The sequence below is a fragment of the Diadema setosum genome, chromosome 1, assembly GCF_964275005.1.
Source record: "Diadema setosum chromosome 1, eeDiaSeto1, whole genome shotgun sequence".
In the NCBI taxonomy this organism is placed as follows: Eukaryota; Metazoa; Echinodermata; class Echinoidea; order Diadematoida; family Diadematidae; genus Diadema; species Diadema setosum.
In genome coordinates, this window is record NC_092685.1 from 25,109,915 (window position 1) to 25,242,362 (window position 132,448).

At 38.8% G+C, this 132,448-nt stretch overlaps 4 protein-coding genes and 2 long non-coding RNA genes across 6 annotated transcripts; 1 reads left to right on the top strand and 5 right to left on the bottom strand.

Annotated features, from left to right (window-relative positions):
- Window positions 1-551: 551 nt before the first annotated feature.
- On the bottom strand, window positions 552-23,205 carry LOC140228837 (protein max-like). The gene is made up of 5 exons (XM_072309113.1): window positions 23,117-23,205; window positions 22,987-23,025; window positions 8,321-8,428; window positions 3,007-3,130; window positions 552-1,598 (listed from the first exon to the last, which is right to left on the bottom strand). Exons 1-5 carry the CDS (start codon window positions 23,153-23,155, stop codon window positions 1,357-1,359), a joined length of 552 nt encoding a protein of 183 aa, XP_072165214.1. The 5' UTR covers window positions 23,156-23,205; the 3' UTR covers window positions 552-1,356.
- Window positions 23,206-34,318: 11,113 nt separating this feature from the next.
- On the bottom strand, window positions 34,319-98,253 carry LOC140235116 (transmembrane protein 87A-like). Its single transcript, XM_072315159.1, has 17 exons — window positions 97,995-98,253; window positions 95,166-95,238; window positions 93,410-93,504; window positions 90,411-90,569; window positions 87,907-88,281; window positions 85,577-85,726; window positions 82,002-82,025; window positions 80,053-80,143; window positions 79,361-79,422; window positions 75,894-76,014; window positions 74,385-74,547; window positions 73,293-73,386; window positions 71,345-71,412; window positions 70,197-70,362; window positions 44,530-44,707; window positions 43,537-43,651; window positions 34,319-40,275 (listed from the first exon to the last, which is right to left on the bottom strand). Exons 1-17 carry the CDS (start codon window positions 98,124-98,126, stop codon window positions 40,206-40,208), a joined length of 2,136 nt encoding a protein of 711 aa, XP_072171260.1. The 5' UTR covers window positions 98,127-98,253; the 3' UTR covers window positions 34,319-40,205.
- On the bottom strand, window positions 51,525-53,095 carry LOC140235127 (uncharacterized). Its single transcript, XR_011901671.1, has 3 exons — window positions 52,953-53,095; window positions 52,521-52,593; window positions 51,525-51,581 (listed from the first exon to the last, which is right to left on the bottom strand). It is a non-coding gene; the product is annotated as an uncharacterized lncRNA (long non-coding RNA).
- On the bottom strand, window positions 54,140-55,729 carry LOC140235135 (uncharacterized). The gene is made up of 3 exons (XR_011901673.1): window positions 55,650-55,729; window positions 54,811-55,050; window positions 54,140-54,267 (listed from the first exon to the last, which is right to left on the bottom strand). It is a non-coding gene; the product is annotated as an uncharacterized lncRNA (long non-coding RNA).
- A 6,955-nt stretch (window positions 98,254-105,208) lies between the features above and the next one.
- LOC140228849 (mitochondrial amidoxime reducing component 2-like) lies at window positions 105,209-110,773 on the bottom strand. Its single transcript, XM_072309123.1, has 7 exons — window positions 110,537-110,773; window positions 109,275-109,451; window positions 108,351-108,522; window positions 107,920-108,060; window positions 107,279-107,343; window positions 106,263-106,337; window positions 105,209-105,341 (listed from the first exon to the last, which is right to left on the bottom strand). Exons 1-7 carry the CDS (start codon window positions 110,770-110,772, stop codon window positions 105,209-105,211), a joined length of 999 nt encoding a protein of 332 aa, XP_072165224.1. The 5' UTR covers window position 110,773.
- Window positions 110,774-117,025: 6,252 nt separating this feature from the next.
- Window positions 117,026-129,005, top strand: LOC140235142 (mitochondrial amidoxime reducing component 2-like). The gene is made up of 8 exons (XM_072315182.1): window positions 117,026-117,177; window positions 117,764-118,029; window positions 118,452-118,628; window positions 119,212-119,383; window positions 120,596-120,736; window positions 122,231-122,295; window positions 125,767-125,841; window positions 127,205-129,005. Exons 2-8 carry the CDS (start codon window positions 117,794-117,796, stop codon window positions 127,335-127,337), a joined length of 999 nt encoding a protein of 332 aa, XP_072171283.1. The 5' UTR covers window positions 117,026-117,177; window positions 117,764-117,793; the 3' UTR covers window positions 127,338-129,005.
- Window positions 129,006-132,448: the final 3,443 nt, after the last annotated feature.

A 132,448-nucleotide genomic window follows, 5' to 3' on the forward strand; every position in this document is an offset into this window, starting at 1 on the left:
TAGTAGTAGAATGCATACTACAGTAGTAGTGCACATTTGTTTCTTTTTTTTTTTTTTTAACTGCGTGTGTTTAGTAGTGCACATTCAGTTTTGTTGTGTGCTTAATATCAAGCAGCAGTGTGTTCAACAAATCCCTGTATAATTAGTACATGTAGTATACTCACAGTTCTTTTCATGGTAGGCAATTTGCGACAGTTTCATGCCATGAAAAAGGCCATTGGCTCCAATTCGCAAATGTCTCCGGTTTTACAATAGGTTGCCCACGGTGAATACTATACCAAAGGTAAGGGGGCAAACTGCTTCTACACAGTGCATGGAAACAGTGGTACTGTTCAATGTATGGTTGAAACAAGAATACCGATCTAAAACAGCACATGCTCTACTTTTTGGCATTGTGTGGCCATAAGAAGCTGGGTACTGTTGTGTACAGCATATAATTCATTTTGGTTTTATTTTCAGAAATATTTGTACAAATGTGCAAACAACGCGCCAAATTAATATCTCCTGAAGACGAACGCAACCAACTTCTCCTCAAAAATGAGAAATCAAAAAAAATGGTACTTGTGTCTCATTCAGTAAGGGATTTTCAAAGACAAATTCAACCACTCCTGACATTCGTCTTTTTTTTGTCTGTACCATTTCATGAAATACTACCCTTGTGAAATAGATAGCGTATACAGTAGCTGTCTACATCTGCTGCCCCATTTGAATTGATAACCCAAAAAACAGAAATACGCACTAACCACCTACCACAACAACATCTCTCGTATCCATCTGTCCGACATGAATGAAGGAACAATGCATACGTAACAACTCTAACTCTTTGCATCAGGCATAATAGACAGAAAAATGCCCCAAACACACAATAAAAACAAATTGTTAGGTACTGAATTGACATAAGCCACTTTCTAACAATACCAACAAAACCCTCTTCCCCCTCCCCCTTTTATTTTCCTCCTTTCTCTTCATGGTGTCCCCGAACAAAGTCATCTTCTTTTCCATGCACACAGTAGTTGTCTGAACAAGGAAGTTACGAACATGCTAATATACCTGTCTGTATATGAAAATATCACCGAATCCACGCCAAACTTTCTTTCAGAGTTTCTCTTCTATCAACAGGACAAGGGGTGCAAAAAAAACCCAAAAACCGAGAAACCAATGACGAAACAAAACATGGGAGGGGATGTCGACTCACTTCCTAATTGTGTATATAGGTCCCACAAAGTTCTTGACATAAAAACAGGACAAAAAGACGAGGATCTAGGAATTTCAATGACACAAGAGAATTATGTAGGAAAAAAAAAATTGTTACAATAAGGTTATAAAATTTCCAGAAATAAAGCATTTCTGTTTGGATCATCTCTTTTGAGTGTCACTGGCAACCTTGTGAGATTTGGAACCACTATCCGAGGCGTCGCCCGTCTTTAATCGTTTGCTCCGCGCCTTGTGACTAGCTTTGTCGGTGGCTTCCGAGGAGTCAGTGTCCGAGTCCGAACCACCGTCGAACGCGGAAACGGGTCCGCCCTTCCTGTTGGTGGCCATCAGAACGCCGTTGGTCTTGCCCAACTCACCCGTCGTGGCCCTCTCAAGAATGCGAACTGAAATAGAGAGGGTTGACATGAGAAAGGCGTTACATATATATGGCACACAAGGAGGTGAGTTTTCCCCCGGTCTCTTTACTGAATGACCCTTCCAAACTGTTACTTCCTTAAGTCTGTGAATTAGGCTCCTGATTAACTAATGGACATCTGAAGAACAAGGCACTTAATTAAGACCCAATGAATGCCGGAGTGGTGGTTAAAGGGATGGTACGGTATCGGTGGAGATGAGAATTGGGCTTTTTACTTTTTGCGAGATACCAAGAAAACACTTATGATATAGTGCAGAGCATACCATTTTAAGAGGAATTCAAAGTTTATTTGATGAAAATCGGGTTTGGAATGACTGAAACATCCAAAAACAAAGTAAAACAAAGCGACCGTAATAAAGTATGGGTCCCACACTTTATTAGAATTGTTCTTTTTTGGATATCTCAGCCATTTCAAAACCAATTTTCATGAAATAAACGTTGAATTCCTCATAGAATTACATGCTCTTTCATATTTCATAAGAGGTTTCTCATTATCTCGCCAAAAAATGTTAGAAACCTGAAATTAGGTCCCAACCAAAACTATATGATCCCTTTAACTTAAAATGGGCCAATGCTAGTGCATGGGGTCTGTATCACAACTACAGCATACAAAGCTGCATTAATGGTTCCAAATAAAAACTTCCAATATGGCAGCATAACATTTCCATGAATATTGAAATGCGATTTCTCATTTGTAAGTTTATGGCATCCTATTAGATGGAGGTCGTGTTTTGTTGTTGTTCTTCTTCTTATATGTTGTTATAGGGGACTGGCCATAAGTTGAAACTCATTTACATAACAAGGTATGATATATTGCATCCAGTATGCATTATCAAAAAATGTTGGACTTTTAGAGGAAGGGAGAGAGAGAGAGAGAGAGATGAAGATATACCATCTAAAGTCCTAATGTGATGACGTGATGATTAATCCTTTCGGGGTGTTCCATATTTTAAAATAATAAAATGGTCCACATAAACACTGGTTAGTAAATGGTGATAATGCAATCATGTGACCAATGCAGTTACATGTATATACCCTGCAGTGAAGTCACAAGGAAACATAATTCCAGAATTTGACTGGCTGCCAATGAGACTAGAATAAAATGAGTATTTATCCAGACCATATAATATACAAATATTGCCTCGTCAACAAATGTAATCCAACATTGACAGTCCCTTGGGAGTCATATTTTCCCCATGAGTCATTTTTCTCCCTCAGTGCAGAGTGCTTCGGGAAAACATAATCTCTTTGGGAAAATATAACTGTAGGGATGTCAAATGTTATATTACACCTTTGATAATGCAATATATCTGTACAATAATATGAAAAATACACACCAATGTAGAGATGCATCCTGAAAATCAAGTGGTACTCACTTTGTTGTTCTAGAGTTTGGTTTTGCTTCTTCAGGTCGTCAATATCTGACTGGTGGGAATTATTTTTCCTCCTCATGAACTGAATGTACTCTGTTGCCTTGTTAAGAATCTGTGCCCGTGATGCCTATACATGGGAGAAAAATATCCCAACAGTGACAAATAATGGTAGATAAGTGAGTTAGCTCACTCAGCACTGATAAATTCAAAATTTTGACTCACCTGATAGAATTATAATTTTGTGGGTATCTCCTCTACCAACTGGAAGAAACATCCAGAAGAAACAAAACATATATTCACAAGTAAAGTGCAAAGATTCTACTCTGAATTTATTTCACTGGGGTTCACTGGAGACTGGCCTGAACATTACTGACAGTCAAGATTGTGTTCACTGTAAATTTGAAGAACATCAGCAATAACAAAAAAGAAAACCACATGTGTGGAGAAACAATATTTTATGTCAATATATTTTCTTGCTGGTTCAAATTCTTCATTTCACTGTTATTTGATTTTCTGCTTTGCTTTGTGTTTCCTTACACTTATTTTACACAACCACTTTCTTTGTTCTTCTTTTAACCCACATACATGTACTATTCTAGTATTTAATCTAACGGATAACACATCCACGTAACACATAAGACACATTAGTGACTGTGTCTTAGAGTACAACATGGAATAAACGGAGAAAAAAGACTTTATCGGAGGAGTCATTCAGACAAGCTCAATGAACTCATCCTCAGAGTTCTACAATACATGATACTCAGTACATTAAATCACACCAATATGACTCGATTCTCACAAAAGCGAGGTAAACAGATACCCGAGCAAATTGACTGCAGTGAGATGTTGACTTGAATGCTTCTGCCACATCATATTGAATCTGTATAAAGTATTTTGCCAGTAGTTCATGACCTTCCATCTACATTTCAATGAAGGTCAATGACCCTGGTCACTGACCTTAGGATTGACCTTTAACCCATTGCACAATGGGAAATTTTCTGGACAGTTTATCTTTTCCCATTATACTACATAACATTGCCAGTGGACTTTCCCAGTGGATGTTACAGCCAGAAAATCACACTTGCGTATCGTATCAAACTTTTGGTGACCTTTGACCTTGGCCCATATTGTAACAATGTCATTCATCATATTACCATAAAAATTGCAAAGGCATGCTTCCTTAAACACACTTTTCTCTTATTTATGGTCAATCCCCACATTGGTCCCTAGGATAAATACCAGCCCAGAAATGACATGAGACCTATCAAAGTACACACTGACAATTGTATCCCTTGGTATGTGTAAATACAGATACATAATGCCATAAACAATTACTACTTCACGCAATAATAACAAAGCCAGGCCCCTTATAGATATATTCATATATCAGGGCTGCACACTGGCGCCGGTCCGACGGTCAAAGACCGGTAAAAGTCACTGTCGGACCGATAACTTTTCAGGAAATCCACAAGTTACCGGTCCGACATGACCAGTAAAAAAGAAAAAGCATTGGTGGGGTCAGTAGAAAGGAAAAGAGCAGCCCCGATCAGGAAGAAACAGAATGCACGATATCGCACTGTTCAACAAGTTTTACGCAAGTTTTCGTTTATGTCTACCGGTGCATATCAATTTGTACAGTAAACATAGTTTTGAGCACTAGCAGTCGACCAGTTACATTCGCGCTCGCTTGCGCATTTGGCGCTGCTCACGCACTGCCATGCAATGCAATACATGCAAAGCAAACGATGCAAAGCATGTACAGTGTAACTGCTTCTCGTTTGCTTGCGATCGGTGGTCATGCCAGACAAGAAGCATTGAAAGAAGCGCACGCATTTCTGGGTCATTTTACTCATGATTTTTTAACGCAAGATCGATCCGATCGCGATCCCGGCTTCGCAGCAGCGTGGCAGTTATGTTAGAACTAATTTATTTGTGTCGATTTTTACAAAAAGTAAAAACACATTCGATATTCAGTGATACAGTAAATGGATCTGATTGCGTTTATTTTCATTTTGCACAGTCATTTCACAAATTGATATTTTCATTCGCTCTGAATGTTCTCATAACGAAGATAGGCGCAAAAAAGATCACGAAATCGGCCCTTCCGTGTACTTTTTAAGAACGCATGCACAAAATGTGAAGAGATAATACGAGGGAGAAAAAAAAATCATGAAATCATGGCAGTCCCGCTTACATATTTCAGGTAGAAATCGTCCCAAAAAGGATCATGAATTCGACCGGCCGCGTCGTATCTTCCAAAAGATAATGTACGAAATGCGAAGAGATTATAGAGGAGAAAAAGAAAAAAAAAAAAATAAAAGACACATTTTGGTGAGTGCATCATAAACGATTACAGCCGAATAACAATTCATGAAATCAATGCAATCCCGTTGAAATTTGAGGAAATAATAGGCCCAAAAAAAGGATCTTGAATTCAGTCCTGCATGCCATCTTGGTTATCAAAAACGCATACACTAATGCGACGAGATTATCGGGAGAAAAATAAAAAAGACATTTTTACCCTTCTGGTGCGTGTATTACAAAAGATTACATCCGAAGTAATTCATGAAATCGCCACAATCCCGCTGATATTTGAGGTAGAAATAGGCGCAAAAAGGATCGTGAATTCGGCCGTGTCGTATACCTTGTAGATAAGAACGCATGTACGAAATGGGAAAAGATTAGCGGGAGAAAAATAAAGGACACATTTTCACCCCTTTTGGCGCTTGCATCATATAAATTACAGCCGAATAGTAATTCATGAAAATTTCGCAATCCCGTTGGAATTTGAGTAAACAATAATAGACACAAAAAGAATATCGAATTCGGCCCTGCATGCAATGTATAATTTTGAAAACGCCAAATACGAAGAAATTATCGGGAGAAATATAAAGAACGCATTTTCAACCCTTCTGGTGAATGTATCACAAAAGATTACAGCCGAAATAATTAATGACATATAAATCATCGCAATCCCGCTGATATTTGATGTAGAAATAGGCGCTAAAAGGACTGTGAATTCGGCCGTGGCGTATAGGCATGTACGCAATGCGAAGTGATTATTGGGTGAAAAATGCAGCACACATTTTCAACCCCTTTTGGCCCGTGCCTCATAAAGATTATAGAGCCGAGTGATAATTAATAAAATCATCTCAATCCCGTTGAAGTTTGAGGAAACGATAGGCGCAAAAGAATCATGATTTTTGGCCGTGTCGTGTATCTTTTAAGAACGCATTTACAAAATGCGAAGAGTTTATCGGGGAAAAATAAAGGACACATTTTCAACCCCTTTTGGCGCGTGTATCATAAAAGATCGCATCCGAAGTCATACATGAACTCATCGCAATCCCGCTGATATTTGAGGTAGAAATAGGCGCAAAAAGGATCGTGAATTCGGCCATGTCGTATACCTTTCAAGAACGCATGTACAGAATGCGAAGAGATTATGGGGAGAAAAATAGAGAACGCATTTTCAACCATTCTAGCTGGTGCGTACATCACAAAAGATTACATCTGAAGCAATTCATGAAATTGCCACAATTCGTCTGATATTTAATGTAGAAATAGGCGATAAAAGGATCGTGAATTCGGCCGTGTCGTATACGCATGTACGAAATGCAAAGAGATTATTGGGAGAAAAATACAGGACACATTTTCAACCCCTTTTGGCCGGTGCATCATAAAGATTACGGCCGAATAATAATTCATGAAATCATCGCAATCCCGTTGAAGTTTGAGGAAACAATAGGCGCAAAAAGAATCATGATTTTTGGCCGTGTCATATATCTGTTTAGAACGCGTTACGAAATGCGAAGAGTTTATCCGGGAAAAATAAAGGACACATTTTCAACCCATTTTGGCGCGTTTATCATAAAAGATTACTGCCGAAGTTATTCATGAAATCATCGCAATCCCGCTGATATTTGAAGTAGAAACAGGCGCAAAAATGATCGTGAATTCGGCCCTGTCGTAGAACGCATGTACGGAATGCGAAGCGATTATGGGGAGAAAAATAAAGAACGCATTTTCAACCATTCTTGCCGGTGCGTGCATCACAAAAAGTTACATCCGAAGTTTTATACGTGAAATCGCCACAATTCCGCTGATATTTGGAGGTAGAAATAGGCGCAAAAAGTATCATGAATTCGGCTGTGTGGAACATCTGTAAGAACGCACTTACGAAATTCGAAGAGTTTATTGGGAAAAAATAAAGGACACATTTTCAACCCCTTTTGGCGCGTGCATCATAAAAGATTACAGCCAAAGTAATTTATGAAATCGTCACAATCCCGCTGGTATTTGAGGTAGAAATAGGCGAAAAAAGTATCATGAATTCGGCCATGTGGTGCATCTTTTTAAGAACGCACTTACGAAATTCGAAGAGTTTGTCGGGAAAAAATAAAGAACACATTTTCAACCTCTTTTGGCGCTTGCATCAGAAATATTACAGCCGAAGTAATTTATGAAATTACCACAACCCCGCTAATATTTGAGGTGGAAATGGGCGCAAAAAGGATCGCGAATTCGGCCCTGCATGTCGTGTACCTTTCAAGAACGCATGCACAAATGCGAATAGATTATCGGGAGAAAAATGAAGAACCCCTTGTAGCGCGTGCATCAGAAAATATCACAGCTAAAATAATTCATTAAATCGTCGCAATCCAACTGACCACCAAGAGCAGATTACGCAGCAAGTTCGTGTGCCGATGTTTAGAAAAAGTCACAGACGCATTTGATACAATCTGATTTTGTTCATTATCATTTTACACTGTAGTTCACAAACAAACATTGTAATTTTTCCTATCTCTTTTTATTTTTTTGTGCAATAAATAATGCAAGTTAAAAAAAATAATAATCTGTAAAATGTACATGGGTGGGGGGGGGGGTATACGTCCATAAAAAACAAGAAAATAAGTTTGCAAGTCATTTAATGTTTTTTTAGGTTGTTGTTGTTGACCGGTAAATTTTCTGTTCGGACCGGCAAAATATGGTAAAACGGGGCATTTACCGGTCCGACAGAGACAGGTTAGACCGGCAGAAAAAATGGGTTAGTGTGCAGCCTTGCATATATGCAACAAAAATGATGAAAGAGGGGAACAAAAACATGCAATCGATGGCAAGACAAACTATCACGTTCATTCTGTCAGCAAAGCTTTCCTACAGATCTAATAACTCGGAGCGTTTTGAGCTGGAATTTTCCACTGGCAAGGATTCCTGAGTATAGCCCTCCCCCCCCCCCTTCTTTCTTCAACAAGATGAGGCTGTTTTATGCAACTCTTAAAAAGGGGCTAATGGAATGCATTAGCTGATGACCCACTTTCTCTCCGTGCAGGTTCGGCACGGAGTCCCTCAGCATGCTGAAGCTGTCCTTGATGTGATCCCTCCGCTTGCGCTCTAGCGCGTTGTGGTGTGCCCGCTTCTCTGCCTGTAGCGAGAGAGAGAAAAAAAAGCAGACATCCATCGGAAAAAGTCAAATACGTGGCAGTTAAGTGAGAGAGAGGCTGCGTGGAAGCACACAAAAGTGACAGCCGTAATCATTGAAAACATTTTTATTTCCTTTTTGCATCTATAGTTAAACCCACCTGTCATTGGGGCAACCTGTCAATTGATGAATATTCAATATAGGGTTTTGTTCGGGATTGACAACCACTTTACCAGGTGAGTCAACCCATACTCCCAATACAGTGCATAGGCAGTCGGTTCCTCATACTGCTATGGTAGTGAAAGTTGACATTGGTATTGACTTCCATGGTAACACAAAATACAAATACATGTAGAATAACAAAACAAACAATGAGTTGTTGTTTTTTTTTTACCACATATGATTGTACATATAACACATAATTTTACAACCTTTTTTTTTTCACCATTCTCTTGACATTTTAAGCCTTTCTAAGGCAAAGGTCATTCAAAGAAATTATCTTTTATAATGAACCAAGCAAACTGTTCTACAAACCTATACAAGGCATAGATTTTACAGAACAGATAATGAAACCTTATTTGCTCAGCTCAAATAATCAGAAACTTGTTTAGAGATGATATCTCATATGTAATACATAATTATCCATTTTGAACACAAACACAGACACACACACACAAAAAAAAAATACATAGTCTCAGTACAACAAATCATGATGCAGAACATATTATCAATTTTTTTTCCCCTCATCTTGCGGAATATTTTTTTTTTCTTTACTTCAAGGTTGATAACGATAAACTTGGCAGGAGGCGCCACACTGTTTGCCTTACAGCCGTGCTCGATAGTGCGTGAGAAACACCATAATGGGAATAATGGATGAGAGATTATAACAACAAGGATGAAAATGAGTTAAAAGCATGACTCTCCAACAAACTGCGATATAATATAAATACATGTATGTTGCCTCTGGCACTGCATCAACATCCTGCATATTCCATTGACCAGCCCTCTTTCTGCGCAATATTGTGGGGAAACTGTTCTAAACAGAAGAAAAAAAAAAATGATGATAGTGAATAAATTAAAAAATAAATATTAATAAACAATGAAGAAAAAGTACATCTCAAGTTGGCAACATTTTTTCCCCTTGATGTTACTTCATTCAATCCATCAACCTCTGGGCAAATTTTGATGGAGATAGGATTGTATTGTGATCTTCTCCTCTTCAAATTGGCAGCTTTGAATTTAATGCGCATCCTTCATTGGTGAAAGACTTATTACGGCACTATATTTTACAGGTTGATTAACTGATTTTTCCAGAAAGAGCTCTTTAGTAACTACCGGTATGGCCTTCACATTCAAATTCACCATTTAAATTTTTTATTTTTTATTTTTTTTTTTGGGGGGGGGGAACCAAAAAACTAATTTCATCACTGTTATGCATGCAGCCATATCACCATACAGTGTTGATTATATGCTATCGACTAAGTTGGAAATGGAGGGCAAAAAATAAACTTGAACTTGAACTGGAAGTATAGTAATTATGATTAAAACAGAAAGGCCACTTTTAAGGCAAGTGATACATTCACTGACTTCAGACCATACACATTAATTTTGTCTTGATGTTTGATCTGTTCATCTACTTTCCATGATACATTGTTTAAAACTCATGGCTTAGTAGGCTTAAAAATCCTCCTGAAGGTTTTTATATTGCCTTATAAATAGAGAGAAGGTGATAATACCTTGTATATCAGTATATAAATAGAGCACTGCTCTCTGGAAAATATGGTTTTAATGCTCTCGTACAAGTACAAGTAAGTCAAGGTATCCCTCCCTTTGTATTACACAAAGGCAACAACTATTTTCTATAAAGACATATGAAAAAGAAAAGAAAAAAAAATTTGCTTCAATGACATTCAGCTGTGACCTATATTCTCTATTGAGGCAAGGAGCTACAAACGTTTGTGGCTCCATGACTGAGGCAAGCACTGCCCTTCATTTGTGCCCGAGTAGTCCACCATACCATGCATTGAATACACAACAAATGTGCCATTCTGAGTCACGTCGAGCTGAAGCAGGGTTTCACATTCAGAAATGAGCTTGTCTGTAAACATGTTTTCTTACAAACTTCTTTGCTAAAATTGACTTTAATTGTGTTTGTTGGTTGTTTGTTTGGGTTTTTTTTTTCCGTAGTGGGGACACAAATCATATACCTCTCACAAATACTTTTCAAATCATTGAATGTCTGATTTAGTGTTCCAGGGCTTGACACTAACTTTTTTCTCTGCTGGCCCCCAAAAAGAAATATAGTGGGCTGAAATTGAAGGAAATTCAAATTGCAACTGATTGACGAATTGCCCTACTTTCACATATCTATGTAGACATCTAGCAATTTGTCAATCAGTTCCAATAAAAACAACTTGATGCAAGAATTCCATCAAAAGGAAAATATAGAATTTCATTTTGAATTTTAGTTGCCTGATCGGGCCACCAAAAATAACCATAATGGAACTTTGGTGGCCCGACATTAATTTTTTAGTGGCCCCTGGTCACTGGGCTACTGCTAACGTCAAGCCGTGTGTTTCCAATTGGCGTTTGCTTGACTCCAAGTGTCCTTTTGCGCTTGCCGAATCGTTTGACCTTTCAACACAATGGAGGACACGGGAGCATAATGCTTGACCTCATATCCATTGCCACAGTGGTGAGTGCATAATTATGGTGTGCATTCACATGTACACTAGATAGTACTTTCTGTCACATGTAATCAAAAATTGCATGTTTGATTGACAGTGCATGATGTTTGTGCCACTGCTGTGCATTCAACATTGCTGAAATTCAGTGGGCAAGACTTACAGTACCGTTATTTTCACATGTACATGTACATTATCACTTATATTCTTGTATTCATATATTGTAAATATGTTTATACTCTCATACCCCGAGAGGGGGTCGATAGAGTCAATAAAATCTTACAAAATCTTACCGTAAAGACCAATTCAATTAGGGTACTCTTTTTTTATCATAATTTCTGACTGGGGACATCAAGTATGCCTAACAAAAGATAATTAATGCACTGACATAGCAACGCATCTGGCTCATTCATTGCATAACCCATTGAAAGTGCTTTTGTTCTTCTTTGAAAGCCTCCCAGTTACGGCCGCATACCGGTAAGTTACAGTGCTCTGAAGTCGGATTCATCTAAATCGGTGTCTGTGAATACTCGCAAACTTTAAGCGTGCTCAGAAACTTTTATACCGAGACATACATTGTACGTATATGGGTTCTTTGTTTTTGAAGTCTGAACCCCTTAACAATCAAGCGTAAGCTCTGATCTGCCATTGATTCTTGAAATCAAATTTCCCTAACAGAGCATAAATCCATTTCTTTGTGAGCTTGTGTGTGCAAGCGCGCTGGCATAAATGAAAATCCACAGCTTCCAGAAACAGCAGTTTGCAACACACAATAACAACTGCCAGTGTCATATGATACAACTCATAGTTTGTTTTTTCCACATTGCTCCATTTTTCCATTCCCCCCCCCCCCCAAAAAAAAAAAAAAAAACCAGAACGACTGAAGAGAGGGAGGGTCACGGAACCAAAAATGGGTGCAGGTATACAGCTGAACCTACAGCACCAGAAATGGCTCAGTGGTTGGATGACAGACTGGACATCACACAGAGAGGTCAGTGGAGACCCACCCCAAAAAAGGTTTGACTGGAGGCAGTGGGTGTGACCTCCACGTAGAGTTCATCGCAGGGTCAGTCTGGTGAGCTTCGGTGGCTCACTCCATACTGGCTCACAGTCAATGACTACTATATGACAGGAAATCAAACACACAAGCTGACAGCCTTTACACACAATTCACAGAGAATGGGCTCGTGGCCCGGCATGCGCCTCTGCATCTGTGTATCTGTGTGTGTGTGTATATGTGTAGGCGTGTATGACTATGAGTACACATGCTTGTTTATCAAGTGATGCATTATTATGTGTGCTCACTATTGACACGGGGGATGATGAATTTGGGGAATAAATCTTTCATTTTCAAACGAGATCAACAAAGAACCTACAAGGACTGCATCATTAATCAAACACAATACAGAGTGTGACACAATTTTCCCTAATTCTGCTGGATGAGAACAATGAAGTTCCTGAGGTAAAGCCCACGATTGTAAAGTGATTTCAAACTGGTTGCATGCTTTTGCATGTCAAAACCATCAATACATTGTATAAGGGAGTTTTGACACTGTTTTGATCTACATGCCAGATGCACCTTTATACATGCAGTTAGTGCTCCTCCTGGTTACCGTACTAAAAACAAAAAACAAACAAAAACAAAAACAAAAAACAAAAACAGACACACACAAAAAAAAAGAGATTTACAAATACAGAGTATGAGTGGAAAGCTTTTTGAATGCTTTGCACTGGTGACTGGAAGCTGAATGAACATATGTGAGATATGGTGTTGGGAAACAAGTTATCTAAAATCACATTACAATACAGTACATATTTTTATCACTAACAGATACTGTACATATGTCAATACAAGACCTGTTCAGCAGTTTATGGCTCTCCTATAAACACCAAAATGCAATAGGGCCTAGAACTTTAGTGTTAAAAATGTGACTGAATCAGAATTGTTGATCAGTTAATATGTATTACATACTTATCACAACATACAATAATGTGCTCTTTGTATGGCTTTGTTCTACAGTGGTTCAATAACCAACACCCCCCCCCCAAAAAAAAAACACAAACAAACAAACAAACAAAAAACCAAACAAACATACAGCTCACTTTATCAATTCATTCACTGACGAGTCCCTGCCCCTGCCAAGGTTGTTGGTTGCAATATCGTGTCCGCACCCCCCCTCCCCAAAAAAAAAAAAACAAAACAAAACAAAACAAAACAAAACAAAACCCAACAACAAATGGGAGAAATCTATTCTTAGTAAAGTGTCAGACTGTATTTCATGTGCTCATTTCTTTGCTGTGTATTCATGTGCTCATTTCTCAGCAAAGACTTTCAGCTCAAGTGCCTAAATTGCAGATACCACATGACACACTGTACTTCACAAACACACTGCAGTTCTACTTGACCATTATTTGATAAGAAAATATCTACTCTCAAACCATTCAACACTGGCAAAGACTAGCTAGCAATTGTACATTGTACGTCTATCATAAGATGATGAACTGAAATCGCTCCTTTACCGATACATGATACTTGCTAGTACAGACACACTGGCTCCACATTTCCACAAAAGACTGGGTGAAAAGCTGTAAGAAACCTTATCATGCTACCCTCTGGAAGGAAATTCATTATTCACACCTGGCTGCATGACCAAACCAGCTTCCAATTTCACACGTAACATAAATTTTTGAGTCACAAGATATAATTTACACCAACATGACGAAGTTTTGAGAGAAGAAATGATGTCAATTCATTCATTAAAACACGAAACATACTGATTTATACCGGTGGAACTCTGGTAATCATCTACAGACAATTTACAGGCAACAAGATTCATTACTCTTCTCTGAAAACAAACTCTAAGCTAAGTAGTGCTTTCATTTCATATCCAATTCTAATGAAAGTGCCACCTTCCATTCTGTTTATCTAATTAATGTACAATAATTGGGTCTTCATTCCTACAAATGTACTAAATAATCTCTGGGGAAAAGTTCTGGAGGTAAACAAAATGCCCTTTTATATATCACAGAAAAAAGGAATAAGGCAGCATGGTGATATCACAACCAACAAACTACACATTGATTTGCTGCCTTGAGATACTAAAAAAGGTGATACACCAATTGACTTACTACAGACATTCAAATTGCAATCAGTTTAGTATTTTACAATTTTGTCTTAACTTGCTCTTTTGCTTATCTTATACCATAGCTATTTTGCTTGAGGGTCCACAAAGCTGGTATTTTTGTTTTTTCCGTCCCCACCAAAACAATTCTACATTGTTGAACCGTGACAAAGAGAGGTAGGGATATGAAGACCATCCATCTGCCCATTCCCCCCCCCCCAAAAAAAAAAACACCCTTCATCTACAATTCTAATGCTTTAACCCTTCAAATCCTGGGGTTAATATACATGTAGCTGGAGAAATTATCTTGTTCTCAATAAATATGCAAACATCTGGGAATCTTACCTTTGAACTGGAGGAAAATCTAGGTGGAAATAGTTAGATTCATTCACTCTGCACGCTACCAGGAAATCTGAAGCAATTACATCTATATCTAATATTCCAGGATGTGCTGCCAATTGACAGATCAGGAGCAAATTTAGTGATTTTGAGGCCATTGGTTACTGTGCAACTGAAAACAACAGTGCCTAATCAAAATCAGGCTCATATGAGAGAGAAAACTCATTTAGCAGCATGAAGGGAGAAATTTTTGCACTGGCATTCAATACAAACAGTGTAGACAAGATCTTTCGTCTGCATTTTAATTTAGCGAATCTTGGCTCTCGCAAAGAAGAAGAAGAAGAAATGCATACAAACATTCCTTGTTTTTATACAGTGGTTAAGGATGAAGAAGAAAACAACAACCCCAAAATGTTCAGACATCCGTGTAATCAGAGATCGAGGAAGGATGCACGGTATTTTTGGCGAGCATATCTTTAAGGAGCTAGGAGCTGCTAGGAGGATCCAGACACAAAAGAAGTCTGGAAGACAAAAGCAGACAAACTGAGCTTCCAGTCCTCTCGACTAAAAAGAGGAGCTTCAAGCATTAAAGCCATCGAGTAACAATACACGCTTACAAGAAAGAGAGGGAAAATACTGTCTGCCAGTGTACGAAAATAACTGGAGCGTTCTGGACAGGTCTATAATAACAAGAACTAAAAAACAACCCCTACCAATAACTATGGGGAAAGAATAAAGTGAAGGTATCGAAAGGTTAGAGTGTCACCAACTGTTCACTGAAATCAAACCTGTACCCATTTTTTTTTTTTTTTTTTTTGGGGGGGGGGGGGGGGGGGGGAGAACAAAAAAAAAAAAGGGAGATAAGCATCACATGAAATCAACACCATGAAACAGGGACAGGACCGAGAGAAAAGGAGCATATCTAATCAAAACTGGCATGAAGAGACACACAATGGTTGAATAGACCCAAAATGGGCTGTACAATGCACTATGTGAAATGTTCAATCCCTGGCACAACTCTGAATAACTGAACACTAGCATATTACAGAGGGTATAGGCCTACATGAATTGTAGTTTTACAGGGCTGTACAGCCCTTGTTAACACATAAGTACACCTTTATACATTTACATCTTTGTTATCTATAGCAATTACATATGGTGCCAACAGCAAGCATAACCTGTTCGCTAAGCCATGAAGGGCATGATTACTATATGCCCACATACTGTAAATGCACAAATTTTCATGGTACATTAATATTTGTGCATTTCGAGAACATTTGGCTAGCACAAATTTTAAAACCCATGAAAATATCTTCACAATTTTCTCTGCACATTTTGAATGGGCTGACAATCATGCAGTGCGAATTCAAGAACCCACAAATATGTTTTTTAGTTGGTCAGCACGAGAAAATTAATCTCATGAAAATATGGACATTTGTAGTAAATGCTCTTTTCCATTTCTCCATCTAAATGTAATGACAATCATGCATTACCAAGGAGGTTCAAGAGATAGTTCACAACAGTCTTATAACCCACATTTGATGCTGCCACTCAAAAATATCTGAAGTATTTGGCAAACTGGACCTGTCTCATGGATTGGAGGAGATTCATGTCTCATTACATGATGACCGCCACTCTCCGAGGAAGATACTGTAAAACGAGGAATGTTCGCGTGCATTTTAATTTTGCGATTTTCGCGAGCGCCAAGATTTGCGAAATTAAAATGCAAGCGAAAGTTCTTGTCTATACTAACTGTACTGAATGCCAGTGGCAGTTTGTGAAAATTTCATGCCGCAAAAAAAGCCGTCTGCTGAAATTCGCGAAAAATTCATGCCGCGAATATATCACGTTTTACAGTATGTCTCCATGATGGTAATTACTTTTCGCCATCTCTATATGGATATACAAGATGAGCGATACACAATGGTATGTAAGACAAGGGGGATGCACGAGTAGAAATTGTGCAATTTTGTATGAAATACAAATCGAAATTACTCAATTGGACATGGCTGGGCACTAACCCGACATATTAATCTATAAAGAACTACATACTTGAAGATAATACAATATCAGTTTGATTTGTGGGAAAAGTGATGCAATTGGCTTTCCCAGCAGTTTCAAACACTTTGATTTACACTTCTGCGTATATCCAAGGACAAGATTGATTCTTGTTTTCATTATGTTTCATCATTACGTGAAATCTCAGATCATTTGATGCATAAAACAAGCAAACTTTTGCCGTTACATGTTACATTTCAAAACGAATCTTTAGATTGCTCAGAAATATGGCAGCATCAAACCCCCAACATCAAAGGCACAAATGCACCAGCGGAATTTTTTTGTGTGGATTCTTTCAAAGACTGACTGACAGCTGCTTGAAGTATTAGCCAGTTGGAACTCGATCTCTTTGACCTCCTTGATATTGTTAGTCCGCTTTTACACATTCACATTTGTACCTCCCTCCTCCCCCTACTTTTCTGCTGCAAAGTCAGTGAAATTCTACTCAATTTCAAGTTGAGTCTATTAAAGCAATCAAGAATATCTAAGACTTTGTGCAGTGAACCATTCTAAACAAATTTCAAACAGTTCCCAACAGTGCACATGTACTTTGGCTTTCAACCTCACTTGGAAGTATGAGCAAAAACATGTCCGGTCATGCATGCAGCAGACCATGTTGTAAGCAGAAAATACGAACAGACCTTTATCAGCCAAGGCTAATATTGACTGAGCCGATGTGTCATACTGAACAGCGAACAAAACACGACTCTAATAAAAAGTCATCTCTGCTTTTGAATATCCTCTCCATTGATAAACAACTTTTATGCCATGCTTCAATGGCAACATTCCTGGAAAGGGATAACAGTTCCGATGCTTTCACTTCGGCATTATGCTCACCAAACTTTACTCAGAACTTAAATGCTTATCCTAAAGTACACTTTAAGTTTCAAATTGCTTGCTGCAAAAAGAAAGAGAAGACAAGGATGAACATTAAAATGCAAACAATTCAATAAGGTCCATGCAAACACAGTAGCACACAATGCACAATATAACTCTTCTCTCTTGCTGGGAGAAATTGTGCACATGTCATTAGACTGCAACAAGTACTTTTTATGTAGCCTATTATGATTAGTATCTTAGCTTCAAGGCATTTATAGCAGGACACCAATGACTTATGAGGGTTGACATCTTTTACAGTCAAATACGATCATGATATGTAAAAACCGACTTTTCCTGCCAGCATTTTCATTCCACAGGTATATTTTATGGGCCTCATAACAAACACTTGCTACTCACTGGAAATGTTCTTACCTCTACTGCACCAGTTATCCAAGAAGACATTTGACATAACAGGGCATAATAAAGCAATTTATCATGCAGTTAATTCAATATCGTATTCTATCTTCTTTCTACATGACAACTGGGCGTCAGCTCTAAGTACCTTCCGGTATACATATTTTGCACGCTAAATGAAAATCCCCTCCTTCTTGCCAGAAGAAACCCTCAAGGGCCAAGAAGAAGGTGATGTACTGTTTTGGTTCTGCTGTTTTAGTTTGTAATCTTTTGAAAAGTTCTTTGCTGAAAACCTATAAGTTCAAAGCCAAGTTTGGTCAGTTTATGCAGGGAGGTGGGAACCCACCTCCCTGGTTTATGCACTTACAGTACTGTATATGAAGATAATACAAATAAACTGGTTAAGAACTTTGAGGGGGACTAAGGGAGCAGGTGTCACCATTGTTTTCTGACTTTTAGAAGTATTTCATTTTTTTAAAATCCCTGCAAGTACAAGGAATATTGGTAGCACTAGGCATGTCTTCATCAGCCCAAAGTTCAAACTAGCGGGATATTTTGCGGTCTTGGAAAATAGGCCGATACTGCGAATGTGCGTCTTCATCAGCTCGGACAGCCCGCTTGGGGAAATTAGCCCGAAATTTGATGCATGCGCACTTTGAATCATTACTCTGCTTTACTCGTAGTTCGAAAGTGGATTTCCCCACGCAAAATCTCCTATAATCACCGTACGTACGATACTACAACCAGGGAGGTGAGCAGTACAGCATATTCTCCCCAAAGGGATATCACTAACGCTACTCTTTCTTCTGTCCAGTGAGACATCTTATATGAAATTAACGATTTGCAGAGTTTAAACGAGTTGTAAATACACACAATCTACAAGAATCTTCAGCTTAGGTAGAGTGGACCAGAAAAAGAAGTACAAACAAGGATAAAACAGTCAGCATGCACGGTATTGAGTTTTAAGAAGATGTCAACAACAGTAGACCTAGTACACATATGTGATCCTTGAATACAACACCGTGTGTGTGTACGTGTACAGTATGATGTACATGGTCACTATAGCTTGTACATGCGCTTTCCAATAATTCCCTACAGCCAGCCGACTAACCAGAAGCGCGGAGGGATCGAGAAAATTTCAGGCTGTCAGATGGAGACGCACCCAAAATATTGCGCTAGTTCACGAATTAGCACGCTCATTCACGAACTAGCCCAAGATTTCTTGGGATATTTTCCCCGACCAAAAAGTGCGCTATTTGCATCTTTACCACACAAATAGCATTAACACATAAATACACATAACACACAAATACATTAACTCACCAGTTGGTATGAGTACAAGACGTATTAATGCATACACTGTACATACGTATTACAAAGACCAAACTTAAACAGTGACTACCCACCGCGACATACCGGTACTATTATATTTTACATAGGGTTTTGACTGCCCATGGTTAAATACATTAGGGAGATCTTTTTAGAAAGAATCCCATCAGAAAAACATAAAATAGCTACAAGAAACATACTACCTAGACTCACTCAATAGAAAAGTTAATGTCGCCAAAATGTGACAGCGAGATTCCATCCATTTCAATCATATTCACTGCTCTGGTGTAGTGGCAAGCATTATATTGCGCTTCACTCATTATGGCTAAAAAAAAAATAAAAAAAAAAAAAAGAAAAAAGAAAAAAGGTGATGTCTTGGTTTGTTCAGTTTTTGCATTACCCGTAATGTACCTCGACCTTTCAATTCCAACCTGAACTCCTCTTCGAGTACATATCATAGACTGATGTCCCATTGGTGATGTCTCTTTTCATAAGTTCATCCTTTGACCAAGTTTGACTGATGCGACTATCGACCACACCTTTAAGTACAGTTGGTCTTTCAAAATATTTGAACCCGACCTTGACCCAGTCCACCCACATTAAGTTTAAGGAACAAGGAACAAGCTCTATGACAAATTTAATTTGATCAACTGTTGCATTGTCCTTGAAGTAAAATTGATTTTGCTGACATTGTTTTGTACACACTGCAGTCTCAGCAGTAATGCAGTCCCACCCCCCCCCCCCCCCCCCAAGTCCAGGAGAATCAGAGCATACAGGTATCAATAGCACATTATCATTATAATGTTGCTCGGCAACATGCAACTTTAGGCAAACAAATAATGCAACCAACAGGACCTTGGTCATGATATGCATGATTTAATCTAAAAACTATTTGCCCGCCTCCTGGATACAGTGTGTTGGTATATGATTGATAAACACATCTACATGTACCATGAAAATCAAGCAATATCATTTCAGCACTTTTTTTTTTTTTAATTTAGTGTGCATGTGCCGTATATTCAATGAAAAGGGTATGAAAGAGACACAATTTTCATTCCGCCCTATGACATAAAACCCTCCATATTTGACATCAAACTTATTCAATCCATTATTTATACACCCATGTTCCACATTGATGAACCAAGCACTCTTCTTGTTTTTAGGGTTTTTTTTTTTTACTTCCCTACCACATTTGAATCAAAATACAAAAATATTTGCAATGCAAAACATGAGAAATGTGCATTTTGAGGTTTGAGGAGTGGAGGGAATTGACTGGTTCTGGTGTGTTGCATATCTGCATGTGTGTGTGTGACAGAGCAAAAAAAAAAAAAACAACAACAAACAAACAAACTATGCGATAGAGACTGTTTTTTGTTTTCATCTAAGTTGCCAATTTTCCCTTGTCCCCACCACACACCAAATTATGTATGGTTTAAAGTCATAACTGCGTGTTCTGCAATGCCTGCATAAATTATATTCATAATCATCTCTCATACATGAAATTGACTTGGCAATTGTAAGGGAAATGGGTAAAGCCTTAAACAACTGAATGATTCTTGTTAAAGGCCACTTTCTCCCCATGCAACTCTATCCAAATGCATTCAATACAAAAATGATAGACTTTTCTTTTTTTCCTGCTAAAATAAATGTATGTTTGCACAACATTCAAAATACCCCCAGGAAAGACTTCCTTATGTCCCCTTCCCCACTATTAGTTTCCCATACCACTCTAAACCACCCTACCCTTGATGGCTACCATAATATGCACGGATGCACACACTCCCACACTTTTGGCAAGGGGTGGGGTATGAGTGGAGGGGGTACATTTTATAAGTCTTGCCCCTAAAAAAGAAAAATAATATGGGGCTGCCATCTCTCTCGCAATTAGCACAAGACTCAAGTAATTCACCAACTTTCTGGGTAACTGTCTCACTCTGATGAAAAAATTCTCACGTGGAATCCCCAAAACAAAAAGTAAAAAAAAAAAAAAAAAAGATGTCCCCCAAATGCCTGATAATCCAAACATTCAACATGCCCAAGCCTAAACTGTCCAGATTTTGAACATGCACTCTCTCTCTGCATGTGTTGAAATCTTTAATAAGTATGCACCAGCAGAGTGCACCATTTACAATGTAAAATTGTCAAAAGTTTCCTCCAGTGGAGAGGGGGAGGGGGAGACACCCCCATCCCCCGGCCCACCATTGCTTCAACCCCTCAGGTTTGGTCGCTCTCTCCCTCACAGAGTCTCACTCCAAACTCTCACTTGAGGAGGTTGGCAGCATACAGCACATAGTTCTTATACAACAAAAATACAACCAACATTTCTTAAATATTCCTGTTAATATTTGCCAAATTCATGAAAATCACAACAAAAAGAGATACCTGCAATTAGACTTCTCTCTACTGACATAAAAGGAGTCCTAATCATCATTCATAAATCACCAGGCAGCTCATGACCACTTTTCCTCTGACTCCAACCCATTGCCATTTCTTAAAATTAGTCCAACTGATCAACAAAACATTACTGAATATTTACAATCAAACTGTCAAATTTTATGCATGATATGGTACTTAACAGGCATTGTTGTTCCATACGGCATATGACTGTAGTCAATAGTAGACCGAGTGCAGTGCAGACACAGATCTAGCTACTCTTTTAGACTAGATGTTTATCTACATGGTAATTTGCAATATCAATATTATCTAGATAGTAGAAGTCTACGCAGCAAAATTACCCCGGGTACCATGCACGTGTACAATTGTACCTGGTATGTGTACAATATCAAATCAATATGACAACAAAATAAATACATAACGTCATAAGTATTGTTTCTAGATGGTTTTCTAAGCTGTACAGCATACAGCATACAGATAGTAAATTACATTATGTCATGAGGATTTTTGAGAATTTAATACAATAATTTATTTCATTAACAATAATTAATGTTCTTGAATCTCGACAGCACTCCGGCACCGTCTCCTGCAGTGCAGACACAGATCTAGATACTCTTTTAGACTAGCTGTTATCTAACACACGTTACATGGTAATTTGCAATATTAATCTAGATAGATAGACCCTAGTGTCTAGTAGAAGTCTACGCAGCAAAATTACCCCAGGTACCATGCACGTGTACCATGTTTATGTGTACAATATCAAATCAATAAGACAATATGACAACAAAATAAATACATAACGTCATAAGTATTGTTTCTAGATGGTTTTCTAAGCTGTACAGCATACAGATTGTAATTACATCATGTCATGAGGATTTTTGAGAATTTAATACAATAATTTATTTCATTAACAATAATTAATGTTCTTGAATCTTGACAGCACTCCGTCTCCGGCACCGTCTCCTCCTCGTCTGCAGTTTAGAAGATGCTGTGGCCTAAAAGATTAGTATAAAGTAACTTGCCCTTATCGGCCTTTCATTATTGTGGATATTGTAAAATCAAGAGCAAATTGTGATTGACTATGATCTACTGTATTTTCGGCGATATTACACTTCCTACATCACGTACATGTGCATAGACAGTGTTTCAAGTCGACAAAGGGTGCAGGTCGACTTATCGAAGTGATACACGTCCATGTGGGGCTCAATGATACAGCTACTCACGCAACTGCAATAGCCAGTGTGCATAGCAGTCAACGTGCCGCGTTGCACCCTTTCGGTTTGGCGAAAAAACACATGCGACCGACACACAGGGCTTCAATCTGTGACAGTACTATATACGTACGTAAGTGCTACGCGAGATCGAGAGAGGCCACTCACCAAGCTCGTATACACACACTAACCTGTGAACGATGGTCCTGTTCGCTCTCATTGACATCCTCCTGGAAAAGATAAAAAAGCAACTTTGTTTAATGCATTGTAGTGTCACAAACCCACGATCCATAACATTCTCTTGTGCATCACACTACTTACATCACTTTCAACATCAATGTCTCTTTCGTCGTCGCTCATTTTGGAACTTTATACGTCGTTTTTAGATCGCAGTCAGCGCAGATTTGCACGAAACACTGGCAATATGGCGGTATAAACAACGCCACGCGACTTACCCACGTGTGTTCAATGGGCGGAGCTGTCTCATATCAATCCGCAAATAGCATTACAGCACAAATTCCTCATATTATCTTTTAGATTTGAGAAAATCAATCTGTTTTCATTGTGACATATAATAATTGGCTTAAAACTGCAAAAAATTACATATCTTTGTCGTAAGTGGATTGCATTTGCGTGTGTTGCTGGGACTAATTTGTTTCTATGGTTGTGGTACGTCCCTACGAGGGGATTGTAAACATGTTGATGTAAACAAAGTTCACAGCACGCACGGCACTAGCACTGCCCTTTGCTTGCAAGGTTGCATGCATACAACATTGTAATATGCCCACGTACGTGTGCAGACTTGCATGCATTCTAGCATACCGATAATCGAAACACATGCGTCATTTGACCATTCGATATCAAAATAGGATGGTTAGGGAATTTTTGAACAAATTGTGCACGCGGTAACTTTTTCGTTCTTTAGATCGCATTCGCAACGGGAAAGTCTTTTCCATAGAGCTGTTAGAGCTCTATGGTCTTTTCTGACATGTCAGTTCAAGGCAAGGGTACAATGGACAGCGTACGGGACCTTGGCGAGGGGTGGGGCCAGCGAATCATGAAACCTTTGTTTCTTCAGCAGCTGAGTTCAGTGTCGGCATGCTACCAAAGATGTAGTGTACGATGCTACTACGTTCTCTGAGTAACAATTAACAGGCTGCCACCTACGTAACGGTGTTCCCGTAAAATTTCAGTCGAGGGAAAGTGAGTGGTAGGTCCATGGTAGGTATCACCAAGGAGGTTTTATACATGGAGTTCACTCTGGCTGTAATTATTCAAACAGTTTTTTGAGTTTGTAACAAATAAAGACAGAATAAACTGACCAGAAAGAATATAAATTATTAGTGGAAAAGTGAGCAAAGAAAATGGGATTCCATCGGGATTCGAACCCGAGACCTCCGGATTGCTAGACCGGTGCTCTACCGACTGAGCTATAGAAAGCCCTAGTGCAGTGTTCGTCCCAGAAACCCTTAATTCTCAATGCTCGGGTGGTCAGAAGCTATAGCAGTGTGTTTGTGTGTGACACACACGCACACACTTGAACCTGGCATAAACCCGAAGGATAATTCAACTTGGGGATAAATGCGAGGGATCACCGAAGTGATGCAGCTTTTTGAGTTTGTAACAAATAAAGACAGAATAAACTGACCAGAAAGAATATAAATTATTAGTGGAAAAGTGAGCAAAGAAAATGGGATTCCATCGGGATTCGAACCCGAGACCTCCGGATTGCTAGACCGGTGCTCTACCGACTGAGCTATAGAAAGCCCTAGTGCAGTGTTCGTCCCAGAAACCCTTAATTCTCAATGCTCGGGTGGTCAGAAGCTATAGCAGTGTGTTTGTGTGTGACACACACGCACACACTTGAACCTGGCATAAACCCGAAGGATAATTCAACTTGGGGATAAATGCGAGGGATCACCGAAGTGATGCAGCTTTTTGAGTTTGTAACAAATAAAGACAGAATAAACTGACCAGAAAGAATATAAATTATTAGTGGAAAAGTGAGCAAAGAAAATGGGATTCCATCGGGATTCGAACCCGAGACCTCCGGATTGCTATATTCTTTCTGGTCAGTTTATTCTGTCTTTATTTGTTACAAACTCAAAAAGCTGCATCACTTCGGTGATCCCTCGCATTTATCCCCAAGTTGAATTATCCTTCGGGTTTATGCCAGGTTCAAGTGTGTGCGTGTGTGTCACACACAAACACACTGCTATAGCTTCTGACCACCCGAGCATTGAGAATTAAGGGTTTCTGGGACGAACACTGCACTAGGGCTTTCTATAGCTCAGTCGGTAGAGCACCGGTCTAGCAATCCGGAGGTCTCGGGTTCGAATCCCGATGGAATCCCATTTTCTTTGCTCACTTTTCCACTAATAATTTATATTCTTTCTGGTCAGTTTATTCTGTCTTTATTTGTTACAAACTCAAAAAGCTGCATCACTTCGGTGATCCCTCGCATTTATCCCCAAGTTGAATTATCCTTCGGGTTTATGCCAGGTTCAAGTGTGTGCGTGTGTGTCACACACAAACACACTGCTATAGCTTCTGACCACCCGAGCATTGAGAATTAAGGGTTTCTGGGACGAACACTGCACTAGGGCTTTCTATAGCTCAGTCGGTAGAGCACCGGTCTAGCAATCCGGAGGTCTCGGGTTCGAATCCCGATGGAATCCCATTTTCTTTGCTCACTTTTCCACTAATAATTTATATTCTTTCTGGTCAGTTTATTCTGTCTTTATTTGTTACAAACTCAAAAAGCTGCATCACTTCGGTGATCCCTCGCATTTATCCCCAAGTTGAATTATCCTTCGGGTTTATGCCAGGTTCAAGTGTGTGCGTGTGTGTCACACACAAACACACTGCTATAGCTTCTGACCACCCGAGCATTGAGAATTAAGGGTTTCTGGGACGAACACTGCACTAGGGCTTACTATAGCTCAGTCGGTAGAGCACCGGTCTAGCAATCCGGAGGTCTCGGGTTCGAATCCCGATGGAATCCCATTTTCTTTGCTCACTTTTCCACTAATAATTTATATTCTTTCTGGTCAGTTTATTCTGTCTTTATTTGTTACAAACTCAAAAAGCTGCATCACTTCGGTGATCCCTCGCATTTATCCCCAAGTTGAATTATCCTTCGGGTTTATGCCAGGTTCAAGTGTGTGCGTGTGTGTCACACACAAACACACTGCTATAGCTTCTGACCACCCGAGCATTGAGAATTAAGGGTTTCTGGGACGAACACTGCACTAGGGCTTTCTATAGCTCAGTCGGTAGAGCACCGGTCTAGCAATCCGGAGGTCTCGGGTTCGAATCCCGATGGAATCCCATTTTCTTTGCTCACTTTTCCACTAATTATTCAAACAGTTGTCAGATTTATATTGATCAATGTACAAAAGAATTCCACAGGTGCACTTGTGCCTTTGATGATCGATGTTCCAAGCCGCCGTCTTGCTGAGCAATCTGAAGATTCATTTTGAACGTTATCATACTGATGGCCATATTTTGCTTATTTATTTATTAAATGAAATGAAATTTCACTGAATAATAAAGCATGTAAAACAAAAGTCAATTCCGTTCAGAAATTTGTGCAGAAGTGTAAATCAGAGGTGTATCATGTGAAAATTTTTAAAACTGTACCATCCTGGAAAGCTGGTTTTATCACTTTTCCACTTATTTGCCCAAATGAAACTAATATGTAATAATCTTCAAGTATAATTCTTCATTGATAGATATATCAGATTAGTGCCCGCGTATGCCCAGTCGAGTAATTTTCATCTTCATATCAGCACTTTTTCCTCAATTTCTGTTCGCGCATCCTCGTGTCTGTACTACCTACCTTTTATAGGAAGGGATAGCGAAAAGTAATTACCATCACAAAGACATATCGTCCTTTGAAAGTGGCTGGTGATTATGCAATGAGACACGCGTCAATTGTGTCCGTATCGGCGCGGCAGATCCTATTTGGCACATATCCTGCTTCAAATATTTTTGAGCGGCGGCTTCGAACATAGATCAAAGGGAATAACTGTTGTTACTCCATCTCTTCAACCTCCTTGGTATCACAAAGGCAAGCTTGGAATAGGCAGACTAATTTAGATAACCATAAATGAGAGGGAAAAGAAATGAAAATGCACATTGTTGATGCTGAGGACTACATTCGAGTGTCTTACATTTCACATTTTACTAATAGACCCTAATTTTTTAACCTTTCCATGATGCTCTAGGTTCAAGATATGATTAGATAAAGCCATCATTGGTATGTTTTTCATTATCGGAAGAATTACAAAGGCCTACATTTATTAATTTATAGAAAATTGTCACATGCTACATATCTTACTGCATTGCAATTGAAAACAAATCAGACCATCTTCCTACACATTAATCTAGAAATAAAGACTATTTCACATCTTCAGAATTACTACCACAGTGCTACCCGAAGTAGGCCTTATATATTACACACCAATGAAAGTAACTCCCCCTTTTTCAAAATGGCTTAACTTTTTGACCAGAAAATAATATTTATTGGTCAGGGGTATTTGTACAGGTATCCGCTAACTTGAATTCTGTGTAAAAATGAGAATGATTTGTGGAGACATGCATGAGTGAGCACACATCAAAGACTAAATAGGTCCTACTGGTTGCTATCCAAAAGTTACATGTCATTTCTTCTTTTTTTTTTAAAGGCATAATTTACCATTTGCAGATGATAAAAAACCCAGCATTGGTGCTTTAAAATAGTTGTAAAATGTGAGTTAGGGATAGAAACAACCACTGTGAAAATTTGAACCAGTATAATCGATGCCAAGTATTGTTAAATATACAAAATTTGAACAATAGTTATAATAAAAAATGTTTCCAGACTAAACCGTCTACATCAGTTGGATGGTTTATTGAAAAAAAATACTGACGTCTCCTTATATTTTAGGCTTTATTGCAAAAAAAAAAAAATGTATGGGAGGATGTTTTGTGGTACAACAGACCTACACATATGCATGAAAGGTGATATCTTGAACATTTTTCAAATCACTGCTCCCAAAGGTAAACTAGACCTTTAAGATAACGGGGGGGGGGGGGGGGGTCTGTGATACATTGTTTGTGGTGTAAGTTTCAGCGAGTGCTGCTGTCATTTTATTATCCATCCTTTGACCCCTTACACCTACATTGGATATCATGACACTATATCACCTCTTATTTTGGTTTTGTGCGTATGGGCACTTATTTACTCATGGAGCAAGAAATGCTTTAATGTACTGTTGTTATTGCATAATTTATTCAATTGGATTTTCACCCTGGGAAGGGGGGGGGGGGGGGGGGGGGGTCAAAGAAGATTTTGGAGTGATCCCTGAGGTCACTCCAAAACGAGTGAAAATGGACATTTTCACTCAAAATTCACTCCAATTTCACTCTAAATTCACTCTTTTTGTATTCGCTCCTTATAGTGAATATTTTCACTCGATTTCTTTTAGAGAGTATGTTACTTTTAGAGAGTATGTTACGTATTTATCACGTCATGTAAACGAGGTATTATAACGTCAAATTTACTCTGTTTTGTGACGAATTCCTGACGTCATATGAGCGACGCATTAATAACGTGACAGTTTTGCGTTTGTTTATGACGTAATATAAGCGACGTACAGAAGACGTAAAATTTTGGTCAGAATGATTATGCGAGTATTCTTCACGTCAACGACGTTGGCCTATAACTGACGTAAATTTTACGTAATTTTGCAACGTAGATATGGCGTTGTATTAGCCACTATTTGATAATGTAAAGTTTACGTCAGTTTTGCGACGTACTTATGACGTCATGTAATTAAAGTATTACAGACGTAGAGTCATGTCAGTTCGGGACATACGTTTATTTATGACGTCATATTAACACCGCATAAATGACGTCAAATTTACGTTGCTTTTTGAGGTGTTTATCACGTCATAATAGCGACGTATTCCCTGATACTAGAGACACGTCAGAATGACGTTAATTTGACTTCATTATATACCGTCTTTTTGGCATAAGTAAAGAAGATCGACGCCATTTAGACGTGTAATAGGCCTAAGCTGACGTCAAAAAAAAAAAATCGTTTTTCTGCTCAAATTGAAGACATCTAAAAGACGTCATATTTGTGACGTCTTTTTGACGCCTTTGTGCTCACACAAAGATTCTATAAAAACGTGTAAATCACTAATTAAAAGACAAGATCTGACATCGAAAAAAAGTCTTTTTGACGAAAATAAACAAACAAAATGGACGTCACACACATGTTTTAAACTGACGTAAAATATGTCGTATTTTTGCTGAAATAGAAGTACACCAAAAGACGTCATATTTGGTGGTCATATAGAAAATTCTTAATGACGTGTAAAGTACCATTTTAAAGGCAAGATATCACGTCAGAATAGCATCATTAACACGTCGTTTGCACGTCAACTCATGCCTTTTTAATGTAGATTATAAAAAAAAAACAAGAAAGACGTCTTAAAGACGCTTTTTTTGACGAAAATAAACAAATAAAATGGACGTGATTTTGATGTCATTTTTAAGTAGTGACCGCTAGGCGAATATGTAATTTCAAGACCTAATAAAGCTGTGAGTAACTCAAGGTACAACCATGATACGAATCTAACCTACCCTACCCTGATAGCAGAGACACGTCAGAATGACGTCTATTTTACGTCAGTGCTGTCGTCAGAAAGATGTCGTAAACTGTCGACAAAAATACGTCATTTTGCTCAAGTGGAAGACGTCAAAAAGACGTCATATTTGTGACAACAACCGCAACATTGCTCACGTAAGATTCCGTACTTTTGTCCGGGCTTGGTATGGGGCTAGAACTAGTATATACGACTAAAATATCATCATTCTTGCAACGTGCAGTGATAGATTATGTCAGTTTCCTCTAAATGCATATTATAAAACTCGCCAGTAGTCGTTTGTGCTCTGATGTGATGCTCGATGTTCCGGCTAAATGAAAAGATCTTGAACTTGGTTAATACCGGGGGAGTAGCTTTATTTGTGACGTCTGTCTGACGTCTAGGTGGTCGTACAAAGACGCCTTTCTGACGTCTAAATATGACGTCTTTTTTACGTCTTCCATTTGAGCAAAATGACGTATTTTTGTCGACAGTTTACGACGTCTTTCTGACGACAGCCCTGACGTGAAATATTCGTCATTCTGACGTGTCTCTGCTATCAGGGTTATTGCCGTGATATTGGTCACAATTTCAACTTGTACCATAGATGAGATATTTTCTTATTTTTATGATAAAAGTGAAATCTACTTGGTATCATGTCTTAAAGCATTACAAATAAATGGCCCTTTAATGAATGAAATATCCCTGGTACTAACTAGGTCTAGGATGTAGGTTAAGCCTAGATGTACTTGTAGGTATAGGCTTTAAGACTAGCTGTGGGATTGATACGTTAGATAATAACAATGTCTTGATATACACATGTTCTGGTTAACACCCATACATGAAATAACTCGACACAAAATTAATTTTGTATATTGGCTCCCAGTTGATTCCAGTTGATTCCAACTGGTACCAGTTGATTACCAGTTGGACGAATACCAGTTGATACCAGTTGAATGAATACCAGTTGATACCAGTTGATTCTAGTCACACATTCCAATTTCCATATTGAAACCAGTTGCCTTAACTGGAATCAACTGGTACCAGTACCAGTTGCCAACTGGTTTTTCGACCTGGATATAAGGGAGGATTACTTTTTGTCATGTGTACTTTCATCATTGCAATGCCTTCAGTTTTCCTCCACCCAGGCTATTACAATTTAGCAATGATGTGAACAAAATATGTGCAATCATTTGAGAGAGAGAGAGAGAGAGAGAGAGAGAGAGAGAGAGAGAGAGAGAAAACCAACAAACATAGCCCCCTCCCCAAAAAAGACAACAAACAACCAGACATGAATTGTTGGCTAGCAATTTGTGAGATAATCAACCCGTTGAGGACGAGGCCCAAGTATGCTGGGGCAGCGGGTCTATGGGAAATGCGTGTTGTAGCAAAATCAGCCCGTTCTCAACGGGTTAAGAATAAAGGGTTTTTAATTTGTTATTTGCAGCTTGTTTTTTAATGCTGCAATGCGTCAATACTTCAAACCCTGAAATTCTGGACTTTTTATGATTGCTCAGAGTTTGTTCCTGCTGTGCTCTCTCTGGGATATGGAAAATGGAAGGGAAGATTTTGGACATTGTGAGCTTATGTACTCAATTGTGAATGCGCATCTGTGTTTATATGGATATGTACATAAAGGCCTATTGCCTCAAGATTACATGGGGTTTAGACCATTTTCCTTTTCATGCAAATCAAGTGAGTGCAGAATGTGAAACAAATTGCAAATATTAACACAAATAATAATGTATGCAACAAGATCTATGTCGTGTCACATACAATATCATATCATGTATGTTTTATCATATGCCAGATATGTCGTATAATGCTGACAATAGCGGTGGCCTGGTGGCCCACGGCCAATAGAAATTGATGTCAGGCCACAAAATGTCCAAAAAGGCTGTCTTTCGGTGGCCCAATCAGGCACTTAAAATTAACAAGAGACCCGCGGGTCTAGCGCTCACCTGAGTATCGCAAGTTCACCTTTCACGCAGTCACTAATCTAAATTATTCACAGCTCTACCAAAATTTGACCAGGCATTCTCAAGTAGAAGATGAAAATGTACAATAAGGGCCCAAATTTTTTTAAGATTCCTTAATTATTGGGGATTGGGGCCCCCTGGGGCCCTCTGGGTGGGGCATGGTGCCCATTTTGATAAATTTAGATCCTGACCCCCTAGGGATGCTACCTGCCAAATTTGACGAAAATCCATCATGAGGTTTTCAGGAAGAAGATGAAAATGTACAATTCAGGCCCCCATTTGGACCTTCCCAACCACCCCCCCCCCACCCCTGCCCCCAAGAGGGGCACCCCTGGATCTCCTATGAACAAACTCAAAACTACAGTCATTTACTCACTCATAGTATTATCTTAGCTCTATAACTTCTGATTCTAGAGAAGATTTTTAAAGATTCCTCCATTTTGGGGGTTTGGCCCCCCTGGGGGCCCCCTGGGTGGGGCATGGTGCCCATTTTGACAAATTGAGATCCTAACCCCTTAGGGATGCTACCTGCCAAGTTTGGTGAAAATGGGTCATGGGGTTCTAAAGAAGAAGATAAAAATGTACAATTTAGGCCCCATTATAGGACCCCTCCTCACCCCCCTCCCCTGGGTCCCAAGGGGGGCACCCCTGATTCTGCCATGAACAAACTTGAAACTACAGTCATCAATGTACTAACTCATAGTATTAACTTAGCTCCATCACTTCTGGTTCTAGAGAAGAACATTTTTAAAGATTCCTTAATTTGGGGGGGGGGGGGGGTTTGCCCCCCTTGGGCCCCCCTGGGTGGGGCATGGTGCCCATTTTAACAAATTGAGTTCCTAACCCCCTAGGGATGCTACCTGCCAAGTTTGGTGAAAATGGGTCATGGGGTTCTCGAGAAGAAGATGAAAATGTACAATTTAGGCCCCATTAGAACCCCTCCCCTGGGTCCCAAGGGGGGCACCCCTGATCCTGCCATGAACAAACTTGAAACTACAGTCATCAATGTACTAACTCATAGTATTAACTTAGCTCTATCACTTCTGGTTCTAGAGAAGAAGATTTTTACAGATTCCTTAATTTTGGGGGGTTTGGCCCCCCCCCCCCCCCCCTGGGGGCCCCCTAGGTGGGGCAGGGTGCCCATTTTAATAAATTGAGTTTCCTAACCCCCAAGGGATGCTACCTGCCATGTTTGATGAAAATCGATCCTGGGGTTTTCAAGAAGAAGATGAAAATGTAAAAAGTTTACGCACAACGCACGACGGACGCCGGACGAAGGGTGATCGCAATAGCTCACTTGAGCCTTTGGCTCAGGTGAGCTAAAAATAGATTGCTATGTTTCTGCTTATTTCAGGCCACTGCAATTTTTTTTTTTTTTTTTTTTTTGGGGGGGGGGGGCACCAAAATTTCATGCCCAAGCGGGCCACCAGAGAGAGAGAGAGAGAGAAAAAAAAGCATATATGTCATATATCACATCAACACACTGCACCACACTACACCACACATACATCACATCATATATCAGAACACATCATCAACAGAACACAAATCAATAAATTTGGAGGCCCGAAACACAAATCAATACTTCGGAGGCATAAAGGCACAGATTCAGTAGATCTTATCCCGCATACAGGTTTTCATCTCAAAGTATTATCTCTAATCTCAAAGTCAAGTTTGCAGTCAGCTCAGTATCGAACAAAGCATTCTGCCATATTCCAGCCCAGTATCGAACAAAGCATTCTGCCATATTCCAGCCCAGTATCGAACAAAGCATTCTGCCATATTCAAGCCCTATTCTTCTGGGTCTATCTAATTCTAATTCAATCTCAATTTGAAAAATTAGGATGGTAAACATGGATGACTATTGAATTGCTAGCACAAGGATGATGAAGAATACTGTGAGCAATGGTGTTAAACAGCTAGTACTTTTGATCACCATGGCTTGATTTTTACCAGATTGACAAATATCACCATTCAAACGCAGACTCCTAAATGTGAGAGAACAAAGAAGAGAATCTTAAATTATTGTTGAGTGACACTTGAAGGAAAAAAAAAAACAGTTTATTCACGTAGAATGCACTCCTCACGTCATGAAAAATATTTTTCAAATTTCCACACCTGGCAGGAAAATCCCAATTGACACAGAATTTAACTTATTAATGATTAACCATTTGAACTTATACAGACATACTTATCATGATTAAATAAATTGATAAAACAATAACAAAAAAGCCCCCACAAAATGTGTTGAAAATCATACATTACAGACTACAAACTGACACTGACTTGGGACATAATTATGTGGGACAATGTATCACAAAGTATTTCAGTAAATTAAAAACCCTTAACTGATTATTGAAATTTTGGTCCCTTGGTAATTTGTTTCTCTACCTCACTCTCAAACCATGCAATGATCTTTACGATTACAATTGTACTGGGGTAAGAAAGGGAGTTTATCTTGCAATATATTATGTATTGTTTGACTGGTTGGCATTCCAATTCATTGTAGTGTTCTGGTCGAGAGGATAGTTCCTGCCTTTTCAACTAACAAGGCCCATGGTTCAAACCCTGCCATGGCAATACCGCCCCTTGAGTGCAGCACTTTATCCACAACGCTACTCTCTATCCAGGGGTGTGAATGCCCCCCCCCCCCAAAAAAAAAAAAAAAGTTTGAAAGCGAACATGACCGTGGTTTGATTTAGCATGTCAGTGCTGGACAGAGTGTGGTATGTACAACTTTGATTTCAGTGACCAGTTTGCTGTAGTGTGTTATGAAGTACTTAAAGAAAAATATTACAACCAACAATCACAAATACTGTCACAATTATCAATGACTACACTTGGGCCCTGATTGATGCGTAATGTACACAGGGAAGAAAGGATAACAAACAAAGTCTGGTGATGGGTATATCGGATTTGATCATATATTTTGTGTATGTGCAAATCAAACCTGTACACAGAAAAAGAGAGAGAGCATGGATTGGGATATTGCCTTGCGATCTCACAAGATTTTTCCATGCTTTACATCAAATCATTGGTACATTCTTGAAGCAGGAGGAAGAAAAAATGATTTTTGTCATATTGCCTTAATTCATCATGAACTTTACAATAATGGATCCAGTGCAAACAATGATTGTACATTTATGCACACACACTCACAAACTCTATTCAGCATGTCATGGATATTATTTTTTTTTTTTGTCTCAACATCCACAACAAGACTTTAAGGACCATGCCACTACCAAAGAGACCTATAGACTTTGAAGAAATAAAAAAACAGATGGAACATTTGTGCCAAGTCAGAGACGATCACAAACATCAGCGTCTCCAACAATGACCAGCAAATAATAATCGCTGTCAGCAGTGGGCCTTCTCAATTACCATACACAGTTGTTTCCTGCAGCAACAAAATGATTGATCACATCTACTGCAAGCTACTGGAAACATTATGTGCCCCTTGTCTTTATGGCACAATCATACAGGAAATCTTTCTCACACTGTGAGATACGACTGTGATGACATACAGCATGAATGAGCATGAACATAGTCGCAACGCAATATGTGTACAGTAAAATCAGACTTTCCCTACATATTCTGACCCGTTTGTCGTTCAGTTGTCAAATGGCCTTTTCATGAAGAAGAACACCAATCAAATGTTATTCAGGCAACATCCCTCCCCCTCCCCCAATCTCGCAGTAATAAACCTCCAAGCAATGCTGATCGAGCTTTCAAATGCATTTTAAAATATTGTCTTCGAGAATCCGACACTGCCGTCTGCAATGGGTGTCACAATTTTGCAGTTTTTACATAAAAATGAAGACAGCCACAAACCAGACAGCCCTAAATAGAGAAGTATATCTTTAACCAAAATTGCACATGCAAGGGTACAACTTTTCAACAAAAGGAATTGTGTTTGTCTGTGGGGCAAATCATGAATTCTTCTAATAAACACATGAAATGTAAATGTTTTAGCAACACAAACAATTAAAAACATAAACAAAAACAAACAAATGCACCCAAAACAAAAACTCTGAAATTGTACTGAAAACTAAAAGCTTCATATTTTCTCTACTGGTAGCAGCTGCCAATATCTTTACATAACATCTGAACCAAAACTCGCACAGAGATAAATTTTGATGTTTTGGTGTGTGCTCCATCTAAACTTCTGTAACAATAGAGTATCATCATTGATAAACCTCTTCTCAATATTAAAAAAAAAAAAAAAATCCAGATATGATTTTACGTAAAATTTTTAGTGATAGCAAATCAACAGAAATGGGTGGTGAGATTCTCTCTCGAGCTTTATATGTATTTTCCTGTCAAATATCAAAGTTCTCTTTTTGTCTCCTTTGGCTATTTTTTCATGAAAAAAAAATATGACAAAGTATGTAATATAACAACATTTATATTGCTGTAAAATACTCAGTTCCCCAATTGGTAAAACTTCATTTGCACTTCTCCTTTTCTTCCTTAATGTTTGTTTGGTTTTACTCAATGCAATCAAATTTAATGCACTTATCTGTGTACAATATAGAAAGGTTGCTTGTACAGACCAACATGATCATACGAGGTCTGTGCCATCTAGCAACAGGTAACATTTGCCATCAAAACAAAGCGATAAAAGCAATCACATAAAAAAAAGACAACAAACACAATAATACCCAAACAATGGACATCTTAACAACAAGTCTAAAGCACGAATGGTAATTTATTTGGGATCTAGCAGAGTATTTTAAAAGTTCCTTGCAATGGGTGCCTGGGTGCATTCTATGAAAATCTTACACCATGGACCGTGCATTGGCCAGACAGCAGATAAACATATACATGCATAAGACACTATCACGTCAACGTTTTTGAGGACTTATAAACTGCACATGATAAACTTAAAGCATGACAGTGATCAATACAGAAACCCTAGTAAATCAAGGAGTATGTCTTGAAATCTTGACTTTACTGCTTTCAAATTGAAGCAACAAGAAAGGATTACGAGTAACATATGATGTTCACTTTAGCAGAACATTTTTATTGAAGTTGCTGAAACAGAACCTCTCTAACCACAAGTGGGGCAATTCTCATCCAATAACCAATTTCAATTTAGGTCTCACACAGATCAAGGTTGAACAAATCTACAAATTCCATGACGTCAGGTCAAATTTGCTAAATTTCCATGGGACTGCCGACAAATCAATGCAGCAAATACAAAGCACATTTCTAGAAATATTTACAAGAACATTCGGCATCATTCATGCACCTTTTGAAATGTGTCCAAGATGCCAAACACTGGTGTTCCTGGCTAACTGAGTGACAACTATGGGAGAGTATAAGACTACACACGATGGTGGCCTGTTCTTATAGCAAATAAGAAAAACTGTGGTTTCAGATCACTGACAGAGCGACTGAAATACAAGTAGCAGTATGAACATTTGTGAAAGAGGCAAAGTGCATGCATACAATACATACTCGAAGCACATGAATTTTACAAAGGTCTCTGGAACCACCCCCTATGCAACAAAGATCCCATACAACCATTGTACATTGTCTCTTTGAAGAAGAAATAATAAACTTAACATAGTTAATAATGATAGTTAAAAATAAGTCAAAAAGTACTCATATCACATCACAAACACCTAGCAAAATCATGAGAAAACACAAGCTCTTTCATTTCAACCTTACAGCTTTGAATAGAATGAAAACAGTCACACCAATATAAACCATAAGAAAGAATATATCCATCTCTGTAACACACTAAAGCTGCTGACAGGTAAAATGGTAAATGTACCTGGTTTGTATTGCAGTATTAAAACTCATTCAAACAGTCACTCACTAATTGTGACAGTGAAACAAAGTTTTGTTCATGACATCTAAAGCATGTTCCCTTCACATGCTGACTGTAAGGTGAAGGTACCTGTGTTTTTACATACACTACACTGGAAGTACAACTGTCTTTCATTGAATTTGCATATCTTCAGGTACGATACACTACTACAGGAACAACACTCTTCATATATGGCACAACATGGGTGCCAGGTTCTACAGGTACCACTGTCTTCATGTACGGTACGTGTCTTCATGTACGGTACATGGCTGGTGCCATTGTCCTTGTGTACACTACATTGCAGGTACTGCTGTCTCCAAAAATAATGTATTACTGGTACTATAGTTAGCACGTACAGTACAGTAATTTACCGGTACCAATAACTGTCAGTACGGAACATTATAAGCAATATTGTCTTCAAGTATAGCACATCATTATTAGCTCTGTTTATAAAGGATCAAGTAACGCAGACCCAATATACCAGTAACTACAGCCTATAACAGACTGTCTACATGCAATTTACTTGTAAAAAGTAGGTAGATCTTCTGATTTCGTTACCAACTCCACAGGATGATAAAAATTTGAAATACCAAAATGCCTTACACTCAGAGGTACATGTATAATGACGATGAATGCCTCATCTGGTGAACAGAATCAGAATAGCATAATTCCAGCAGATCTTGAGCCCAAACTGTCAAGACTAGCACCCAACATTTTTTTTTTTTTTCTGCAACGACACATCTAAAAGTACATTACAAATTCTCACTGTGTGACCTTTAATAACAATTGCAAACGATACTTCTCGGGTTTCCACTGCAACTATTGAGGAACCGTGTGCTTAATGGAAGCATAGAGGTGAAACTTGAAAACTGCTCCACGAGACTTGAAAAACAGAAAAGAAATATGCATACCTGTACCTAGAGCAAATATTACAGTGTAACTTATACCATAATCAAGAATATTGCAAAAAATACACTGCAATGTGTTGATTGATCGTGGGTTGGTCAAATTTCCTGCAGTGTTCACAAATGCATGGCCAGGATTAATTTAAAAAAAAAAAATCTCATTTACATGTCATTCGGGTGAACAAGCGGTGAAGGGTTTTCCATCTTTTTAATAGAGCACAGTTTCTGGCTGTGCGGAGTGTCTTCTACGTAATGTAGTAGAAATGTTTAATTCTGAAGCAAAAGCACTTTGCTTACTTGCTTCCACACATTACAGAATGTAGCTTGTTGAAAGAGGGGATTAAAAAAAAATGACACTATGGCTGAAATTCACAAAGCAAACTGAATCTAGTCCATGAATTATGCAGTTATGATTGTGACACATCACGTATGCCAACTCATATCACATAATGCACACACAAGGACATGTTCTTGAGTCGTGTATGAATATTTCCCATCTGTTCTAGTCAAGGACTAAACTTAAATAGATTTGATTGAAACTACCTTTGTGAATTCTGGACTATATATGTTCAGAGATATCACAAACAAGATTTCACAAAAAGCCAAAAATATAACCAAGCAGGGATATAAACAGTCGTCCATTGTCACTGTGAAATAATGCAATGGAGTAACTTGCAGGTTTTTTTTTTTTTTTTTTGGTAGTTTTTTTTTTCCCACCATGATTGAGGCAAACAATGCACAATCGATTGTCAAAATTTTAGTTGAACAAAGCACAACCCGTGCATGGTGTCAAATGATGCATGTGGAAGAGGTGTCCTTACTATCTCTACATTAATTTTCTAAGATGTGAATGTAAAATACCCTCACAATTCATACACTCTTTTGCCTTCACCAAACAGGTAAAAAAAAAAGTAATCTTTGAAACGGTTAAATTTTCAAAAAACCTTTGCTCTGTGAGACAAAAACAGTCCTACTGTGAACTACTGACTATCTTTTTAAAATTCTCCGAGGCTGAAGAATATAGGTCAGGTTATCTTCTTCAAAGCACCTCCACTGCAATATAAGGCCATTGGAGTCTGGAATAAATTACGTGAAATAGAGGAAACTTACTTATACATTCTAACTCTTCTACTCTGACATCTCACTCTCAATATTTATATGCTTCTCTATCTCTTTCTCTCTTTCTTATATATCTCTCTCTCTCTTCTATCTCTCTCACTAATTCTTTTCTTTCTCTATTCTCACGGTCGGACATCCCGGTATTTAGTTGCAGCTGGAGTGAAAACAAACCCATAACCAATGCACGATCGGGGTATTTTTTAGACAAAATTATTTACTTTTTCTTTGATAATTGGCTTTTAAATTCCATAAAAACTGTCGGATACGTCCATCTTACAGCCACTATTTACCATCTGCAGATTAAAAAACAAACAAACAGCTTAAGTGCTTCAAAATAGTTCTAAAATGTGTGAGTTAGGGAAAAACAGCCAATGTAAATATGTTAATCAGTATAATCAATGTTAAGTATTGTTAAATCTATAAAATGTGAGCAATAGTTTTATTAACATTGTTTCTTGAATAAAACATTTACACTTCTTGTTTATGGTGAAAATTAGTGATATCTCCTTATATTTGCAGCTTCATTGCAAAATTTGTACATGGTAGGATGTTTTGTGATACAACTGAAATATACATATGCATTAAATTTGATAACTCAAACATTTTGTTTCTTATATCACTGCATTCAATGGTAAACAGTGGCTTTAACATTTCTGATAGCTCAAAAAGAAATGTTATTGATTAATTACGTAAAAAGTAAGGTATGTGTAGATCAAAGATTTTGAACGCCAACGCTGTCGTCTGTATTGCCACGTAGATTCATACACTGTTTGCTTGTAGGGTAATTGTGCATGCAAAGCATTCACACCCTCACCGACTCACAATCAAGCTCCGCTCACGAAATAAACAGGCGAGCCGTTCGTTTTCACTCCAGCTACAAACCGGAAGTGATGTCTACCAAACCATAAAAATATGTTTGTGTGGCTTGAAGCAAAAAACATTTCGAATCTTCCGGGTTACTCCATCTTGTTCCTCTCCATGTTGGTGATGAGTTCCTCTTCGGAGTCATCAAATGCTGCAAGTGCCCTGCAGGGGAAAAGAAACAGTGAAGACAAACTGAGCACATTGTCAAACTAGAAAAGCACTCTGAGAGCGCAGACCTCCACCAAGCAGCTACTTTCCACCGATGATCTTGTCCTTCCCAAAGAGATTTTTCTCCTCTCCACCACTGGGGAAAAGCTCTTTGGGCTCTTCCATAGAGATCAGTGATTTCCACCAACAGGTATACATGCTGAAAAATTGCCTGATTTCCCAATATAGAAGCCTTTGTTACGTCATAAACCCTCAGCTGCACGGCGCGCCTCGCCCTAACAGAAACTAGAGCACGCACTTTAGTGCGTGTTTGAAAACCTCAAAAATGCGCAGCTTGAACTCCCAAGTTCATTGACCCTACCTGTCAAAATATAAAAAATCCTTCATATATTCTCCCAAAATTCTCGGATTACTACCAAAATTTAATCATTTGTTACTTGTGTCATTCTCAACCTTTCCTGCAAGTTTCATCCAAATCCGTCAACTACTTTTTGAGTTATTTTGCACACGGACAAACAAACAAACAACGGTAATGAAAACATAAGCTCCTCCCATGGCGGAGGTAATACCATAATTACTCACCAGGACAATTTTGCATATACATGTATGCTATGCAATACAGTTACAGTTACTTAATGATCTCCAACTGATGGTTCTGGTGTGTTTGATGGTATGTCAAATTCTCATTAATTTTTACCTCCGCCAAGGGAGGAGGTTATGTTTTCGTTACCGTTGGTTTGTTTGTTTGTTAGTCAGTTTGTTTGTCTATGTGCAAAATAACTCAAAAAGTAGTTAACGGATTTGGATGAAACTTATACAGGAAAGGTTGAGAATGACACAAGTAACAAATGATTACATTTTGGTAGTGATCCGCGAATTTTGGGGGAATTTATGAAGGATTTTTGATATTTTGGCAGGTAGGGTCAATGAACTTGGGAGTTCAAGCTGCGCATTTTTTAGGTTTTCATACGCGCACTAAAGTGCGTGCTCCACTTTCTGCTAGGGCGAGGCGCGCCGCGCAGCTGAGGGTTTATGACGCATTAAACAAAGGCTTCTATATTACGAAATCGTGCGATTTTTCAGCATGTATACCTATGGGTGTGGAAATCACTGATCTCTATGGAAGAGCCCAAAGAGCTTTTCCCCAAGTGTGGAGAGGAGAAAAATCTCTTTGGGAAGAACAAGATCATCGGTGGAAAGTAGCTGCTTGGCAGAGGTCTTCGCTCTCTGAGTGCTATTCTAGTTATACATATTTCTGAATCAAAAGTAAAATCCGTGGAAACAAACTGGTACATTTCACATCCCAGTGTCCACTTCAGTAGGGCTCATGCTTTCTTGCTGATTTCCATGGACTCATTCTGTTCCTCCTGTCCTGTCTCTGCTTTAAAATGTCACTGTTGACCAGCAAGATATTTTGTAATTTCATTGTGTAATTCCTGTGCATCTTGTGCAGCAGAGAGAATCAAAGACATGATCACGCCCTCTGGAGTCAGAGGGCAAACTACTTAAAGTGTACCATTACCCTAAGTATTTTGTTTTCTACAATTGTAGAATATACCTGAGACATGCCCTCTGCAAAATACTAGAATTTTTCGTCACTCCAATTTTTAGTTATTGCGATTTACATGTAAATTTTAAAGGGTACACAAAATCAATAACAACTTGAATTACACGAGTCGATCACCCGAGTCGATCACCCGATTCTTTCACCTGAACAATTGCGCTTTCGATATTTTATCCATATACGTCTTGAATGATAGTGATATGCAATGCATGCGTGCAATCAGCTAACGGATTGACATGTAATCTCGATATTATTCATAAAAAACATTCACGTATAGCCAGAACGTGCACACATCAGTACCGGTGCTTACGGAAAGGAACTTAAATGTGTGCGGAGCGCAAGTGCTACATTGTTAAAGAGATATGATCTGATATATCGAAATATGTATACTTTCAGGAGCCATCACAATTATTTTTTGTGTATGATTAATTTTTGTGTATTCTAGCTGTACACAAATTTGATTTTCAGGGTATTGGTACACTTTGGCCCGAATTCATGAAGGTGGTTTAAACTTAGACCATGGTCTAAAATAAGCGCTCAATAGGCGTACAAATACATGCGCGCATCAATGCAAGTTTTTTTACTGGATGCCTGTTAGCGTACGCAATCTGTCAATCATATCTACGCAGAAGAAATATACATAAACCATGGTTTAAATTTAGACCACCTTAGTGAATTTGGGCCTTTAAGTTCACAATTATCTCTGGAAAGATTAGATGCCAAGAATGCAGAGCCTCCAACCACAAGCATATCTTGAACTGGAGATTCTCCTGCCTGGACCCCTGGGAAAACTGGAGACTCTGAGTACGCACATAAAATTATGTGTGTAAGTACAACATCCCTTGCAACCACGGTCCAGCGGGGGGGGGGGGGGGGGGGGGGGGATGTTTCATAAAGCTGTTCGCAAACTTACGAACGACTTACAAGCGACTGGTGATCAATTCTTGTGCTGAATTTTGGAAATTCTGATAAGTATAGCACATCAGAACTGATCACCAGTCGCTCCTAAGTTTTCGTAACTTTACGAACAGCTTTATGAAACAGGGTCCAGGGCCCATAAAGGAAATCAAAGCCAAAATAAATGTGGATTGAGTAAAAGAATATTAAAAAAAAAAATCTGGAGAATCCCACAAAATTTCATTTTTCATAAAAATCACACATTCCATCAACTTGTTACTGATATTTGCAAGGGTAATGTTATTCCCCTGCTTTCTGAAAAAGGTAAGTGAAGTACTTTTTTCATTATATTTTCTTTATATTGTTGTCCATAATGACATCACAAAGTGTAATAGTCTCCTTATCCAGCCATGATGCATTGAAACTTTAAAAATGTATACTTTTGAATTGATTACAAGTCCAATTTTCCTCAAACTTTCACTCATGTGTTCTACTACTACTGCTGCTTCTACTCAATCTACATTTATATTTGGGCTTCTTTAGGGCAGGGATGGGCATGGATAAGGGAACATCTGCTGGACGTGTGTTGAGGAAACAACAAAAAGTCATTCCGATGAAAAGCACTGTGGCACCACTGAATTGACTACCAGTACTTATTCTGGGAATCCCCTAGTGTAAGGATGGCTATAACAGAAGTGAATGACCTCTGTTGGAGAAAGTCATTCTCTTAGAGAACCACCATCACAGCTGGACAAAAAATTGAAACCCTAGAGCAATCTTTCCGTCAAACTTACGCGTCAGCCACGGCTGCTGGAATGTTGTCCTCCACCCACTGTAGGTCGTCCTGCTCCTTGTTGGCGTGGCTGCTGCTGGACTTGCTGGATGGCACATTGCGCATCTTGACACTCTCTGCAGACCCACGGGGAAGGGATAGGGTGTGGTGGGGGAGGGGGAGAAGAATGGTGGGCGGGGGGAAAAAGGGTTTCAGAGGGTAAGCTCAAAATCATGGACGTTACTATTCTAACAAAGCCATTGCTCACAAATGCAGAAAATGTGTGCAACACATCATGGGGCTATCTTACCACACTTCTGACAAGTAATTTGAATATCAGTAACATTACTTGACATTGCATTCATTGAACACCATCAAACAAACTTGCAAACCTGGGTATGTGTCTATAAAAAAGCGTAATAAAAATCAGATTTTTCATCATGGTGATTCCACTTGGTATCTTTTAGTATAAAAAACAAAACAGAAAAACTGCAACTGCAAATGAGGGCAACTGTTATTAAAGGGGCATTCCAGACGATTTTCATAATTTTACATTCTGTAGTACATAAATCAACAGCTCCATGTATAGATTTGTGGAATTTATTGCGGCCCTTGAGCAGAGAAATCAATACTCTGAAAACCCAAAACAAATTACACTGAACAAAGATGATGACATACAAACTGTAGGAGACTAACATATTTCAGAAATGTAGCAATGTCATTCCAATACCATATCGTGTGTTTAACAAGTTCACCTGTGTAGAATTTATGCAAACCTTCTTTTGTTCTGATCCTTGAGCCCCAACTCATGCATTCTTGTTGTGAGGCTGCCATGTCATCATCCTTGTTCATTGAGATTTGTTATAAATTTTGAAAACACTCCTATTCCTCATCCCAATTACTACAAATTCTGAGACTCTGCACCCAGTGTAACCAATTTATAGTTGTTCATATGTAAAAGTCTGAAAATCATCCAGAGGTCTCCTTTAAAGCACAAAGCCAAAGTATGACGTACCAAAGGCGTCGTTCATCATGGGCTCCTTGCTGTCCTCGTCATCGACGGCATCACTGAGCACCGAGTAGGCGTAGCGCTGGTTGTTGGCCGTCGGCCGCAGCAAGATCATGATGACAAAGAGGATGACGCAGAACAGTATGTGCCAGTAGGCGTCGTCCAGCCAGAGTTCGTTCCATTTCTGGAGAAGGGAGGAAACAAATGAGTGTAGCATAACTGTAATATTCCCCCCAGTCAAAAGGTGAGAATGAGAGAGTGGATGTGAACAAGGTATATTCCCTGCTCACAACCATCGGCATTAATGAAGGAAACCCAACATTCTAAAATTGCCTGCAAAAAATTTGTCACTCACATTAAACAAGACTGAGACAGAGATAGACCTATTGAGACAAATACACATGTAGAGACTTATTTTGAACCGAATTTATTTTCCCTGTGCTAAGTGTGCCCAGACAGATTTTATCTCTTCCTATGCCATCCACCATGTCACACCTCCTTCCAAGTATGGTACACTCCACTCTCCTTCTATACCCACCAAGTACTTAGGCGCATCTCCATGTCCTACCAGTGCGTGAGCCTCTTGAATATTCAGATCCTCAGTTGACTTATTTGCATATGATGAATATTTAATGAATGTCAAGTGCTTAGACAAGAACCACACAATAAAATTGCTGGGAAGAACAGTTCGCCAGCAGATCTCATCCAAGCAAGACCTGTGTGTCAGCTGTGTCCTAACTACCACTAAGTTGTACTGCCTCTAATGATATGTGAGCGAACCCGGAGCCCTACACACACATACAGAAACACACAGACACACAACGAATTCCCACATTCTACAGTAGTGCCCCCTTTCTACAGTAGCATAGTGCATGTGGAGGTGTGGTGTGAGACAAATGCTGTAGTGTAAACCCAAGATCCCCTTTTGTCCCCCTCAAAATCAGGATGAAAAGGCTTGTGAAATATAGATACACTAACATGAACCCCCCCCCCCCACACACACACACACACAAAGACAACATGTAATTAGTAAGAATCTGTAAATAGACTTCATAGTCAGAGTTCTCATATGTAGTGTAAATATCACCCATGGATTATGCAAATTTCAACTGCGTATTTAAACAAACATGACACAAAACATACACCAACAGGCATCCGATAACATGCCAATGCACACATGAACAAGGTACCCCATTATGCCCTCACATTACACTACCAGCACTATCCGTGGTACTTACGTGTTGAAAAGGCATACACTTTTGCTGTAGGTTGGTACTGAAAAGGTTGTAAAAAAGTCGTAGTTTTGCTGTTGATTGATAGTAGACGATAATGAGCAAGACCTTTTGTTACTGTAAATCTTCCTTTTGTGCACGCTCCATACAAATTCAAACAATAGGAACTATAGGCGATTCCCAGAAGAGGGGCAGACTCTGGTGTCCTAATTACCTTTTGTCTTGGTGCATCGACGTGTGCGTAAATTTCTAAAGATGATTGGAATGGGATTCACTATCGGTGTCACCAATTTTGTGGAGCCATGCCTCGCGGTCGCCGATCGGCGGCTTAGTTGAACAGCGCAAAAATCTCGATTCTTTTGAATGCTGGTAGAACATAATTAACGTCTGTGATAACCTCAAGAAAATAAAATCGATAAGGCGTCGTAAGTGATAACAGGTGGGCAACAACAGTTTCTTTTCAAAACTTCGGTATGTTTGCATCAGAAATAGGTTGAGGAATATCCCGATTTTGTAGCTTTAAGATATATTTTCTTTGCGGGAAAATCGGCCACCACAAAAGTCGGATGTTTGCCTTTACTTTCGGAAATGAACAGCGGTTACTATTGGCTCCGTAAGATGCTTAAATAAATGTCAGATGTTTGCATTTAATTTTGGAAATGAACAATGGTAATATTCGACTCCGTCATATGATAATAAAATAGATGTCGGATGTTTGCTTATACTTTTGGAAATGAATAACGGTAAGATTCATACAGCTCCGTACGGTGCTAGAATTGATGTCAGACTTGATTTTGCGTTCGGAAATGAATAAGGATAACATTCGGTTCCAGAAGATGCTCGGTACGATGATAAAATAAATGCCGGATGTTTGCTTTTACGTTCGAAAGAAGGTAGCAATAACATTCAGCTCCGGAAGATGATTTTAAAAAAAAAATGTCGAATGATCCCTTTGATGTTCGGAAATTAATAAAATAATACACCGTATTCAACTCCGTATCCGATGATTAAATAAAGGTCGGATCTTTGCTTTTACTTTCGAAAAATTAATAGCAATAACATTCGGTTCCGGAAGATGCTGAAATAAATGTCAGATGATTGCTTTTACGTTCGGAAATGAATAGCGGTAATAATAATATTCTGCGCCATACGATGCTAAAATAACTGTCGGGTGTTTGCTTTTACATTTTGAAATGAATAACAGTAACATTTAGCTGCGTTCGATGGTAAAATCAATGTCTGATGTTTGCTTTGACGTTCGAAAATGAATAACAAGGGTCAATAGTATTCAACTCCGTACGATGATATAATAAATGTCAGATGTTTATTTTTACGTTCGAAAGTAATAACAATAACATTCAGCTTCGGAAGATGCAAAAATTAATGTCAAATAATCCCTTTGACGTTCGGAAATGAATAACCATAATATTCAACTCCACAACGATGGTTAAGTAAAACAAATGTCGGATATTTGCTTTTATCCTTTCGAAAGTAAATAGCAATAACATTCGGCTCCGAAAGATGCAAAGATAAATGTCAGATGATTTTTTTTTTTACGTTTGTAAGTGAATAGCAGTAACATTCTGCTCCATATGATCATGATGCTAAAATGTCGGATATTTGCTCTTAAACATTTCGAAATGAAAAACAGTAACATTCAGCTGCGTTTTATGGCCATGTCAATGTCTGGTGTCCGCCTTGACGTTCAAAAATAAAAAAAAACAATAACATTCGGCTCTGTGTGTACGATGCTAAAATAATTGTCAGATGATTCATTTCACTTTTGGAAATGGACAGCAATAACATTCAGCTCCTTAAGATAATAGAATAACTGTCGGATGTTTGCTTTTAAATTTGGCAATGAACAACGGTAATATTTTGCTCGGTACGATGCTAAAATAAATAACAGGTTGTTGTTTTTACGTTTGGAAATGATTAATGGTATCAATCGGCTCAGTTAGACGCTAAAATAAATAGCGGATGTTTACTTTCACCTTTGGAATTGAATAAGGATAACATTCCGCTCCGTAAGATGCTAAAATGAATGTCGGTTACATTTGAAAATGATTAACGGTAACATTCGGCTCCGTTAGGTGTTAAAATACTAGTAAATGTTGGACCATTGCTTTTACAATCAGAAATGAATAACGGTAACTTTCGGCTCTTTACAATGCTAAATCAAAGGTCTAATGTTTACAAAAATGTTTGCAAATGCTCCCACTTTCTCATTTCAAAGTTTTGACCACGTAAATAGGCATCAACTTTTATAATGATCTATCAGATAAACCTATACACTTGCTAAATCGAAGAACTCATAGAATGTCGGTAAGATGATTGAATTTTCTACATCGCAGCCATCAGGCATAGACCTATTACGCCAGATACATTCCGTCTTGCATGAACTTCACATGGTTGGATATCTGTTCCTGATGCCCTTCCTCATCTTATTGTTCAAGTATACCTTCATCGACTATTTTTGAGCTTTCTATAACAACGACTTCATTCACTTATCATTGGTGGCACTTTTCTGACAATGGCCGCCCTGGTTCGAATCGAGTGTTGTTGCGTCGGACAGACTCTGGAAAGCGGCTCATTATCGTACGTGTTGTCTCTCGGTAAAGGTCATCTTTCTCTTAGCGGTCAAACTTTCATCCCATCGAACGGCCTTCCTGACCTGAACCCTAATCTTGCCGGTGCTTGCGCACAAAGAGAAGAAAACTTCCTTTTGTCCTAATTCGAGCCTATGAGCCAAACACGAGCCAGGCCTGAAGGCCTAATAGGCCCTATTATGATATGAAAGACAGTAAGCAATTAGGCCTACGATGTCTACATCCGCTCTTTCTTGCCATTCTTAAGTTTGAATTCTTTGTTTAGTTTAATTGCCCAAGCTAGTTACTCAAGCTAAGGAGATTGAAACTTTGATGGTTACTCATCTTCTCCTTTATCTGCATGTTTTCAAGTCTTGAATCTATAAGCATATCGTAATAAGGTGAAACATGGCTGCACCATTCCTCTATCGTGACACTACACGTGGGGAAAGAAACTCAGCTTTGAATTTTTTTCACAGAAAGCATTTTATCATTTGTTGTTGTTGTTTCAGAGATGTTTTATCCTGTACTGAAATATGTCTGGGGAAATAGCCGTTATCGCGCTGTTGCTGTGCTTGAAATGTTTGTCAAACCATGGTCAAACACGTGCTTTTACTTTTCACCGCGCCACGTGTGTTGGCTTCGTTGCCAACATTGCGAGGGGCGCGCTGCTACAATACTACTATGCGTTCGATAAGGAAGAAAAAAAAAAAAAAATCATGTCCTCTACCGAAATCGTAAATAGCGATGGCCTACTTGAATAGTGTTGTGATTAATACTGCCTGGTTGCAAGTTCAAATTTCAGTCAGTGTTCAAAAGTAACAAACATTTTGTTGTTTTGTTGTTGTTTTTTCTGAGCATAAGAGCTAAGAATGTGCATGCATTGCCACGATCTTAGTTGGCAGAATTCACCTATCTGCCGCAGAGCCGCTGCCTACCACCTGAAACAATCAGCATGTTTCCAGAGATAATCCTATAGAATCGGAATTTGGGATTCTGCAGAAACACGCCGATTCTCTTTGTTTGGTTTGCTTGCGCGCCATGCCTGTTGTATTCAGCACACAGCAGCGTCGCCAAGCTACATTTTGTCTCAGCATACCGGCCACGTGTATTTTCATTGGACATGTTGCATTGTGGAATCACCAATGTAGTTACATGCTAGTCTTTTTGCAGGGGTAGATTGATATGACATACTAGTATAACGAATTAATTGACCACAAATACCGCATTCGCTCGTTTATATTATAAAACTAAAAGAACGGAGAATAGAATAATTTCGTTTGCAATGCCCGGGCGTTTGACTCGAGACTAGCTGAGAAGACTGTTCATTCCTCCGTTGTTTCCCAGGCTCTTTAGGCAGATCTCAAGGAATGATAATTATGCGCGCGTGTTCTTCTGTTTGAACGCTCCCCCCCCCCCCCGCCTCCCGTGTTCGTAGAAACCCATATCTAGTACACCTGTATCTCCCCCCCCCCCCCTGCTTGCCTAATGAATGTATTACTAGTACTTCACATCGAACTTCGGTGTTATTTTATTGGTTGGCCAGCGCGCTTCGACCTCATCGGTACCAGTTAAAGGAGACCTCCGGATGATTTTCAAATTTTTACATTTGAACATATATAAATTAGTTATACTGGGTACAGAGTTTCACGATTTATAATGATTGGGATGAAAAATAAGAATGTTTTCGAAGTTTATAACAAATTGCAATGAACAAGGATGATGACATGGCAGCCTCACCATAAGAATGCATGAGATGTGGCTCAAGGAAGCAGCACAAAAGAAGAAGGCATGCATAGATTACACACAGGTGAGCTTGCAAGCATGCGGTATTGTAATGGAATGACACTGCTACATTTCTGAGATATGTGAGGCTCCTATGTCATCATCTTTGTTCAGTGTAATTTGTTTAAGGTTTTTGAAAGTACTGTTTCTCTGCTCAAGAACCACAATAAATTCTACAAATCTATACATGAAGCTGTTGATTTATGTACTACATGATGTGAAATTATGAAAATCGTCCGGAATGCCCCTTTAACACTATATTAAGGGCCTTTACAAACTCGGAAGGGGGGGGGGGGTAGTTATCGAACCTTCAGAAGTACGATCAGCATTATCGAACTACAAATAGGGCAAATAGAAATGAGTACATCTTTCTTGAATTACTGCAGAAAAATGGAAAGATTGCTTGTAGTTGTACGAATAGGAACACAGACGACTCGTAAGAACGATTTTACTTTGAAGTGGACAGGAAAAATTAAATGCAGTAAAGAAATAAATGATGATGATGATGATGATGATGATGATGATGATCCACAGCATTTGTATGGCGCCATTATCTTTTATAGAAACATTCATCTTTAATGTTACTTAATTATTCTTTTTTCTTGCTTGAAATTGCTAGCGCGCACTGTTGACCCTAACTTCTCCATCCACTGGCTGCCAGTGTAAATACATACACACACACACACACACACACACACACACACACACAAATAGTGACATATGAAGAACGTGAGCATTTAGCGATCTTTCGCCAGTGTGACCGCGGCTTTGATGTGTGCAGCACTCTTTTTTTCAATCCCTAATTTCCCGACCAATAATAACATACCACAGCACTGGAAGAAAAGAAGCAAGCTTTCAAAACTCATCGTACTTTCTTTATTTTTTACTTGCTATATTTTATTGTACACTGTATTTTCTTATGTACAATGTGATTGTTATTGAATTCAAATACCCTGATAACAGACTTCCATGTAATTTACTGAAGATCCATTAACGAATATGGTAAATTGTATAAAATTACATATACTCAGTAACGAATGGTAAATGGTTTATATACTAATACTGTAATATATTCAGTTTCAAGATTCAGTGGAATGTCTGATTCTTGCGAAGATGAACCTTGTTATACATTGTACATTTAACAGTTTTAGAGAATAGATTTATTGAAAAAAAACAACAAATGGAACTTGACTTCATTGATCATTAGCTGGACAGACGTGCAAGATACTTATAATGTTTCCATCTTTGGCATACACAATGTGTTTAAGTTTCGTTAGGTCAACACTTGTAACTGTAGGCCGAGTAACTGATTTAGCAGTGCGGAATGTGCTGCCTGTAACTGACGAATGAATTTCGATCCTGGCGGTTTCCCCCTCTGCCATTAATACTTTTGCCAGTTGGTTGTCGTGTAACATGTATTTCCCATCGATGTCGTGCAAATCGCGAATAGGTTCTGAAGAGGAAACAAGCAAACGCAAATGGAAATAAGACATAAGTCGAGCTTGGTGTCTGCACTTGGTATGAAACGACGTAGGCTCCTACTGGCAACAAGACCACTCTTAAGGACCTGTCACACCTTTTAGGGACAAGCTACGCGGGCTTGTTGCGTGTATCGATTTTCCAACACAGTGTGCGCACCTCCGGGCGGCCACGGGTGAGATACGTGCATCCGCGCGGATCTCCTGGTACCTAACAAAAAACTGATGATCGCACGCAAGGCCTTCCCGGAAAGGTGTGACGGGTTCTTTGCTGTGGTCATCATGATACCATTTGCAGTTAATGATCCGTAACATCTTTTATCGTATATACGTATAATGCATATTTGGGTCAGTGTTACTGCATGTGCTCGTGCCCCTGTTTATTTTTTATTTTTGTTAAAACACAAGAAACAAGAAGAAGAGATGGCTGACGGGGCGTACGTCTCCATAAATCGGAGCCTTCTGTTACAGAGTTTGGCCAACTTAAGCACAAGCGCCATTTTGTGCCCACCTTGCGCCCACCAAAGAAGTTCTATAATGTAATAGAGTGCGCGCTCGCATTGTGTAGAAGCGGGGCCAATACGACCCGCCGCCTTAGCAAAGTGGTCGAGAAGTCGAGCATTCGCGAGGGTACCACACGTTTCTAGTAAAGCCAACCTCTTTCGTGCGCTTACTCTATTACATAACAGAACCTCTTTACTCTATTACATAAAAGAACCTCTTTGCACGCAATGGCACCGTAGATCGATGGCCAAACTCTGTAATAGAAGGCTCTGCATTGATTTTGTAAAGGCGCCTCCCTTTTACAGAATTAATGGGGCGCCCCCAATATCTGCGTGTACATCTACTGCAAAATGTGTGCGTGTGTGAATGTGTGCGTCGATTATCACCATTGACGGGGAAAAAATTCTTACCTTTTGGAGGTGACTGCAGATCATCAGTGTTTTTAGCCTCGCAAAGCGATTGGAATGTCGTCATTTCTTGAATCTGATTTGATATGATTTGAAATATTGAAAGGGTTTAAATGGTGTCAAGGAAACCGAAATGTTGAGTGAGGTAATTCAGTGTTAATTCGATACAGCGCGCTGTAACAAATTGTGCGATAGTACCGTTACAACTTACATTTGCTATGAATTTCATGTTATGGTGGCAATAATAATTGGAGTTTCCTTCATGACCAAATTCATTTCACTTCTTATGGTTCTTCTCTTCTTGTTCTTATCACTTTAACTCTCACATTTTCTCTTCTTTTTCTTTCAAACCATTATCTAATGACAGTTTTGATGGTGGAGTTTTGTAATGAAACTATAGAACGTGCATAGCAAATAATTATGTTCATTTCTTACCCGATAGGCTTCAACGGCCGTTGCCTCGGGGTGTCTCCTGTTCAGTATTCTCTTTTTCAAAAATGACATAAAGCGTTCGAAGGAAAACATCCAGGAGTTCACTAGCGGCCCGCATTTTCTTATTGTGTCTGGGAGATGGTGTATCAGATGGGTGCATAGTGTCTGTATGTAGACATAATGTGTATATTTCACGAGGAAAAACAATAACATGTGATTCTTGGTAGTGACGTGAAAGGAAGGAAGTGATACAGAAGCAATCAAGAATATTGATGTGAGAGAAATAGGAAAATAAGACCCAACGAAACATGGAGGGCAAATTACCTCGAAGTTATAGAACAATACGACTCGCGAGCTTCGTCATGGTGTTTCCATATTCTTCACCTTTTTATTATGATTATTTTTCAATATCATTGTCATATCAAAGAGAACTGTCGGTTTTACCTTAATTGACTTTCGGAAAATATATAAACATGAAGTAGGCCTGTAATGAATGTCGAGGCAAGGCAGTTCAATTGTTGTTGTTGTTTTTTTTTTTTCTTTTGTGCGAGTATAAGGACTTAATAAGAAGAACATAACTAATATCAAATATCAATAAATTGGAGCGGGAAAATCAACTCACATCCTATTCTACACTCTTTGTTCTGATTGGACTAAAGTATATGTCTCGATGAAGATATACCAATATTGACGTATAGAAATGACAAACAAAGCTGGCAAATCAAGATTGACGAAGAAATGACTAAATTTAGAGGCAGCAACCAATCACTGTGAGAAAAGTTTGCTCAAAAGATATCATGATTTTGATATTTCTAGTACAAAGTATACCGCTGACCAAACACTGTGCATTTTGTCAATGTCATGATCAAAGGGCTACTCAACTTTTTGTTGTAACGAATCTAAGAGTGGCAAAATTATTATAAAAGAGAAATACAAATACTGAATTTTCGATACCATCGTCATTGTAAAAGGCAAAGCAGCTTAAAAAAAGACAAGTTATTTTGCGATTGATTTGAATTGATTATGGATTCATGAATGATAACATAAGATTGTTTGTCCAGTGCTTAAATTTTTGTAGAAGTATAAACTGCAGGTATACTACACGGTATAATCTTGCCTGTATGGTAAGTGGAAAATCTCTCTCCAACCGGGCCAAGGCCTCGTGGGTTCTCAGCTCTACCCTGTTCATGTCTTCGGCAGATGGTGTATGGTACGAACAAAGCTCGGTTATCACATCGAAGAACATAAACAGGGTTTCCTCCTGTTTTTTCCCGAGGCACCCCTTTAAGCCGTATTTGAGTATGCCTAACGTTATGAGCTGTTAAAAATGATTTGACAGGATGAGATTTGTTATTATTATTATTATCATCATAGGCTATTGACTACATGCACATTCGTACATCAACAGCTTTGGCGTTTCTGTCTATCCTTATCTCTTCATTCTTGCTGTTCATCCCTTTTCCTATAAATTAAATGTTCAGCTATTTTCTTGTACCTGAACGCGTGTGATGTTGCCTCCCTGTAGATGAATTTTCGTTATCTCTATCCGGTCGCCCATCCGTAAGACTTGGAGCCATAACTGGCTCCAACTCTATCTTTTGTCTGGTCACCCTTTCGCTTTTATCTCCCCTTACCCATGGCTTTCGCCACTTAATCCATTCTGTCTCTGTACTTTCCGGTGTATCACTATAGCCCTTTATTTCGTATCTACATTGTTGCGTGTACTTATTCGCTACTTTGGTTCAGACAATGGTGCTATATACCTACGGATCAAAAGCTTTAGAGGCCATTAATTTTTGTTCCACTGGCTCGCCACTCGTTACAATGCAAAGTAGATATGCGTGTGTGTGCGTGTACTAACCTGTTTCATGTCGTGGCAAGTGAGATATGGAGTGCTGACGAACAGGTTGTGTTTGGGTTTCCAGTTGATGTTGGGAGGGATGTTTATCCTGGAAACCCTGTCGTCAGCACATCTGAGTTGTGCCTTGGAGAGCGAGACATCTTGAGCGTTGAAGCTCCTTCCGAATTCTCGCTCTCCAAGTTCCGTTGCAACAGTTATATCTTTTCCGGTAATTACGCGAAATATTTTTTTTGCGACGACCTCAACATCGTTATTATTCAGAATTCAGAGAAAAAGGTAGAAAAAGAAACACAAACACAGAAACACAAGTAAATAAACATAACAATGTATACAATAGAATAGCATAATATAGGGACGCGTCTGCTGTCTGAGCCGAGTGTTTAGGATGCTGGATGATACACTTTAGGTGTTCATATAGGAGATGCAGATTAAATGTCATTATAATAATTATTATCATGACGAGTTAATATTATTGATTTTTTTAATGACACAATATTCAGACATACTTGCGTGATTGAAACAGTTGTAGTCGAAATAAAAGTATACCTTCCAAACATGGAAGAAGTCAGGCATTCGCTCAAAAAGGTGAAAACGCATTAAACTTTGGGGAGTATTACTCAGAATGAAAAATGAACATACATTGTGGGTACTTATCATGACTGTCATTGCCATTAAGTTTTGCCATAGAGTTATTCAGTATGGATGTTACATGTCTGTATACGTTGGGTCAAATCCCCAACTGCCCCATCCCCTTTTATTGATTGACTATAACAACTAAACCAAATTAATTTAAAGCTTATAGGCTCTGAGAATGCGTTGTAATGTATAAATAGTCATACCTGTATCGTATGCATAGCCTCCACTGGGTACTCTAGGTACCTGTATGTTTCCAGTGTGCTTATAAGCTCTACCCCCTTCTTCCCGACCTCTTGAGATCTTTTTTGTCGTTTCGAAGGGGGTAAAGCCTCCACCTCTCTCCCGAGGGCGACCCGCTCTTCACGATCTTGGGCAGCGGGTCGCTCACGGCGCTCATCCTTCCGCAAAGGTGAAAGTTGAGGAAGGAATCTGCGGCTCCCAAGATATAAGGTCTTATGGTATCTTTTACTGTAGGTGCCTGTTTCGGAAAAGATTTTATAGTTGTTTCAAGGCTCGTAGTCGTATTCAAGGGCACAAGGAAGAAACTCATAGTCAGCAATCAGTGTTCATTTCTTATAAAACTCGTTGAAGATTTAGAGGACACAAAAGATAACATGTTATGCACATTGCCTCCCGATCAATTCACTCCACATTCATGCTTTAGAAATGAATCCGCATCTAGAGTTGCGGGAAGAACTTCAAAGAGCGTAGCGCAAATACTTCATACAACTGCCCAATAAAATCCACCGTAGAAGGCAGCAATATTGCATATATAGGGGCCTACATGAATTCAATAGCACGGGAATAATTTTGATTGATAAAAAGTTATCAAGCGGGGATCTGATAAGTCACGGTAATTATTTGTTGATTTAAGCTACCACACTTCAATTCCATGAAAAGGATATAACGATATAGCTCATTATTCAAGTTTCCGATATCTTGTCAAAGAAAAAGTCGAAACTTCGACATTCTGTGGATTACGTTGGGTTTCATTAGATGCTTTAGGTGAGTGTAAATTAAAATGTCATGAGCACCTGCTTTACTGTGACCAGTAAGGGATATGTACCGGATTATACTGGATGACTAACAATATGAAAGGACAATCCCGACCCAGCAATAACAACATGTTTGTCTATAATGTGCTGCATTCTCTGCGGTAGACAGTTTTCACATGGGATTCATTTGGGAACCTATAGCTTGAGATCTCATTTGGACAGAACTGGTATCGGCAAATAAAGGAGATTGCTATGGCATGAGAGTGATTTAAATTACCATGGTTAAATAATTTCTATATAACTAAGTATGCTACCAAGACAAGGTATGAATCTAGATTACGTCGAGGTTACAGTATTATCTTTCCATCTATTAGTATTACAAGAATTACTAACCGTCTATTCTACAATGGTGACATGCGCCGTGTACAGAGCCAGGACCCGCCGAGTACGTAAATTTACATAAACCTTGGTTGTCGAAACAACCTAACGCAACGCATGCTTTCAGGTTGAAAGTTTGTTGCGTGCATGCGTCGAATGTCGGTACGCCTTGCTCTAGCCTCGCTAGCTCACTTATTAATGGCTCCAGATAAGCATTCAGGTTCTTAGGTGCTTTTTCGCCTCCATTTGTCAAGCATAAAAAGCACCCCCCCCCCCCCCGAAAAAATAAATATAGGACATAGGAGATATAGGATAAACGGGAGAAAGAAGAGGAAGAAGAAGAGAAAGAAGAAATTAGTGTTGATCTGACATGAAATATTCAAGCATTCCTATATAACTACATGTACATTGTATTATAATTTAATGGAGTCGGTTATTATTCACAATATTTTGTTATTACGCGAGTGCTCTTTGATTTCGCTTGCCTTTCATAGGCCTAACAGTCATCATATCAAGATAATATAACTATAGGCTATGCACATAACTTACGTGTGCGTGTGTGTGTACGTGCATGATTGTGTCTGTTCAATTTTACGGAATTTTGCCTTCAATGACCAGCAATGGAAGAATGGTGCGGAGCATGATTGTGATGTATCTACTCTCTTTAAAAAATCGAGTGAAAATTTTCACTCTTAAAAGAGTGAATACAAAAAAGAGAGAATTTAGAGTGAAATTGGAGTGAATTTTGAGTGAAAATGTTCATTTTCACTCGTTTTAGAGTGACGTCAGGGATCACTCCAAAATCTTCGAGTGATCCCTGAGGTCACTCCAAAATGAGTGAATATGAACATTTTCACTCAAAATTCACTCCAATTTCACTCTAAAGTCACTCTTTTTTGTATTCACTCTTTTAAAAGTGAATATTTTCACTCGATTTTTTTTTAGAGAGTATGCAGACAATATTATAGATGCATTGTATTTCCATACGATGTATATGTAAACAAACTGCGATAAGATATTCTTGTCTGAAATATTAAAAAAAAAGTTGATTTCCTGAAAATATATCACCAGTCCTAGCAATATGGGGTTTTTATGTAACAGTGATATTTCATGAACTTAAGTTGAACACTATATTGGAGAATATGCGTAGAAAGGAAAGACAGCAAACTTGTCTATTAGAGGGAAAAGTAAAAAGAAAAAATGATGTCTACACATACTGTAAACTCGACAGTAGTATTAAACATAATAGTAAAAACGTCTAATGTATACGATAATGCATAGAATCAAGATGTTCATTTTATCTGCAAAAAGCGTCTGTTATCAATGGATTCGCAACTTAAACCATGCGTCCTTTTGTAGATTTGTGCATGAGTTCAATCTTTATTAACACTATTATGAACAGATAATGACACCGCTTTGCTGTGTATGAAAGCGACAAGTTTTATTGGAACATACCTGGGATTAAGGTGTTGAGCATAAGCAGCCCAATCTTGTCACGGAGATATGGTGGCAAATTCATGCATCTGTGTAAACATACATTGATGTGCGTGTTGAATACGAAGTTACTTATGACAATGAATATTATGAAACGTAAGCGCTGCATATTAGAACCTATTCAGATGCATGGTAAGTATAGGATATGTCTTTATAACTTTTTCTCATAGCATAAATAGTCTTACTATCGTAACATTGCAAACGTCGGTGTTTCCGTAAACATCATCATTGAACCACACATCTAAGTGATACTTAGTTACGTAATACATTGTATATGTCATGCAATAAGGACAATGTAAAGTACATACTTTACAAGGACGGGTGTCATCGAATACGCTATGTGCAGATGGTTAAACGGATCGAAACCATCCACACAAAGCGCTAATGCCAAATGTCTCCTATCTCCACCCAGTGGCCCTCCGCGTTGGTAGAGGGATTCGAATATTTCCCCTTTGAGATTGTGTGTTCGAAGTAGACTGGAAATAGTCTTCACCTGCCCAATGCATAACGATTAGGGAGGAAACGTATCACAGGAATATCAATAACCATGGAAACGAAACATGGAACATAAGTTTTTCTTTCGTATCTGTGTATTTTAATCAAAATTCTGTATGAAGGAGTATGTCAAAGCACATTGAAAACAAACAAACAAACAAACCAAAAGGTCATGTAATACCTATCGTACAATCCCTTTCCCCCCGATACAGAAAACAAAAGGAATCTATTATAGGCAATGCGCTACGTCGAAATGAGTCAAAAGACGCAATAAGAATATATTTTTAGCTATGCCAATGTGAATGTTACAGTCTCTTAGCTCTATACAATATGATACAACCCATTTCCACATCCCAAGAAATCTTACAAACGAATATAGACTACGCGAATGATGTCAGTCCATGTTCTACTAAAAATAATGATAGTTATCATTAACCCGCAGGAAATCGCTCTCAGACTTCCGTTCAAAGTTAAAAGTTCAACATATATTCTTTGCTCAGATGAAACAATATACAGCAGTCATAATATAGGCGGCAGGCCTTTACGCTCCATCGCACGCACTGCGGCGTATAATGCCACAGCTTGGTTAAGTGAGATACATATTCTAATCACAGTCAATGAAAGTACTAGAAAGAGTATTTTACAAGATCTTAAGCTTGTGATAAGTGAATAGAATGTATATTTACGTTAAACCATCTTTGAAGCCGTGGTATTAGAGGGAGGTAATAAAAGCGCTTCCTCGCAGTCTTCCCATCCATCTCGTACCTCCTTTTCCCACATTGTGGGCAAACGTCCATATTTGCCCGACTGCCTGTTAACATCCACACAAACACAGTGTTAAGATTTTGATGATTATCATGATGTATCAGTTGATTAAGGTTTTTATTGAACATCATGCCTTAGAAACGGCTTCCAAAATATTTATCAACTCTGCGCGAACATGATAACTGGCCTGTCACTGCACAGCTGCATTGCGCAATTCGACCCGAGGAGAAGAGGTCATAATTAGGCATGCATTGTCCGTAACTGCAGTACAATACTACAAAGCCGTTTCAAAACAGCTTTGCGTTTATCTACTTCAAAAAGCTCTTACAAACAGCTTTCTGAAAACCTGTTTAGAAAACCTGTTTGGAAAGCCACAAATTTGCGGCTTTCGAAAAGGCTTTCCGAAAGGGCTTTCAAAACAGCTTTGCGTTTATCAACTCGTAAAATTCCTTGAAAGCTGTTTGGAAAACCTGTTTCTGCCGAGAAAAAGAGTTGATAAACGCATCCTAAAATAATGTTCCGGACATACCCGAAACAGCTGTGTCCGTTGTCGAGGAGCTTCTTTACCTAGTTGAACATCGAGCCGATTCGGATATATACCACCTTTTGGTCCGAAACAAAGCGATGAGGACTTCTATGGTCCGTCCACGCCACTTAATCCTGCCCAGCTCGCTCAGTGAGCTGCCCTTCCCTATACTCTCCTAGAACATTGTCTAATAGTTATCCGTATTCGTGCATGGTGTGGTTTTGATACGGCCACTAATGGCTTACTGTATTGCAGGCAGGCAAATAACGTGAAGATACAGACCTTAACGGCCCCTAATTTAAACATGTGACCTGCTGACACTTTAAAGTTAATACTTGATAGCAACAACAACTACAACTACGACGACGACAACGAAACATTTGGAAAATAAAATGTTCGAAAAGTTGTTTACCTACGAATGCTACGCATTCGTCCTCGCATATGTGGAAAGTTTCCATTGGCCCGATGAAATCGCTTGCTATATTTCGGAGAGCCCGATAATTGCCTGGTAGTGTATGGTCAGATGGCAATATCTCTTGCATGACTCTCAGTATGTCGTCAATCGCAGCCTGACTAACCTGCGCCCGACGAAACAGATAATAATGACGTACATCTGTTGAGATTGAATGCTATTAGCTCACTACAAGGATAAGGCTTACACGGCATTAACATGTAATAATCACGTCAGCCATAATTTAGAAGTATAGGAAACAACATTGTGTTGTTATGCAAATGTTGTCATTTTTGAAATGATGTCATGAACAGAAAAGAAAACTGAAATCACGTACTTTTACTATCATTCTTCCTGATATTTACCATTGCATTCCTGGCAACGCGATCGGATAATTTAAAACTAAACACATCCACAGCTTCGTGCATTGCTGAATCTAAATAATAATGTTGCCTCGTATGCAATTTTTATACTAAAGTAATACGAAATGAAGTATTTTGTGAAAGTATCTTTCCAAATGAGGACTTTCCGCCGATGAAAAACAAAAAAGAATCGAAATGAAAAAAAAAAAAAATGATGATAGAAACATACCCCCGGGTTCCTTCCAAATAATCCGAGCATGAGAGCCGAAGCTTGAAATTGGGTATAATTGCAACCCTTGTAAAGAGGCATGGCGCGATCGAATTCATGATTTCGAGCTCTTTTCTGAAGCTCAGCCCCGGTAGAAGTACGTTGATCCTTGTTATCAGCAGACATTTTGTTACATTTATTATGTTACTTGGGTTTGTTTGTCTTTTTAAAATGTTCAAATTTGCAGCGAGAGGGGGATGGTGAAGGGGTACTTGGGTCTGTCCAGCTTGATATGTTTCTGTTACTTTGTCTCATTCTTGCATTCAACGCACCTCAGGTGCGGTAACCGAGCTAACACATGACGTCATCAATAAAAACTCGCGTATAAATCACAAATCTGAAATGCGTCATCATCAATCCCAAAGTACATTGTACTACCAGTCGACTGACAATCTTCGCGCATTTCGCGCAACCAGAAACTAGCGCGAAATTAAAAGCACGTGCGCGAATACACTAATTTGTGCATGCCACATGTATGTTCCAGTATACAAGATGCACATTACAGAGTGGATCCATGAAAAGTTGATGCATGAACGACTTTCACTTTGGAACTGTCTAAACCCGCGAAAGCAGTTATAAAATTGGCCCGTAAATTCGTGAATTTAATACAACCATTTCCCCACCATGCATGCATCCGGTACATGAAACAGTGCAACACTATACAAGATTCCGGGCCATGTGTTTGGATCTTACCGGACGCATGGCTCAGTGTGGATCAGTAAAAATCTTGCGCGAAGAAATCTGTCCAAGCGCGTTTAAATTTCATTCTTATTATATTTTGTTTTATCATTCTTATTATTATAAAGGCCTGTCATCATCATGATTATTATAACTATTGCATTATTGTAATGCCACCTTCACTTGTGACGGAAATACGATATGCATCTCGTTACTTACATGTAGGTATGCAATCGTTATACCAATAGGTTCCTACGTATAGTCGTTCTTTGTGTGTGTGTGTGTGTGTGTGTGTGTGTGTGTGTGTGTGTGTGCGTGTCTGTCTGTGTGTATTTTGTGTGTTCATTATCCCATCATCGTTGATCAGTGATTTACGGTACTATGGGAACTTCTTTTTCCCTTGAATAAGATGGAACGGTTCTGCAATGAATTCATTATTGCATGTTGTTCGCAAAAGTTGTCCCTAACAAACACAAATCTTGCTGCTTGCCCTATATACCTAAATATGGCATAGGCTGTATTCCGGAACTTAATGGGACGGTAAAAGTCACTGTCTGAGAGCTTCCTCGTACAAAAAGACAATTTCCAAGCTGAAGCTTTATGTCGTCTCACGCTCCAAAGCTAATCAATAATGGTTTCCCCTTTTTCGGACTTGAAAAAGGGTTATGCTCGGACCGGCGGAAATGAAATGAGAAAAAAATAATATACCTATATACTGGTCCGACAGGGAATGAGAATTGACGGACCATTCAGGAGAAAATGGGCTAGTGTGCAGCCTTAATACTTATCGCTACTTATAAGGCTTAAGAAAATGTAACATTCTAAAAATAATTGTAAACCATAAACGGTCTATCTTAGCTTAATGTCGGGTTTTTTTCTTCTTTTTCAGTTCTTGTATAAGCTATTAAATAACATAACGTGCAATAGTATGTGCTTACAATCGATAACACACTGAAACACAGAGACATCATTAGTTAGTGATATCTAGATATTATGCAACACAATATATTGCAATTCTTAAAGAGTATACACTTAAGGTTTTTAAGTGAGACAGGCTACACACTGGGATGTTTTATATCTTCAACATCTTTTAAATGTTTGATAAACAGTTTTCACGTTGGGTACGTGACTATATTATAGCATTCAATAGTTAGGCCTATAGGGCCTATGTTATAGTTTCCTCAAACTTGAAACAAGGGAGTTCAAGTAGTCGCACACAACAGCAGGCGTGTTATTCTTTGTATAGGTAAACTTGACAAAATAGTGTTCAAAGCTGGCTTCTCTCAAACAATAAAGCCCGCGATGTCTGAATGTGCAGTTTGGAAGAAGGCGTCCGATGGTCAACCGGGTTATTCTTTGTTCATTATTGTTTTCGCCGCCCGTTTGTGCTGGATGGAAGGGGTAATTAACGCATGAGAGGAGTACAATAAAACATTTACGAGGAAGATGCCAAATCCGGAGACGCCAAGAGTTTGACCAATCATACAATGGGTAATTAGTGAAGTAGCCAATAGAAACTGCAAGTTTCTATGTCGCTAATGTCCCATAGTTTTCGTCAGCACCAATCAGGTCAAAACACCTTAAAATATACCACGACGATGAGTTCCGGGTACAGTGTATATATATTGAAACTTACTTACCTCCATACCACAAACTCCGAACTGCGCATCGAATAACATCCAAACTCGTTACCTGAAGCAAACTCGTTTTCACCGTTTTCGTCATGGCATCCTACTATGGCTTCGTTGATGCTGTCAACACTCTTCACCAGCCATGCCAGCAAACAGCACCTACTGGAGTACCAGCACCTCATAGGCGAGGCAAGATGACGGCTGCTCGAAAGTCTTACAAGGTAAGAAACTATTGAATGTGTTTTCTTAAAGCCCTATAATCAATTTAAGCCTGGCATGATTACGCATAACTGCTGGTAATTTCTGCTAATTAACATATAGTGATTACACGATTGTTTACCGGTATTATTAATTTTGTCCAATATTTTCTCTCTTTCCGTTCTGTGTTCTTCTTAGCGCCTGATCAGGGACATCATCAGGAGCCGGGGCCTGACGAGCCTACGCGATGGAAAGCTCCACACAATCATCATGGAGATCATGGAGATGCAAGGCATCGCAAAAAATCGGGAGGCGTACGATGAAGTGCGGTACGATGTGAGAAACGCCATCTTCAACACGAAGAACTATCGAAAGCCGAGGTAATGTATTATTTTGCATCACTATGCAATCCTATATAACAGATTCTCTCTTTTCAAACGTATATGTGTATATGTATTGCATCTGATTGATAAATTGCCCTTCATATAAATAGGCCCTGTGCGACTTTTGTATATCTTCATCATCCAACATTACATATCACGCATTATGTGAATTTTGATTTGTTTCTCTATACCGTAGTTCTGTTTCTCTTTCTGATTATTTTACTGGAATTTGAAATTTTGTTGTTATTGGGAATGGAATAACAACTTTAGCTACACGGCCCCGTGGCAGATTTTTGCGTATCACTAATGCCTTCCTGGCTAGATGTGATGTCTATACAAGCTCGCATGTTTATGTATCACTTTTACTTTTTTTTCTTCCCAACTACACCCAGTCTTATGTATAACATTTTCTTGTAAGGGGGTGATCATTCTTTGTTTTCACTTTCAGGACTCCTGTCTTGATGGAGCTGCAAACAGCCGTGACACCTTCAACACCCATCCTCGCCCAGTATCCTGCCCAAGCACAGCCCACCAAGCCTGCCCCCGTCTTGCCCAAGCCAACAGCCCGGACACCGCCTGCCCCCGTCCTGCCCAAGCCAACGATCACGACACCGCCTGCCCCCGTCTTGCCCAAGCCAACGGCCCCGACACCGTCCACTCCCGCCCTCATCCGGTCAACGCCGCTCTCTGGAGGCAGCAAGTGTCCAGACAGGAAGAGCAGGAGAGCAGTGAGGCTTCCTGCCCGTTTCCGCTGAGAGTGTTGTCGCGAATGCACATATTATTCTGCATGTCTGTTTTCCTCGTTCGTTCTGAAATAAATGTCAAATTCTGTAGATACCTAAATTTCCATTATCGTCTTCTGTTACGTGGTGAAATGCTTTGAGAAATTGAAAGCGGTGTACATGTATAGGTAATAGAAAATGCGTCGCGCTATGTGTGTATGTGTGTGTGTTTGCGTGTGTGTGTGTGTGTGTGTGTATGTGTGTGTGTGTGTAAGAGGTAGTGAGAGTGAAGACTAATTATATGGATTGCATGAGACCTTTATAAATATATAGGGGCATGGAAAGTTATTAAAATTGGCCATGAACACATAATTACACACACAAAAAGAAAAAACACCGAACAAAAACACGGAAGTGTTCACAAACTAAAAGATATGCAAGCACACGCTGATCAAGGAATTAGTTGTGTGTTCTATGTATGAATGTAATATCATTATATATACATATACATTTATAGTCATACATACATAGTCTCGATGCAGAAGTATAGGGATATAAAAGCGAGACCAAATTGGTTTAAATTCATTTATTATGTCTAAGCTACTCATTTTGAAATGCTACCATAGCTTGATAAGCATATCTATGCCCGACAAACAAAATGACACCAAAAAGGTCAGTTTGCCACCTCGGGTGGTATACCAATAACCCATTTTTCGGGTCTTGGCCCATGGACTATATTTTGTGTATAGGGACTATACAAAATTTCTTTACGACACGACAAACGTTTGCGGACAATACAAGGCATATGTTTAAGAATTCAATTGCGACTATTTTCGAATCTTGCAGACGAAAGCTAAATTTTGTTGATATGTTCGCAAATCAGTGGCGGATCGGGGGGAACGGACGGGCCGCAACCGGCGCACAAAAATATGAAATGAAACCCGGAAGTGGCACCAGAACTATTCAGTGCGCCCCCCCCCCCCAAAAAAAAAAAAAAAAAAAAAATCCTGGAACCACCCTGCAGACCCTTGAGACCAATACAAGCCCAGCTTGGACTTGGATGTCTTTGATAATCGTTACGAAATGTCTGCAGTTTCAGTGGCAGATCCAGGCGGTAGCGCATCAGGCGCCCCCTTTCATCATTTTTTTAAACCAAAGAAATTAAAAGAAAAATGGAGGGAGCGCGTTCGCCCCCCCCCCCCGATTTTGTGAAGGCATCCCGCCCCCTGAGGAGCTTTATCACTCATCTGTCTCTGAATACACTCATTAACCGATTCTCTTTATCACATAGGCCCTACATTGTATTCACCGCCGAATAAAAATCTCGACGGAGCAATCGCTAAGCGTGCGCTTCGATGCACATGCTGTCGTTGCTTTTCTAATCTTTGTTCTCCCTGAGAACAAAGGAGAACTGCACACTCTCTTTTTTCCTTTCAAGTTAAATACATATAGGCCTACAGTGACCACTGAGGGAAAGTGGAGGAGAAACAATTCTCCTTTGAAGTCATGCACAACGCGAACGTAATGCTTTTGAAGAAACCATGAAATATCAAAAAGTTATTGAGATTCGTAGGTGAAAAGAGGATAACCGCATCCAATCGCACGAAAGATCTCGAGAAAAAAAAAGAAAGGGAGAAAGTCCAGTGTCAATAAAAATGTCAGAGGTAAATCATGTCGATCGAAGATTTTAATAAGAAAAACGATTAAGTAACCGATAGACAATCGGTGGCTGCTTCGCTATATTTCGATAGTTGAATCCATGCATAGTATCGTGTGTATAAACCTAGGCCTACTGTAGGCGTGGGCATGAATTACAGTCAGCTCATGTTCATGCTTACAGTGCACTCATGTTTAATGTTACAACGAAGAGGGTTGTATAACGATATTTTGTGATAACGAATTGATAACTCAGGTTGCCAAGTTTATCGTCAAGGGCGGATCCAGGAAGGACCGCAACCGGCGCACGCCCCCACCCCCCCCCCTTTATTTATTTTTTTTTTGTTAAACAAAAGAAATAACAAGAAAAAATGGGGGAGGGGTGCGTGCGCCCCATTTAATTTTGTAAACGCGCCCCCTCTTACACGAAATTCCTGGATCCGCCCCTGAAGACGATATAAAGATATTACGAACAGTTTTTTAGAAGACGGTTACTGCAAAATTCTCGTTTGAACGGAGTCATTTCCGAGTGTCATTGACAAAGAACAAAAACAAACATGCTCCTTTTCAATGAAATGCCACTCATCGCTTACTAAATTCATTCAAGAACATTATTCACGGAGAGACTGCATGAGCAAACGCTTGTTAGGCCGTATCTAAAATCGATCCCTTTTCCCTGTGTCACGCATCGTTTCCGTGGATAACTTGCGTTGCATTAATTGGAAATGATATATAGATACTAGTATAGGGCTCATTATCACGAACATTATTTTGTGACGTTTATCCACGGTCCGTCATTCTGTAATTTTATTAAATCAAATAAGTTTCTTAATAGGAATCTTCGTCATTCCAAAGATTTTGCCGATTGGAATGTGAAATAAAATTCGTGAATGGAAAAAAGGAAAAATAAAGAAGGAGGTACACTGACACAACTTTGGAATTACAAATCAAAGTTACACCTCACGGAACCTAATTTCATTTTCGGATTAGGGCTACTGCCAACCTTTTAAATTACGTGTCCTGGGAATATCGAATCTTCGGAACGAGCCTTCGAAATACTAGTAAGTCCCCCCCCCCCCCCTCCTCCGGAATAATAATAATAATAATAATAATAATAATAATAATAATAATAATAATAATAAACGTTCATAATTACGAACTTTTGGAATAACTAATCAGGCCTGTAACGCTTTCCGTAACCACTTTTCTTACATTTTTTTTTTTTTCAAACTTAGCATGAAAGCGCAATCTATGCTCTGTCTGGAATTATGAAAAACTTAAACGATAGATCGCCCTACTACATATCGACCACCTTCTTTTAAACCGACCGCGTATTATTGGCGCACTGAACGCTTAGTACGCACTTCACTGCGCGCAAAGCACATAAAAATGGATTGGCTTTGACTGTTGATGAGGATGGTGTGGGAAAACGCGAAAATTCACTGTTCATTAATGGTTTTAATCAAGGACAAAATTTCGAATGAATATTTTGACCGAATCGTAATGACAGCACAATGTAATGTTTATGGAAGTTTCTAAAAAGCTTCGTAAACTTTTTCTACAACACGGTGTCCAATACAACTCGGTTTGCGTGCATTGATTGTCAATGCAAAAAAAGCGGTCGATCCTAATAACGAGCGTTACCGCGGGGAGCTGAAACGAGGCCACGCAAGTTCGTCGGCGATATTTTTGCACTGAAACTTCGAATCGAAAAGGGAACGGCATTTGATAGAACTGGATTTTCTCAATAACGTAGGTCAAGTTTTTTACGTGATTTTCATTGTTACATATTCTTATCAAGCAAATAAACATTAGGCGGTCGATGAGTAGTAGGTCCAACCCTACATGAGAAAGCACTCTGTTTCAAATTGCTATTTCAGTGTATGATGACCATTAATAAACTTTCAATTATTTTATACGCATGGTTGGTGCCTTTTTATACCATTTTACTGGATTCGTTCGATTCATACGAAACTCAATCTTACAAATAAACATTGCCGATCCCGAGGACTTCGATTGTCAAAACTGGAATGCAGCGTTGAAATACGTGTTTGATTTTTTTTTTTTTTTTTTTTAAACTAACGCGCGCAACCTCGTTGGGGGACGTGTTTTTCCATACAAGGCGGCCGGGGAGATTCAACGAACGCTGAATTCTCACGTGTACAACGCGCGCATTCGTTGTTATCTGCCACCGCCGCCTTTTACACCATTGAAAATGTGTCTCACGACGGGCGGGCCGCCGTGCGTGGCCGTACGAACATCCACAATTCATTCAGGTAACGTGCGTGACGTACGTACAAACCATCCGTTGGCGGGCGGGGGCCGTTATATCTACAGCGCTGTAATTAATTCCAATACAGTCTACTTAACTTCTATCCGCTGTAAAAACAGTCGAGGTATACTCGTACAATTCAAGACGAGCTGTACCAGCTCGTTAGCTGACCAGATGAGCCTGAACTGTTGTTACCATATACGCCCGCTAGAAAATTCTACTCTTCGTCCTATAATTTTATCCTAGTTTGGTTGAGGCGCACGCAGGACCCGCAGCCACTAAAAAGCAGAGAGCGAAGCTAGCTAGCTGCTGCTACGATAATGAAGCCACTGACAGTCATTGTTTGCGCGAATGGATTTTACCTGCCGATGCATTGATGCCTGTAACAATAGTCCAAAGTGATTTAAGCCTAGACCGATAATTAAGTCATGAAAAAGTAGTCGACCGTTCGTAGAAAAGTCGTAGATTTGAGGGAACTGCTCTGGAGGAAAATAGCAGTGGTATCAAAAGACGGATTATCGCCGTGAATAGCTAGTGGTCTATTGTCCGACTTTCACGCTGCATAACAAAAGACTGCGATCTCGGTCGCGAGAGCGGAGGTGCGTAAGTCGGCTATTGTGCTGTGGCAAAACTACGACTTTCCTACAACTAAATCCTCACTAATCCACCCCCAATCTATAACCACTTTACAACTTATCTACGCCTCTTTCACTACTTAACAACTACACATTCAATACCAAAGCACGAACACAAAGAATCACGGCAAAACTACGACTTTTTTACAACCTTTTCAGTACCAACCTACAGCAAAACTGTATGCCTTTTCAACACGTAAGTACCACGGTTAGTGCTGGTAGTGTTATTTCACGGACTACATTCAAACCATGAATTTTATTTAAACCAAACTGGTGGATTCAAGATATACTGGAATCACAAATCTCTTTGTAATTGAAATCCTGAAACTATGTGCTACTGATTGAAACATTTGCCTGAATATGCCCAAATTGCCTTATTGTGGTGGATAGCAATGCAGAGGCAAATGGATAAACATTTGCCCAGCTGACGTACTGATGCTAACACACCAACCTCCCACTAGCCTATAATCTCGGTAGAGGATGCTGCTATTGTCTTCGCAGTTACGCTGCGGGGAGACTATTGTCTCCCTGCAGGTACCACTAATGCGGGAAGACTACGAACAGTGGAAGCATCCTCGGCCTACATCAACTTGTCTTGCTTTAGCCGTTTCATAGTTGATAACAAGAAAATCTGCCATCGATTCAAAGTCGATACTAAGAAAATAAACACTGAAGCAAGACGAGTGGATATAGGCCGTGGATGCTTCGTAGTCTCGTCGCATCAGATGTATCGTTTAGTAAAGACAATAGTCTCACTGCATCAGACATTTACAGTAAAGACCATAGTTGCATCCTCTGCCCAGAGTATAGGCTAACCTCCCACGCATTTGAAAGTACTCACATGGACGCAGCTGTTCATACGGTGCATCTTGACGGACCAGATGAGAAAGATGAGGGCCGCGACGACGCAGAAGATGAGGGCGTTGGTGAAGTGGCGGTAGAGCCAGAGCTTCACCACGTTGCGGCGGAGGCGCAGGGTGCGGCTGGTGTCCACAAGACTCCGGAAGATGTGCAATGGCATAGCGTCAAGGAAAGCTGTGCAATGTGTTGTGCTGCATGCCTCGTAGATGGTATGCAATTAAATAAGCTTCAACTTGGTAATACATAGAATGAATTACAAGACAGTAGCTTGGCAGCTGACCGGAGGTACATATTCACACAAGCCACTGGCCACTATGGCCCCTTAAAAGACTCCACAGCTATCGCTAACGTAAAGATCCCCACTGACAGTCAACAAATGTATATGTAGGATCACAAGAAATCTTAAAAACTGAAAGATGAGGAAAACTTAATTTCCCTAAAGCTCCCCTGGTGCACTGAAATGCTGCTTGCAAATGAAAAATTGACTACAAGAAATATACTACCATTTCACTTAATTCAGCTTACCTAATTCCATACAACTCAATCTGCTATGATTAACTCAATCTTTACCATTTTCAGCCAAAACATTTACACAACTTGGAAAAATTTACAAGCACACTCTCCTATCAGACAATTTGACTATGACTGTTTCATTCAAAGGGATTAAGACTAACCTCTGAGAAGCAATCATAAACATGATATTCTACACTTGTATGCTATCCGTCCTGCTGCACCAACAATCATTTACCTACAGCAGAATGGCCTCATCTTTAAACTTTCAGTGGCAGAATTTCCCTATGGGTTACTGTATACGCCATGTATTTTGCAGGGTTTCTATTTTTGCAAATTTCACGAGTCGGGGTGCCATTCCTAAGTCCTACCACATAATGAAAACACTAACTCTGATGCTGACAAGAATGTGACGTGCACGCATGCATTTGTCTGTTCCCTACTGGATTCAACGGACGCCAATTTAACTACTCATGAAATTGTTGGGAAGTCCCGATTTACAAAAAATTCTATTCACTAGAGATATTGCGTATACAAGAGATTAATGTACACATTATAGCCAAGTACACGTGAGCAAATGTCTGCACACACGTGCCAGATGGGTAAAATGAAAAGGATATCCACCAGCAGAGCAATGCATCCAGAACAGACAGAGGTAGAAGAGCAATGGTGCTGTTGTAGTTACTCTGGAAGAGAAAAAACACAGCAAGTTAAATGACTCAACAGTCCCAAAAGTGGGTTTCTGGGGGCATAATGTGTGAGCAGATTCCTAAGCTGTCATGTACAGTATTGGAGATGAAAGGAGGAGAGGAACACAAAGAAGAAGGAGATAAAGACGAAAAAGAGGAGAAAGAAGAAGAATAAGGAGAAGACAGTAGGAGGAGAAGGACAAGAACTAGAAATGTCGCTATGGCGACTGGTATGCCTCCGCCATAATGCATGGTTCTCTGAATAGGTCTATAGCACAATGTCTTGACAATGTGTGATGACAGTTTCACATAAGTGGCAAAATATTAAAATGACAGGTTTGTCACAAATGCATTGAATGTTCATATTCCTTAAACTAGGTTTATTTGGATGAATGGCTATACTGTGTAAGAGTGCAGGTATTTGGGGATTTGACGATTTGTACCCAAATTGACCTTGACCTTTGACCCCCCTGACCTTTGACCCCTGAATTCCCTACATGATTACTGCCAGTCAGTACATGCATATATATCAAGTTCCATAAAGATACCTTGAAATATTTGTGAGATATGGTGAAAAAAGTGAAATTTTAACATTTTCACTTGACCTTTCACCCCTGATCTTTGACTTCATGACTCAAAACTCTCTCTGGGGAATCTTTATTTAGTAGTTCATGTATACACCAAGTTTCAAAAAACTACCTCCAGGCATTGCATAGATATAGGGGAAATTGTGAAATTTTGAGCATTTTACCTTGACCTTTTGACCTTTTGACCTTGAGCATGTGCGCCAAAAAAGTTGATAGGCACCAAAAAAGTTGATAGGCACAACTTCGCCCACTCATACATATACATGCCAAGTATCATTAGGATACCGCTGTCCAAAAAATTGATTACGAACGGAAGGACAGACGGACGGACGGACAGACGGACAACCCAAAACATAATGCCTCCGGCGACACTTCGTGGCGGAGGCATAAAAAGAATAGGAGGAAGGAAAAGTAACAAAAACAAACAACAACAACAAAACAAGAAGATAAGGACGAACAAGAAAGAAATGAGTTTTGTAGGTGACATGGTGTTCTGCCAAAAATGGGTCACAACTTTACTGTGCTCCTCCTTGAGTTTCTCATGGCATTTACTAATCACTCATTAGAGTAACTGAGAACTATTCTCTTATGACTGAAAACACACACACACACACACAATAAAAAACACAAAAGTAACAACAAAAGCATATATACTTGTCTGTCACGCAAGTGAAAAGGTATATGTCATTACACAAATGATACAAATACACCGTCTTCACTAATATTGCAAAATATTCCAGACAGCATGTGGCTCTGACTAATCTCTGTCTATAAAGAGAACCTCCAGGGTTACCAGGGTTGGCAAACATGAGATTACTCCCTCAATAGATTGATAGTTCGTTTTATCCTCTATACACTATTATCTGATATCATACTCGTATCATTTGTGGAAAAAAAAAGGATTTGATAAGAGGAGAAAAAAAGAAGAAGTCGTGTCTATCATAGTTGACTCGGGTCATACTGGTGCCTGAAGAGATACCATAGATGAATAGTCCAAATGGTATCTTCACAAAGAACAAGTGCTGGGCTCAAAACAGACAAGTATCATTCTCTCAGATTTCAGGATTATTTGTGTAAATATAAACACAAAAATATCAACGACAACAAAAGAGAAAAAAAGCACCCACACCAATCAATAGAACATAAAACTGTTCTCATATAAATGCTGAACAAATCTCAGCAACTAGTAGCAGATGAACAACTGAATCCCTAACTTATATATCCCCCACCCAAATTAATATAAACAAAACAGTAATGCATATTTCAATCAGTCTGCAACCCTGGCCTCACCCGATTGATCCTGAAGATGGCCTCGATGGAAGAAAGGATGAAGAACAGGACACCGGCTCCCATGACCCAGTTGAAGTCCCGTCCTAATCGCGGACTTCAGAGTTCAATAAAGTCCGCGTTCCATGAGAAGGAGGAAAAATATACAGGGGAAACTCTTATAATCATTGTGCTCAAACTGTTAGGCAGACACAGACAAGTGCAGTTCAACTATACTTGAAAGGAGAGTGTAGCAACTTTTATACAAAGAAACAGATGTGAATCCAGCTTAAGACTATTCTCACAACATCTGCAAACATATGAAACAATGTGGGGTGCTCCTTTTGGTGATGCGTTATTTCACTCTTTCTCACTTACAAAGTAACTGTCACACACTATGGTATTATCAAATGTGCCCTCTGTCTTTCCAAAAAACATTTGCATAATCTGTTAGTGAGCTTGAAATGAGCTGCTACTCTATTGGTTGATAATTTTTCACAAACATTTTTATGAACTTTTAATCTACATAGATGTGAGCGATGTTCATTTGCACAAAGACACCTCTGAAATTGGCAGCATCTACTTTCTGTCATATGTACATTCCACAAGCTTGAATGAGTATATCACCTCATTATAGGATACCATTGCACCATTTCAGTTTAATTTGGCTTTCACCACAAACCCCACTATTTTGTTAATTCTCTAATTGCACTTAATGAGGACTGATGACCTTTGATTCTGACCCTGAAATAAAACCAGGAAATATCTTGTAATGTGACAAGTAGTTTCTGAGAGTCATATACCAGCAAACAGCATAGGCCTTTCTAACGTTATCATCGTAACAGAAAGTGACTGTGCACGGGGGTACTGTATAAGCTGTTATTTTTGCGTACAGATATTTTCGTAAAAGAGGTCATAGACATTTTCACGAGATGTTGTTTTTGCAAACTGATACCGAAGCTATCAAAAGTACGCTGCTATCCCAGAGCATGACAACATTTTTGTGCATTGTTAAATTCACGGTCCAACAGTGATTCGCGAAATTTGCAAAATAACAGCTTATACAGGTACATGACGCCTTCAGAACCCCTTCACGGAGGGGCAGGGTGATCTCACCGTGTAATACCATAGCCCAGACTGACAATAATGACCAGCATGCGCGCCAGCGTCCGCTTCAGCACCGAAATCTCTTCTGCTATGAAGATGCCCGTGTTGGTGCTGCGGCCAGTGTTGTTGTGACGCTCAAATTCAGCCACAAAGGCAGCCTTTTCAATCAGACCTGCAAAATAAAGAGTGTACAAAGAATAATATTCACATTCTGCAGATGCTGTCTGGGAGCTAGCATACCAGAAATAATGACACGTTCAAGATTCATATGGGTTGATAGAAGCCTGCATGGGGGGGGGGGGGGGGAAATATGCTTACCAATTTCACACAGCCTAAAATTCATCTCAAGAATTTGGCAAAAAATAACAAAAACAAACAAACAAATAAACAAAACAACTCACAGAAACGTTTTGCAGATTCTCATTCTGCAAATTGCAGAAGATAAACAATATTACAAGACATGCATTTCTTTGCCAAAAACAGTCTAAAATGCATATATTGCTGTTGGTGCGACCTGTATCTCATACATGTCAAATGTTCAGGAGAGTGAAAAACACAGCAGCCAAAGCACTATGACAAATAGGATCTCCATTCCTTTGACATGCCATGGTGGCTACATTTTGGGGTAAGATAGCTAGGATTTGGACAGGACATCACTTAACTGATTATCTGACAACTAATGAAAAAGTGATTTTCACCAAAATTTGATATACAAGGTTTTGTCACCCCAGTGACCATATTAGTTGCCATGATGTTGCATCTCATTTGGGTGTCTGCCAATACGTTTACCTTGCCCACTTGGGGCAAAGTGAAATCCCCAAAGTATAAATCTGATCCAAGTGTGCTCGCAGTTGGGTACAAACTGCAAAGCTATCCTGTCACTACAGAGTCTCGTTCGCAATTCTTATCATTTGTGAAGGATGACAGATGATGGTTGACAGACTGACGATAGATGGACATCATTAGGGATGGTTGCCATTCCGATCCCTTCATCCCACTTCACATATCATTGGACACGACTGCTGCCAAAGGCAAGCCTCTCAAATCAGTCAAGTCATGTAGCTATGGTCCAAATCATTCTTCATGCAAAGCAATGTCTCTTCTCCTCCACCTATCCATTCTGATACTCCCACTTACCTTCTAACCACCCCAGTTCTTTCAGAAAGCTTGCTCCCACAGTCCAATTCAGGACTGAACTGCACCGTGCAACCACAAACTTATATTTAAAAATATTATGACATGTGTGTTCTTACCACTGACTACATATTTCTAGCTTGACGGGAAGGGGGTGTTAGTTAACAGAAATAGCAACAATACACTATATTTCAGCACTAAATTTTGAAAACTGATTGTTTACTGCTAACAAAGATTGCAGAGTATCAAGTTATTTCAGCAAAGTGCCATCTAATCTCAAGACAGAGAGAGAGAGAGAGAGAGAGGGAGAGATAGAAAGATAGGCAGACAGACAAATAGATAGATGAATAGATAGAAAGAGGGAGAGAGAGAAACTTTATTTACCGAGTATGATGACGGCGGAGATACAGAACTGGATCCTGAGCAGGTCTTTCCACTGCCTGAAGAGAAGCACCATCCAGACCAGCGCCATGATGCTGTAGATTCCGCACATCACGCCGTAGAACTACGGACATGGCAGACACGAAGCAATTATATGTCTAGATGACATGTGATCCATTCGCATGAATGCCACAGGCATCCCATCCAGAAATGGTAGACAGTTTGCGCTGCAGTGTGTGTGTGTGTAGCATACTTGAAAAGGGCCTTTGGTCATTCTCTTTGACCCAAATTCACGAAGATATTTTAAATTTAGACCATGGTCTAAAATAAGTGAGAAATAAACGTACCTTTGGCATGCGCGTATCAACACGTGTTTGCTCCTGGACGTCTGTTAGTGTATGCAATCTGTCAATTGTATTTACGCAGAAGAAATTTGCATAAATCATGGTTTAAATCTAAACCACCTTCATGAATTTGGGCCTTTGGGCTTATAACGGCCTCCCCAAATTTGAGCTGGACGTTGGTCTGTTCAGTCCAATTTTAGAGTGACACATTGTCAAGCTCTTTTAGCTTGGAACTTTTGAGGGCTCTACCCAGTTGCACTGCAAAATGCCTGCAACCATACCAGCTCATCATGCACAAACTGACTTTTAAAGAAATTATTCGATCACATTTAGTGAACAACCTCTTTGTCTCTTCCTGGATACATATGCAATATGATTTGCTGGTGAAATACATTGTATTTCTCATTTTGGCACTTGTACAACAGTTTCACAGGCGGTTGCACTCTTTGCCACAAAAGTTTGTATTAAAGACCTGGTAGCATGGGGATTCATGGGTGGCTGATTCATTCACTGTCCACTCTTGGGGTATGCCAAAAAAAAAAACCCAAAACAAACAAACAAACAAACAAACAAACATGCAGAGCAGCGGTAAGCAAATATGAACATCAAAGCGTACGCTCATCAGTAACAGTCAACTCCAGTCAAAATTCTTTGGCCGTGTGTGTAATCACAGAGAGATCAGTGATAAAGCTGGACACAATTGGTTGCAAGGATTTCTGAATACATCCCAACCAATCAGGCTAGTCTTCCCACTCCATGGTAGCCCCACACCTTCCCTGTCTTTGTTATCATTCATTTTCCATCTGTGAAGATGGCTGGATAGCCCATCAGCTACACTAAGCTGGTCTTCCATGGGGTCCAGTTGGATGTGAGGTGGGACCACTTCACCGGGTTAAACACCCTGCTCTTTGCGATGAATGAATGAAGCGGGATCTTTCACATGCATGAGTTGTGACTCTCTCATACACGGGACCTCCATTTTATGTCCTATCCAAGGGACAGCGTGTTTTGCCTCTTGCTAGAGGGGACCGTATGATTACACACAACATTGCTCAGTCCAGACTCGGGTTCGAACCCGGGCCCTTAGGATCGTGAGGCAGACGCGCTACCAACTGAGCCAACTCATCGCATTTTTAATTTGTGATTAAAAATGACTGTTCCATTTTTTTTTTTTTTTTTTGGGAATGCATGCAAGAATTTTTCAATTCACATACGGGCAGGATCAAAACTATTAAGTAAAACGTTCTATCTTGACCAGAATTTCAGTACTGTGAAAGTTTTGAAGCATTTGAATTCATTCAACTTTAATACTTCAGGCTCATTTCATTTTGTACTCCGTCGTAGATTAAGCAAAATGAAATCTTGTTATCAACACAACAATAGTTTTTTGACTGTGTGTCCATGTTTAGCACAGATATTCTTTTATGTATTAATTCATGTTTGTTAGATCCTGCGAGTGACCAAGCCCCCCCCCCCTCTTTTTTTCAAGAAAAATCATGCACGTCATTATCGTCTACGCCAATGACAAAAGACAGGAATGTGATTTACAGCAGTATGACAGTGTACACGCATAAACACAGACCATTACTGAATGTAGATAATATTCCTGTCTGTACTAAATAGCAAAGGTTGATCTTATACATATTTCTGAAACCCAGAAGAGAGAATGGCGTACTGTAAAAGTGGTTTCTTTGGCATACAGATACTTTCGCGGTTTCCATCGTGCCGACTTTTTCGCGTGTGTTTAAATTCGCGGTCGACAATATCTGTGAATTCACGCGCGAGAGAACGTGACGTGAATGAGATTAACAGTGTTTGTATGCATTCTTAAAATGCACACTGCTGTACATGAATGAATTCTCCATATCGCATATATAGCAAAATATCGTCCCAGAATGCATTGCGCAATCAACATCCTGGCTTTTATGCAGTCAGCTTAACTTCCAGTTATCGCCAACGCGTTACGTACGCAATGCACTGCACCGCAATGCACTGCACGCCAATGCACAGTTTCACTTGCATCGGTAGCGTCTGCTCAACATCGGTCACGCAAATTTTATCTTTTCAGCGAGTGTCTTTCTAAAAGCTATTAATCATGAACTATTGCTCCCTACACCTACCCCGCTGCCCCCGGCGAACTAGAGGCCCATTGCACTGCTGCTAGTGCTGAGTACACAGTTACAACTGCTGCACTGAATGTGCCGTGTTCATCTATTCTTCAGATCATTTATGAGGCCGACATTACTGAAACTATACCCCTTCACAGAATTCAGAGATGTTGAAATCCCTAATCTGAATGTTTTCACTTCATATTTTACTATTTTGACTTAGATAAAATAGTTGAAAATTGACCCATGTGTACGATCTTTTCATTGCACGCGACGATCTCTATTACAGTCCCACATATACAGATTTGTGTAAGTTCTCCACACAAGAAGCCTATGGCAAAATTGTACACGATGAATAAGTGTGTGGGACGCTAGCCGCGCCGCTGCACGCAGCGTGCACGCATGCATAATAGCGCGCGGAGCGATAGCTGCAACCGGAAGTGGGGCTCCAAAATACGCCGATTAAATTAGTGCGCCACCAACGTTGGTTCTTTTATAGCTATATGCGATACATGTGCGCAATAGCGTTCTAACAAGCGGCGAGTTCAAAACATTTCCTTGTGTGGTTAATATAACGCAACTTTTCAAAACATTTTCGCGTTATGTTAAATTCGTGGTTCAACCTCAAAGCGCGAAAATAAAACCACCGCGAAAAAAATCACTTTAACAGTACTCGTAGGATATATATATATATATATATATATATATATATATATATATATTTTTTTTTTTTTTTTTTTTTTTTTATATGGAGAATTCTTCTGTTTTAACAGTTACTTCGTAACTTTTGCATCGATTGTCCGATTTTCCTCAAACTTTCACTGATGTGTTCTACTAATATTGCTACATTCTCTCAATCCTTATGTTAATGAAGGTGAACTTGACCACAATGGTCTCATTTTTCTCTCTTTGTTTGTTGCTGTTGTTTTTTCAAAGAAATTCTTACTCTCCCCCCCCCCCCCCCCCCATTCTACTGCTCAGAACCAGTGCTAGGTGGAAGCCCTTTTGGGCCACTTACCGGCAGAAGAGGATACTGGGTGGCCGACAGGTAGCCCCAGGGTGACTTCATGGCCACTTCCACTGAGGAATCAAAAGACATTTTGAAACATCTCAACACTTGCAGTTACCCTGGACTTTACACACACGTAATATTTGCGTAGTATAATGCCTACTTACAGATTTATGTTAGTCAGTAATGACATAACTCGCATTTGCTTGCACACATTTCAAATGATCTGTTATCATGCAAAGGTTCGTGCATTTGTTTGCTACAACTCAACTTGGTGGGGACAGCATCCCAAGGACACACTACCTGTGGACAATTGACATTTGACTGTCCTGTCATATAAATGCCAGGCTAACGGGAAAGTCACCCCTCTGAAAAAAAAAAAAAGAGAGATCACAGCCACATCAGCAACAGGACAGTCAGAAGCCCAGCAATTTCAAACAAACTAGTGCTGGTAATGTTTTGACAGGAAGAATGCCAGCTGCTGATTATTTTATGGGCACGTCGTATTGGCTGTGTGACTAACAGCATTATACATACACACAAAATCATCCACCCGGCACTTCTCAAAATTTTCAGACATATTATTTTGCAAGAATGTGGTATCTATAGCTTGACGGACAGTATCATGTTTATTACTTCAACAGCCCCACCCCCCCCCAAAAAAATATTATATATAATTTAGAAATTATTTGAATACTCACGTTTAACCTTCACATTGTGGCTACTAGTCAAGGAAACAAGGAAAAGGATGCGACCATCCTGTTCATTGGTATGGAGGACTCTGTTGGGCATCTTCTGAAACAAAAAAAAACATTAGATGGTGTCACAATGATTTGATTGATACTTGTAAGGTTGTAGTAAACACTAAGTTCCCTATCCTCAAAGAGTATTTTCCAACTTTTCCTCTATTCTGCTAAACCATAATCAATTATAGTAATAACTAGAATTATCACTGACGGTGATTAATACCCCCGCCCCTAGTGTTGCTTAATAGTATGTGATGTCATGAGGGCAATGACGTTAATACCAAGTTTGTGCACTTGTCGAATTGGAAACAGAATAATTTCAGTTTACTGTACAATTACAGAGTTGACACTGAGTATAAAACTTACAGCAAATGGAAACATGCTTTCCCCCAGCATCACTACACTTAAAGACCATCATACACACCAAATTTGACCTTCATAGCTTGAATGGTTCATTTTGATACAAAAATGAGTGGTTACCATGGCAACACATTTTCCTTAAACTAACACATTGGTGTCTTGCAAAACTACACTTCTAGATCATGTTACATACTAAATTTGACTTTAATTGCTTGAATAATGGAAAAGTTATTCGATCTGCAAGGTTTTGGTAAAATTGTGGTTACCATGGCAACGGTTTGTGTGACAAACACAAAAATTATGTGTTCCACATCTATACCTCAGGGCCATAATGCCTACCAAATTTAGTTTCAATTGCTTGAATACTGTGGAAGAAGTTCACTCCACAGGATTTAAAAAAAAAGATGTGGTTACCACGGCGACGCATTGTCCAATACAAATACAAAGGACATTTTGCAAAACTACACTTAAAGAGCATCATACACACCAAATTTCACCTTCATAGATTAAATGGTTTAATTTGATACAAAAAATGAGTGGTTACCATGGCAACACATTTTTCTTACATTAACACATTAGTGTCTTGCATAACTACACCTTCCGATCATCATACATACTAAATTTGACCTTAATTGCTTGAATGATGTGGAAGCTATTCAATCCACAAGTTTTGGTAAAATTATGGTTACCATGGCAACGCTTTGTTCGACAAACACAAAAATTATGTGTTCCACATCTATGCCTCAAGGCCATAATGCCTACCAAATTTGATTTCAATTGCTTCAAAACTGTGGAAGTTGTTCACTCGACAAGATTTCGAAGAAAACATGCGGTTACCATGGCAACGCTTTGTCAAGTACAAACACAAAGAGTGTCTTGCATAACTACACCTATAGATCATCATAGATACCAATTTTGAAATTAACTGCTTATATACTATGGAAGTTATTCAATCCACAAGGTTTTGGTAAAATTATGGTTACCATGGCAACGCATTATCCGACAAACACAAAAAACATGTCTTGCACATCTATACCTCAATATCATCATTTACTACAAGTTTCATTTAAATTGCTTCAAAACTGTAGGAGGAGTTCGCGACGCAAGATTTTGCAACAGACCGACTGACCGACCACCCGACCGCACGCCCGACCAACATCACGGTGATTCCTATATACCCCCTTCACACTATGTGTGGCAGGGGTATAATAACAATAATAGTAATAATTCATATAATGCATTATAATCTAAAAGATTCTCCATTGCCATTTACATAACTCCCATTATATAGCGCAAGCTGTACATCAGAAAAGAGGCAAGTTTTCAACAATTTTACAAATTGCTTAGTGTCTGTGTTAATATTACCAACCTAATCTGATCTAGAGTTATCTTCACACTCCTTACAAATCTGTGGCATATCAGACATGAGATAGTAGTCAGATATTTGGGTTTGCATCAGGTATGGTGTGATATTCATGACATGACGGGTTCTCTACTCAAACCCATACGACTACCAATTCAGCTAAACTGGCTGTTATATTTACCTTCTGGGGAGGTGCTTTTGTTGTCTGAAAAGAAGAAAAATCAAACAAAATTCTGAGCACTGTTATGAACTGTAATAATTGGAGGTAACTGCAACAATCGGGGGGTGTTTCATGAAACTTTTTGTCGGTGATTTACACCGACAACTGTTAAAAGCTACTGAAATCCTTGCATCTGATTGGCTGATAGCAAATTTGTCGGTGAAAACCTCCGACGAACTCGTTGATGAAACGCCCCCCTGTATGCTTCCTTCCACGACATCGCCAAGGCAAAATTACATAAAAAACAGCATACATGACTGAGAATATATATATATATATATATATATATATATATATATATATATATATATATATATATATATATATATATATAAAAGACTACAAGATGGTAACATTGCAAGTAAAGGACTTGAAAAACAAATACCTCCCCCATTTATCAATTATTCATTCCTTTTTTGGGAGGGCGGTTGGGGTGGGGGTGGGTGAGATAGGGTTGGGTGAGATATATCATAAAAAGAATTACTTTTGTGTTCACACAAACATCTCGCATTGTGTGAGACACCTGTAAGTGTTGGCCCTGACTGAGGCAGAGACTCCAACCCCAAGCACCTTCTGATCTGGAGATTCTCCCGCCTGAAACCCCTAGCAAACGGGAGACCCAAGTTTATGTGTGCGAAGTTCCTAGGGTATAGATGCTCTCTGGTGCTATCTAAGGCTTATTTTTGCAATATACGACAGCAATAAGTAAGAAATCCTTTCCAACGGGAGACATTGAGCCAGGGCGGGAGAAATCAAATCTCAAACGGGAGAACGGGAGATTTTGCAAAAGTGGGCTTTCGGCGGGAGATCTCCCGTCGAAAAAGGGAGAGTTGGAGTCTCTGCTGAGGTCAGAGATCTGTGCATGTCAATCCAATAAGAAAGAGGGATGAACTCTCTTTGACAAGTGACATAAAACCAAGGAATATCATCACATATTTGACTGTGTATTCTGTCTGTTGGGAGAGATGCACTGGACGAGAAACATTTTGAAAGTAAAAAGTGAAATACTTGCACTTTTCTGTGCAGACTGAAAAGGCCAGCACAAATGCAGTACTCGGGGGGAAAAGCAAATCAAAGGTACTACGCAGTACAGCAAATGAGGGTTACGGTATTACTTTGACTGAATTTTGTTTTCTGCATCATTATGTCCATATCTTCATGTCTTCCCTACAATTTACCCCAAAATTACAAAACCTATTCTCTCTTATCTTATTTGGATATATTTGCACTGGTATTTCATAGTTCAGTTTGTTAATTTCTATTTTTTTTTTTCACCTACAGGAAAGCAAGCTCATTTGGCCGTAAGCCCCGAATAATCAGCATTTGTGAAAGAGAAATGGAGAACGGATAGAAGTTCAAACTGGGGGATTTAATGATACCAGATAAGGGAAGTAGAAAATGCCTAAACAACTGAAATAGACTATAAGTCACAGTCAACAAGAGACAGATGTGTCATCATCAAACACGACTTAACACTGGCAAATATATTGGGCTATATATACATCTACAGTGTGACAAGTTCGTGTATCGGGGTAATGCTCTACATGGAACAACATTGACTGACGAGCAAGCTAATAAAGTTTGTCATTGGATTATTTTGTTGAAACGTAACATCAGATGTGATATTTATTTATGAACTTGGGAATGAAATATTTTGGTTTACATATTTGACACAATACTTACACTTAAAGTGAAAAATTGGGTTTGAGAACCCGTCTGGCACCATTTCATATTTGCTTGCAATGTATCGAAAGAGTCTACAGAGAAACTTACCTGGCTGACGCGATTTGCCGGGATGATGAGTCGTTTTGGAGTATTTTGAGAAAAATAATAAAAGTCGGAAAACCTGACTTTTATTCCAGAAGGATCCAGACTAACTCGGTCTCAGGGAAAACTTGACCCTATTTCAGACAAATTACACGCAGTTCGTGATCGCCATATTCTACTGTATAATACCAAATGAGGCCTAACTGAACAGACAGGAAAGTGCGTGCTAATCCTGTACACAACAAATGGACAGCACGCGGTCCTCAAGCGCATACACACACATCACCTCAATTGCTGAGATGCGCTGTCTTTGAAGTTTTTGTTGTTGTTTATCAAGCTTCATTGATTGTGTTTAGAGGTGCTTGATAGGCGCACACTAATTTTGCATGCGCGCCAAAGAGGTTTTTTGATGCGCGCGTTGTAACAACTCGGACCATTACTGCGAGTAGCCAGAATGCGAAGCGCTAGTTTATACAGGCCGCTCCCATAGTACAACACTGTACAATCCAGAGGGACAACCAATACAACTCAGCCCGCCGTTAAAGCGAGGCCGAGTTATCCCCGAGTCCAAGTTTAGCCTGACCCCATTCAGGTAAGTTCTGAGACTGAACCTTTTTGGTTAATATTTCGCATTTTCGTCGTTACCCATCAAATATCTTGTTATTACAGCGTTATTCCGCACATTTCCTAGGCATACGTTCACATTTGGGAGCGAAATTTGACAACTTTTGCAGGCGCACCAGAACTATGTTTTGGCTTTAAAACTCACATTAAATAATGAACTACTGCTAACATGCACATGTGCAAGGAATACCTATTTCATGCTTGTTTTAGTCCATGGACTAAATCCCCCCCCCCCCAAAAAAAAAAGAAAAAAAAGAGAGAAAGACATATTCGGCGGCGATAAGGCCGCAATATTTTTAACAAAAATAAAGAAGTAAAATCGAGGTACGGCCTATATGCAAGCACAAGCACATTATTGTCTTTCAGACTTAGAAAGACTTTCAGTCTTTCAGACTTCATTACTTGCCTAACCAACACACATAATAATGACAGTATAGGACTATGAAATGTACCAAGGAGCAACGCCATATCAACCACTGAATTAATCAATCTTACCGATGAGCTATAATCTGCAGTCAAGTGGCAGCTTTTTTTATTTTTTTATTTTTTTATTTTTTTTTTTTACTATACTCATTACTGCCAATTCAACAAACGTGTAAAAGCACAGCACAATATTGCAAGTTGATGTGCATAGCCACTGCGTCGATTGCAATCCTGCACACCTCACACAACACCTCTACCATACTTAGCTATTGAATAGTACATTGTGTGTGAGTGAAGACACAGGGTCCGGTACTAGGCTATTGAACAGTGCATATGAGGGTACACACGCTCAGTTATTCTTCATATTAGAGCCATACACACAGAAATAATTATTCAAAATCCTGACACAAAGTTTGCTTCAACTGGAAAAACTTAATACATTTGTATCAAACAAACATTAATTATTGCTAGAAAGCTCATGGAAAGACGAAGAAGCAAGAAAATTTCTTGGCGATAGTATGTGGAGAAGTGATCAGAACAAAACCCCTTTTATTTTTATTTCCCCTGATTTTCATCACTAAAGTCGGAGTGCGGCATATCTGGTGCTGCGGCCGTATCGCTGGCGAATACGTCACGCGTTTCATTCAAATTACCTTGTAAAATGTGCCTAACACAACTTATTTCGCTATATGGCAAGAAACAATTTACGCAAGTATACATACCGTAGGTGGCTTGGCTTCCTCGCCTGCTTCAGCATTTTTACCCTCATTTGGAGAATTCTCTGGTGACTTGTTTCCCTCTTCTGGGGGAGTTTTGCTCTCGTCATTTGCTCCTGGTTGGATGGGTGATGACTCTGCTCTCTTTCTTCTGGCCTATATTAGTTAAAACACATGTTAAATAGACAATGGGCCAAGTGAGCATGGTTTTCATAAGCCGTTGTTTCTATGAGGAAATATCACATGCAATCTGTATGATATTGCATGTCCAGTTCATCAAAGAAATTCAAAACATCTAAGAATTAGTCCTACTGTAACGCTACTGCACGGGCCAAAAATAACTTCTGCTTATCTTTTATCTATGGTGTTTAATAATGAGGGCAAAACAATTTCCTTGTATCTCCTGAAATGCCAAGCCAATACTATCTCTCGTTTATATGAAGCGATCAACCCCATCCCTCAGAATTTAATCTAATCCTTCAGTGCTGAGAGCAGCAAACCTTGAATCACTGGTGTTCACGAAAAAAAAAGTACTTACAGTACTAAAAACAGAAACTTTTGAATGCATATTAATTTGCAAAATTTACGAGAGCCAAGATTCGCAAAATTGAAATGAAAGTGAAAGTTTTTTGTGTACACTATATGCATTGAATGCCAGTGGTAATTCGTGAAAATTTCATGCCTCAAAAAAGGCTGTTGGCCCCAATTCACAAAAAATTTCTCATTCTGCAATGTGTGAAAGTATCACTGAAGGTAGTTGGATTGGATAGAGATTGCACATTTTGAATGCAACTGCTGGGGTTTCTAAGATAATTGCACAGCTTTGTAGAGCATGTGAATGAGCTTGATATGGCTAGGACATAGGTATCATGGTCTGCCATTTGGTATAGTGTGATAGTTGAAATATTGACAAATAATCCCAGGGTGTGGTGTAACCTGCACTTATACTACTCACATGGATAAAGGCATTGGGGAGTCTACTGTTAAAGTGGAAATTTTCGCGGTGTTGAAATTTTCGCCCATTTCGCGCAAACCAGAGACTGGTGCAAAAATAAAAGCATGCGAATATTTTGCTTGCCATAAGTTCCTGTACTGGATGTCTTGATTCCACGGAATTAAAAACATGTGAAACTCTTCTTACCCGGCCGAGCATGAAAAAATTAGTCGTGCAAAAATATCCACTTTTACAGTATTAATATACATTTTTGTATTTTTGTTGTCAAGATGCCTCATGAAAAGCAAACAGTCTATGTTATTCACTCCTTGCTAGTTCCAACCATTAAGCAGGATATTAGAATGTGAGTAAAGCATTCACAGCAAATACACACTTGGGCAATTTAACAGCTGCATGTGGCTACCAGGCTCAGGCTTAGGTTGTTTCCACTTCCCATGCTGACAATGATATTCAGCCACCCAGTGTATCCCCAAACACCAGATCTAGTTCATGATAATGATCCTTGAAATTGGGAATTGACAGTTAAAGGACAAGTTCACCTTCATTAACATAAGGATTAAGAGAATGCAGCAATATTAGTAGAACACATCAGTGAAAGTTTGAGGAAAATTGGACAATCGATGCAAAAGTTATGAATTTTTAAAACTTTGTGTTGGAACCGCTGGATAAGGAGACTACTAAGGCTCGTGATGTCATATGAGTACAACAGTATAAAGAAAATGTAAAGAAAATTCAACATATTTTCATTTTTTTCGCATGATAAAAGAGCACTTGACTTGCCTCTTTCTAAAGGCAATGGGAAAAATATTACCCATAACATATGTCAGTAACGAGTCAAGGGAATGTATACTTTTTTCAAAAGATGAAATTTTGTGAAATTCTCTTTATATTTTCCTTATATTGTTGTACGCATGTGACATCATACACTGCAGTAGTCTTCTCATCCAGCGGTGACTGCACAAAAACTTCAAAAATTCATAACTTTTGAACGGATTGTCCGATTTTCCTCAAACTTTCAATGATGTGTTCTACTAATATTGCTACATTCTCTCAATCCTTATGTTAATGAAGGTGAACTTGTCCTTTAACATCCTTAGAATGAAGGAAATGTTCCCAATTTAGGTCCAAACTTTGGACTAAATCATATTGCATCATAATGCGTGAAAGCATTTGAGACTGGAAAATAGCACTGAAAGCAACTTTAAGCACCCTTAAATCTGGGGATGTGCCCTTTAAACTTCAAGTCTAAATGTTGAACTTTATCAACCCATGTAAATAATAGCACACTTATACCTAAATGTCTGACTAAATTATCACACACGGGAAATTCTACTAATGTTGGAGTTGAAAAATATAACACATTTTACAGCCAGAAAGTTACCTTTGTTTGAGGATTGGCGCCGCCAGGTTCACCCTGCATCTTGGCACCGCCCCCTAACGCGGCATCGTTTGCCTCGCCGTTCCCACCGTCGCCTGCTGCCTCCGGACTATCCGGCCCGCCTTGGTCCTTGCCACCATCACCAACCTGACCCTCATCCCCACCGTTTTTCCCATTCTCGTCCGCCTGCGGCGGATTGGGACCCTCTCCTTCTGCCCCTCCTCCCTGATTTCCATCGGGCTTAGGCGCCGCCCCTTTTTCTGCGTTCTGCTCTGGGGGCTTGTCCTGCTTCAGTGGACATTCCTCCTTATTACAGTGCTGCGAGTTAGGGTCTGAGTCGACACACTGCCATTCGGTGTTGCTCAGGTCATGCAAGCCCTGTGAAATCCAACACGTTGGAAAGGCCATACGAAGATAGACAGTGAAAGAGAGAGAGAGAGAGACAGACAGACAGGTTAACAGACAAATACAACCTGGGTTCTTCTTTTTCTCTCCTACAGCCTAAAGTCAAGTGGAAATGCTGACTGCAAGCCTCCAATCATGACTTGCAGTTTTCCTCCCTCATGCTGCGTTCCCATCTCTACGATTGAAAATTTTCAACCGTCCAAAAATTATCTACAATTACCGCGATTGCCACAATTGACCTCAAGATTTGATACGATATGATTAAATCACCATGATGGCTCCACAATTGTGATCCCGAATTTAAAGGGACTGTACAGTACTGGTTGAGGTGAGGATTCAGGTTCATAAAATTTTCTTGGTGAGATAATGAGAAACCTCTCGTGAAATATGGAAGTGCATGCAATTTCAAGAAGAATTCAATGTTTATTTGATGAAAATTGGCCTTGAAATGGCTGAGATATCTAAAAAAGCAATCCTAATAAAATTGACAGGCCACGACTTTTATTAGGATCTTTTTTTTTTTACATTATTTTTAGATATCTCAGTTATTTCAAAACCGATTTTCATCAAATAAACTCTTGATTCCCCTTGGAATTGTATGCTCTTTAACATTTCATAGAGTGGTTTCTAAATATCTCGCGAGTCATTACAAGCTAAATCCTCACCTCAACCAACACTGTACAACCAGCACTATAGGCTAAGCGGGGCTTAGTTTCTCTTCTTTTTTTTTTTTGCCTTCTTTTTTGCAAAGGAGAAGGCCAGCTCTTTCCGTAATTTCGGCAATGAAACTTGACAAGGCTAGCTCCTACTTTCCTATGCTGCAATGAATAAGAGGCACTGGGCAAGAAAATGAGAATGGAAATGAACGTGCAGCAGCATGAGAATTCCTGGAGGAGTAGTGGGGGTTGGTAGGGACCTCTTTTAAGGGTTAATGCCACAGAAATCGTTCAAATTCCGGTCAAATCTGATGTAGACTGGAGCAGAGGTGCCCTCTCAAAGTTCAACACAGAGTTGTCTGACTAATACTATTCAGCAACACACTCTTGTTGTGGACGGTAGATAAGGTGCTAAAGCCAGCAACCCTGTAGACATTTGAATCACTTGTGAATCTACTGCCATGATTGTACCAGCTAACAATAATGCATTATTATATATACTTATATATATATATATCATCATTATCAATATATATTATCATAATATATATTATTATAATTATATTTTCAATATAAAATGCCTCCTGTAATGCAAATTTTGCACAAACACACACGCGCACACACACACACACACACACACAAAAAAAAAAATGTCTCTCAATGACTACTGTAAAAGTGGTTTCTTTCGCGGTGTTTTTATTTTCGCACTTTTCGCGCTTAAAGGTTGAAACCGAATTTAACATCACGCGAAAATGTTTTGAAAAGTCACGCAAAATTAACCACGCAAGGAAATGTTTTGAACTCACTGCTTGTTACAACGCTATTGCGCACATGCACACACGAAGATTCCGCGCATTGAGTGTATTGATGGTCAACACACATACAGCGATACCGCGCAAGGTAGGTACATGCATGTTATAAAGTACTCGAGAGACGGGATTTCAGGTAAGCCTGCATCTAATTTTAATTTCTATTTAATAAGTAAAAGAATAATTGGATCATAGTTTGGGTTTTCATGTGCAAAATAAAAACAGTTTTTGCCGACTGTGAATTCACAGATTTTGCCGACCGCGAATTCAAACACATACGAAAAAGTCGGCAGCGATGGAAACCGCGAAAGTATCTGTACGCGAAAGAACCCACTTTAACAGTATTAAAGACATCACCAATTTTGCCTCTTTAAACAATTCTCAACTATTTAAACAGTACTCGTCCCATTCTGTTGCTGTGGCTGCTGGTTCTGAATTTAACCATTCACAAAATTGCCTTGCGGGTCCCTGCACTCGCACGCTAGCGGACTCACAACCAATATGAGGGTACATAGTCATGCGACACCGAGAAGACCGACAACAGTTTGAGTGGTGGAGCTCACCTAACGCTATCACTGGGGGATGAATACAAAGAAGTGGCTGTGGGAATAAGTTCTCACGAGACAGTCTCTCTCACCTGAAAGACGATTGGTCCCCCGTCGGTTATAATCGGAGTGTTGGGCGACACCACACTCTTTAAGTAGGCCACGTGGAGCTCGTTATCCATCTGCTGGCACTGTGGGATGGTGTACAAGGTTCTTAGCAGGTTCAGCTCTGTTGTGATGTTGTTGGTTGTCTTTTTTTTTCCCCAGAGAGAGAGAGAGAGAGAGAGAAATGAGAGTAAAGATTAGATTGTAATACTGCAGGTCTCTCAGCTAGTCCAACTTGGAAGGGGCAATCATATCCTTACCTCATAATTAGCCAACCGTTTTGTATACAGAACTAGAAAAGCACTCTGAGAGTGTAGACCTCTGCCAAGCAGCTACTTCATTTCCACTGATCATGATCTCGCTCATCCTCAGAGATCAGTGATTTCTACCCATACGTACTAGTATGCATGCTGAAAATTTCCCAATTGCCCAATTTCCCAATATACAGTAGAAGCCTTTGTTACGTCATAAACCTTCAGCTGCGTGGTGCACCTTGCCCTGAAAGAAACTAAAGCCCGCAATTTAGTGCACATATAAAAACCTAAAAAATGGGCAGCTTGAACTCCCAAGTTCATTGACCCAACCTGCCAAAATATCAAAAGATCCTTCACAAAATCCATAAAAACTTCCTGATCACTATCAAAATTTAATCATCTGTTCCTTGTGTCATTCTCAACCTTTCCTGCAAGTTTCATCTAAATCCGTGCACAAATTTTCGAGTTATTTTGCACACAGACAAGCAAACAAACAAACAAACAAACGGTAATGAAAACATAACCTCCTCCCTTGGTGGAGGTAACTAGTACTAAAATCAGAGTATATATATTTTTTCTAGTTGATGGTTTAGCAACTTTAAATATCACTGCCAACTTGGAACATCATGGAGAACTGCACTCTCAATTGTCAAGGAAAACCACCATGCTTCCAGATGGTCTGAACAAACTATGATACATCAGCTTGTTACAAAAACTTTACATAAATGCACACAATGGCTTTCTTTTTCTTTACCAAATTCTCTTCATCTGCAATCAACCCACAGAAATGGATATAAGCAGACATGTATACTCTTAGAGTCAACTGAGAGTGAAAAAAACAATTTCAAGAATATCAAAGTATAAATCTAAAGTATACCAGTTGTAAGATAACAACATAACAATAAATGAGATGAAAACAAAATAGTTGAGAGATGAGAACTCTCTCTTCAAATACATTTATTCATTCTGGCTTTCATTTAAGAAGTTTAATCTGTCATGTGATATACTGAGCAAGGATTTATCTGTCTACTAACAAACCATTTTGGGCCTACTAAATACAAATTTGGGAAACTGACTTCAGTAAATATCCTATTCACCCTAAGAACAATCCGCATGAATTCTTGCTTCATAGACATACACTATATACAGTACACTCCTGTTGCGCATACAAAAAAAACCAACCTGGGGCCAGCCTGAGGGCGGCCTCGATCGGCTTTTTCATATGTGACCCTGCATCACAAAGCAAACAGAAAGTCGCCAGACATGAAATTTTAGTTACGAGCATATTCTGAAAGAGTAGACTTTAAGCTTTAAAATGATGTATAACTCAAACCAAATGGACTCTCCTAACCTATCTAAATATTGGAAAGAAGGCACACACTCAGGAAAAGTGAGAACCGAGAAAAGAGGCTCTGAAGTACAGTGTCTATACAAGCGTTCAATCTTTACCAAGCCGTGCTGGCTGTGTGATGAATGGGACAAAAAACAGGATGTAAACCACTGTAGTAAAAACAATGAAGGGATTATCAAATTAAACTGAAATTGAGCATGCCTTTTTAACACATTCTGTCCTTAATTAATGCCAACTTTCAAAGCAGTAGCATCATCCTTTCAAAAGTTATAGGGAGTTGAAAGTGAAGAGCGTGTACAAATATTTTTAAGAAATAAAAAGGGGACTCTAAAGACACACTTAATCACACTATTCTGCCAAAAAATGTTTGAGATAAACTGCTAAAAAACACACTTTCCTGCCCGTTTTATGATCCCAAATTTAAGCATAGTGTAGAAGAAGATTTGCTCTTTCAGAAAATATGATGGGCTCGGTTGACCCATTTCACCTATTTTCAGTCCTCACACAAAATCAGTGTTCATTTTGTGATGCACGGTCACATATGTGTAAACAGTCACACAAAACTCGGGCTAGCCTCGAGGTTGTCTCCACTTCAGGCCACCTCTGGAAGTGGTGGGAGGCCAGCCCCAGCTATGTGTAGATGGTTCCCTGCCCGAGGCTGGCTTTCGGAGCTGTGCGATTGACCGACACATGACCTTCTGCAGGGATTATGCATGCGGCAGTACAGTGGATTCTCGTTATAACAAAGTCCTTGTGACCAGCAGATTTTTTTTTTCGTTACTGAAAAAGTGGAAATTTTCGCGCATTTCGCGCAACCAGAAACTAGTGCGAAAATATAAAGCACGCAAATATTTTTGCTTGCCATATATTCTAGTAGTTGATACCTTGAATCTGCGGAATTAAAAACAAGTGAAACTCTTCTTACCAGGCCGAGCGCGAAAAATTTTACAGTATACAAAAATTTCATTATAACCGACCAAATAAACAATGAAAAAAATAGAGTAGATAATGCTGGGACCTGAAATTTCACTCCATTTAATAGGACGTTGTAACGGGAATTTTGTTAAAACCGTGTTTAACTATAACAGGAGTACACTGGATTATGACGGAACCAAATATGCACAAAATGTTGTTGAATGAACGGGCGCTCCCACGGCAAAATAAGGAAAGGCAACACACGAGGTCATGGGGTCCAATAGGAGCGCTGTTGCACTAGCTGGCCCCAAAGTTCATGAGTAAACTGATGTCACAAAGTGGCCTCGGGTCGAAAAGCAAGTCTCGTGCTACCTTTCCTGTGTAACTGGGGTCATAGACAATCAAAAACAAAAATAAACACCATACACACATCAAGTAGACAAAGAAAGTCTATCTAGGTTCATACCCCAAATAGTGTTCTGTAGATTCCATCGCAGTATGATTGCCGGATTGTCCACTCTATAGTAAAGTTACAGCCGTCAGCACAATTGCCAGATACCACTGGAAGAGGAAAAAGAGAATGGAGAGCAGAAACTGACATTATCCACAGCAACAGAACAAGCATGATGACGTACTGTAAAAGCTGTTATTTCCACGTTCTTTGAATTTCGCGAGTCACTACTGGACTACAAACTTAACAACACATGAAACATTCCAAACGCATAGGCACTAGTGCACCTATGATAGCCTCATGTGAAATTCACAAAAACGATTACACTGTGAAAATGTCTGTGACTTCGTCATTCGTGAAAATATCAGTACAATAAATCAACAGCTTTTAAATCTTAGCAGTTTCACATACCGGTACATTGTAAGAATGCATAACCGAGTGCTCAAGAAAGCAGAAGAAAAGAAGAAAACATGCATAAATGCTACATAGGTGGACTTGTGATAAGCAAGTGGTATTGTAATGGAATTACATGGCTACACATGATGACGTATCCCGGGGTGCCAAATAAAAATCAGCCATTTTGTTGAATTATTTATTTTTTTAAAAAGGTTGTACCCTGGGTGCCAAAAAGAGGAAATTATTTTGGTGCTGGAGCTAGCGTGCGCTAGCCACTGCACTGCACTGCACTAAAGCACATGCTAGTGGTATCGCAGCTTCCATGCACGCATAGTATAACATGCAGTGGCATGGGAATGCTATGTACACGCACACACAGTGCATGCATTTTTCTCTGGATGTAATCGAGTGGACGTGAGGTGGCGCTACACAACGCGGTTACCCGGGGTACTACGGTACCCCGGGGTAACGCGTGATGCATCACATGTAAATTACTTGAATGTGTAAGTCTCCTTTGCCATGTCACGGGGATTAATTTTCCTGGTATCACATCGCACTTTGTTATTTTTACACTACAGCTACTATCTGCTGTGCAGTTTTCTTCCCTTGAAGTGTACAGGACACCATTTTTCAATTCAAGTTGGAAAGTCATTCCCTGCATCATCCTTCCTCAGTGGATTACAGTGTATGCAGGGAATAATTTTCAAACTCAAATTTGATTAAAGCAATTTCAGCTGGTGGGAAAAATATCTTCAATGATATCCTGTACACTTCTATGTAAGAAAACTGCTACTCAAAAGTTAGTTTGTGTAGCAGTGGTGTAAAAATGTATAGCAAATTGCGATGCGATACCAGGAAAATGATTCCCTGGTATGTTTTTTTAATTCTTAATTTATTATTATTATTTTTTTTTTATAGAGCATTGCTTTACCTGCTCAAGGACCACAATAAATTCCAAAAATCTGTACAGTCTGTATATGATGCTATTGATTTATCTTAGCAAATGTGAAATTATGTACAATGTAAATTGCCTGGAATTCCCCTTTAAGTGTATGTAGTGGTGGTTTGCATGCTGTACGCGAGCATATACTTAGTATCACATGATGAAGTTTGGTATTACAAAAGAGCCCACATGCATTTATACACACACACAAAAAAAAAATGCGGTACTGAGGCCGGTCTCGGGCTAGCCACAATATCGTAAATTTGTGTGTGTGTGTGTGTGTGTGTGCCTGTTATGTCATCATCATTTTCAGTGTATTATGTTTTGGGATTTTTCAGTGTATTGGTTTGCTACAAGACTGCAATTAACATCTTCCTTCCATCATACAGTTAGTGAAACCTCTACATTTCATTATGCTACATTTGTACTTACCATTGATTGCTATTTCTGACTCACGAAACAGACTCTTCTGTACAGCCGTCAGACTTTGATTGATTTTTTTGCCCTAATAACAAGAAATAAATGACACAGTAACATTACATCCTCAAAATTGTGTATTTCTATACGCAGTCAATCAATACGAATTGAAATACAAATGTACAACAGAGCATTCATGTTTCTTTTCTCATCAAGTCTAATGGCAATTCACAAAATATGCCCTCAGACTTAGCCCATACATGATGTCACAACATGTGCACTTTTTGGTCCAACCCCTCAAAGAAGAAGAAGAAGAAAAAAAAAAAAAAAGGAATATGACTTACCAACACTCAGATATCGTATGACTTGCAACACTTCTCTGAGTAAACCTCAATTGATCTGATGTACCCACAGTATTTTCTAAGACATATAGCGACAACAGTACTGGCTACTTCTTTGAAGATACAATTTGTACACATTTACAATACTTTGAACAAGAAATCTAGACTAATATGCAAGTTATTGTAACTACAAAACTGTTTTTGCCTCATCATTATATGGACCCTCTTGAGCAAAAGTGTGTGTATGTGACACAAACCAGTGAAAGCTAAGGCATTGACATGGCTCAGTAGGCAGCGCATCTATCATCTGTCTTGCAATCAAATGAGGTAGCTTTTATTTTCATGGAGTCCAGCTTAGCAACGTTGCATGTAATTGTAATGTCCGCCTTTGAGAAAGAGGCAAAAAACACTCTGTCCCTCGGATGGGACGCAAACTGGAAGAGTGTGTGAGAGAGTCACACCTCATCCACATAAAAGATCCCACTTCACTTCCTCGCAAAGAGCAGGTGCTAAACTGGTGAAGTGGTCCACTCACCTACCCAAACCCAGAAAATAGGCAAATGATGCCAACCCTACATGATGGTTTACCCCAGGTGACTACTAATGGTGTACAATCTTTATGCCATCAATCTGGCACATCGTGCCATATATATGAAGAATACAAAGGAGAACAAGAACAACAATACAAGGAGAATATTATTAAAGAAGGAGGAGACTACTAATTACAAAGAATACATATCAAGAATACAACAAAGACAAAGGAGAAGGGGAAGAATACAAAGGATACGAGAAGACGTAGATGAAGGAGAAAAGAAGAACAGCTTCTAACTCTACTTTGCACATTTTTTATTTCCTGTGCTGCGCTAGAGCTGTTTTCTACTGTGGGTTTTCGTCAGTCTTGATGTAATGATGGTAATGTTAGCAATATTTTGGGTGCGATCTGGGAAAGACTGGGGTACATATGGAAGTCTAGCCGCAATCTGGAGAGTAGATAACCCTGGGGTGCTGTAACACGTAGGTTCCTAGACGTGTTGGGGTCGCTGGTGTGTCTACTACCCTACCTACACATTGACAATCATCATTTCGCTAATTAATGCATGCCTCTGTACCAAAAGTGTCACAAAAACATTTTACACATTCTTCCCTGCTTTGATCTAGAGACCTACTAAGGACTATAATTTGTAATCTCATTTTCCATCTTTATGTCACATTTTTCCAGAGTAAATCTAAAAAGAGACAGCAAGGGAAGCAGACATGAATGGTAGCCCTACTACATATCGACCACCCTTTTTGAAACCGACCGCGTATACATTGGCGCACAGAACGCTTAGTACGCACTTCACTGCGCGCAGAGCACATAAAAATGGATTGGCTTTGACCGTTGATGAGGATGGTGTGGGAAATGCGAAAATTCACTGTTCATTAATGGTTTTAATCAAGGACAAAATTTCGAATGAATATTTTCACCGATTTGTAATGTAATGTCCATGGAAGTTTCTAAAAAGCTTCGTACAACACGGTGTTCAATACAACTCGGTTTGCGTGCATTGTCAATGCAAAAACAGCGGTCAATCTCAATAAGGAGCTTTACCGCGGGGAGCTGAAACGAGGCCACGCAAGTTCGACGGCGATATTTTTGCACTGAAACTTCGAATCAAAAAGGGAACAACGGCATTTGATAGTGCTGGATTTTCCCAATCACGTAGGTTAAGTTTTTTATGTGAATTTCAGTATTAAATATTCTTATCATGCAAACATTAGGCGGTCGATGAGTAGTACTGTAGGTCCAACCATACATGTCTCACTAGAAAATTCATTAGAATCCGTGTTAGTCAGTATAGCAAGGTCGTCGACGTTGTATGTGTGACTGTGAGCGATAGCGAGCGAGTCTGTGTATACATTCTTATATTTCTAAGCAAAATAAATTAGGCCTACCCAAAATTAGTCACGTTCTGATGTTTGCTGCTTCTCATCATTGGCATTTCTATGAATATTCAAAGACTTTTCCGCCTGAAAAAGGCGCATCAGCCAAATAATTAAGAGTAGGGCCTAAGACCCGAATGAGGGAAACAGCTGACCTTTGTTTTGTCATTCTTGGATGGATGAGTAACGTTAGACCTCCATTGCTCCATTGACCAGCAGAAGGATGCATGAATTTCTATACCTTTTCTAATCTGTTAATTATCCTGTAGGCCCTAGTGAAAGTTTGATATGCATGTCATTGGCATTGCATCGTATCGCGTGTCACAAAATCGCAGGGTCCTACCTAACCGCAGCAGCGACCCCATACGGACAAATACGTACCGTAAAGTGTTACAGCGCCCCGCGACGGGGTTAGGTCCTACCAAACTGTTGCCTTCTACAGAAACTTGGTTTATTTACACTGTTAGTGTTAGTGTTAGAGAGTCTATCTACGGTTTTCTAACGTTAGTTCTATTATTAGAATAAGTTGGCATTCTAGGGCCTAGATAAAACAGTTAACACGTTACATAAAAATTTTTACCTCGGGAGTCACGACCGGAACCGCCATATCTAACTCGAATATCCCCTCTTCTAGGTAGAATGCGCCTCTTGTAAACGGTAACACCATGCAGAATACTGCTAAAATCGCAGAGTATCTCTCAAACTGCCCCATTCTGCCCTTGAAGATGAAAAATACGACACTTAAACGCGGCCTGGGGAACACTGCACCAAGTAGCTATGAAGTGCCAAATTCTCTTTTATGTGTAATGCATGTGATGCATATACATCCGATGCGAGGATTTAGGAAGATTACACGTAGCGACCAAACACGTACTCACTCCGTTTTACAAAGGGGGATCCGAGCCCTAAGTATGGTATCTGAGAATACAAAATAACAAGGAAATCGGGTGTGAAAATCACGCGTCAAGGTATGTCTGTCCGGAAGAATTTTAACATAAAAAAAAAAAAAACTTTTACGGTTCTCATCCGTGCAGTCAGACGTACTTAGTATTAGCGGAACAGTTATCCCCGACGATAGAAGTTATGTAATTCTATGTATTTTATATATTCTATACAGGGCCGGAACGGGGGGGGGGGGGGGGGGGGGGGGGGCACGGGGGCAGGGGGGCTCGGGCTCACCCACTTTTTTTGCACCCGTACAGGAATACATATAAAGGGCCTCCCTTTAGGGTATTACCACTTTGCCCCCATCCCTCCACTCTTTTACCCAAAAGTGGCACTGGAAAAAAAAAAAAAAGAAATGGAATGAAACCTTCGAGCGAGGTAAGGCCTTTTGAATAAACCCGGAAGTGGCACCCGATGTTGCGCTGAAGGCTTTTTATTATTACTATTTGCTTGTTAGCTCATGAAACCCTGACCACGCTAATACTAGTATTCTATTTAAAATGTTTTCTGTATGTGATACAGACTGATCTTTCCGTCAAAATTATGTCATAACTTGGCACTATCAACTTCTCTATACAAAGTGTGAATTTACGTGCAATTATTTGTATTTCAGCGTAAGTTTCGACCCCTCCTAGATTCTGAAGGAGGGGTACGGGTCGGTGTCACTCTGCAAGGTCATCAAACAAGCCAGTCGAAGATACTGATCATATAATTTTATAGAGATTACTTTTTTATTAATCATATCAAATTTCATCTCGAATAATACATTTTGTAATTAATCAGTTATACTCAGTAAAAACCTGCAAATACAGTCTACATCAATTTGAAAGTTTACTTCGTATTCCAGAATTATATCAGAGACATACACATGTAGATTATTATGACATATCAAACATTTAATTTGTGTCATGAAATACATCGTAGAAGCCCACTTGCTCGAAATTGAATAATATATGTAGTCCTACTCTGTACAATGCTCAAAATTCAATAATTATTAATGTAGGCACAATTTTCTAATAAAATGATGCCATCATAAATATATAATATACATAATATAATCTATATACATATATATATATATATCATTCATCTACAGTGACAAGAGATAGGCAACATGGTGGTAAATGTAGTACGATTCCCATTTCATAGAGTTTGCACATTACGGCTCATCATGTTTTCTGCTGACATTGATTAATTTCGAGCAATCAACAAATTGCTATGGCATTTCTTCTGAGTTATGATAACCTCTCGAAGCAAAGGATGCAACTTTAATTGATTATTTTTATATAATGATATTAATGAGAGAACCTCCTCTAAAAGGCACGGCATAATGTTATCCAAACTTTCACGACTTTGATGTGAGAATAAAAGGAATATTTCTTTCACTTAAAATGTAAACTAATGATAGGCAAACATATACTTTATATACTGTTAAAGTAATCTGAGAATCCTAAAACATCAATCATTTCTGTTTTTTTTTTTAAATAAAGTTATTTCTTTGAGGTCTGTCGATGCATCACTTTTATGCTTGACCATAATTATGGCTATATCTATAGAAACGTGAAAACGGAGACAAGAGTTTGATCAATGCCAGAATACAAAACATAGAGAAAACTTTCTACATGGCAACGCAATTTTACTCTCACTTCTCATGTCACAATAGAAATAGATATGATCTGCATTCTCATTGTATTCTAATTTGTTGAATTTAGCATATCATGGAATATTCTTCATGCGTACAGGTATGTGAGGGTCAACATGCGAAACTCTTTGAAGCAGAAACAAGAGTTGTAACATTTCATTTTAAATCAGTGCCTGTCTAGAATTTGCAGTAGGAGCCGACTGATATAGAACAGTCAATATTGGTTTTATAATCATGTACTACGTTCTCCAGACAATGCTAAATATTTTCAGTGCAAGGTAAAGCATTATATCAATTAAGACTTCACCACTTTCAAATCGCTCGCAGACAATGTGTACAGGTTAAAATGCAAACCAACCATCCACATGTGGAGCTTTAGCTGACACCATACAAGCTGTACCGTGGCCATAAAGAAAAACAAAACAAAACAAAACAAAACAAAACAAAACAATGTCAAAGTCACCATTTTCTCTATTACTACCTTCATGTTCATGATAATAAACTATAATTCGTTTCACTCACCAGTTATTAGAACTTTTCTTCATTCTGAAAAAAAAAAATTCTTTTCTTAACACCTCTAGCTCTGCCCCAAACCAGAGTATGTCTGTTACTGCAATCACAACACACGTAGAACACAAAGGTCATAATGAGTAACGCTTATATATCTTGTCAAATTTAATAACTCGGGAATCCTATGGTGTACATAAAAAGAAAAGCTTGATGTGTTAAAGTTTTTTCAATTCTAGAGTTGGCAAAACATTTTTGAAGGTAAAATGTACAGATATGAAATATATACACCTCCGAAGTTTGGCCTAATTTCTTTATCAACAAACAAGGGGGCATTGTGTATTATTTACTTCCTCATTATTATGATATTAGAGTATAACATAACCAGATGAAACACTCGATCTTGTTCACTTCAGGATATTTCTTTTATTGCAGTTGTGAAATAGTGATAATATAGAATTATTTCATGATCAACGCTCATACATATCTCAGTGTTTGCAACATGACAATTTTTCAGGAGAAAAATTTTAAGCAAGATTACAACTATAAAGATTTATAAACGATACTTTCACTTTTCTTGCTTATTCAATATCTATTTCCCTATTTTGATAGAGTATATGTGTATGATCACAATACATGTTTCAGACAGTGAAATAATAATTTTTTTTTTGCATTTATGTACAAATGTCATGCCATATTTCAATTGATACTTTGTTTCACTCAGTTCTGTCATAAAATAAGGTTAAATTACCAAATCGTTAAAGTGCTCTTAGCTGATACATCTATACTTGATATGAAAACAACGCATCGTACAATCAATGGACAAGTCGATCATGGTTTGATGCATTTACACCATGCAGTAGTTCTCTCCATTTCAAACCATTTTCTCTGTACTTGTCTTGAAATTTACAAAATTGTATCACTGTTTGTCGTTTGATTTTCATTGCATTGCTGTATCATTAGTATGTGTAGGGCCTATTCAAATGTTGTAATCATATTTATGTGTCCGAAATGAAATACAAGGTAAGTGTCAAAATGTGTCTCGCCCATTCGCGTAGAAGAAATTAATGTTTTTCTAAATCCCGGAAGTTCATTGACCCCGCCTATGACCTTTGACCTTGTGGTGACCTCCAACTCCCCAAGGGACATTTACCAGCCAAGTTTGGTCACAAACGGACATATGGATCAAAAGTTATGAGCCATAATTGAAACTACGCGCCGTAAAAACTTAACACTGGGCCCTAAGATTAGTTCGTTAACCCCTGTCTGTGACCTTGACGTTGTGGTGACCTTCAACTCCCCAAGGGGAATCTACCATCCAAGTTTGGTCAAAAAAGGACATAAGAATCAAAAGTTATGAGCCATAATCGAAACACGCCTTAAAAACTTAACACTGGGCCCTAAAATTAGTTCGTTAACCCCTGTCTGTGACCTTGACGTTGTGGTGACCTTCAACTCCCCAAGGGGAATCTACCATCCAAGTTTGGTAACAAACAGACATAGGCCTATACATCAAAAGTTATGAGCCATATATTGAAACGTGCCGTAAAAACTTAACATTGGGCCCTACACCAATGTCTGTGACCTTTGACACTGTGGTAACCTTCAACTCCCCAAGGGACATCTACCATTCAAGTTTGGTAACAAACGGACATATACATCAAAAGTTATGAGCCATAATCGAAACGCACCGTAAAAACTTAACATTGGGCCCTAAAGATCATTGACCCCTGCCTGTGACCTTTAATCTTGAGGTGAACTTCCCTCCAAGTTTGATTGAAATTAAAGTCCTCAGTAGAGTTATTCAAGTTTTTGTAGCGTTACGGACGGACGACGGACGGACGACGGAAGGACAGACGCCACCTTTGGTGGGCTCGACAAAAACGAAACGAAAAACGAAACGAGAATGTTAAAGTACGTGCAGCCACTGTTAAAACTTGTCATTCCGTATATTTTACAGTGTCTGATCTGTAGCGCCCCACATGCATGCGTTGTATTTCACACATGTTATTTTCCTTGTTCTATTTCATTCATGTTTCATTTATTTGTGTTGTTCCATATTCCATAATACTATAGCCTGCACTACAATAATCATGATAAAGCAACAATATAAACAAAAAAACACAAGAAAACAGACGAAATTTTCTAAAACAAAATTTCATTGAGTTGGTAAATAATGATAAAAGACAACGAGATAGACAAGAGACCAGGGGGTCTCGCGCTCACCTGAGTATCGCTAGTTCACCTTCCATGCATTCTTGCAGACCCTTACCTGAGAACACTGGAAACTTGTGGTGGAGTAGCTTTGAGAGCTGGGGGCATGGTGGCATTTGCATATTGCATCACACTGGTAAAAAAATACCTGCCAAGTACACTGTATTTTATGGAATGTTGGATTACTCAGTTTGGAGAAAAACACTTTTGATTCTAGAGAAAAATTTTATTGAATATTCATTAATTTAGGAGGTTTGGACACAGTGGGACCCAAGGAAAGCAATGCCATGGTGAACATTCAAACACTTTGAGATCTTATCCCCCCAAGGAATGCCAAGTTTGGTGAAAATCCATTATGTTGTTTTCAGCAAGAAGATGAAAATTTAGGTCCGCATTTGGATCCCCCCTCAACTCGGGGGGGGGGGGGGCAGCCCTGGATCTGCAATGAACAAACTTAGAACTATAGTCATCAATGTACAAACTCAAAGTAACTTTGCTTTATCACTTTTGGTTCTAGAGAAAAAATTGTAAATATACCTTAATGTCGGGGAGGGGGAACTGGGGCCCCTCAATGGGGCCCCAGTGGGGCATGATGCCCATTTGATGGAATTGAGATTTTATCCCCCTAGGGATACTACCTGCAAGTTTGGTGAAAATTCATCATGGGGTTTTCAAGAAAAAGATGAAAATGTACAATTTGGGCCCCATTAGAACCCTCCCCCCCCCCCCCGGGTCCCAAGGGGGGCGCCCCTGATTCCGCCATGAACAAACTTGAAACTACAGTCATCAATGTACTAACTCATAGTATTAACTAAGCTCTATCACTTATGGTTCTAGAGAAAAAAAATTTTCTAACATTCCTTAATTTTTTTTTTTTTTTTTTGGGGGGGGGGGGAGTGTTTGGGTCCCTCTGGGGCGCCCAGGTGGGGCATGGTGCCCATTTGAACAAATTGAGATTCTATCCCCCTAGGGATACTACCTGCCAAGTTTGGTGAAAATCGGTCCTGGGGTTCTCAAGAAGAAGATAAAAATGTTAAAAGTTTACGCACGACGCACGACTCACGACTCACGACGGACGCCGGACGCCGGACGAAGAACGATCGCAATAGCTCACTTGAGCTTAAAAAAAAAAAAGGGGGGGGGGGGACTGCATGAAAAGCATTGCATATGATAGGAATAGGCTCCTCAGAGAAAAATACTAGGACCTAAAGCTCAGAACATTCAGATGCCTGTATTTCAGTAACAGTATTTCTATATACATGTATTTCCAATATCTTGTAAACGTATACATTTCTTTTATTATACACTGTGATGTAATTAATGCATTCAACTTCTAAAAAAATACATGTACCAGACAATGTAATGTTCACTGCTTAAAATGGTACAAGCAAACAAAATGAATGAATGTCTGAAAAAGACATGAGAATGAGAGAGAGAGAGCGGGGAGGGAGAGATAACAGGAAGAACCCAATAATTATGAAAGATTTATCAACGACTACATTGCAAAAAAAAAAAACAAACAAAAAAAAAACCCGACTACATTGCCATGTGTATATGCAGCTACATATGAGTTACAGGTAATACTACAGTGTTGAAATAGGAACTCACCAATATAATCATTATCACAATATTGTTGTAGAACATGAAGTCATTTTCGATTTATACTTTATGCAGTTCAACATCAAAAAGACAAAACAAACAGGACGTACAAATATCATAAAAAGCGAGGAGTGAAAGATATACCATATGGTATGGAATATGCAAAAGTCGCATGGTACTTTACTTTGTTTATATGCAAATGTCATATTGTATACTTTCGTCGGAAATAAAATGAAATAAAATGAAATGAAATGAAAGTATATATACCGCTTGGTCTTTCCCTTTGTCATAAAGAACATACAGTATTTGTAACCAATGCTAACTTTTTACTTATACAACAATATACAAAATAAACTGGAGATATAGATCATTTTATGTCACACTCTCATATGATGAGAGCAATGATTTTTCAAAGGAAAAATGTATGGTCACTATAGTCTTCTAATCACGCAGGGAAAACATTACTTGTATGAGCAGCTCATATTCCAGATTGCAACTGATATTCGAAATCAATAATAACAAGCAAAATAATTCATGCTGGTGAACAGGCTTCCACTTTTCACCTTTATTTACATACCAATGATACACACAAACTTACATGAGCAAGTTTTCATAAAAACCGAAAGTTAAATTGTCACTATTGTGTCAAGTCAAATTTCCTTTTGACACTGCTAATGTGAACATTTAAAAAATCTCTAGGTAATAGGGATATAGGGACCCAGAAATATTGCATCAATATGATCTTTTTTTTTTGAGGAACTACAAATTAAAAGCACTAATTCTCCCCTAAACAAACGAACAAACAGACAAACACAAACATTATAAACAAAAACAAAACAAACAAACAAACAAACAACAACAACAATATAGCGAGATAATTGATGACATCAATCCACTGAGGCGTAAATGACGTCTCCTAGCCTGATGACCCCGGTGGACTCCACCGCGAGAAGGACTCCAAATATTGGGGCGATGCCGTGTGTTTCTCTGTCTGGGTTGTCTGGAGGAGCCATCCTCACCCTATTATAACAAACAAAAACAAAAACAAAAAAACCGAAAAACAAAACAAGACAATAATGGCATACATGGTGAGAAGGGAAGCAAAAGATTGCTGTTGCATGAAAACAAACCTGATGCTCCATGAAAAAAAAAAAAGAATTACAATTTCAGACCAAATTCAAGTTTGCTTGAAGAAATAGAGAGAGCAAAGAATGGTAGAAGGTTGCAATCAAAACTGGACTTGAAACAAAAAACTTGTAGAGATGTAACATTTTCATCTTTTGAGCTGAATTATTATAAGTCCTTGTTGCAAGAGAATTTATAGTTTTATGAACATGATAATTGCCATAATGATAGTAAAAGTGTACAGTACATTGTACTGTATGCAGTAGTAGTATAAAAGTAGCAGCAGCAGCAGTATAGTAGCTGTAGTAACAATAATAATAACAATAACAATGATAATAAAGATGATCGTGGTGAAAAATGTTCTCTGATGTGCTCTTCAGCTAGACTGCCGTGCTTGCATTTGTCTTCCACATCATCACACCGTTGCCTAATTATTTCACGCATGTTCTATTACAGTTCAATCCATTCAGGGGCTCACAGCTTTCAGACACAAGAATCTATATGAATATAATTTTACCATCTTCTCATATACCTCGTCAAATGCTAAGACATACACTTCCAGTGCACCCATCGGACACTCAGCAAGGTAATTACACGTGTACAGTGAAATAAGGACTGATACCTATACCTATAGCCCCAAGTGCACCCCCCCCCCCACTCAGATAGTCATCTGTACCGCATGGAGTTCCCGATTTTTCAGGAAAAGGGGTAGGCTTACATGGTGGTAGCAGCTATTACCATCACATGCATGACAACAAAAGCCCTATCTACTATTTCATAGTTAAAAATTATGCATGCTTTGTATTATTTACATACTTCTTGAGTGTGGCGAGTGGGTCCCCATTCTGTATAAACTTTCCTTTGTCTTGGTCAACAGTGGTCTGGATACACCTACAGTGATGACACACATCAATGCAGAAATATTGAATTCGATAACAAGGTCCATCATAACTTTTTTTTTTTTAAGTGACAAATTTATGTAAAATACCTCTGTCGCTCAGTTTCGAATTAAATCAAGACATGACTAATCAAAAAATGTATACTGTTTTGCTGTTAGCTAGACAGTGAACAAGTATCCTGTTCTCATGAAATACTAGTAGACCTGCTTGTTTTTATATTTTAAAAATTGGACAAAGAATGGAACATTAATTTGTTTTGCTGACCGTCGGATATGACAGCCTAAATAGTCTTGTGCCTTGTGGTATCTAATTGGGCTGGAACAAAGTCTGTACTACTTCACTTCACACTGTCAGGTTGCACATTGTAGATTTGTCTGAATTGATTTAAACATAACTGCCATTCGGTGGTCTCCCGAATTCCACATGGTACACAAACAAGCAAGTTCATCAACATTACAGCATTTCAGTTTCGGTAACTGCAAGATCATGCAGCTGATAACTCACTTTCAAATTACTAAAAAGGATGTATTTACTAGAGAGAGGTATTATGTTGTGACAATCACTATTTCTTCATCAATCTCTGCATACAGTGGAACTCCGTTTGTTTGTGTGTTTTTTTTTTCAATCCCTCGATTTTGAGTTCAAGTCCATCTGGACTCCGTGCTTCTAATTATTATTCTTATACTTCACTGCATCGCTTCTTGTAATGCAAGTTACAAAGCATTTCAAAGAATAAAAATGGTGTCAGTTATCTGATCTAAATATGCACTTACAAATTCGACAGAACAAATTAAAAGTATTACAGTCCAATGCAGTCACAATCATTTATCATGACCGAGTCATTGAAATAAATGACCTGATTATTTGGTTGTATATCAATCTTCTTCTTTTTTTTTTTTCAACTGAAAAAAATCTTGCTCAACAGACTTTTACCTGCCACATTTGTGAGTTATCCTCATCAAGGCACTGTCTCCGATACGAACATACTTCCACTTATCCTGGTTACAGGAAGAAAAAGAAACATTTTTATTAATAAAGATGATAGTGCTGGTAAATTTCACATGTCACTTTCAGCCGTATATAAACTGAAATTCACTGTAGACTAGGTGTTGCCCGATATTGTCTTAACACAGGCATGTAGTCAGCCTGAAGACTACACCTTCTGAATCCATTAATCTTCCGAAATTGTCATACAGGTCACACCGGCAGAATCTATACCCATGACATTACAGCATCTTAGAAAAAGAAATGGAAAATACATTATTCATTATAGCTGAATATAGAAGATTTCTGGTAAGTTGACATGCACTATTTCACTACATGAATATGCATACTCATCAACAAATATCAAGTTTGTAAAAGTAAGATAAACATTTTTTTTCTGATGTTACAGCTTTTAAAGATTGGCAAGATGAATATATATGATATAAAGAGAGATGACAAAATACAATATAAAGCAAGAATACATAGTAACACAGACTCAGGGTATAGTGTTTGAGCGTTAATTCAACCTGGGGATTTGTCATGTTTCATGCACATACTTAAGTACTTCCAAATTTCTGCTGTTGACTCACCTCTTCATGAGCCGTTTCACACTGCACAACAATATTCGGTCTGAAGTTGCGGAGCTGAACAGGTTTTTCAAGCTGGGAGTTGAGCTGTTCAAGAGACTTTTCACTCAGGATATGGATTTGGGATAAATTCTGGTAAACAGCCTGCATGTTGTTTCACAAAAACATAAATGAAAATGACACACAAAATCATTCAACTGAATTTGATCACCATTGCCATTAGCACAGACTCAGAACATATTCAGAATAGATGCAACTGAGATTATGGCATTAATATGAAACATGGAGAAAACTTCACGCTATCAAGATGACAACAATATCATCACTCTATCTATAGAGTTGACATATTGTGGTAGCTATACATCACATCTGAGATGTTACTATGGCAACGGCTTCGGCGTATGGCTCCTTGCATGGGGTCATCTTGCCCTCACCCTTTCATGGCTCTTGGCCTTGTGGCCCCACTTGGAGTCATCAGAGAGAACCTTGCCACCAAGTCTGTCCAGGTGCCGCATCAGTCTGAAGCGAGGTTCACCTAGGTACTGGTTCAGCCACTGACTGGCTTCGGGTCCACAGTCCTCCCCCTTCAGTCCAAGTCTGAACACCCTGTTGATAAAAGCATGCAGGTCAAAGTTTCAATTAAAACAGTCAGTTATCAGCTCTTCAAAAGAGAATAGCTGTCATTTAATTTGGCATTATCACAAGTGAAACAGAGAAAAATTGTCTCCTATGTGTACATTACTTTGATATGTGACAGAACTGTTCATTGTATATACTGTAAGTTTTAATTGTATACTGTAAGTAATTTCCAACCTGGCCATGGGAAAGCTGACTAATTACTCTATTTGTGGTCAGTTGTTTGATATATCTACATAATGCTATAGTTTAAGGAAGATTTACTGTAATCAGTAAATATCTGAATGGGTCAGAGAGGTTTTTTTTTTTTTTGTCACCACTTTAATATTTTGGTCCATTCAGTTTTCATGGTGGTTGGAACAATATCATGTAGAATATTCAGCGATTTGTATGTATCATTTATGGGGGCTATTTGGAAAAATACAAGGATGACTTATTCGCGATAATAATGTCGTTATGTTATTGGAAAGCTAAAAATTGCAATTGCGACTTTTTAATGCTTAAACTAACTGTATAGCGCTATACCTCAAACATCAATCTATTATCTTCCTGCGAGGATTATAATGTCACAATCATTATGCAATCAGTGTTGACGGAAACAATTACTAATCTACTATATACCTTCACAGGTAACTTCTTGAACTATGATTTCTTCTTCCAGCGAGCAAAGTGAAAAATGAAAAATGGTGTTCAACTTACAAACCAGAACCCAGCTTACTTACCTGACATCACCAATGGCTCCACCCTGCTCTGCCAGAGGTACCTGCAATGTAGGCATCCCTGGGGCATTGATGAGAAGGCTTCTCCTGTCCTCGGACAGGGTGGGAATGATGAGGGCGATGGAAGGGTAGACTCTCTGTGTGATGAACCGCCCCTCCTCGTCAACAATGATGAAAGACCTGTATGACGAATTCAGGGCATGATGGCTGATAGTGAATGTTTTATTTGAATTGCCTCTTTATCCCCTTTCATGGTCTTTCATGGTTTAGATTATATGATTTAAAAAAAACCAACTAAAATGGCATTAAAACGCTGGCTTTATCCTGGCGAGGAAAGCGCATGTTGTAGAATTCATATCTATAGCTATTTTTCAATCCTCCTCGACATTCTCTGTTCATACTTCACATTACTGACATTATCGATTATGTAACATGTGCCTCGCTCGCGATTTCTGTATTATCTCCTGAACTTCCTTTGTACACATTTGGTATCTCTGCTATTGTACACTGCATCTGACCTGTACCTCGCTCGGGTGATCACGCAACTCTCAAGAAGTCTTGTGCCGCGGACATTGTTTTCTTTGTTTGTTTGTTTGTTTTTTTTTTTGTTTTTTTTTTTGTTTTTTATACTTGTTGGCGTTTGTTTTTCTCCAATTCACAAATTGTCACTCCTTTGATTACATATACCAAGTAAGAAATATTCTCACATCCGCATCTGGGAATCTACACCCTACAAGCAATGCTTCTATGTAGATTCCTCATATTCCACATGTTTTATTGTCTTATAAGCTGTGCTTGACAATTCATCCATGCTTTTGTATTGTGATGTTTATGTTTTATGTATTTGTTGAAATGTGGAATGTGGAACAATAAAAAACAAAACAAAAAACAAAAAACAAGACACTAAACAGGTTAGTCATCGCATTCTTCATCAGCGACCAGGATGTGATGTGATGTTAGACTAAAATCCGTTTCTGAAGCAGACATACACACAAGGGTATACGTATGCTCCTTGTTATGTATATATATATATATATATATATATATATATATATATATATATATATATATATATATATATATATATATATACGCATTGGAATCATCATTCCTCTTATTGTTCCTCCTTTTTGGGAAAGAGATTGTTGGTGCTATTTTCATCTGCATGTATTATCATGTTCATTATAATAATCATATCAAAATAACTTGATAATGGAGATGCATTTGTGCTTCAACATGAACTTGAAAGGATCTTCGTATCATACCTGTCCAAGACACCATCACTGCTAATCCCTAGGGAGACGCAGTCGGCCTTTGTGACCTCCAGTCCTCGGCACGACTTAATGGGATGCACAAAGATTCGCGAGACCACACCGACTGGGGCATACTGTCGCCGAGAACGACGTAACACGGCGTAGTAGAGAATTCCGAACCCAACTACACCGGCCGCACACGCCGCCAGGCAGCCTAGAATCAAGTTGTTATTGTTTGTTTCAGGCATGGTGACTTTTCACTAAGCAATCCTGTGTAATTCATAAGATAAAAACAACATAACGGAAATATATCGCTGTGAAAACAGCACTCATTTATCACATTCTTATTAAAGGAAATACAAACGAGTGGTTGGACCCTTTTGGAAACAATTACTAGCACTTGCTCATGAGTAATCCACCTGTTGAGGCAAAAGAAAACTGCAGAACAGAGGGCGTGGGATGCTTGAACCTCAAGCTGCAGACAGGCTAAACGATTGTAAATGTTTAATAAAGTTTTTTTTTTCTCATTATTTTTATGCCAACATAGAGCATCAGCTGAAATCTAAACAGATGCCACAACACGTTTTTGCTTGTTCAAATTTGAATCAGGCTGCCACTCTGAGGTAAGAAACAACAAGCACAGTATACCCCTTTAGTTATTTATACAGACATTCCGTGTCACTTTTTTTTGGCTGTGTCTATTAATGTGCATTTTCCAACATAAACTGATCAGTGGGTCCATTCCTCTATACAACACTTGACATAAATCAAGAGTAAGAGAAATTATCTATAATTTTACTTGAAGATAAGAGTGTTGAAACAACAACAAAAATGTATAGGAGCACTTTAAAGCATACCATGAAATACGTACCCTATACAAGTATTTTTCATTGGTTCTTTTCTACCTTCTATTCTTTGAAATTTCCCTACAAATCATTAAATAATAAATTGAGAATTGTGTTTTACCTATGTTACTTGCACTATATTCATTATTGAAAACTAGTTCAGCCTATTCATAAAATAGAGAGAGAGAGAGAGGGAGAGAGAGAGCCGAGAGAAAGAAAGAAAGAAAAAATAGATAGCTCGGTCTACACATGATTTTTTTTTTATTACATTAAACATCATTTATCATATATATGTATCCACACACACACACACACACACACACACACACACACACACACACACACACACATATATATATATATATATATATATATATATATATATATACTGTATATATATATATATATATATGTCATATATATAATTTCATGATACACAAAATGATCAGAACGAGATCGAGAATACATCGATGTATCGGATTACATTTGCAATACATCCCTCCCCTACTATTATCTCCTAAATTGTTCTAATATATACCTGATAAAACTTGAGTTTGAAACCCCGACAATGATGACATTCTGAGTCTGTATACATATATCCATGCACGGAGCATTATTAGTACCACGCAAAGAGCTGAAATCTTGATAAATCTATTGTAAGTTTGATGACAATAACTTTGAAGGCAGCCATCATAGTATATACGGTCTGGTAAAATTAACATAGTGTCCCGACACATTTTGATCTTTAACAGCAAACTTCCGAGATATGAAATCACAATGCTGAAGATATAATAACAATTATATAATTCATACCTTATGTAGAAGTTAGATCGGATCATGAAACCTCGCAGACATGCAGTAACCCGGGTGAACGAATCTTGGACTGAAATTATGAACAGCTCTTTATTGTGCATGCATTGTATACTCTCAGCTTATCTCAGTGCTTATCGATCAGGTGCCAGTAAAGCTAAAACAATGTTCCGTGACTTCTGCACTTCCTATAATTATGTTGGTGATCGGCAGTTTATTTCACCTAAACTTGGTCCTCCAATAAATCTATCTACGCTCATCGGTTCCGTGCGAACGAACAAAAGAGAGCACAAAGTGGCCAGGAAGACAGTTACCACGTTGCAAAATGCAAAATTGAAAGGTAGACCCCCCCCCCCCCCCGAAAAAGATCAACAAAAGGCATACTCCATGCGCAGTACCACATGAAACAACGGAAACTGAAGATCCCAGCTGTCTATTTCGACCCTGACATAGTGTGCTCTTTTATATGAGATCCCGGGTATGAGATAGATATATTCCGTTTGTGAGGGTATGAAACTGAGAAGCCCAATGAACTAACACGGCCGGTGTAGTCAGTAGAAAGTACAGCAGTTTTCTTGTGGTGCTTATTCTCTGAGATCGCTGTAGGCATGAATCATAATGCCGGGTGCATGGTACATCCTGCGAGTCTACAGCTGGGTATCATAACAGCGACAAGACAAGATTACCTGTATGATACTCACCTTAAATACTTTGAGCTTGAATCAATGGTTGTCAAAGAAGTGAATCACTCGAAGTTGAAGGTTAAGAAAGATACGTGTGAATACTGAGTATATCTCATGACATGTGATATACTGCATAATCATTAACCCCGATATTAGCCAGTACTTAGCCGCGGGTGAGAGTTTCGCGGACTTTGAACGCCTCTTCGCAGTGCAGTATTAAATGAGGCCACTCTGATGCCATTTACTGATAGTTCGGTCTTCGGTGTATACAGCACACTACACAATTTTACTGGATTTTGTCGGCTTTCGCCCTATATAATTCCAAAAAAATTGTATTATGTATACCACTAAGTATCTATTTGGCCAATTCTATAAAAGTTCGCGGCAGAGATACGATGCAGGCCTAATGACTGTCACGATAACGCATACAGTCAATAAATAGTGCGCTGAACACGGTCTACCCTTCGTTCAAGACACGGTGAGACATGATCTAGCAGTTTGAATAGCTCGATACGGTTTATTATATAGACAGATTTATTATCATTTTTTATTGCAGGCCTAGCGATTCATATACTACTGATCAATATGGACATGGGACGTGATCTTATGCTTCAATGAACCTCTCGAGTTTTCCCCCACTTTTGCGGTGGCAATCAGTGTAGGGCCTTACTAAAAGCAACAAAATTAAAAGGAATCTAAAACAGAGCAAAACTATGTGTGCGTGATTAATTAAGGAATCAGAACACAATGCAATCTACTCTGTAACAGTTTCATCTACTATCTACTATCTCGATCTATGCCAGGACATTCATGATCGCTCGTTAACTATCATTCACCTGTTTCTGTCAAAGTGAAAGTGTCACATAAACATTTTTGAACATGCTATCCTGCTTTGATCTCATTTTTACAGGCAACATGCAACCATCAGTCTAGCTGGATGTTATGTCTGTATAACACCGGATATATAATTTCCGAAAGAGATTTTTCGCGCGCTACAAGACCACAGTGCGTTCTATGGGCATTCCGTTGCGGCGGGCCAGTGGCCGGAGGTCCTCACTGTGGGACTGGGAGCAAGAGGGAGTGAAGCTATCTCAAGAGGGATCCAACCCCCTCCCCCCCCCCCCCCCAACACCATGCTTTCAATTCAATTCATTTATTTTCATTCCTTTTTCCAACAAAACATAACACAGAATAAATCAGGAATTATATCGTAGGCATACATTCAACGTTGTGCAAAGGATAAAAATAATTGTTGACAAATAAAGATATACATGCATACCGCCAAAATACAAATCTATAGAGAGAAAAAAAAAAATTGAGAGGTCCACTGAAAAGCATGCACGTTGATAGGCCTACTTGGTATTGACTGGTTTTCTTCAATACGTAAATGTGCCGAAATCGAACTTTAGTATGGCACATTAAAATGACAGTCCATTGACCACTGGTATGCAAAGACCTCCAAAATGGCGTCTGTTCTCATGCTTATTATGTAACAAACTTCAGTAACATTACATAATAATAATATAGGAAAATAATCAGAAACCCTGTTAGGTAAAGCACATTTTCCTACTTGATTGGAGTACATGCATTCTGTATTTGCTTATCGAATTTCTGTGCTAAGGTTCTAAATTTGCTTAAGCTTAAATCATTATAAAAGTCACTCAGTTGGATTGGACGAGTATCGATGGGCCGCAGAAAAGGAGGAGTTTCCGAAGCCTGGTACCGCCGCGCGGGGCTCAATTTCTCTTGTGATATAAAATGGTGAAAGTGGCGACAAAATTAGATTATCGTAATGACTATAATCATTAAATTGAATAAATAGGTTGACTTTGAATTACCTCTTCACATAGTTTTCTATTATCTATAGGGCCTATTTCAAAATTAGTGTAGGCCTAATGCAATATGTTTGTAGAGAGTTTGAAAGAACATGCGGAGTGGACGAAGTTTGCTGAGACAGGACTAAAACTATGAACATTATCTTCTTGAACTATTTTCTTGTTTCTGATGCATAACCTTACATGAAATTAGTTTGTCCAATTCGTCGATTTCCTGTAATATGTAAACTTTCGATGAAACAACATCGGCACTTTTCCCCCTCTTAAAGGGACATTCCAGACGATTTTCATAATTTCACATCATGTAGTACATAAATTGACAACTCCATGTATAGATTTGTGGAATTTTTTTGTGGTTCTTGAGCAGAGAAACAATACTTTGACAAATCTTAAACAAATTACACTGAACAAGGATGATGACATAGGAGGTTCACATATTTCAGAAATTTAGCAGTGTAATTCCATTACAATACCGCTTGCTTGCGAGTTCACCTGTGTATAATCTATGCATGCCTTCTTCTTTTGTTCTGGTTCCTTGAGCCCCAACTCAAGCATCCTTGTGGTGACTCTGCCATGTCATCATCCTTGTTCATTGCAATTTGTTCTAGATTTTGAAAATATTCTTATTCTTCATCCCAATTATCACAAATTCTGAAACTCTGTCCTCAGTATAACTAATTTATAGTCGTTCAAATGTAAAAATCTGAGAATCATCCGGAGGTCTCCTTTAACCTATCTTCATAACGCCTACTGGAATGTATCCACTATTTCATCCCGACAAATCACTGGAAAACTAAACTCAAATTCTTTAGTGCTCATCAATCATCAAAGTAGTTTACACTGATTTGAAAACTGACGGACAATATTTTGCTGGAACAATTTTTTTTTTTTTTTTTTTTTAAATTGGCAGGAGAGTTGATAATCCCAAGTTAAACCGAAATAAAGACAAATTAATGATAATCATTATGGACGACTCCGCAATCAATTATGGAACGCCATGTGATTGCAAGGTACAGTACTGTAAATGATCGCCAGGATCCCGATGATTATGGACTGATAGGGTCCTCACTTGAACCAATCATTAAGAAGAAATCAATTTCGCTTTCAGTTCATTAGAACCCGGTCATTCATTGATGGATACAAAGTAACAATTATGGACAGTGATGAACAACAATTTGATGTGATAATAAAGTTGTAATACATGCATTTCGTTTATGAGTGTTTACCATACCACTCGACAATACAGTGATGATGGTCATTGACCCCGAGAAGCACATAGGCCTAAATTATGAGGTCATAATCATTGGAGGGCAGTGGTGGATCAAAGATTAGGAAATAGAGGATGTGCGAACAGCAAATTTGAAAATAGAGAGGGCACAGATGACAACTTTCATAGATTTCGCTATAGAGTACGAATGTTTGAAATGTGTGATTCTCGTAGGGCCTGCATCCGCCGCTGGGTCCATGCTTAATCAAATAGGGCCTATTATGATATTGTACTCACACACCGAATTAGAAAAAGGCTAATAACACAAAATAGCTCTTCCCAGGACACTACCTGTCACCATTCTTTTTATTAAGAAATCTCTTAAATTTGAAGATGGAATTCCCCCGAATGAAATTACCACAAATTTATAGCGATGAGATCCCCGCAAGTTTGAATACTTTGTGCATGCTCCAGTTTTTTTAAAGGAGAAAATCAAGAAGAGAGAGAGAGAGAAAAAAAAAAAAAAAACCTCGGTTATTTTATTTTAATTTTATTTATTTATTTATTTATTTATTTATTTATTTATTTATTTATTTATTTATTTATTTATTTATTTATTTATTTATCTATTTATTTATTTATTTATTTATTTATTTATTTTTATTTATTTATTTTTTATTTATTTATTTTTTTTTGGGGGGGGGGGCGGCGTTCCGCTGCCTCTGATAACTTCGCGGCTTCCTAGGTTGTAAAAAGCGTGCATGGGAAACTTTTTCGAGAATTATACAGTGGAGTGATAGAGAAATGTTCATCTCGCGTTGCTATTTGCCCGATATTATTGGTATCATCAATTACACAAAATGTGCAACCTGAGAAAACACCCGTATAGGCCTATAATATTTCAACCTGCGAACTGGGTGCTCCCATCACAATTCCAGAGTTGTTTTTCTTTTCTTTTTCTGTTTTCATCCAGATGTTTTAATGAGTTTTGTAACACACGGTATTCCATACTTTCTGCACTCGTGCACTTGTTCGCTCGCTCAAGATCCGATCAGCGATCCACCGTGACGGCCACGGAACCTGCGGGTTAGGCGTAGGGAGGCATTACTAGGTGCGGCCTGCAAGGTGGTCACCTGGAGAAATCACACACGCTCGGAAAGGTGAAAGGGTATGACACTACCGGGGTGGGCCCCGGGTACGCGATGCAGATGTTATCGATGTACTAAATGACAGTTATCAAAGGGTAGAGAGCTGTGCAGGATTTCAGTTTCGTGTAAGTATCAAAGCACGAAGGCCTCACTGTTCAAGGGAAGTCTTTCTGCAAGGAACGTTTCATACCTTCTCGAAGCCGAAGGGGTAGGCAGTCGTTTACACTAACGTTAGAATTAAAAAGGCCTTCTAACTTCTCATCCTCTCAGCCTCAGGACACGTTCAGCATTTACTGTAGTGACTAACTATCTATGTTAGTGTAACAGTGTGTAATAATAAATAGCTCAAAAGAGATACAATCATAAATACCTCAAATTAACTATCAACCACAATCTAAACATAAATTAGTCTATTGATTGTAGACTTAAGAATTTATCCCTGGATTTTGCTGTTACTGAGTGATACCCGGTACAATTTTGGCTGCTAATTAGTTGCTAACGTTAGTAACGTTAGTAGGACCTATCACTTGTTTTTCACTGCAGTTCAGTTAGTGAGTGTTAACGTTACAACTTGTTTAAAAGTGTGACCTCAGCTCTTAATTACATGGTGTATTTTCCTTTGAAAGAATGTAATAAAAGAGGATTGTTAGTGTTACCACATTGATACAATGCATGTTTTTAAAAATTCATTTATAAATGTGAATTTCACAGGATTGCCTATTGTCATTGAGGAGAGTCACCATGCCCGAGTCCAGCAATAACAACTTGATTCTTGGCTGCCTGGCGGCGTGTGCGGCTGGTGTAGTTGGGTTTGGACTTCTCTACTACGCCGTGTTTCGTCGTTCTCGGCGACAGTATGCTCCAGTCGGTGTGGTCTCTCGAATCTTTGTGCATCCCATCAAGTCATGCAGAGGGCTGGAGGTCACAGAGGCCGACTGTGTCTCCCTAGGGATTAGCAGTGATGGTGTCTTGGACAGGTTTGATCCTCCTCATGTTTTTGTTTGTTTTTTACATTTAAGTGCATCGCAATTTCATATTATAGCTGCAACTCCACTTTATTTTAGTTGAGTTTGATAGAGTTGTAGAGTAGAATTACGTCAGCAGAATAATGAAAGCTTCACTAAAATAGGTTATGAAATGAAATGATGTGGAATATTTTGTATTTCTCATTTTTCATCAAACATTGACATTAGTCACAATGACATAGAAACTAAATGATTTTGAATTTGTGTAAATGCTGCATGATTTAATGTTTGTTCCATACTCAATCAACTTTGATACAATGTACAGCTCTTGCAGAATATAGACCGGTCTAGTTATGTCAAGAGAAAATAAAGGCAGTTCAAGTGTAAAATGCACTTTTGGCAAAGTCCTCACTATTCCATTTTTCAAACCACAGGTCTTTCATCATTGTTGATGAGGAGGGGAGGTTAGTATCACAGAGAGTCTACCCTTCCATCGCCCTCATCGTACCGACCCTCTCCGAGGACAGGAGGAGCCTTCTCATTAATGCCCCAGGGATGCCTACATTGCAGGTACCTCTGGCAGAGCAGGGTGGAGCCATTGGTGATGTCAGGTATGTAAACTGGGTACTGGTTTGTAAGCTGAACAACATTTTTTTTTCCTCACCATGTTCACTGGAGATGAGACATTATAGGACAAGAGGTGACTTGTGACATCAGATTTAAAAAAAAAAAGAAGAAAAAAAAAAGAGTGCATTTTCTTTTAACCTAAAAATCCTCAGGTGCAAGTTTATCTTTGTGGCATTGTAACATGTAATTTAAAGGGGATGGCTAGTAACTGATCAGTGGGAATCAGTGAGAATACTGGGGGATGATTGTTCCAATCCTTATGGGATTCATTTAAGAGTACATTATATATCTATTGTTGTGTGAAAATTATTTGCTTCAGAATGGCCTCATATTCAAGTAATGTGCAGTTTAATATTTCCAGTTTAGCATGCCTGTAGAGTGACGGGGCGATCGTTAACGATCGCCCCGTCACTCTACGTTTTACATTATAAAATGTAAAAGAGGTAATCTATCTCTTTGTTTTTCTAGTGATGGTGCAAAGTTAAATGATACCAATTCATTTCATTCTCCTTTGAAGAGCTGATAACTGAATATTTCCAACCCTGGCTTCTCTGCTTTCATCAACAGGGTGTTCAGACTTGGACTGAAGGGGGAGGACTGTGGACCAGGAGCCAGTCAGTGGCTGAACAAGTACCTAGGTAAACCTCGCTTCAGACTGATGCGGCACCTGGACAGACTTGGTGGCAAGGTGCTCTCTGACGACTCCAAGTGGGGCCACAAGGCCAAGAGCCATGAAAGGGTGAGGGCAAGCTGAACCCAAGAAGCCCAAATTCTGGGTGTCATCAGGTTATTAAATGAAAGAAGTTGTAATCTTGTTACATGTGAAAAGAAGACATAATATAACTTGTGGTCATGTTGTGGCATCTTATGATAATGACTGCAGGGCATTACAAAAAGTTAACAAGAAATCAGAAAAATATGAAATTCTTTGAGCTACTGTGGGGATGCACCTCGATTTGACATAGTAATGATAGGGACTCTTGTCGCCTATATTATTTAAAACATTTGTCAAAATTAGTAAGGGTTATAAATATAGTGGCTTTAAAGCTTGACAGGACCCAATTTGTCATTTCAACCACTATCTTCAAGTTTGGTCGGAACACAACATCAAGTAATATGACTTAGTTTACATTACAACTGTATTAGTGTTGTGGTTGTGGTTTCTTTCTAACTTTGAAAGTGATATTTTCTTCTTTTTATAAATTTTTGTCAATATCTTTAGGGTGCTACATAACTTTTGTTAAAAATTTTTTTTTTTAACCACTTGCCCGGTCAGGCAAGCAGATTTTTAAATTGTTGCGAACACTTGCCTGAACATGGATTTTACTTGTCCAAATAAAAGTTCAAAAATGTAAGAAAATGATATAGACAAATCACTCAAGGGCTTGATAAAACCATGAGAAACAAGCTCCATGATGAAACACATTGATTTGAATGAATGCACACATTGATTCAAACACTTCAACAACACATTAGAGTAACAAACTTGGTTCGATCAAGTGTTGATGGTGTTGCATTTGTATTGGGATTTCTTCATGGAAGTGGTGGAAAGTTGCTGAAATAGAATTATAATGTGTTGTACTGTATTACTAAACAGTTATCTGTGGGCTTCTGTGTGGTTGACTTCTTGGGTTTGAAGGGGTAAAGTGAAAAAGAGGTGGCTTCAAACCTTTTTGCTTGGCCATATCGGACAAGCAATTTTTCTCATTGTTCCAAAACATTTGCTCGACTTTCGCTTGCCCTTGGCAATTGGGCAAGTGCTTATGTAGCACCTTGATCATGTAGTGTGCTAAAGTTTTTGTTTCCACTGCATGATAATCTGTCATAATGGCAGATTTTGCTGCAGTTTTGAATGCTTTGCATTTGTTAAAATGGAAATGGCATAATCTAAAATGAATATCTGGATCTATTTTTAGTGAGTTTATTTATATTTTTGTGAAACAATGTGCAGGCTGTTTACCAGGATCTATCCCAAGTCAACATCCTGGGTGAAAAGTCACTCGAACAGCTCAACTCTCATCTCGATGAACCTGTTACGATCCGCAACTTCCGACCGAACATTGTTGTACAGTGTGCAACGGCTCATGAAGAGGTGAGTGAATTGCAGATATGAGGAAGTACAATACTAAAAGTTCCGTGAAAAAAAGGCTCACTTTTTTTTTCCACCATGGAAGGCAACAACAAATTTGGGATGCACCTCATAAAGGACACAAGAAAATCTTGGCAATGGTTTCCAAACCTGATGTATGTCAACCCCATGTTATGAAGCTAATGCAGTGCTGATATTGCGCGTCCATGTATGATAATCATGGATATGGAAAACACATTTGATTGACCATTCAGCAAAATCAACCTATATGTATCATATTTTTGGTCTGTCACCTTAACCATTTCTTTGCTAATCAAAGTAGAAAAGGGAAGGAAGAAAAATTGGGAAGTTATGTGTGATGAGACATGCATGCAGTAGACATATTTCCGCTTGTGTCCAAACACATTCAAGATTTCGGTGGAAATCTGTTGTAGTTTTTTTCCAGAAACTCAAAGACGGGTTACACCTTGAATATACAATATATGAGTGTGCCGTATACACCAAACATAGGTTGAGCATGAGAAATCCCTGGAGTGTTAATTACAAAAGAGACCCCCCAAAAAGAAAAAAAAAAAGAAGAAGTCTTGAAAACCATGGGTTTTGATGCGATGGCAGTGTGCTTTGATTCTGCACTGATGAATTCACAGACAAGATAGTTGTATTATCAATTTTTCTTGATAATTCTTACATTCCAAATGTCTGCATAGTGTTTGTCTGTGATCCTAGTGAATGTGGTCTTTGGCTGGTGCACAGCATACACTGTGTGATATAGAGCCTGGATTTTATGGTTTTGCTTACCCCTAGCTTTCCATAGAATATTCATCCACACTAATCTTTGACCTGTAATTTCAAACCTTGAAATCTTTATTCCAACCCTGACAAGGTCCAGTTTACATGGGAAAATTTAGCTGGTAGTGGTAAAGTCATTACAATCTCATCAATATACCAGATGTGTAAACTATGTCTTTATTTCATCTATGATGACAGGTACTATTTCCAGTTTCTTTTTCTGAATTGCCTTAATGTCACAATTAGATTCTGATCATGTGACCTGCATGCTTGGACTGCTGAAGATTTACAGATGCAAAGTGCAGTTTTCACCTGTAAAAAAAAAAAAAAAATCCTTAATATGAAAAATAATGGACGAAACTAACTCCATATCTACTTGACTACTTTACTTTGTGACATCTTTACAATAGCAACCATGAAAAATTAATCCAGTTTAGGCAAGTTACTAAGATAAATCTGTCTGCCTAATGGAGGGTGCATGATGTGTTTGGAGAAAGAAAAACTACACACTTGACTTGAGACAAATCCTCTACTTTGTGCAGTCAGTGTAAGATTTCTTGGATTTGGCCATTTCTCAACATTACCATGTGCCTGCGTAGAAGAATGTAATAATGAAATGTTAATGTACCCAGCTGTAGGTTACATTCTCAAATTAAAAGGCAAACTCTCCGTAATCATTGAATCTTTTCCTTATCTTCCTTCAATCAGGATAAGTGGAAGTATGTACGTATTGGAGACAGTGCCTTGATGAGGATAACTCACAAATGTGACAGGTAGGTATTGAGCAGGATGATTTGTTGGATGATGGCATGACAGCAGCGACAGTCAAAGTGGCAAAACTTTGTGAAGTTTGACCCGTTGAAGACTAGTCCCAAGCGTACTCAGGCAGGTGTCCATTGAAAATGCATGTAATAACAAAATCCGCTTTAAATATCCTCAATAGCCCGAATTCACGAAGGTGGTACAAATGAAACCATGGTTTAAACCATGGACAAAAACCACGGAGCGCCAAGTGTCGCATGGAATATTTCGTTTCGAAATCGGTCATTTCGTCCATGAAATGATTATTTTGTAACGAAATGACAACATTTTGTAACTAAATGAACCTTTCGTCCACGAAATAATAATTTTGTTAACGAAACGGTCATTTTGTCGACGAAATGACCAATTTCGTAACGAAATATTCCGTGCGACACTTGGCGCACCATGGTTTTTGTCCGTGGTTTAAACCATGGTTTCATTTGTACCACCTTCGTGAATTCGGGCCAATAGGTTTAACCCTAATCCCACCGGGTTTTTTGAGGGACTTGAAACCACCGGGGGGGGGGCCTTTTTGGCCCCCCCTTCAGATCTCGGTCGTGGATCGCGCGATCCTCACGAAAATTTTCACTAAGGTAGAGGCCAATGTAATCTACAAGACTGTATCGTTAGATTTTTCAAATGTTAATTTATGTATTTTATATTAATTTATGCTAATTTATGCAAAAATATATATATTTTTTTTGCCTATAAATCAAAAAATAAAGCTCCAAGACTTCTAATTTTTGGTGTACATATTCTTTTTCAATATCCTCAACAATAATATTGAAGCAAAAATTCGGCTTCATAATTATTTATGTATTTTATTGTTTATTGAATTTCTTATGTATTTCCTTGTTTTTTTACTTTTTGTTTTTATTGTTTTTTCTGTCAAAACTTGTCGCAGAAACTTTTTAAAGCATAATCAGGCTAAAATGAATCATTATCAGCCATTGAAAGTAAAAATATTTATTTTTATATGAATTAATTGCAAAAACACAATTTACATTGGATTTGTAAACAAAATCATGTTTTTGAGCAATTTTTGGGTCGACAAATTTTTTTCACAGGGGTGTGGCTTCAGAACGGTATGCCCGGGAGCGACAAATTTGGTCTCAAAAGTTGCGCGATACTTGAAAGAAAAAAGTCATAAAATGTTGCGGTGAGAGCATCACGCGTTGCGGAATAATCACGCGAAACGTCGAGGGGGGGGGGGCAAAATGCCCCCCCCCCCCCCCCCCCGATGGGAATAGGGTTCATATTAAGTTCTTACAGTCTTGCCAATGTGACCACAAACTTCTCCAAAAACTTCCTGTTAAATTAGGGAAGTTTCCTGAACCCCCGCAAATCTTGTCAAAAGTTTGTGCAGGCTGAATACTTGTAGCTGAAACTCTACAAACTTTGTCAAATGATCAGTTCTCTTCCTGTCTTTGTGCCTCCAAAGCATGCGCTCATTGAGATGTACGCATGTGTATTGTTTATGTGACAGTCATTAGCTTGTATACGGTGCACTCTTTCTTTTTTGTTGTGCATGGGCACCAGCGACTCTAAACTTCAAGAACTTATTGAGAACTGAAATTTTAAGAAGCTTTGCCACCAGTGTGAAGAGACGAGCAAACTTTGCAAAGGGTTCTCGAAATTAAACTTTGAGAAGTTTTGCCATTTTGACTGTGGCTTGTGTGTTGGACTAAAATATGTGTTGAGTATAGAATCAAAGTGACTGCGAAGATGAATTCTTTTACTGCCGTTAAGACATTGTAAAATAATTGCATTGTAAGAAAGTAAATTTAAGGTCTAGATGGACTTGAATTCAAGATTGGGTGAAAAAATGGGAACTCAGGGAGTAAAGCATCAGAAGATGATGAATGTACTGTCACGAACCTTGGTACACAAAGCCATTAGCTAACATTCTTCCAATCCAACCAGATGCCTCCATGGCACAAGACTTTTGTATGTTATGAGATGAATGTAGCTGGCAGAGCTTAAAAAGTGGTCCATGAATTAATGTCTGTTTCAGGTTGGTCCAGTATTTAAAAACAAAAACAAAGACAAAAAAGATATATCGCTACGGCGACTGATATGCCTCCGCCATAATGCATGGTTCTCCTAATAGGTCTATAGTACAATGTCTTGACAATGTGTGATGACAGTTTCAAACAATTGGCAAAATATTAAAATGACAGGTTTGACACAAATGTGCTGAATGTTCACTTTCCTAGAACTAGGTTCAATTGGATGAATGATTAAAATGTCAGAGTGCAGGTATTTGGGGAACTGATGATTTTTACTTGACTTTTGACCCTTTTGTAAGTTTATGCATTGAGTAATTTTTCAAGGTATTGAGAAAAAGTATAATTTCAGTATCAAATGGGAAAATAGCATTATCTAAATCTGGCCTTTGACCTTTGACCTCACAGTTCCAAAGAGAATCACTGTTAGGTTGAACATGCATAAATATGTAAGTTTCATGATGATACCTTGAGTTACTTTTGAGATATGGAGGAAAAAGTGCAATTCAGACTTTCATTTGACCTTTGACCTTTTGGCAAGAAACCTCCCACAGAATATATATTGGGTAATACATGTATACATCAAGTAAAAAAAAAAACAAACTTTCATTCATTGCATAAATATGAGGAAAGTAGTGATATTTTGAGAAGTTGACCTTGACCTTTGACCCATGACCCCCAACTTCTCTAGATAATCACTGCCCATCGGTACAAGCATATATACTAAGTTCCATGAAGATACCTTGAACCATTTGCGAGATATGGAGAAAAACATGAAATTTCAATTTTTTTTTCACAAAATAACCTTTGACCTTTGACCCTGTGACCCTAAAATCCACACAAAGTATTATCCCCCAAGGATATACCCTCATACCAAGTTTGATGTAAAACCACCACACAGTTCTTGAGATATCAACAAAAACAAAACGGGACGGACGGACGGACGGACGGACGATTCGAAAACATAATGCCTCCGGCCACTTCGTTGCGGAGGCATAAAAACAAAACACACACACACAAAGAAAACATGAAAGTCTGTTGCATATGTGTGCAAGATGATGTTGTCATTCCACCAAACTGAATGCGGAATTTACGAAGACAGGATATCACAAACTGTTCTGGCTTCCTATCCAGCAGAGATGCACTTAAAACTGTACAATGCCTGCCTTTTCAATAGATTGTTCAATTTTCTGTGAACTTCACTGATATCAACCAATTTTCCTGCAATTGCTGAATTCCCATATTGTACATGTATGTATATCCACCGATAAGTACTACATGTATTTTTGTCAGTAAGATCTTCATATGATTTAAAACTCTCTCATGAATGAGAGATTTATATTTGTGTGTATCTCTTGGTCTCATTCTTTAAAAGTAACGACGGACAGGGTCATCCAATAAAAGAATTGTCCTGAACAATGTGCTTCTTCACCTTAGGTGTATGCTGACCACTGTGGACCAGGACAAAGGAAAATTCATACAGAATGGGGACCCACTGGCCACACTCAAGAAGTATGTACATTATACAAAGTATGCAGTGTAATATGGTGAGATCTTGTTGTGTGGTTGACACAAATTCTACCACCTGCATTGTGATGTAGGCATTAATTGTTTCAGTGTTATATATTACCTTTTCGAATGCATGATCAATGAGTACACTCTAAAAGTGTCTTTGTTCAAGACATGTATTTTTTTCCTTTATGTGCTTCTTCTCTCATAGATTCTTTTTTTTTCCTTAAACAGTGAAGTGTCAGACGATGTTCGAGTTCATATTCAATTCTTGTGACTGAAAGTCATGAGCCATTGAGTAGCTTCAACTAGAAAACATTGCGTGAAATAATTGAACAGTGTGTAATGACAGACAAATGCTAACTCTAAAGAAGCTATCTCTTGAATATATACATTATCATTTTCATCACATTCATTATTATCATTATCATTTTTTGTCATCCTCATCATCACAGTTTATTGTCATCATCATTGCATCTTAAAGGGGATGGCTAGTAACCGATCAGTGGGAATGCTGAGGGATGATTGTTCCAATCCTTGTGGGATTCATTTAAGAGTACATTATATATCTACTGTTGGGTGAAAATTATTTGCTTCAGAACGGTCTCATATTCAAGTAATGTGCAGATTAATGCCCCGTCACTGACCAGGCACGCTAACCTGGAAACATTAAACTGCACATTACTTGAATAGGAGACCATTCTGAAGCAAATAATTTTCACACAACAGTAGATATATGATGTACTCTTGAATGAATCCCACAAGGATTGGAACAATCATCCTCCAGCATTCCCACTGATTCCCACTGATCAGTTACTAGCCATCCCCTTTAAAAAGATATATAGATACTGTATGTGCCGAATATTTCGCGAGGTTTTTATTTTCGCGAGTCAGCTGCTATTTGCGAAATTAAAAACATGTAAAAATATTGACTCTAATGCCGATATGAATGTGACGTATGCGTATAAATTTCCCCATTCAGTACAGGACTCCACAATCGCGAATTTAACCACTCGCGAAATTATCGGAAAGTCCCGATATGCGAAAATTTAGACTCGCGAAATATATGGCGTATACAGTAGTATGATGATGTCAGGTGCTACAGTGGCAACAAGTAGCAAGCCTAACCCATGCTCAGGTAGCCGTTGATGTCTAAATAAATCGGGCAACACAGAATTGTAGCAATTTCATCAAACTCAAATTACATTTGTCAAAGTCAGTTTGAAAATGGTATGGAATTCCACTAAAAACTTTTGTTTACTTTCGAATCGGGTCGTTGCGTGGTTTATGCCGTCGTGATCTGTGGCATCTCTCATCACTTTGCATTGTGCCGTTTCCCCCTTTTTGATGTTGGTCACTTGCATAGGATAAGGATGGCTCCACCCGACAGCCCAGACAAGAAATCGCACGGCTCTTCCCCACTTTTTGGAGTTAACCTGGCTGTGGAGTCGACTGGGGCCATCAAGCTAGGGGACGTCGTTTATGCCTCAATGGATTGATGTGATGGATTGATGTGATCATTGTCTTCCGATATTTTTTTTTTTTTTTGGGGGGGGGAATGACCTAATCACTTTGTAATTTTCAAGCAAGTTGAGCAGATGATATGTTCACACTTAAGCTCTTGGACCATATCGATTAAACTTATTGGACATATGGTATTTTGGTTGAAAACAGCGACTCGATACAGGTCTGGTCTATTTCTATTGCTTTGTTTTGTCTTTGGTGAGATGATTAGTGATGGTAGCATTTACAGTAGCTAAAGGGGAATTTGCAGGGCCTAACACTGACATAGTCACCATGGGTTTCCATAGATTGAACACATTATAATTATGTTACAAAGTCATATTATACAAACACTTTTACATGTAACAGTAGGCTACTGGCATTGTGTGTAAAAGAATCCTATACACAGACATGCAGAATGCTGTGCTTTTCTATATAGAGTGTTAAATGAGATTGCTGAATGCAGTGTAATATTGAGTTGCTGATACAGGTAACATTATTGTCTTGTGCCTTTGGTAATAACAGCACTTGGAATAGCATTGTTGTTTCAGGGATAGTTTGATGTGAACTGATGTTTATCTACAGCTCAACCCGAATATTGTTGAAAAAGTTGGGTGTCGGTTACCAGTATGTACACGTATGTATGTATCTAACAAAAAATCATGAAAAGAGAGAGTTACAGCATGTGTCATTGGTGTTGTATATACACAGGCAGCTGCAAGCTTTAAATTGCATTTTTTTTTTTTTTATGATACAGTCTGCCTCGTAATACAGAAATAAGACAATATATTGTAAGTACCGTGTGCCTTACTGTAAGTGATATGTGACCATGCCTGTACACATGTACAGCCTGTATTGGTAAGTTTAATGAAACTATTATCTGCAAATGACTTGTGATAATTGAAAGCAATGTGTTCAATATAACCTTCAACAACTGTGCTGAATTTGTCTTCTGGCTATATAATACGAGAAAAGGCATGAAGTGTGAACAAAGAAATTTTTCCCAATCACAACTTGAACACTATGATAGAGATTGGACCAAGTCGACTTGTTATAATCATACGGTGGTAAACAACATGTATGTGTAAATGCGCTCCAGATTTTTTCAAATTTTATATACCGACTGATTTATTACTCGGGTCACAGTTCAAATCCTAGACCAGTGTTAATCCCAACAGAGATGCAGTGACCCTCCAATCTGCTCCAGAGGTCACTAAATGCCTGCCAGAATCAATTTGGGTCGAGAATTTGCACTCATTGCCTCATAGCAGTGAAACTATGCATCATTATTATATGGTTCTTTGGCAATTCAACAAATTAGTACATGTACACTGTATCATTGTACATACCATGTTGGGAATTCCAGTCAGGGCTGGTTATGCTGTGATAAGAAAGAAAAAAAAATGCATGTACACTGTATTTGAAATGTAGAGTTGATCTGTGGACAGAGTTTGGCTTACATTTTTACTGCCATTGCCATGATAGAACTCATGTTCATTTTCTATAGTATGTCCAGCTTGTATTTCTTTAAAATGAAAGCACATTCACATCCTAGTTATTTAGAGTGAGCAGTTCATATCTTACAGAAGGGACTACCTGAAAGAAATGTATGTATCTCTTTTCTTGATTTTGTCCATTTCAAAGATACACATTTTCAGTGATTTTTTAATACCATGTACACATGTATTTTTTTTTTCTTGTGTGTATACATGTATCCCTAAAAGCTAGCACTATACAAGTACTTGTACACTGTCCAGTTGAAGAATTCTCCTTATGTTATACTTCTTGAACAAGGTTTTCTAATTCATAGGGAGATGCACGTTTTATACATGTACTGCTCTACAAAAGAAATACAGTATACCCGGTAAGTCAGTTTTGAATTGTACATCATGAGGCTTCTATTTTTTTTTATTGCTGCTGAAATACAATTTTCTAAAATGAAGACATTTCTGTTTTCTGTGTAATCACTACTAGGATATGCTGTAAAATATCTCAGTGCATTATTGATGACATTGTGCCTTTCATTTTTGATTTGCATCTCAACTCAGGGCTGAAATCATTGAAACCATATAGTGGGGCAGATATATAGCAAAAATTGGTCGAGATGCTCACATCCGGTGGAAAGTATGAAAATTTGCATGTAGGGGTATTTTGGGGCGCTGATTTCAAAAATTGCCGGATCCAAGAGATCTGACCACGGGGTTGGCCGCCATTTTGAATTTCAATATGGCCTCCATCACAAAACAAATTTAAAGATCCCTATCTTCAGTTCTGAATGACCTGTGGCACCAAAATTTGGTACACGAGCGTTTCGACACATTGAATTTGATGACAGATTGATTTGAAGTGTCTGACAAACATCGAATGGCCGCCATTTTGAATTCCAATATGGCCGCCTCGATGAAATGTTCTCGAGTTCTAAGTGGTGAGTGACGCTGAAATTGGGTGCAAACAAGTATTTTAAAGTACTGAGTTTAAAAAATGGACTAATATGTGATGTGTCTGGCAAACGCAGTGTCCGCTATTTTGAATTCCAATATAGCTGCGAAGACAAACATCACGACTAACATTCTCGGGCATGCCAAAAAGTGCAGCAAAAATGAAGCATAATGCACCTTTCACTGACATCACAATGTAAATACAGCAGCGCACACTCAGTCAGTTACAAATGCGCAGGTTGTCAGACATTTCAAATAAGTCTGTTATTGATGTCATCATATCACCATGCTTTTATATATCAAATTTCAATGGCTTATGTCATTCAGAACTGAAGATAGGGATTTTTGATGGCGGCCATATCGGAATTCAAAATGGTGGCCGACCCTGTGGCCAGATCTCTTGGATCCGGCAATTTTTGAAATCAGTGCCCCAAAATACCTCCATATGCACAATTTCATACTTTCTGCTGGATGTGAGCGTCTTTTTCACATATCTGCCCCACTAATAGGCAAAGATGTGAGACAAGATTTAGTCAAATCTACTTTCCTGACCACTTTTGGCTCACGACCATGAGACTGTCGGGGGAACTCCAGGAAACACTGAATGCACTTAAAGCAGTTTACTATAGCACCCATCTCTCAAAATACATGTGCTCTTGCTTCCCGGTTTGTACATATTCATAATACTTCTAATAAAATCATTAAAAAACTAGAAATGTTGCTATGACGACTGGTATGCCTCCGCCATAATGCATGGTTCTCCAAATAGGCCTATAGCACAATGTCTTGACAATGTGTGATGACAGTTTCACATAACTGACAAAATATTAAAAATGACAGGTTTGTCACAAATGCACTGAATGTTCACTTTCCTTGAACTAGGTTTATTTGGATGAATGGCTATACTGTCTAATAAGAGTGCAGGTATTTAGGGATTTGTACCCAACTTTTGACCCTTTTATAAGTTTAAAGAAGAAGTGAAATTTAGCACTTTCTCTTGACCTTTGACCTTTTGACAAGAAACTTTCAAGAGAATCTGTATTGGGTAATACATGCATACACTAAGTTTCAAGGAAAAATTCTACAGGCATTGCATAGATGAGAGGGAAATAATGACAATTTGATGAGTTGACCTCGACCTTTGACCCCCTGACCTTTGACCCATGACCTATAAATACCCTAAATGATCACTGTCAGTCAGTACATGCATATATATTAAGTTCCATGATGATATACAGTCAACTTCGGATACCTCGAATTCTTCGGGACTGAAGAAAATGGTTCGAGGTACGTGAAATTCGAGGTACGCGAAATTCGAGGTACGCGTACGTACGTCGAATTTTCTTCGACTTATCCGACGTTTATCGATGTTCAACATGGTATCTGTTATAGTGCCTACCGATTGTTTGCATGCTTGTCAAGATTGGAATTGAATCGATATTTTATATGAATGAATTGAATGAAAATCGGAATTGAAATCAGAATTTCAGAAATAAAGATTTTGATGGCCCTATCGCGCCACCAAAAAAGTCGGATGTTTGCCTTTACTTTTGAAAATGAACAGCGGTAACAATCGGCTACGTAAGATACTAAAATAAATGTCGGATGTTTGCTCATACTTTTGGAAATGAAAAACGATAAGACTCAGCTCCGTATGGTGCTAAAACTAATGTCAGATATTTGATTTTGCGTTCGGAAATGATTAAGGACAACATTCGGCTCCGGAAGACGGTGAAATAAATGTTGAATATTTGCTTTGACGTTCGGAAATGAAAAACAATATTCAACTCCGTACGATGGTTAGATAAGTGTCGGATGTTTCCTTATACTTTCGAAAGCAAATAGCAATAACATTCGGCTCCGGAAGATGCTGAAATAAATGTCAGATGATCGCTTTTATGTTCGGAAGTTCCAGTAACATTCTGCTCCATACAATGCTAAAATAACTGATGTTTGCTTTTAAATTTCGAAATGAATAACAGTAACATTCAGCTGCGTTCAATAGTAAAATTAATGTTTGATGTTTGCTTTGACGTTCGGAAATGAGTAACAATAACATTCAACTCCTTACGATGATAAAATAAATGCTGGATGGTTGCTTTTACGATCGAAAGTAAATGGCAATAACATTCAGCTCCGGAAGATGCTAAAATACATCTCGAATGATTGCTTTTACGTTTGGCATGTTTGAAAGTGAATAGCAGTAATATTCTGCCCCATAATTATGATGCTAAAAAAGTATTGGATATTTGCTATTACATTTCGAAATGAATAATGGTAATATTCAGCTACGCTTGATGGTAAAATAAACGTCTGATGTCAGCTTCGACGATCAAAAATGAAAAACAGTAGCATTCGGCTCCGTACAATGATAAAATAATAATTATTGACAGATGATTCATTTCACTTTCGGAAGTGGACAGCAGTAAAATTCGGCTCCGTACGATGATAAAATAAATGTCGTATGTTTGAAATTAATAACGGTAATATTCTGCTTCGTACGATGCAAAAATAAATGACAGATTGTTGCTTTTACATTTGGAAATTATTAACGGTATTAATCCACTCAGTTAGATGCTGAAACAAATAGCGGATGTTTGCTTTCACGTTTGGAAATGGATAAGGATAGCATTCAGCTCTGTAAGATGCTAAAATGAATGTCGGTTATT

Bases quoted from the DNA above. Each gene is read 5' to 3' on its own strand.
- LOC140228849 (XM_072309123.1), bottom strand. From the start codon at position 110,772: ATGCCTGAAACAAACAATAACAACTTGATTCTAGGCTGCCTGGCGGCG. The intron at 108,523-109,274 runs GTAAGTAAGCTG...TTTTATCAACAG, and splicing joins GGAGCCATTGGTGATGTCAG to GGTGTTCAGACTTGGACTGA. The intron at 107,344-107,919 runs GTGAGTCAACAG...TCCTGTAACCAG, and splicing joins GTGAAACGGCTCATGAAGAG to GATAAGTGGAAGTATGTTCG.
- LOC140228837 (XM_072309113.1), bottom strand. From the start codon at position 23,155: ATGAGCGACGACGAAAGAGACATTGATGTTGAAAGTGAT. The intron at 23,026-23,116 runs GTAAGTAGTGTG...TATCTTTTCCAG, and splicing joins ACATTGATGTTGAAAGTGAT to GAGGATGTCAATGAGAGCGA. The intron at 3,131-8,320 runs GTGGGTCATCAG...TCCCATGTATAG, and splicing joins CGAACCTGCACGGAGAGAAA to GCATCACGGGCACAGATTCT.
- LOC140235142 (XM_072315182.1), top strand. From the start codon at position 117,794: ATGCCCGAGTCCAGCAATAACAACTTGATTCTTGGCTGCCTGGCGGCG. The intron at 119,384-120,595 runs GTGAGGGCAAGC...AACAATGTGCAG, and splicing joins AGGCCAAGAGCCATGAAAGG to GCTGTTTACCAGGATCTATC. The intron at 120,737-122,230 runs GTGAGTGAATTG...TCCTTCAATCAG, and splicing joins GTGCAACGGCTCATGAAGAG to GATAAGTGGAAGTATGTACG.
- LOC140235116 (XM_072315159.1), bottom strand. From the start codon at position 98,126: ATGGGGCAGTTTGAGAGATACTCTGCGATTTTAGCAGTATTCTGCATG. The intron at 76,015-79,360 runs GTAAGTGGCCCA...CCATGTCCGTAG, and splicing joins CCCAGTATCCTCTTCTGCCG to TTCTACGGCGTGATGTGCGG. The intron at 71,413-73,292 runs GTGAGGCCAGGG...TTTCTCTTCCAG, and splicing joins CCATCTTCAGGATCAATCGG to AGTAACTACAACAGCACCAT.